Source organism: Urocampus carinirostris, chromosome 6 (genome assembly GCF_059441175.1).
Source record: "Urocampus carinirostris isolate Australia breed hairy pipefish chromosome 6, RoL_Ucar_1.0, whole genome shotgun sequence".
Taxonomy (NCBI): domain Eukaryota; kingdom Metazoa; phylum Chordata; class Actinopteri; order Syngnathiformes; family Syngnathidae; genus Urocampus; species Urocampus carinirostris.
This window is the reverse complement of record NC_142354.1, coordinates 31843958-31988136: the sequence shown is the minus strand read 5'-3', so window position 1 is coordinate 31988136 and position 144179 is coordinate 31843958. Positions and strand designations below refer to the sequence as shown.

The following is a 144179-nucleotide window of genomic DNA, read 5'->3' as shown; positions in this document are numbered from 1 at the left end:
GGGGTTGTCCTGAAAATAAAATGCATCATCATCATCATCATTTAACCATATACACATAATGGTACTTACTATATACGAGTTTGTTATTTTGACATTTTTATCTCCGGTACAAGTGGGTCTGGAACGCATTCTATTTGGCAATTTCACCATGCCTCAGAACGGATTAATGTCGTATCCCGGGGTCTATTTTATCATGAAATGACTTTGACGAGAGTGGGCTTGGAGCAATGCGGAGTGTTTATTTGGAAATTTCTTCAATGCTGTCAGTGATTTGAGTGAAAAAAACATACACATTGTCAAATAAAAGTTAACATACTAGAATTAATTTTCCAACATTTGAGAATGAATGGACATCGTACACATTTTGACGACAAGCATAAGTTGTGCAATGTTGCAAAAGTACAAGGAAAATCAGATCAGTCAATAGGGAAAATAAAAAAAACGTCTTTTATGTTGTATTTTACTTCAGTAGATTCACATTAGAAGGCCTTATTCACAAGAATCTTTTCATCCGTCTCCAAAAATGGGAGAATGTGCATCACACGGCGTCCGTGTCATATCATTAGAAAATAACCAAGAATGGACTGGATTCCAGTCAGCCAATCAGCGTCATTAGTCACATGTAAAAGACACACAAGGACGGGAATCGCAGCAGATAGGATGAGAGGAAGAGCGAAGCGCTTGTGCAGGTGCAGTGAGCGCCAGAAGGGTTACAGCGAAGTGTGCAATGAGGGCTAAAGGAGGCCAGGGGGAGAAGGGGTGTGTGAGAGGGGGGGGGGGGGGGGGGCAGTGCCTCATTGGTGAGCTGGCACTGTAAGCAGCGCCTCCTCTGACATCCGTGACACCTCTACGTTCTGTTCCATGGGTGGGGGAAAAGAGCACACACAAATGGGGAGGGATCAAAACAACGTGGGCAAAAATGTGATTTTTGCCTTTACATTTACACAGTGAGGTTAAAAAGCCAGGACTTTATTGGACGAGATTTTAACCACTAGGGGATTTTTAAAATAAAATAAAAAACACCATATTTTGATAAATTTGAATTAAAAAATCAGATCTCAGATAATATCAATTTAGACAAATTTGCTTTTTGAGTCAGATTTATAAAACCATATCCTAAACAAGCACACAAAATTGTAAATAATAAATATTCAGTAATCCCTTGCTGTAACTCACTTTCACCTTTATCATTGCTTCACAGATTTTCACCATGCATTGTAATCTGCCTCCTGAATAGCTAAACCAAGGGTGTCAAACCCATTGTAGGAAAAGCATTCAAGGGGGCCTGACTAGTAAATGAATGGCATAAAATGTGTTCCTTAGATGTAGGGCTGGGGGTCTTTTCGGACGCTTACAATTAGATTATGGCATTTAGGGATGTAAGATTTCATTACAAAATGTTTAATGAGGGTTTTTTTTTTTCCTAATTTTTTTTTCCTTTACAAGGATTCAATCTTTAGCAGTGTTTATCAACAAAAAATAACAACAGGATGAGCTTCCCCAAGGTTCTCTGGTTGATTGATGGTAGTCTACAGATACAACCTTGGGAGTGGCGCTTAATTTTGGCGACATTTAGTGGACATACTTAAAACTGCTGGTCATTGACGCAAAATTTTTCTCAGCATTTTCTTGCTGACCACTTTAAATGATGTGGTGGGCACATTTGGTTCGCGGGCAATGAGTTTGACACATGTGAGCTTAACAGTCCTTAAGCGAGTAGGTAAAAATCGAATACAGGTACAGTATGCAGTAGTATTTTGTCGAACGAATGCTTGGAACTGTAAAAATGGTTTGTTCTTTGATTACAATGTATTATAGAGTATCGAATTAGATAATAATTGTTAAAACGTAAAAGTTTCTACATCACAGATTTTGCCTATTGCGAATTCTTTTTAGAATGCAATCCAGAAATAAAAGAGGGTTCAAAGTATGTCTTGAGTATGTATAGAACATTTTGTGTTCAAAATTATTGATTTACTGATTCTTATTTTTGCACAATGTTACTCTTTATGTCGTTGCACTGTTTTTCTGATGCACTTGCAATTTAGTCTCGTCTACAAAGATTACTTTGAAAATATTGCATTTCTATAGTAATATTTTTCTTTATTTTGTTACATGTTTATCAAGGAGTGGCACCTCTTAACTATCTTGTTATCAATGACAAGGACTATATAATTCTACTCTTGTAGAGCATTCAGTGGATAAACACACCAAAGGTTTTTGCTTTGCTCCAGTTTTATAGCATTTAATGTGGTCTGTGTGTGTGCATTTAATAGATTTTGGGTACCTCTGGTTTCTCCCTGTGCGTGTTGACAGCATCAATGTTGAGGCAGATGGACTCCACCTTACAACCTAGTGGATGGAAGTTAAATATGTCATCTTGCTGACCAGGCTAATAAAAAAAAAAGCGTCCTACCGTATGCCACTGGAGTGAGCTTCAACACTGTATGCAAAGGGCACTTCAGGTAAGGCAGTTCCTCTGTAAGTGAGAAAATGCAAACACAATTATGGCATGTGATACTACTCCGTTTACATGCAGGCAATAGTCCAGTTTATTACTAAACATTGCCACTATTTCTACGATATAAAGCCATGTGAACAAGCATAATATTCCTATTAATGGCTTTTTCTGACTGAGTTTTCTTATTACAATAATTAAGTTAGTCCTTTCATTTTTAAATTGTTCGTGCATGTATATGCAATTGCGCAATCCTGTTGCCTCTGCTCAAGTTTACACTCATCTAGGATGCCCCATGGATTTTATGCCCAAAAGCACTGTGGTACTTGTAGTACATTGACGAACAATACAATACACAAAAACTCTAGATTACTTGCTAAAAACACCCACATGTATAGTGGTTAAATTCGATTTTAATGCTACTGGTGAATCCGATATCCATCCATATATAGTGGACTTTACAGTTGTATACATCCATACACAGTGTAAATTAAGGCGATTGGGTAGCAAGGTACAAGCACATCATGTAGACACACGAGATGCAGCAAGAGATGCCATTAATACTTTGGATACACAAATTTCTATTAATAAAATGTATTGATGTTTACATGCAATTTAAACATGTCACGTGAAGTTATTGTTCGCAAACACAAAACTGATCTAAGAAAGTTATAGTTACTGTGAATGGGTGAATTATTAATTTTTAAATAACTAAATGTAAAAGTGTTCATATATTCACACGAATTTTATTCACTCTATTCATGTTTTAAATTAAAAATCGTAATTGAAATTCGTATAATTTCTAAAAGGTAAGGGGAATTCGAAGGAGGGGTATTTCTATACCTTAAAAAATATGATAAGAATATCCTATCCAAGTCAAATGAACATTTTTTTTTAAAAAGGGAGGCTAAATCTGTCTCTGTTTTAATGTAGTACAACACCCAGTGACATTGACATGTATTAAACGTCAAAAAAGCGTCTGATTGTATATGCGTCAAGAAAGGCAATTATTAAAATTTAAAAAAAAAAAAAAAAAAAACGGGAGGGAGGCAATTTCTTGCTGGTTTCACAGAATCTATGAGAAGTTTCTGCGCCCAACTCTAAAGCAGTTGTGGAGGCTTGCTTCCGGGTCAATCATCAATAATGACACGAGTCTTTATTCCCAGGCTCACCTGCCGTCTTGTCCAGGAAGTAGGCCAGTAGACAACGCATGACAGCCTGGTGACAAATAACCAAAACGTTCTCCTGCCTCTCGAGCTCCATTATGACTGGCTCCAAGCGCTGGACCAGGTCCTCGTAGGACTGAGTCAAAAACAATTAATTACACACGTTAGGACAGTATCAAAGTGCGAACGTCTGTCAACGGCAATAAAAATGGAGTTCAGATTTCCTGAAAGACATGCTTTCATGCGTTTTTACTCCAAATGACTGACCTCTCCTTTAGGGTATCGGTAACGATACTTGTCCTGGTCTCGCAGTGCAAACTCCAAAGGGTAATTATGTTGAATCTCTTCATACATCATCTCCTCGCATACACCCTGAAGTAGCATCAAAACACACAAATCATAACCGGGTTAACGATGAAAGATGGCGGCTTTCTTTCAAAAGGAGCTCAGCACTCACAGCGTCAATCTCATTGAGGACTTTCCACTGTTCGTAGGGGACGCTGAGCGCTTCCGCAGTTTGGATGGTTCTCTTCATTTGACTGGTCCACACCTTCAGGTCACTGATGCCTTGGGCCTGGATGAACTGGCTTAGTTTCTTGGCAAACTGCAGACAAAGGGAGGTAAGAAGAATGATGCTGGTAAGTTTTCCATTCACCAAAAATGTACAAGAGACCACCATTATAAACCATTGGCATTATGTTTTATTCGGCACCTCGTTACAATATTTTTCCCATCGTATGACATCAACGACAAATAATTGTTTTTTTGTGTAGTAAAAAATATCTTTGACCACAAAAAACTTTCCAAAATACACAATTTTTGCTCATTATAAGCAGTAAAATAGTTCAAGTCCTTAATACGGTATACCTCCGGGGTACAGCGTCCCTTAAGATGTTTTCACTTTACAGTACGGAATGAGATGTTTTTTCGGACCTTCTTTAGGGTGTTTTCCCCGCTATACGACATCAACAACAAATTTAATTGCGAGCCCAAAAACATAAAATTTGCAGTTTGCTTTCGTGACGAGTTACATCTCTGAGATGCCCGTCAGCTATTGGTTAACTTTATACAAGATGCTGGTCTGCTATTGGTTTGCGTCACAGCATCAAGCAGATGCAACTAGGCTATTGGATTAACTCCTTCCTGTGTTGGCGATACAATAAAGTATTTTTTGCCCTGTATTTATTCTTAATGTATCCTGAGCATTGAGGTGATGCTAAAATGAGACCTAAAACCATGATAACCATGGAAACAAAGTTTGTGAATATCAAGAAATATGAATGTCTGTAACCAACATATGATCGTGACAATTACTAAGGATAAGAAAATTATTACGTCAACCAAATATTCTATGGGCATGAAATTACTCATAGTTAACGTTTAAAAATCTTTTCAATTCGATAAATTCTTCGCATCCACCCACTTACGCCATTGTACTAGCTAAATCACATCCCACCAAAGGTAAAGAACATTTAATTGTTCCTTCATATTTATTTATATTTTTATCTAAAATGTTAATGTTATCACCTAGAATACTGAGGTTCTGAACTAATGGCCATAGGTTTTTACCCCCACTCAAACAGCAATTTCACTTTGCGACCCTCAACTGAGATGGAATTAACGTCGTATCTTGAGCATCCGCGTTTTCCGTACCTCTTTCCCTCTCGGTGTGAGCCCCGAGTCTCCTCCGATGCAACCTTTGACATTGAGCTCGCTCTCCCCGTGCCGACAAAGGTAGATGGATCGAGGCGTGATGTGGATGTTCATGAGATAGTACACGATCCGACTCTGGATGTGATCCAGAACCCGGTTGACCAAAAAGCGCTGACCTACGTCCATGATTTTGATGTAGGAGAGGTCCCTAAATGGAGAGTATTGATTTGGTATTTTAAAGCAGTACGAACCACGGGTGATGGGATTTTTCCCACGTTTTTTCCTTGTTTAAGGATGTAATTCCACTTTAGGACACTGGGCAGAAGCACACAATTGTATAAAATTGTCAATTAAAAAAAAAAAAAAAAACAAGATGTGCTGCACCTTTGCAATCCTCATTCATTTTTGTTTTGCCAATAGAAATAATGCTCAAATATAATTTCATAAAAGTATATTGTTTTGTATTACCATTAGCCATTTAATCTCTACTACTGCCAGAATCTTATTTATATATCATTTTCAATAAAACAGAGTGATAAGTTTATTCTGTTTTAATTATTGGCCACCTGCAAACGAGATTGCATAGGATGCCAGTTCCTTATTTTGACTATTATACCTCTATGTTGTTTTATGCACTGTTAACATCATTGTCACCATCAGCCAATCATGTGGCTGTTTCCCTTAATTACTACACCCTTTGGGGCGGATTTGCTTTTGTAACCTCAGATATTTATTAAAAAGAAAGGTTTCAGAGGAAGTTATTTACTACAAGTTGGAATTTCTTATCGAGGGATTGGGTGCTCTCCTGTTCCCCTTGCAAGTTAAATCTCCATTGATGTCTCCTCTCCTTATTTTGAGGATCTAATTAAACTTTAAACTTATCACAAAGGCAAGTAAGTCATGTATATTTATTGATTTGAAATTGATATTCAAATTAGTCTCACCTGTCCAAGACCTCATCCAGGGTCTCATAAGAATTTTCATAGCACTTGATCCTCTTCATAAAGTCTTCCACTGCCTCCTCTGTGTTGCAATTTGTGTAATCAGGGCTACCTAGCTTCACTTGCTAATAAACACACGTACAAAAACACAAAGAATTATTGAAGATCACCGTGTTGGACTGAGATAAAAAATCCAGATCGAAACTCACCACAATGTTCTCCTGGATCACATCTGGGTCTTCACACACAGATTCCACAAAGAACACCTGGAGAAGATATGCAAGCACACTTTAGGCTTAAAACAAAACATACTCATAATGCAATTGATTTGGTCATATGGCGTTCCCTTTTGTTTCACTTGTTTACCTTGAAATCGTTCTGCTCTGCAAACTCAATGATGGTTTCCCTTCTTTCCCTAGTGGTGTTTGTCGCGTCAAAAACCTGCGCCCCCCCCAAAAAATAGTGTCAATGGTTAGGGGTATTATACACTGTAAATGCAAGAGCATGAAATCACTAACACCATCAAGGAACGTACCGCCACTTGGCCTCCTTCCTCAGTGAGGTACTGCCGCACATCGTTTAAAGCCGCCGAAGCACATTTCCTGCAAAAAGAACACACAATTCGACTGATGGATGATAAATATAGTAGACCGCCGGGATAAGACGAGTCCGCCTTAAGATGATTTCACTTTAAGGTGTGGAATTAGATGGTTTCAACCCAATTTTTAGCATTTTACACTATATCACATCCACAATAATTTATATTGCTTGCTCAAAAATGCATAACATTCAGCCTTTGCATTGTACATGCGTATACGGAGTTACGTCTCTATTATCTTGTTTGCAATTGCTCGAAATCCGATAAAATGCTGGTGTGCTATTGATTTGTATCATGGCATCACAAAAATAACGGTATGCTATTAGCTGAACTACGTTCCAAAATGACATTCATTCCCTTTCTCCAGGTCAGAATCTCATGTCCTATTACTGTATTTTTTTTTGTACTGTACTTTTTCCCTATGGGTCCCAAAGATTTCAGTGATGCTAAAGAGAGAAGCAAAAACACCATGGAAACAAAGCTTGCGATTATCAAAAAAATATGGAGAATCCACACGGGTCACTACTCTCGCAAAATTGAATGGCCATGACCAATAGACATTTGGGACTTTTTTTTTTCAAATTAAGAAAGTGAATAATTTTTCCATTACAAGTACCGTATTTTCCGCACTATAGGGCGCACCGGGTTATAGGGCGCACCCCCAAAAAATAGTTTTTGGTCCTATATCTTCCATAGATAAGGCGCACCGGATTATAAGGCGCTACAATGGGAACGTCAAAAAACAGTCAGATTTATCAGTCAAACTGATTACCCCCTTAACATTCCCAAAGCTTGCAAAGAAGCAAATACGTGTCGTAGACACGTGCGGATGCGGTGTCCGTACGATGTCACTTAAATGCGTCATTTCAAATATCATTCGGAAGGTTGAAGTCTTGGGATTCAAGAAATGCCAAACATTTCTATGTTTCTATTTTCTTTTTCGCTCACAACTTTACTGTGCATATGACAATAAACACTTGGAATTGAGTTTAATTCACTCAACTCATCACAGCAACATCAAGATTGTTCTAAAACAAGATACCAGGAAAATATAAAGCCGCATAACTCACCTAAGTTCTCACGTTCAATAATGATACGCAACCATGGTCTTCTTACAACCGTGAGTGAAGTAAATCCAGGAGAGTAGAATATTTACAAATACAGACTAATGAAACATGTTTCTTTATGGCGTACTTAAGCAAGCTTGCTACGCCATTGCTAAACTCGGCCGATTGCAGGGTTTGTTTTGGCAATCTAGCCAAATCCGAGACTCCGAATAACTTCAGCCAATAGCGATCGATTTAACGGATGATTGACACATTGATTAGCCAATGAAACGCCGGTATATAAATCCCAGCATACACCGCGGACTTGCTACGCCATTGCTAAACTCGGCCGATTGCAGGGTTTGTTTTGGCCATCTAGCCAATCCGAGGCTCCGAATAACTTCAGCCAATAGTGATCGATTCAAATGATGATTGACACATTGGTTAGCCAATGAAACGCCGGTATATAAATCCCAGCATACACCGCGGACTACTCCACGTTCGGGGTAAAATCGAGTCGGCGGCTGTTGAGTAAGTTGCGAGACCTTGCGAATTTAATATTGAGCCATATATAAGGCGCACTGTGTTATAAGGCGCATGGTCAGCTTTTGAAAAAAATTAAGACTTTTAGGTGCGCCTTATAGTGCGGAAAATACGGTATTAAATCGAACGTTTTTACTGTATTGATGACAAAGTAGCGAACATTGTGAGCAATGAGATTAGACATGGCAGGGTAAACACATAATAAAGACTTAAAAGAGAATATTTGTAATGTTAATCATCATACATATGCGTTGTAGCGACCCCAGCGAAAGATGGTCAAGTCTTAACTAATGGTTTTCAGTTTGTTTGATTACAATTTGTTCCTTCATGAAAAACATCCAATCCCAGTGAGAAATTGTACTGCTTCAGCGAGTGCTAAGATAATAATAAACTGAATGAAAGTGGCTCCGCGATTCGCATGCCGGATGTAAAGACAGGTTTTTGAACCTTCACAATAAGAGTGACGTACAGAATGTGAAAATGTACTCATATAAACACACGGTAATCTTACTAATATGATCAAAACTGTTTAAGCAAAAAATAATAATTATGATAAATTCCGAATAAGGTCTTTTACAGGTGTATTAATCAGTAGTAGTACAAACGCTGCCCAACTTACGAACAAGATAGGTTGCGGACGATCGTAAGTGTGTCAGTGCTATATTTTGTATGTTTAAGGTGTATATAAGTATGTTTAAAGGATTTTATAAGTAACCTGTATTGTTTTGTGCTAAAAAAATAAACATTTCATAAAATAAGAAGCGCTATAAATATAAATAAAGTTGAGTTTAACTTACTTTTGGAAGATGCGCTTCAAGAGTTAGGCTAAGTTCTCCTTCATGGTAAAAAGTGGCCGAAAAAAAGCGTTTTAACCATTTTCTCAACCGCATCAAGCTTTCTCATTCCACTTTCATTTTAAAAGAAATGGCTCGCCTCTTCTTTACACTTCACACCAACCATATTGAATGGATGCACGAGATGCTAAACAATGAAAGCGTTTAAGTTCTTAGCGCGTTGGGGATTCAGTACACGTAGCACTTTATGTTTACACGCGAAATAGGAAATAGAACCCGGATTTCTTCTTCGAGGTAGATGCTGGGTGATCTCTCACAGCGCCACCACACACCGGTAGCACTACACTCATGTCCTGTACTGGGAAAAAAGTTGCACACAATTCAAAATCTAACTTACAGCAATGTCCGGATATTTTTCGACATCCCGAAAAAAATTTTGCATCTACTGTTTTACGCAAGTCGAATGGTTGTAAGTGGGGGAGCGTCTGTACTTACTATTTTTTATTTGAATGTTTTCATCTGTGGTACTGGGGATTCGAAGCCCACTTTCTAGTTTTCTATATCCCCTATATGGCAATTGCAGTTTGCGATCTCCATCACAAAACTGAGTCATGTCTTACTCTGTGGGTCTACTGTACGAGTGAGAAACCACTCTTACCTTCTGATCTTCAACCCCTCTTCGTTGTCTGGACGGAAAAATTCAAAGGACTTATAGATCTTCACACACTCCCTCCTATATTGTCCAACGTTGAACTCTGGAGAAGACATAACAGTCGTCATCAAATGCTGTCGCTCATGGAAGATTAAGATTGCCTTAAATTCTTTTGGGTTACTGTAGCACAAATAAATGGGTACCTCTGGTGGGAACCCCGATCCAATTGAGATAACGGGTGAGCTTCTTGGAAATGTAGGTCTTGCCCCTCGCAGGGAGTCCCACCGTCACAATAAGGGTAGGACAGTTGGTCATACATACTGCAAAAGAAAGAAAAACATTGATTAGCTTGCAATTTCAGTCATAATAAAGCCGAACAAGTCTTTTTATTGGTATCTGTAAAGAATGTGTTGCGGAATTCACAAGGTTGCTACAATCAACATAAGCCGTCTCACCAGGCCAGTGTTTGCACAGATGACTGGGTCAGAAGTCATAATGACAACGAGGCATCTCTTTGCCATCAGCCATCATTTGATTGCTTAAACTCTAGCCATGATCATGCAACATTTAAACATTTCTTAAGAATAAAACTGGAGACATTTTACATGTCGCTGAAAGATAAAGCTATTTTTGAAGCTTTTATACATTCAGCTCCATGACGCCTTGCTTTTTCCAAATGGCAAATGGAAAAATACGTAATTATTATTCATTCTTTTTCAGTATCGCTAATCCTCGCTACGATCGCGGGGTAGCTGCAGCCAATCCCAGCTGACATCGGGCAAAGAACACCCTGGACCAGTTGCCAACAAGTTTTAAATTTTAATACATTCTATATTTTAAAATGAGTTTGACCCGTTTGAGCCCAGAAGATACACAAAAACTGTAAAACAAAATGAAGAATCACAGTAAAAGAAAAAAAACTTGGAGCGAGACGCCCAAAATAAGAGGTAAGGCATAAGAAATCCAGCTCGACCCGACACAAGCCCGACCAGCCAAAGCCCAACCAATGACCTTGATTTGAAGGACTGTTTCTAAAACAAAATCAAATTTCACATTTTATTTGAGAGGACTCTGGAGAAAAAGTTATTAATGACCCAAAAAAAATGTTTTTCGTAACAAAGCTGCGTTAAACAAAGTTTACATATTTCATAATTCTGTATCTGCTGAGGTTACATTAATCAGCATTTTTCCGTTATTGACGGATTTTTTAAATAATGGACGTTAACATTTCATGGGCGTCCGTCAGTTTGACAGGTTGAAAATTGTGCCATAAACCACAGCAGCAGTACGTTATAAATAATCTAGAGCGACACATTGAGAGAGAGAGAGGGAGAAGCAGCGAAATGAAGAACAATGTATAGTTAGCAACAGCCAAATAAGTTGGGGGGGTTTCTTTCGGATTTGTTTTTCCTTTCATTTAAGTGTACATTTTTATAGGCCTATATTAGTTAAAAAATACAGCAAGAGGAGCCTGGACCAAACGTATTGATTGACATTTTAGGCCTGGGTGACCTCAGGCAAGTGCCCTGCGATTGGCCGGCAACCAGTTCAGGGTGTCCCCTGCCCACTGATTGCTAGGATGGGCTCCAGCACAGCCGCGACCCTACTGAGGATAAGCGGTGTAGCTAATGAGATGAGACCTCAGGCAATAAATTAACATTATTTTTTGAAATGAAAAAAACGTTTTGCCAATAAAATAAGCAATTGGATAACAGGGTTATTTATTTTGAAAATATGGTGTCCATATTATGATCGTCGTTTTAATTCTTGTAATTATATTATCATGATTAAATATTTCATCTTTTTATGATAACGTCTTATTTTAATAATGCTAATTATGGCTAAATGCTTACTACTAGATGTCGTGATATTCTAGTAGTTTTAGATGAGATATTGGGACATTATGTCTTTATTAGTAAAATTTAAACTACAAAATAAAAGATATTGCAGTGGATTTGTAATAAATCCCGAATGTATGATATTTTTAATTGCATTAAAAAAAACTTGATCACAAGAGTATTCCATTTTTTGAGACACTGTGAAGACGCTAGTAAATTGTATCAGGAGCGTTTGTTGCGTCACTTGGATACCGTAGGGATAAAAGGTATTCGCAAATGTCACTCGTTGCTAGGCAAAGTGTTGCATATTCCGATTAATGTACAGTATGTTTTTTTAATAAAAAAAAGGGGGGGGCATTGCAAGGTTGAGCAGGTCGTAAAGTGAGGTTGCAGACCGATCGCATTAGCATCCAGCAACCGAGCACTTGTGCTAACGGTTTAAGCTAGCAGTACATCACGAGACTCCAAAGCAGGCTCGACCGGTCGAAAGCAAACCACTTTCGCTCGTGACTTAACTTCCAATGTCAAGATTACGCACCCTTTCTTTGCGAAATGTGCCTCTCGGGGAGGCCGTTTTTGCACGGCATCCAAATCTTCTTGAGCGGATTTTGAGTGAGCTCTCGCGGGTTCGGCGGCGCGACGTCCTCCTCCTCCATCGCGTCTTGGGCCGGCGAGGTTGAGGTTTCCGCGGGGGGGACGCGAGCTCTTTTGCCGTGATGCTGCTGCTGTTCGGAGGGGGATTTGGGTTTCATGGTGGAAGCTTTGAGTGAGGATGCTGCAGCGGCGGGGCGAGCGACCGCTGTCTCCGGCGTCAGCCTCCCTGGATTCCTCCCACTCGGATCGCGCTATGTCGCGTCACGTGCAGCGTCGCCTCCAGGGCCAGCCGCGATTGGTCGTAATGACCAGTATGCGCGCGCAGCTACTTTTTATTATGTATCGTTTAACCGTAATCACTCAACGGAGACACACAACGACAACGTCAATTCAAGATGGGGTCTCCAACTTTGAGCCAGATGACACCCAGGTGCCCCCCGAAGGACAGCTGAGGTGTCCTCGGACCGGCTCTGAAAATACCTCAGCAGTGCTGGGTTATGGTGACTTTCTAATAAAAACAAATGTTTTATGTGGTTAATTAAGTCAGCTTAACCTTATTTCCTACTCCATTGTGAATATGCTTAATTGCTTTTGAGATTGTCGAGAAAAATTGTTCAAACCTCACATTGTTTATTTGCTAAAAAACAAAAAACCAAGAAGTATTTAATTGCTGTTTCCTCAGTGGAAATGTTTAAATCTAAGCTTAAAACTCACTTCTACTCTATAGCATATGAATAACCTAAACTTATCATGTGCAATACCCTGTGAAGCCCTTTGAGACTCTTTGTGATTAAGGGCTATACAAATAAAAATGACTTGACTTTTTAAAAGTGTCGATAAAAACTCATATTGTTGGGATATGATGTAATGAAATTGTATGTTTAATTGCTGTTAAAAAAATGTTAAATGTTAAGATTGTCGAGAAAATTTGTTCAAACTTCACATTGTTTATTTGATGTTACCAGTGTCGATAAAATTGTTCAAACCAAAAAAAACTACTCCATCTTCTTCTCTTTCTTTCCTTTCCTCTGTCTTTTTCCTTTATCTCTCTCTCTCTTTCTCTTTCTCTTTCTCTTTCTCTTTCTCTTTCTCTTTCTCACTCTCAAAACGGCCTCATAACCGTGAAAAAATGATTAACATACCTGTCAACCTCCAGGGCTCCATGCCCTTACATACTGTCGTATTTTCCCTTACAAATACAAAATAATCTTACACCATATTTTTTTCAAACGTGTTTATTTATGTAGTTCAACATGTTATATTGAACATGTGTTTCGTTATAATATATATTTATTGTATATATACGTAACGGGTGTAATAATAACTTTTGTTTTATTGAAATTCCTGCTGAAATATGTGTATAGTTTTTGATAAATGTCCTGCAATGCTGAGTCCAACAGTGCCATCTGCTGGTATGGGGTGGGGTCTGGTTTTGGCTTCTAACATGTGACCAGGAGGCGGGGTTTGTTGTTAGTCTTACCAGAGAGAACTACAAAGGTAAGACATATCTTTTGGTGCTCCACAAAAGAAGTTAATTTTAAACATTATAACCCCAGCTGACAAATCTCTCACCATGCAAAGTAATGTGATTGATATTGTCAAGCTGTTTAGGTTTATTTTCGTTTTGTTTCTGTTTTACTAAATATTAATTCCCCTTGTAGAGATCAAAGAGATCAGACCCAGCAGAAAAAGCTAATGTTGTGACTCATCCATTTGCAGGTAAATTGTACCCATTTTTATACTCATTATTGTTTTTATTCCTATTTTCTCATATACATTAAAAAAGGATGATGTTGGTTAAAATTCAGACTAAAGAAAAACATGTTGAATTCATTGTAAACGTTAAAAATCCACTATACGATCTCTTGTTAAAAGTATCTTGTTAAAATGTAAAGATGTAAAAATGTATTGTGATATTCTAAAATGTATTTTCTGTAAAGTGAAAAGAAAGCTCTTTGATATGCTTTGTTGTTAGTCTTACCAGAGAGAACTACAAAGAGATCAAAGAGATCAGACCCAGCAGAAAAAGCTAATGTTGTGACTCATCCATTTGCAGAAACTGTAATAATAAAAACCTCATCATCCAGTCCAGCGTGAATGTGGATCTTTCGTGGGACACGTACACCGCGGTTACATTGGTGCCGTGACCCGTGACTTCTATCAAACTCGCCGAACCGAGGACTGTCCTACATATATTGTTAATTAACATTTTGTTGGGAGATACTGAGTTGCTCGACATGAATGAGCTTTATTATAAAAAAAGTTAAAAAATTAGGTAGCTTGGACGTTCACTGTAGAAGGAAAAAATACATGCAAATATAATTAAGTAGAATAATACATTTTCTTATTCAAATTATTAATTCATTTTCCGAATTCAATTATTGTCGGTAATAAACAACTTAAAGGGTAACCACAAACCTGTCCTTTTTCATTTTCTCCTTTTATACTTCCTTTTTTTCTTAACTTCTTTATACAACATAATATTTCGTAATATAATGCATCAAAGCAAGTGAGCCGTTTGAGAGCCAGCTCTCTTTAATGAGTTGAGCCGAAAAATCCGGTTCTCTAAAACGAGACGGACTTCCTTTCGCTACACAACTACCACAGAATGATGCATGATGGGAAATCCCCAGGCGGCAGATGCATGCGCACAGTAGCATCAAACCGCTCGCTTCGTTTGCAACGAAAAAAATGATAGAGAGAAAGATAGAGGCTACCGCAGCGAACTCGTTTGACTTGATTGATCTGCCGTTTTGTGATAGTCGTGTACACCGGATGGTACCCATAATTGACAAATTTGCATTTTTCCGTACAGATATTCTTGTACGTCGTACACGTCTTAAAATGCATAATAAACGTACTTTGTACGGCAAAAACATACAGGTTACCAGGTATGAATTAATTAAATTGCCTCGTTATTAACGGTGTTATTTTTCAACACTGCATTTAAGTAAGACCAGAGTAAAAATAACAAATATTTATGACAAAAAGCAGATGGCTTTGCCAGGCCAATAGAAGATTGGATTCGGCTGCTTGGAGCGGTCAGTGATCGGAAGCTGGAGTACCTGATTTGGCCGCCAAATGGGGTTAGAGACCCGACAAAAGCAGACCACACAAAATTAGATGTCTATTGATTTTGTTGATATTTATTGAAGTTGCCATGAGATGAAACCTAACTTAAGAGTCTCACAGAGGCCGAAACTACAACTGTGTGAAAATCTTCGTCTTAGCCCAGCCCCCTGATAATTTTTTTTTACCCAATGCGGCCCGGGACTCCTCTCTCCCCTCCCCTTATCCTCTCTACCCACCTGTGCCTTCTGTTTAGAGAAGCGACCAGGGACGGGCCATTAAAACAAAAGCATTCAGGGCTCCACTTGCTGCAGACTGGAATCAAGCCACTGATAATATTTTAAAAAGTCTGATAGAAAAGTGTTTGATCAAGAAATATCATAAAAAAATGTACGCTAGTTTACTTGTTTAAGGGAAGCAGGTTCAGGTGGAGACTGATATATTAGCTCTTGTCAAAACAGTAGTTCGTCAATCAATTGTGTGTATGTTTGTGATTGAAAGAGCTTACAAAGCATGCTAAAGTGGAAGGCTGTTAACATTAGTTACTCAATCCGGCTCTAAAACAGGAGTGCCCCCACGTTTCAATTTGAACATGACGTGGCTTGTATATTTTGAAATATGTGAATGTTGAATTAACTACAAACGTCAGCACGGACCAAAGGGTGCCCCCTGCTGGGTTAGGGTATAATTTTGCGTCAATATTGTGTTTTTTCGTCTTTCCGAATTAATAACATTTTACATTTAGTACAGTAGATGGCAGTACTGCACTTATTGTCAGGCTGCAACGTGTTTTTGCTTTTCTGCAGAAACTTAAACCCATTTGAGTATGTACAAAAATGTTGTGGGTATAAATATTGCATTTACAGTTACAGTATCTACCCAGCCACCTACCTACCTACCTACCTACCTACCTACCTACCTACCTACCTACCTACCTACCTAACTAACCTAGTCATATCCCTCAAGTGGGGTGACTGACAGCAAAACAAACACATACAAAAACAATTAAAATAAAAAAAGGGAAAAGGTAGTAAAAAACACACACAAAACATTTTGAACCATCGCCAACCCAAATGCCCAAACACTCGATCTAGTTAAGCACCTCGGCACCCAAGTTGGTCATGCTTTTGTCCCTCCAGATGAAACAGGACACAAGAAAGCGGAATTGTCACTCGGGTCAGGGTGACACAACACACTCTTCCTTTCAACAGCAGCTTTCACTGGTTTACCCCTGCCGCATCATACGGGTGCCCTGCCAATCCCTTAGGACGCGTCCAAACATCCCACTATCCTTTCACAACACCTCTCCACTCCTTCCCATCACCAACAAGAGCTCTAGCTTCCATTATATTTAGACCTCTTTCCTGCAGTGCACTCATAACACCATCCATCCACGTCAATGGCGGCCTTCCTCTTGGTCTCCTTCCATTGACTTCTGCTCTGTAGCTCCTCTTCAACATTCGCTCCTCATCCATCCTCTCCATGTGTCCAAACTAACCGAGTACTCTCTTATCCACACGTTTGCACAGTTTCACTACTACAGTTTCACTACAGTTCTGTCTCTCACAATTACATTTCTCAATCTATCCAATCTTGTCACTCCTAACATACCCCTCAAACACTTCATCTCAAAAACATTTAATTTCCTTCTCAAATCTGCATTCAGGCTCCAAGTCTCTGCACCATACAACACAGTCGGCACAATCACACTTTCATACAGTCCCCTCTTAACATCCATACCCATACTCTTGTTGCTCATCACTCTCCTCTAGGTAGTTAAGTGGGAGGAAAAGACTACTTTGCTCTTTCTTGGAGGGTTGCAAAAACCCATTAGATGTTCTATTTGTATAGCTGCAGCAGCAACAAAGCTCTTCAACACAACATGACATCAAACTGGACAAACGTATCGTAATGGCTTGTGAAGGGAGAATACTTTTCTTTATAAACAGTACAGTATTTTAATTTTATCCAGCATATGTTCTTTGTTATAGTTAACGCATGGTAAAAAGTATCCGCTAGATGGCAGCATTGAACTTTTTCTCACACAGTCCATGTTGTTGCCAACTTGTATATCATTAACATTGGCAACAAATCAAGCCAGGAATAACCCTGAATAAAGTCCTGTGACCATTTTTTTAATGATCTGTCTGTTGTAAAAAAATATAAAAAACTCCACAACTCAGTGTTTTACACTGTTTTGTCAACCAATAAAAGCTTTTCACTTTTTTTGCTGCAAAAAAGACTTTTTGATTGGAGCTGCAAATATCTGGAAATGTTTAAATGAAACTTGCCACAGGGTATGTGACCTACATATAACATGACAGTGAAGCTCTTCAATTAAATAGCTTCAGAATTCAGTGGAATGTGTGTCAGCGTGACAATTTTAGGCCCCTACTGTACATGTACAGTATGTCAACTCAGTCAACATTCTTGTGTATAAAGTGAGAGTCGTGGAAAAAAAACATTTAAGTGTGGAGTCCTAAGTCAAATAATAATATTTAAGTAATATAGACGTTACAATGATTTATAGAATAGTGGCACCCTGGGGTCACCAATGTGGTGCTCGCCAGCACCGAGTAGCTCCCAAAGAACACCTGATTAGCCTGCGCTCCATTTCTGAAAATAGCCTCAAACTGATGGGTCATTGTCATTTACTGGGAAACTTCATTTCGAACTGTCAAGAGAAATTATTGACATGATTAGTGACTTTAAATACATCATCCATTCTTCCAAAATGAACATATTAAATAAATATGGAAATTATTAAGCTCCCCTTTTACAAAGCAGATGTTTTAGTGGTTGACTAAGACTATTTCAACCCCCATTGCGATAATTACAACCCAGTAGTAACAGAAGATAGTAACAACATTGTAATAAAAGGATAAGTGATTATTTTAGAAATGCATATCAAACCAAGGTCACAGCAACCCTAAACAAGTACACAAGACTGTGAAAAAATATGTTCCCCATGTTTTGAATAGTGGATTTTGTTACTTTATTTTTTTACTCTTATATTTTAAAATATTCGGATGCACTAAAGTCCCTTAAAACAATCACCAACATGCTTAGAGGCAGAGGTTCTTCACCAGAGCTATCACTGCTCTAAACTATCACACAGATCTGTGCAAGATATATTGCCTATGCCCATCAATGCCACAGACCGGCTAGCACTGGCTTCCATGGATTCTCCTGATCTGATACAGGTACAGCACCTTCATCAACTGGTCTCCGTTTTTGTTGGTGTAAAGTGTCCTCCTGCTCTTCAGGGAGGAGCCGGACCTCGACACTGAACCCAACACCAAAAAACAGCCTGGAAAGGGATAGGCACCAAAAGGAAGCGGTGCCATGAAGACCAAGGCAGTTAAGAGAATTATGAACCATGACATAAAAGCGAATATTCATATTTTATTTCTTAATTCTTAGTTTTGCACAATGTTAGTGCTGTCATTGCACTATTTTCTGGTGCTTTTATATATATATATATATATATATATATATATATATATATATATATATATATATATATATATATATATATATATGGGCCAGTCTACAAGCACTACCTTGTAAATATTCCCTTTCCTCATTTTCTTTTCTATCTTAGTTATTTCTTTTAAGTTTTGTAAAATATGTTTATCCTAGACTGCCACGTGTAATACAATTCTTGACAATGTTCCCTACGCTTTTATTAATTACAGTAAAGACAATTCTAATTTGAAAGCAAACTCACAGACAGTTCATATATTCCATCCCTCCATCCATTATCTGCACCGCTTATCCTCAGTAGGGTCGCGGGGGTGCTGGAGCCCATGCCAGCCATCCTCAGGCAGTGGGCAGGGGGCACACGGGGACAGACAACTCACTTGCTCATTCATACTTAGGGACAATTTGGACCAGTCAATTAACCTGACTTGCATGTTTTTGGAATGTGGGAGGAAATTGGAGTGCCTGGAGGAAACCCACAGAAGCACGGGGAGAACATGCAAACTCCACACAGGAAGGTTCGATCTCACGACCTCAGAACTGTGCCACACACACGCTAACCACTGCTCCGCCGTGCTGCCCCAGTTCATATATCATAAAAGGCGCTAAATAACACAGAGTGACCCTTTAAACAACTTCATCAAACAAAATAAGACATTAAATATGTTTCCATGTACGACCTCAATAGCATTCAGTTTGCATATATGAGTAAAATGCAAGTGCAATCTGCTGCCACCTACTGATATGGATGAATCTTACAGTTACTCGGCTGATCACTGGGAGAAAGCAAAAATACTGTCTTCTAGTTTCAAACAAGTTCATGTTTTTTTAATAGTGTTGGGATGAATTGTGTTTCGCATGTGAAAACAGCTACCAGTGACCCAGACGATTCAGATGAGCCAAAATGGGCGAGACGAGACCGGTCTGACAAAAGAAAACGTTTTTTTTTTCCTCTCCGTCCTAAAATAATCTACGGCATACACAATTTGAAATGGTTAAAAACATACAAGACAGGGGGAAGATATATGTGGACAGGTATGCAATACAACGGCCATGTTCAAAAATTGTTGGCATATAAGGACACACTAGTTGGCCTCGGCACACTGATTGAAAAACATTACCATACCTGTCAACCTCCACAGCTCCATGCCCGTACAAACTGTCGTATTTTCCCGTACAAAATACAAAATAATCGTACACCATTTTTTTTTCGGAACAATGCATGATGGGAAATCCCCAGGCAGCAGACGCATGCACACAGGATCATCAAACCGCTCACTTCGTTTTCAACGAAAAAAAAAAACGATACTGAGATAGAGGTTTCCGCGGCGAACTCCTTTGACTTGATTGATTTGCCGTTTCGTGATAATCGGTGATGGTAGCCATCATTGACAAATTTGCGTTTTTCCGTACAGATTTCTTTGTACGTCGTAGTCGCCTTAAACTGCTTAAAAAACGTTCTTTGTACGGCAAAACCGTACAGGTTGACAGGTATGCATTACAGTCGTTATGAGGCTGACTTTGTTACTGCGTGAAAGGTGACGCTCAAATAGACGATCTTTCAGCAACTTTGCCGTAAACTGGGATCTCCCCGTGTGGCTCCATAAACACCTCTAATAACTCAATCCAAATCGACTATAAATGATCAAAACTAAACCAGTATCTCCATTCCTGGTGATAACAACAACAACAACAACCCCTCGTTACAAACACATAAACTCAAGCGGCATAAAGTGTCTTAGCTCTGCGACTTCGAAGGAGGCATCAAAACGAGCAATAAGCGATCATCCAAATGCGCAATGGAGTGTAAACACCGTATCAATTCGGATCGTGTGCGCCCCAATACAAAGCGTTTTGCAAATGCAGCGTCGGGAGCTTGTTGTTGTTATGTAGGGGAAAGGTCTCGCTCACTCTCCGGCGCGCAGACGAGCACGTCCGCTTGTGTTGACGTTGCTGCCGTGCGCCACCTTCTCACAACCACGAGCAAGAATCTTCTAGAGTCTAGAAGAGTGTCTAGAATCTAGACACTTACCCGCTCCGTCCTGGTTCGTAGCCGTCTTGGATCGGCCGCAGCATCCCCTCATCCTGGACCGGTTCTGTTGTGGAGCCAAGCGCCGCGCTGATGCTTCGTTTATTACTCTTGCGCGTGCACAAACACAAACGCGCGCGCACACGCATCGAGTGTGTGGAGCTTGCTGCCACACAGGACGTAAAATGAAGGTAGCGGCACCTGGCCCCCTTTTTGCAACCTCCCACAAGACTGAAAACATGAAACCCTCCCACTTGCTTCAAGTAGGTGTCCCCACTAGAGGAATGACAGTTCCCATGGCACTGATTGTAAATTTGCACGCTGCAGGAAACTGTGATGACATCTACAGTATACCCCGGGATACGACTTTATTTCGCCCTAAGGTGGGGATCGCAAAGTGAAATTGCCGCATGGCAGGGGATAAACATGTGGCAAACAGCTAACCTTTATCAAACGCCGATACCACTTATAAATCCTTTGAAATGATTAAATAGTCTAAGTTAGTAACACTTTTGTGTAATAGACAAGTCATTTGTATAGCCCTTAATCACAAGGAGTCTCAAAGGACTACACAGACCACAGATTATTGCAAACTACACACTATTATGACACCATCCCCTGATCTAAGACCTACATGAGGGCAAGGAAAAACTCAAAAAGCTCAACTTGGGGAAAATGAATAAAGCCTGAGAAGGGACCTCACAGGAGGTAATCCCCCTTCCAGGATGACAAGGCTGCACTGGATGTTGCAATAACAAATAATACTCAGATATTGTCAACTTGAAATATAAGTCATTCATAAGCTAGAGAAAATAAGCGTGTTTTAGCCTAGATTTAAACAGTTTGTGCATATAATTAAATGACATGATACATTTACTGAACATGTAAGGGAAAAATGATATTTGATTGACCTTAAAGGTGGTGTCCGTAACTTCAGAAATATTCTACTTGCTGATGCCATCTTCTGAATGAAATCTTAATTGCAGCCTCTGTCAAGCTGCCTGTGTGCCGCGTGCACATACGTGTCTCTTTTAGATGTTCCCAAATTAACTCTTCTTTTTTTTATATTTTTGGGGCATCTGAAACATTTCTTTTTGTACTTTCTACATTTTCATTCTAGAATCAATGAAGACGAGCAAGCGCATGACATCACTACCCCCCCACCCCCCGCCTCCTTTTGTACAACCTAATCGCTGAGTTGTCGGAGTTCGGATGATAAAAGTATGATATAAGCAGATAGGCGCGGTGGAAAAAACGTACACTAAAAGGCTCTTTGAACTCAGTTTGTCATTGTTAACACATACTTAATAGTGAAACTATTCCATTTTAAACGTTTTAAAGACAGTTTAAACTATGCACCCCACCTTTACATGTGACGTAACTTAAGCTGGTACAGTGGAGTTAGAAGGTGGATGCAGATGGGGAAAGGAGATGGCGGATTAAAATGAAAGCTGACGGTAAAACTTTCACTTGCATGGATTGTCATGTCCTTGGAAGAATTCAATGCTTTAATCACCGCTATAATCTTAATCAGTGTCGTAATGGTCGGTTAGTTACGGCGATATTCTTTAACAAAGGAAACAATGCGTGAGCTTTTTTCAGATTTCTTTATTACCTCGTGCTTTGTTTTCATTGTCACCATTTTCTTGCTTCTCCCTTTAGCATCGCTGCAACTAAGTTCATGCAAAACTATATATTTTCATACAATTTCTAACTTCCTTTAAAAAAAAACTTTTTGGGCAAGTGGCTCAAAGCCAGAGTAATGCAAAGAAACACACGTGGGGAAAAAAACCTCCAACTGGAGTCTAACACAGCTATTAATCAAAGGCAGGTTTAATTGCATGTAATATCTATATTATGTAGGGGCAGCACGGCAGCGCAGTGGTTAGCGCTTGTGCGGCACAGTTCATGTCATGGGAACCTGTCGTGGGTTTGAATCCAGCTCCAGACTTCCTGTGCGGAGTTTGTATGTTCTCCCCGTGCTTGCGTGGGTTTCCTCCAGGCACTCCGGTTTCCACCCACGTTCCAAAAACATGCATTTCAGGTGAATTGGCCGGTCCAAATTGTCCCTAGGTGTGAATGAGCGAATGCGTTGTCTATCCCTGTGTGCCCTGCGATTGGCTGGCAACCAGTTCAGGGTGTCCCCTGCCCACTGCCCGGAGATGGCTGGGATGGGCTCCAGCCCCCCCGCGACCCTAATGAGGATAAGCGGTACGGCTGATGAGATGAGATCTATATTATGTGTATAATGATACATAGTATATTATATATATATATATATATATATATATATATATATATATATATATATATATATGTATACAAATGAAATAGTACAAAAACAACACAGTTCAAAGATGATTGGGCAAGATACAAAAGTCAAAGCGTGATTATTTTGGAAAGAAAAAGATTGTTTTCCAGGAAGACATTTTTCAAGAAGAAACCGACCAAACTTGTTTCACTGCATTGTTGTTTTGGTTTTAGTTTTATTTTCCTTAACCTGAGGCCTCATTTAAAAAAATATAGATATATATGCAAAAAAACAAGGCGTACGCCCATTTGTAAGCAACACTTGTCTTTATAAAACCAAACTTGACCGGAGAATGGCTGCGAATACGGGAAGACAAATATGGCTTATATTGCGCTGCTAGAGAATGTGGCATATGGGAGTGAGTGGGTTTTTCTTTTCTTTTATTTTATTTACGTTTTTTTCATTGTTAACAGCATCTGCCACATGCTGCCATTCCTCTGTCTTTATGGCATTTGTCATGCCATCGCCCATCCCCACAAATAAAAACTGTTTCCGACAATCCACTTCACCCACAAGAACCTCCACTTAGTGTGAGTTTGCGCTTTTTGGTTCTACTCTTCGCTTGGCGTTTGGTATGTTTGAATATTCATCAAGGGCGTTCCTGGCCTTTTACAGGCATAAGGGAGGGAAACCTCCAAATGCATCTTGGTACCTCAAAAGTGTCTGTTTTGCATGAAATTTGATAAACATTTCGATGAATAAAATATATACACTATACAGGGTAGAGCAATAGAACCAGCTAATTGAATGTTGGCATTGAGGGCAGTCCCATTGATTTTTTATGAAAAACATTTCTTATTGGGGGTAAGACACACAAAGGGACACTGGGGACAAGACAATTATTTGTTATTCGTACTTCTTTTTTAACCATTTATATATATGAAATGGAGTGGAGAGGTGTTGTGAAAGGATAGTGGGATTGTGGACGCGTTCTGAAGGATGGGCTGGGCACCCGTATGATGCAGCAGGGGTAAACCAGTGAAAGCTGTTGGGCCCTGCTGTTGAGCAAAAGAGTGTGTTGTGTCACCCTGACCCGAGTGACATGGACGCTTTCTGGTGTCCCGTTTTATCTGGAGGGACGAAAGCATGACCAACTTTGGTGCCGAGGTGCCTAACTTTTTTAAGTGTTTGGGCAATTGGGTTGGCCATGGTCCAAAAATTTTTGTGTGTTTTTTTTGTGTTATTTATTTCCCTTTTATTTTCTCTGTTATTGTATGTGTGTGTCTTGCTGTCGGTCACCCCTCTTGAGGGATATGACCAAGGTACATAGATAGATAGATGTATAAAATAGTGATATTTTTAAAGTATTCGCCAGGTGGATTAAATAGTATGTGGCCCGCTGGCTATAGTTTGCCCATCCCTGCTTGAATGAGACAAAAACTACATTGGGAGACGAATTGTTTGTTTCAGGCTCATTAATCTCGACACGAGTGACTGATAACGTCTCTGTGTCATGTGATCCCTGCTTAATAGTAAACTATTACTTAGGACAAAGAACAAATCAGAATACTGGAAAAACAAATGCATCCGGTTGGTTCTGACCTATGGCCGAAATTGATGACAAGTCACATGATTAAAGGCATTACCTCAGAAAGGCCATCTATCCCACTACCCCATGTTTCTCCCCCATATAGGACCTTCTTGAAACCCATTGGTGTCACACCCGTGCCTCGGGCAGCAAACCCTGCACACGCCTAAACACACAACCGCACTTCACAACATACCAGTCAGACCAGTCTCAGTGTATCATATAGCATACAAATATGAGGGACTTTTTTCCACCTCTTATTAACCTTCCCTGGACACTGTAAGTCTTAAGACAGGAGGAAGTCGGTTCCAGGCCGGTCTTCCTTTTAGGCATTGTGGGGATGCGACCTGTTCTTTGGACCTGTGACGCAAAGAGTCCAATTTACCAGAGATTTGTAGATCTTTTTTTATCTTTTAAATGAAATTCCTAAACAAATTATAGTCAGAGGACTTAATTTGAGAGGGTGCTTGACCTCATTCGACTACCTAGGCAAGGATCAGTCTTTCTGTCTTTCATGTGTCATCCATTATTTGTTTAAACCTTTTGCCCATAATTGCATCAATGCAATCAATCCTTATCTCATTAATCCACCCATCAGTCCTACCTTAACTCATTCATCTATCCGCCCATAACTCATCCATCCATAAATCTGTCTTTCCTTGATAAATTCATCAATCCGCCCATAACTCATCCATCCATCAGTATCTCATTCATCCATCAAGAATTCCATCCTTAATCCATTCATCTCAGATTAACTCATCCATCAATCATTAACTCACTCATCCATCATTCATCCATTATCTGCACCGCTTATCCAACAGTAGGGTCGCAGGGGTGCCTGAGCCCATCCCAGCTCTCTTCGGGCAGTGGGCAGGGGGACACCTTGAACTGGTTGCCAGCCAGTCGCAGGACGCAGAGACAGACAACTAACTTGCTCATTCATACCTAGGGACAATTTGGACAGGCCAATTAACCTGACATGCATGTTTTTGGAACGTGGGAGGAAAACGGAGTGCCCAGAGGAAACCCACGCAAGCAAGGAGAGAACATGCAAACTCCACACAGAAAGGTTCGATCTCATGACCTCAGAACTCTACTGCACACACGCTAACCACTGCTCTGCCGTGCTGCCCCATCCATTATTCATCCATCAATTAAACTGTCCAAACATCTGTCCATCCTTCGTCCTTCATCCATCCTTAAGCCTTTCATGCCTCCGTCTATCCATGCATTCATCATTCATTCAAGCATAACTCATCCATCCATCCATGTTTACATCTTTAAAAGGACATTGTGTGACAAGTTGTTTGGTCTGGTTTGATTTTGTTCTCAGTTGATACTCTAACTATATGTAAGTGTTTTGGTCACGCAAGGAACAACCCGGTCTTTTTTACCGTCTTTGTTTTTATTAAAATTCAAGGTGGTGATGAAGGGTTCTGGGTTTACAGTAATTGACAAGGAATTATCAGTAGGTTAACAAGGAGTTAGCAGTAATCACCTATCAGGTTGAAAAGTACCGTAAATTCCGGACTATAGAGCGCACCTGATTATAAGCCGCACCCACCACATTTTGAGAAGATAACTGCTTTTGTACTTACACAAGCCGCACCTGTATATAAGCCACATGCGCCCACGTAAAAACATGTAACACAATTACAAAATTAACCCAAACTCAACTATGTGCCCCACGATTGTAACTGAATATAAAGTACACAGTTCAAAAACCACAGCCGGAAAAATGAACGGAAAATGATACCGGTAATTAAGGTTTGATGCAGACCTGCAGAGTCCGGGTCCCGTTGAAAATAATCCAAGGAAAAAAAAGTGTATATTTCCAAAGGTAAGGTTGGGAAAATATATATGTCCATTATTGTTCGCCACGTCCACAAACACGTCTCACCTTTACTCCACTTCCTGTCAGCCCGCGTTTGCTCCGCCCCTTCTTTCTCATTCGTCCGTGGAAAACATATCAGAATAAGTCTCTAAAATAAATACATTACAAAAATATACAGTTGCAAATACATATTATAAATGGTTACACATATTTACAAAGAAAGACGGTACACCGAGAGAGTTTTCAAAGCTTTATTAATAATATTATAACTTTCATTCCAAACCGTGCCTGTGAAGGGAAGCAAAACGCTACTAGCAACACAGTAAACGAGTCTATTAAATAAACATACCGTACTTGTAGAATTCACGTTACACCGATTTCATCTTCCTTCCTATAACGACGTCTTCAAAGTCGTCTTACCTAGTAGGGGAAAGAGGCTTTGTCATATAGACGTCGTCCCACGCTCCCTCATACAAAATCACGTTAGCAACACGCTCGCAAAGTAGAATTTACGTGCAGTAGTTCTGTTACCTTCATTAACGGACTGCTCGATTGACTTTAGCTTGAAAGATGCGTCATGTGCCTTTATTTTTGCAATATGCATGATGAGGGTGTGTTGTTGCAGTCTTCCTCGGCGCATATATTCCACCGGTCTAAATCTTACCTTTCGTACTCGAGCGCCGCTGGCGGCTGTTAGAAAAATTACATAAATTGGCCGCATCACTGAATAAGCCGCAGCATAGTGCTACACAGAATACACACTGCAATAAAAATACGGTAATATGCAAAGTGCGGGGTGTGGTTTAATGTGGGCCTTTACTCTGCCGGGTGGAGTTAAAGAACCTCATGGCATGAGGAAGAAAACAGCAGTCTGTCGCTGAAGCTGCTCTTCTGTCTGGAGATAATGCTGTGTAGTGGATGTGATGAATTGTCCTTGATTGACCGCAGCTTTTCCAGTGCCCGTCTCTCAGCTACTGTTGTCAGGCTGTCCAGCTCTGTGCCCACAACAGAGTTCGCTTTCCTCACCAGTTAATTGAGACGAGAGGCATCCTTCTTCTTGACGCTGCCTCCCCAACACGCTGCCGCATAGAAGAGGGCGCTTGCCACAACAGTCTCATAGAATATTTTCAGGATCTTTTTGCAGATGTTGAAGGAGGCCAGCCTTCTGAGGAAGTAAAGTCGGCTTTGCCCTTTCCTACATAGAGCTTCTGTGTTGGCAGTCCAGTCCAGTTTGTTGTCCAGCTGCACACCCAGGTATTTGTAGGTCTGGACAAATTCTACACATTCTCCCTTGATGGTTACAGGAACCGGGTGAGTTCTGGTTCTCCTGAAGTCCACCACCATCTCTCTGGTCTTGGTGGTGTTTAGGTGCAGGTGGTTTGCGTCGCTCCATCGGACAAAGTCCTGAATCAATTTCCTGTACTCCTCCTCCTGCCCGTTTCTGATACATCCCACGATCGCAGTGTCGTCGGCAAACTTTTGCACATGGCAGGACTCAGAGTTGTACTTAAAGTCCGATGTATATAGAGTGAATAGGAACGGAGAGAGAACGGTCCCCTGCGGAGATCCTGTGCTGCTAACCACAGTGTCCGATGTACAGCCCCCCTGTTTCACATACTGGGGTCTGCCTGTCAGGTAGTCCGTAATCCATTCTACAAGGTGTGAGCTAACTCCCATCTCTATAATATTAAACAAATATACATGAACTATTATACCAATGGTAATTTTTATTAGAAAAATCACATGTCGGTAAGTTTTATTTCTTTTACACAGTGGAATCCCGACTTAAGTCGCTGCGAAGTTTGTCTGCCATCCAGCCGCCATGCTGTGCTCTGTGGCACTGCCCTCACTCACACCAGACAACACAGTACCATCCAGTAGTCAAATTTTACACACAGGGACTTTAACTCATCCTTCCCAAACTCCTCCATCCATCTATACATCTGTCCATACATAACTTATCTGGGGTTCCTACAGCTTGCGGCAAGTGAAAGACTTCTTACGGCTTTTTAATGCCAGTAAAATCAAATGTAAGACGAAGTCCGGCGAAAAAACCCAGAATTGAAAGAAAACAAAACAAAGAAATTCTTGCAAACAATACATTGTGCCTTGTACACATTGCCTGGCACAGCATTTAGCCATGGCCAAAAACATTCGTCGGACAGCCTCTTCTCATGAAATTTACACTTTCCCATGGTCCAAAGCAAACCTTTTGTCCGAGGTTGCTATGTGTAATCTTAAAGGCCTGACAGAAACCACATAACCATTTCAATAGTTCCGTTATTGTGGTCCCACGATATTGCCACCAAAGTCAATCAGTGAATTATTAATACCGGTAAATGTTATTAAATGTTCTTAGTTGAAAGAAATATAAATCTTTTTAATGAGTTCACATTTTTAAGACTTTCAAAAATTGGATTAAAGGCATCTGTCATGATTACTGATGTGAAGCACCTGTGCCCGCTCATTTGGCGCCAACCGCCGTGGGTTCTGATTGGCTCCCTGTCACTATTTGAACCCTGTCCGGTCAATCCCCTGTTATCAGTCCGTCTGTGAACCTCAGTGTACGCAAGCCTTTTTCGACCCGGACTCCCACCTGTCCCGTTTTTGCTCCCGTCTGTCTCAGGCTACGACCCGTTTTGATCCTGACCACGTCTGCTCTCCCGTCCCGGCTTTTGACCTCTTTTTGTCCCCGACTACGTCTACTCTCCCATTCTGGATTACGACTCGTTTCGGACCCCGACCACACCTTGCTCTCCCAGTAACGGCTACTGACCCATTTTTCCATCCCCGACACCGCCATTGCACGCTACGGAAGATCCGTTTCCATGTTCGGATCACAATCAGAGTACGAGACCGACTTGCTTCCCGCCTCCAGCGAACACCGGATTGTGGGCACAGCCCTTCTTCTTTCCTTCAATAAAACTTGTGAGAAACGTAACGCAACTGGGTCCCGTTTCCGTTCTGGTCCCGACAACATGTTAATGCCAATTAAGGCCTTATTTTTAGAATGATGAACTTAATGCCTTTTAAGACTTTTCAAGGAACCGCAGGAACCCTCTCCATCAATGCATCCATCTATTCTTCATGCATGCATGCATCCATCATTCATCCATCCAGCCGTAATTAACATATCCATCCATCTAGCCCTGCATCCATCCATCCAAGCTTACCTCAACTATCATCCTTCCATGCATTCCTCCTAAAACTCATCTATTTGTCCGCCCATAACCCATTCGTTCATCTGTCCTTAAATCATCCATTCAATTAACATTTAACTCATCCATCCACGACCATCCATCCACCATATGCCCGCACTATGCTGTTTGCTGACCGATTACCCATGCACTTGTTTGTTACATTTCTAGGGGCGAGGGGAGCTTGATGAGAAAGTGAACAATTAACTAAATCATAACAGACGAATATTGATGAAAACACAAAAAGGGCACAGAACGCATCAACAGCAAAATTAGAGTCAAACGTGGTTTCATCTTGTCAATCCCCCGTGCCAACCGCTTAAGGTCCAAGCTGACACAGGCAAATAGAATATTACAAGTGATACATGTCAAGGTGTTGCTATTGTTTTTAAACTTCGTCAAAACTGGCCGGACATGTGCTCACGATACGTAGGCGCATCAGTGTTGATGCACTTGCCTGATAAAACATGTCATCGGCAGCACATTGTCAAATTCCGCACGCTTCCAAAGCGGGCCTGCGCTTAAGTGTACGTCATCCCCCCACTTGTCTCCGTGACAAAGAATCCCGACAGCTGAGAGGTCACGTTCTTTTAGGGCCACATCTAAGTATGGCCTACATCCTTTACTTACACCGGTGACGCTAAGGTAGTTTTAATGATCAGCTTACTCACACAACCCTTAACCCAAATACTGCAGGGGGCATGTGATGAAAACGGGGAAAAGATTCCTTGAACACAACATAAACATGACTGTGTTGATATTTTCTTGAACAGATTCATATCACAAGGTAACTTTTTAAATAATCCTTCATTAATCACATGGAAGAATAGTCAAGTCATGTGTAATAACCTTGGAACAACACCAATTGCCATCCAAAAAGCAAACTAGCATATAAAGTGGCTTGCGAAACTATTTGGCCGCCTTGAACTTTGTGACACATTTCAGACTTCAAACATCAGTGTATGACTGCTTATTGTTCTATGGACAGATTTTCCCACCTCAGCTTTAGACCTCTGCAGTTCATCCAGAGTGATCATGGGCCTCTTGGCTGCATCTCTGATCAGTTTTCTCCTTGTATGAGCTGAAAGTTTAGGGGGACAGCCCGATCTTGGTAGATTTGCTGCGATCTGATACTACTTCCATTTCAATATTATTGCTTACAAAGTGCTCCTTGGGATGTTTAAAGCTTGGAGAATCTTTTTTTATCCAAATCCAGCTTTAAACTTCTCTACAACAGTATCTCTGACCTGCCTGGTGTGTTCCTCGTTCTTAAACAGACCTCTGAGACTATCACAGTGAAGGTGCATTTATACAGAGACTTGATTACAAACAGGTGGATTCCATTTGTCATCGTTACTCATTTAGATCAACGTTGAATCATTCAGATATCCTCACTGAACCTCTGGACAGAGTTTGCTGCACTGAAAGTAAAGGGGCTGAATAATTTTGAACACCCACTTTTTTTGTTTATGTTAAAAAAGTTTGAAATATCCAATAAAGTGTGTTCCACTTCATGATTGTGTCCCACTTATTGTTTGTTGATTCTTCACAAGAAATTACAGTTTTATATCTTTATGTTTGAAGTCTGAAATGTGGCAACAGGTCTCAAAGTTTAAGGGGGGCAAATAGTTTGGCAAGCCACTGTATGTATGTGTATATATATATATATATATATATATATATATATATATACATATTTATTGTAATACCTCGTCTATCGCAGCTCTAATCAACTAGAGACAATACGACCGCATGGGAGCAGTCCATTTTAGGCTTGAAAACAAAACGTAACAAAAAAACAGCCATCAATTATGACACAACTTAATTCTGTTGGCCCCTGCTTTCAGCAATAGTTGAACAGAAATAATGGAGGATGGCCACAACCATGCATTTAATTTAAGCGAGGACAAGCATCCCAATAAAAGTGTCTTCTGCGGATCCCCACTCACAGCATCGTGGGTTTGGGAATAACGGATTGGCGTCACACAGGTGCAGATTATTTTGGGCGAAAATATTGGCAAAAAAAAGCCTCCATGCCCGACAAAAGTGCGCTCTGCCTGTCCCTGCTCGCAGCAATTAATTGAATAGATTAGGGGATAATGGACTGGAGCCACTCGAATGCAGTTCACTTTTGGTGGATTGAACAGCAAAAAAGAGCAGCTACAGGTCAGCTATAAATGTGATCTGCTTTTCCCCGCTTGCAGCAATCCGGGATAGGGGGAATGGACTGCGGCCGTAACAGTGCAGTTCACTTTTCGGTGGGCAGAACGACAAAAAATAGCAATATGTGATTGGGAATAATGGATCGCGTAATATTTTTCAACCTGGACTGTACCGAGGCCGCGAAGTAGCAAGGCATTACAGTATGTCACAAAAGTAAGTAGACCTCTCACATTTCTGGAGAGATTTCAATAATAAAAAATAAAAAAAATCACTGAACAAACATCGATTTGACACAATAAAAAGCAGTGCGTAAACAAAGGCCATGTCTTACTGGAAAACTATCCTGTGGTCTGATGAGACAAAAATTAATTAATTTGGCTCAGATAGTGTGAAGCATCTGTGGCGGCAACCAGATGAGGAGTACAAATATGTTTGTGGTGTGCCCAAAGTCAAGCACGGTGTTGGGAATGTCATGGTTTGGGGCTGCATGATTGCAACTGGAATCGCGGAGTTGCATTTCATTAAGGAAAACTTGAACAAGCATGTACTGTGAAATTCTGGAGCAGAGAATGATCCCTTCCCTCCAGAAACTGGGTTGCAGAGCAATGTTCCAGCCTGACAATGACCCCAAATACACTTCTAAGAGAACCAAGGTTTTCTAAAGGCACTTAGGATAACTGGAATGGACGTGCCCAGCATGTCTTTAGGTTTAAACCCAATAGAAATCTTTGGGGCATCCTTAAGTAGAAGGAAAATGATAAGATCTTGAATATCCCCCAGCTCAGTCATGTTGACATGGAAGAGTGGAAGAGCATTCAAGTGGCAATTGGAGAGGCTCTGGGGAAATCCATGGCTAGGGGGATTAAAGTGGTTCTGCAAAATCATGGTGGCCACACAAAATATTGAACTTCAGGAACTTTTACTTTAGGGTGTACTCCCTTTTGTTACCAGAGCGTTAGCTATGATTGGCTATATTTTGAGTTTTTGAGGGGAAATATAAATTTACACCGCTATATAAGCTTCGCACAGACTACTTTTCATTGTGTCAAAGCGATGTTTCTTTGTGTTTGTATAGGACGAACCGTTCTGAGAATTGCACCATACACCGGTTAAAAAGGAGTTGACCCTGGACTAGTAGTCAATCAATTCTAGACAGTTACACATAGATAACGATTCACATGATCACTTGTGAAAATTGAACCCGTCCCAGCTGGAAATGAGATATAGGAAGCAAGACACTTTTAAACTCGACACGGAAAATGCATGCGCTTTTGTACACCAGGGGTCACCAACAAGGTTCCAGCAAGCACCAGGTAGCTCACTAAAGAACACCTAAGTAGCCCACATACTTTTTCTATAAAATAGTTCATCAGTGATCATCGTCTTTGTAATTTTCTAGGATATTTCATTTCCTACTGTCATGTTTAAGTGGTTGACTGAGCCACTTTAAAAATCTGCACACTCTTGCCTTCATCCTGATACATCACCTGAGCCTCTATTTACCTGCCTGGAACACTGGAACAATCGCACACACAAAGAACCTTTCTCAACAAAGTGTCACAACTCAGCCATGTCACAATCACAACACACTTTCTGCAATGTGTGCTAGTGTCATAATGACAGGAAATACAAAAGGCAGCCGAAACTCACATTTGGACATTTTATTGTGTGTGTATTTTAAATAGTCACGGTTCAAAAAAGGGGCATCTTTGTGGAGCAGGGGGCCTGGTGGCTCACCTATCGAATGCTTTGGATGAAAATGAGAGGTTGGAATAAAACTAACACTCGCCTTAAAATTCAAAAGCATAAATAGGAAAAACAGAAATCACAACAAGCTTCAAGGCGTTAACATGTGCAAAAGCTATTGAGCACTGAGACATTCTAGAGATTAAAATGTTACATTTAAAATATTAAAATAATCCCAAAAGGAGTAGAAAACCTACACAATGCACTTTTAAATATTTTTCACAAGTGAACTGCTCCTCAAACACAAAAAAACATAATGCCCTGGTAGAACATTTTGACAGTTTTAAGAATTATTTCACAATATATACCGGTACACATTTTGGGGGGTCTAAAAGTAGAAATAAAATACTTAAAATAAGCCAAAGTGTCTGATGGAAGGTAATTTTCTTAAAAATGTTATTTTTCTCATCTTAAAAAAGACATGCTTGGATTTATTTTTGGGGAAAATAAAATCTGAAAATGAGTATACCTGTCCGTCGTATCATACAATTGAGAGTTAGAAATAAAGAAAATCATGAAAAATAATCTGCCATTTGCCATATTAGAGAGTTTTGCCCATTTTAAGGACTGTTTGACTTCCATCCATCAGTTATCAGCACCGGTAATCACAGTAGGGTCACGGGGGTGCTGGAGCCCACCCTAGCCATCCTCGAACAGTGGGCAGGGGACACCCTGAACTGGTGCCGCACACGTGCTAACCACTGTGCCGCCGTGCTGCCCAGATTATTTGACTTGTTTAGAAAAAAATAACCCTGAATACTTTTCTCTCCATAAAAAACAAAGGCTTCCATATCACACACTTTTGCAAATGTTAAGCAATATTTTTGCTCTTATTCCCTAGTTAAACAATTTAAAAACAGTAAAAAAAAAAGATTTCCTCAATTTAAGGATTATATGTCTCATTTTAAAAAAAGATTTCCTAATATCAATCTCTTGTTAAAAATACATCTTTAAAAACGTTTTTTTTAAAAAACTAACGTGTCACTTTCTTTCTCAAGAAAACAACTTAAAATACAGTAATACGAAAAGAAGAATATTTATTCATACAGTTGACCCCCAGCATATGGCGTCTCCCCCCCTTACAACATTTTCAGTTTACGCTTTAAATTAAATGTTTTTTCTGTCCCTCTTTACAGCATTTTCCCCACTATACGATATTAACAAATATATTACTTTGCAGGCCCAAAGAGGATAAAACTTTCTAAACTAAAATGCCTATCTGCTGTGGATTGACTTCATATATATATATATATATATATATATATATATATATATATATATATATATGCTATTGGACAAACTATCTCCCATGATGCCTTTCTATTCATTCCGTTCAGAATCTCATGTGCTTGGGGTTAGGGTTCATAGCTTGTGGTGATGCCAGAGTTAGAATAAAAATCATGATAGCCATTCACATGAAGCTTCCGATTATCAAGAAATACAAAAAAAGGCATCCACCACTTACTCCACTTGACGACCTCAAGTTACATCATAGCAAAGGTAAATAAAATGTACAAAAATTCTACATGTACATTTATAGTGTTATTTAATCATACACATAAATAATACTATGTGTTTTTGTGTACTATTAACATTTGATCTGAAGTAACAGGGGTTTAAAATGTATCAGCTAATTACCACAGATTTCTATCAACGACTATTTGGCGATTTCACCTCGGGATCCCCAACTCAGAACAGATTATTATATCCCGCGGGTCTACTGTACAAGTAAAATAATCCAAACCAGCGAGCTATGTTTAGTGATTAGTTAAAAATGAGACACATATATAGAACATTCAGTTTTCTTTCTTTTACTTCTATACTAAAACCGACCGACAAAGAAAGATCTACAAATATAAAAATCTTCTTAAAAATACATTACACTGAAAAAGCTACAGTCAAGCTTACCCTCCCGGCGCTTTTTATCAAAATTTCTTCACACGTCGAATAATAACAGTACCAAGGGAGTTTTTGCCTTTGGTTGTGAGCTTCTAGGGCCCCCCAGCAAACGACCCTCACTGACTTTGGCAAACTGTGGCCCCCCCTTTGGCCCCTGCAGCCGCTTTCTTGCGTCTCTTGAGGAGAGGGTTGTTGGACGTGTCCAGGTCCTTGATTTTTACCTGGTCGTAGTCCACGCGCATAGTTGCTAAGGCGCTGTTCATTTCTTCCTGTAACCATATACAGAAAAATGAAAGCTATATGAATACCTTGGATGCTTTTCTTCACATTGTTTCGCTGAGCCTTCCCATGTCTTTTTACATAATTTCGGGCATGCGTGTCTGAGCATGGATATTTTTTCCTTTTATTGCATTTTTTGATTTTTCAAAGCCCCCTTTTTTGGGGAAATCTCAGATAGTATTTACATTGTCTTTTCCCCACATGATTTCTCTGTGCCATATCATGGCACAGGCATGTGTGTCCGTTTTAAAGTGGGTTTTTTTCTTTATTGCAGGTATAGATTATTCAGAGCACTCAATTTTATTTAGGAAGACCACATATATCTTAAATAGAATAGTTCCATCTCAAGTTTTTTTTTCCTCATGTTGAGGTATTTGAGCTTTCCTTGCCCTCATGTAGGTTTTAGATCAGGGGATTATGTCATAATAGTCTGTAGTTTGCAATAATCTGTGGTCTGTGCAGCCCTTTGAGACTCCTTGTGATTGAGGGCTATATAAAATATAAATAAATATGACTTGACATGACTTGGTTCATTTTTTCAAATAGTTTCTCTGTGCCTTGCCATGATTTTTTGCACATAATTATTGGATATGTATTTTTGTTTGAGTGTGTTTTTTCTTTTCTTTTATTGCACATTTTGGGGTTTTCATGAAGCAATAATTTATTTTTATCATAGAATCTATATCCCTAAGGGGGCTTTTCCTTGAAATGTTTCTCTGTGCCTTCACATGTCTTTTTCTGGAATTCTTGGATGCATGCGTCTTTCTTTTAGTGTACGACTGATGTTTTATTTTCCACACAACTGTTTTTATGTATATAAAGTAGTATGGCTTTAGGTTCTTGGCCTTCATGGAATTCATCAAGGTAAAGTGTATCAACTTGTTCAATACAACCTCCCAAAACGGGTTATTTTAACTTGAGAGAAACAAAAAAAGTTATTCTGTTGAAACACTGCAAAATTACATTCTGTGGAGGCAAAGAAATAGTAAAGAAAGTGACATGAATGGACATACATTATTTTCATATGACACGGTTGCCAATTGCCCTCACTTCACCCAGCCCGTTTGGCACCAGCTGCGGCTCGTTGTCCAATTGGCTTCCCTCCTATTTAAACTCAGTGTTCTCACTCCCCCTTGTCAGTCTGTCAATGAACCTTTGCACCTGCAAGACGTGTGTTTTGACTTTGTCCGGTAGCCTGCTTGTGAATCCTGTCCGGTATCGATCCCGTCTATCTCGTCCTGTTTGATATCTGACTCCAGTCTCCAGTATCCGGTATCGCTCCCGTCTGTCTCGTCTTGTCTGATATCTGACTCGTTTCCAGTATCAATCCTAGCTGTACCGTCCTGTCTGGTATCAACCCCGTCTGTCTGGTATCTGCTCGTGTATCTGGTATCGATCCTGGCTGTCCCGTCCTGTCCGGTATCGACCCCCGTCTGTCTGGTATCAATCTTGTCGGCCTATGGCTTCCTGTTTTCCCACACCGGACTTCTGTCTTACTTCTTCTGCCCAGCGATCGCCGAATCACTGAAGTTTGTGTTAACGCGCATGACTGCCCCATCCCGTAAAATAAAGCTAGTGTGAAAACGTTACGCGTCTGTTCTGGTTCTGAAATGATAGCCAAATAACCAAACCAAGGCAACATAACCTAATATATGGTAAGATTTAAGCGAACTGCAAAAAAACAAAGTAACTTACCCCATTCTAAGAAATCTGTATTCAGATTCAAGTGTTACTTTTCATGTTTTGCATAGTTTCAATGTGTTTTTCAAGCAAAAAAGAAATATAGCACTGAAAATAAGTTGTCTCATTAATCATGGTAGATGGTACATCACTGCACTCATTATTTGAGAAAATGATAAAAAGTCTTTGCCATTCACCATTAGATGATATTGGTCATTTTCCAAATTTTGTACCTTTTTTCTAATAAAAAAATAAACAAAGAAGGAATGAATATATACCTCAAATGATTTAAATTTATTGACAGGGAGGATCTATAAGTTTTAAAACAGTACAGAAACTTGCAGTGGTACATAGCTGAAATACCTTCCTCGTCTCTGGCAAATTTCCATGTCAAGGCACTTATTGTATTTGCGTTTCTTTTTGTGTGTAAAGCATGCGCAGCAATAACACAACTACATTTCAAAGTCATTTTAAACTTTGACAAATCAGTACAACTTTAAATTAAACAAACTCTTATCATGCGTAATCAAAACTGAAACAAATGTGTTTACAGTTTTGTCCGTTAATGCTTCAATGTACAAGGAAGTTAGACTTTGAACTAACCTTCTTTTCGAGAAGTGGTTAAAAAGGGCAACATTGACGCAACGTATGAATCAACTTTGCAGAATGGTACGCTTTTGTGTGCCAACCTTGCAAAACAATTGTGGTCCATGAGCTGTTTGCATAAAACTGAAGCCGTTTGCTGCCATGTATTGCATTTTGTATCACGATTTCCTTGAGCACAATTGCACGCATAGAAAATACCCGATAGGCAATTTCCTAACATGGTGGGACTGAGAAATTAAACAACTGTGACAAGTGTTCGGAATAACCCTGTTACAAATAACGCCATTGAGTAACAGCGTTTTTTTCAAGTAACGGGGTAATCTAACCTTTTTTTGCCGTTATTGTGCATTACTTTGGCTGCAGAACATAACTGGCCAGCTCCCCCTGGCACACCTGACGCCCTTTTCAGCAGCGTGGTTTTCTGTTCTCATCGCCACGTGTATCGTATCATGTCTCCATTCAGAACAGTACCATGAAATAGTGAGATACTAATCACGAATACGCCTAAAAAGAAAAGGCGAATTGGTCAATGCAGCAGCAACCGAGTCGTGTCGTTTGGGAATGAAAAGTCTCTATGAGTTGGCTCTTGGATGTAAACAAAGGGAGTCGGGCTCCACACGAATCAGCAGCTGAATCCCTTCGGTCGATTGATCAATATGTTGTTATTGACTTTAAATTTGTTGAGGGTAATAAAGGGTCATTTTGGGGGTATTTTATCCGTTTTTAATAGACTTATGAATAGTTGAATTGTATTTCCTGTGTTTTTCAGAGTTAAGTTTCTTCTTTTAGCTCTCTTTTCCTTTTGTCGTATCCATTTTATTCCATTTAACTTATTAAACTCACTTTATATTATTTACTTCCGATTGTTATTTTATTATACAATTTACTGCTTATATTTGTTGCACTTTAAGTGTAGGATAAGTATGTTGCAGGTGAGGTGTAATAAATATGACACGGTTCTATAAAACAACTACCTGTGTTTTTCTCTATTCAACTGACTCAAATACTGCTCAGAAATTTTCAAATTCTTCGACACAAAACTTTTTCTAAAGTAGCGAAAATAGTTATTCCCTTAAAACTAGTTACTTTTACTGTAGATTAATTCAGTTAATTTTTAGAAGCAGTGAGTAACTATAACTAATTACTTTTTGAAGTAACGTGCCCAACACTAACAATGACACTTGTGAGTTTACAATCAAATCTTGCTATACGTTACTGATTTGCTTCTTCTCTACCTGCTTATTACAATATTTTTTGACTGTTCAGTAATTATTTTTCAAAACACATTCACACAGACCTTTTATTTGTTAAATAAATACTTGGGCCATATAATATTAATTAATAAATAAATAAATGTTTCACTGTACACACTTGCATTCAACTCAACAAATCCACTACTGGAGACAGGGTCTTCAGTAGTTGCTCCCCCTGGTGACCAATAGTGGGAACACATAGAGTTGAATAGAAAAACACAAATGTCAATAGAACCGAGGCTTTCTGAACTAGTTGATGCTTTAAAAAGAACTTTGGATGATTGGCATTTTTAACATTTGTATTAAAAATATGACCAGATGATTTTTGGTAAGAAAAAACGGCCTGTGTATAAATGGTGCCTACGGGGAACAAGGGAAAGCTGAATAAACCCGCTCGGATTCACATTTGATTTTTTCTAAAGTCCTCGGTGCAAATGTAAACATCAAATAGACGATAAGTCCTTATGTGTACTGGAGTCCTTCCCAACCACATTCTTTTGTTTGTATATGAAATCACATAAATAAAGGAACTGTCAAGAATTTGGAACTTTTCTACTGGCTTGTGTCATCATTGCAGCTTCTGTGAAGCTCTTTAAGTTGCGCATGCAAGTATGTGCATTTCTTTGAAAAGTAAGATAGAAGCAGATAGATGCGTTGGAAAAAATGTATATAAATGCTTTTTGAACATACCTAATAGAGAAAATATTCTAATTTCAACTTTTTGGGGACACCTCGAACAACACAACCCACCTTTAAAGTTTTTAGTTGTTTAATCTCCATGGGGGCGCATATATTTGATCTTGATATTGGTGGGGAAATAGCAGACTTTTTTTAGGTGATCACATATGATTGGTGGTGACCAAATAATGATTGCTCTATATTGGTAGAGAAATTCTTTAAAATGATTACATAATATTGACCCTTAGCACGTGACGTCACATTGCCTTCCCAAGTAGAATGAGAGCCATGACAGATGGCAAGAGGCACCCTAGCAGACAGCACTTGAATGAGCATTTGAGTTGAAACAAACACAAATAACCACGACAGAAGAATATAACCCCGACTTTTTACAATGGTGATTTATAGCTGTGCCAACTGGCAAGGTTCTAAGCCCGATTTGGAATTGTATTCCTTTCTAAGAGAGAAGACGACGATGTTTATCTGCAAATCCCACAGAGGGACTCAAAGCCCTCAAATTATTACAACATTTGCAGCAAACATTTTTACAAGGTAGGTTTGATGTATTTCCGATCAATTTTATATTAAAAAATTATGAGTGTTGTGGCTATCTTCAACTCGCCTGCAGAAGAATCTCATTCCCCTTAACGCGCACTCATTTTTTCCTATTCTTCTCAGTGCTGCGTTTCCGACAGAACAAGTGTCATGATCGTAGTCTGTATAATGTGTTTATTAAGGAATATTAATTGGCGTGATTAAAACCAAAAAATGATTGTGCATTCGTGTGAAGGGGGTTGAGATTCTGCAGGGATGTGGAAATTAGCCACAATGAGTCACACCAAATACACTCAATGTAGATACTGTAGCTGAAATAAAAATGATAAACAATTTGAGCAGCTTTCCGTCACAGTCGATTTGCGATATGATGGCACCCTGGATAAAACACAGCTAACATTAGTGTCTTACAATTGCAATATTGAGGTGCCTCCCCGTGTCAGTGAGCAACGCATACCGGTAACACAACTAGCTACGACAAACTGGTAAACATCCAGACTTTTATAAGCTTTTACATCAGCACTGATATACAGGGATACACCATTTACTATATAATAGTACAGATGGTGTGGACTGAAGTAAGGCACACTGGAGGATTTGGTTAAGTCTGTGAATGTGTCAGGAGGAACACTGTATGGGTCGATAGTTAGCCCTGCTAATGCTATCCTCAGTTTCTCTAAATACCGCTGCATGTGGTTTTCGACAATGTGAGCCAATTCGTCCGGCAGCTGCACAATATTTGTTGGAATAGTTATTGCCAATGGTGTTGAATAGTATAGCTTTTGTTGTTGTCTTTTTTGTGGCATCACCTACTGTTTACTATGGTTTACTGCCATCCGTCATGGTGTTGTCACGTGTGTGCAAAGGGCCAATAGATCAGTCCCTCTCCTTCCATGCAAAAACTTTGCCCCTGAATGCAATTGTCAAATGGAAAGTTGAAGGTTGTTAACTGCTCTTTCTACCCCCTTTAGAACTCAAATCTCTTAATTTCAGTGTTTTTGGTATGACGTCACAGAAATCGGATTTCCTTTTTTCCCTCAATTCAGAAATAGTTCCGACTTACCTACATTTGCATTTGTTATTCTGACTTGTGTTTTCGTAGTTGTTTTATATTTCAGATTTGTTTTGAGCATTTAGTTTGTACTGTATTTGATTTTGAACACCCACACTAAATGATGTTGCAAGTTTCAAAATTGCTTATTTGCATCTCAAGATTTAGCATGGAATGCCACAAAACAACCAAAAGAGATCAGTGTTTCTGTGCTTCTGACCTTCACGTCTTCCCACATTTCCCTGTCTTCAGTCAGCACTCGGCTGGTGTGCAGGGGAGTAGAAGGTACCACCATGGCTTGCTGGCAAAACAAATGCACGCAAATATGTAAACTAAACACAACATAAACAGGAAGTAGTAGCTGCTGCATCACAGGGATGTGAAAATCTTACGCTGATCCAGGGGTGGTTCATGAACTGACTGATGGTCATCCTTTCATTGGGGTCTGTTTTCAGCAGTTGGTGAATCAAACTTTTGCCTGTTAGAACAAACAGAAAAGGACAACAAAATACTATACAGATCTTAAAATTACAGTATATACTTATTGTGAAGTGTGAATTCCCCTACGGGATGAATAAAGTATCTATCTATCTATTGTTTTTGTTTGGTAGAGATTACAATAAAACATGTTCAGAAATAATGTACGGTATAAGGACTTGGGGTGATCTTTGGCTCCTGTATCCCACCAGAGAAATAAACCCCTAATTTAAGCAGATCATAAGCCCGAAAAAAGACCATTACATGCAATGTAATCAGTAGTTTGCATTTCTTTAAAGTGACAGTGTGTAATGATTTACAGCCAGAAGTCATAGTTGTTATAAATGGCTGGAGACGGTCAGAGCTAGTGTAAGAGGCTATCTTTAGCAGCTAGCTAAATGAATTGAATTTTGAGTGAGATTTTAGACTTTGTGTCTTTCTGTATTTTAAAACCTTGTGGGTAATGTAAAAGGTTATTTTACGTTACATTAAATATTATTTTAAAAATAGGTGTGGTCGGCCAAAAGTCGGTAATGACCTGTAGTTTGGACCGTCATGTTTCATCACTGAAAAAGAAACAACAATAAAACTAGTAGAAAAAAACGAGAAACAATATATAAAAAAACTATTAGAAAAAGTTTTTTTTATGATTATACAGATTTTCACCTGCTTTTTTTCTAGAAAATAAGAAAAATGATTATTGAAAGAAGCAGATGAAAAGACAGATGATAAAGAATATACACAAAAGAAGATATAAAAATAAATACGAAGAAAAATAATGTGAAAAAATTGTGTTGGTAACATTTGGTGTTAATTATTTTCTGAACTAGTTTTTTTCTGGTCAAATAAGTAAAATGAAAGAAGCAGATGATTTGGCAAATACAAAGAAAAATAATATGAAAAATTTGTGTTGGTAACATTTGGTGTTAATTATTTTCTGAACTTATTTTTTTTCTGGTCAAATAAGTAAAATGAAAGAAGCAGATGATATGGCAAATATAAATAAAACATTACACAAAGAATAAATACTAAAAATAGATATACTAGAAGGAGTGTTGGTGACATTAGGTAAATGTTTCATTATTTTACTTGTTTTTCTCGATTTGGGTGGTTGGTTGGATCGTCCAAGCGTAATAACAAAAAAGAGAACAAATGAAGCCGCAGATAATTTTATTTAATAACTTTACCCAGTCCAATAATAGAAATTGAACATACAATTTGTAAAAAAAAAAAAAAAAGAAAAGGATATACAAATCCTCTATTTTTTAGCAGTTTAGACGAGGAAATAGAATGCATGCGTATAAACGTTCACTGGAAAACTAGTTGCTAAAACAGGCACTTGACTGACCTCTGCTGGTCAAAACTGGAACAAAACCACTGTCGTATATGAGAACCTCATGTTCAATTTTGACCTTTTTATTTTTTGGGACATTATTCTTGCAGAGACCCATATCTACATGTAAGACCCTTACTACAGTAATAAACGTTTAGACAACCCCAAAAAATGTCATTTTCATTCTGCCGTGGTTTTAGATCAGCGAATGGTGTAATAAGAGTCTGTGGTTTGCAATAATCTGTGGTCTATGCAGCCCTTTGAGACTCCTTGTGATTAAGGGCTTCATGAATAATATGAATTAAAAATGAATTGAAAAAAAACAAAAACTTTACCTTCTTGTGAAACCTCAGCCCACTCCGGGTTGGGAAATTCATATTGACCCATGCGGATCCGTCGCTTCATCCCTGGCGAAATGGCTTGACCCGTGTTGGAATAAAATGGAGGAAAGCCGCACAACCTGGGAATAGGATAGAAAAGAGTGGAATACTGTTTTCCTCAAAAAACAACACAAACAAAATACTTACAAGATATACATGATGACGCCCAGTGACCACATGTCGCACGACTTGTCATATTTTTCAGGACCTAAAACTTCTGGCGCTGATCCACAGCCAAACAAACAAAAACTTAAATGTTAAGTCGACTTCAAATCGAATACAGTAGACCCCTGGGATATGAGGACCCCGCTTTGCGACGTTTTCATTTCAAGGTTTGGAATATGATGTTTTTCTGCCCCGCTTCACAGCATTTCCCTCACTTGACGACATCAACAACCACTTTTTTTGCGTTTCCCAAAACGTACAAACTTTGTATTGTTCGTGCTATGACTGCGTGACTTATATTTCTGAGATGCCTGTCTGTTATCGGTCAACATCATACAAAATGCTGGTATTTTATTGGCTTGCCACATGGCATTATGAAGATGCCCATATGCTACTGGCTGAACAACTTCCCACAATGCCTTTCTTTCTCTTCATTCAGTTCAGAACTGTCTGTGCTTTGTATATGTTGCCAGTGTGTCTTTTCTGTACTAATCAATGACTTTTATGGCAATATGACATTCTCATGGTGTGGAATTGTGTTAAGGTTAGAGTTAGGGTTGCATTGTGCACCTTTTTCCGAGTACAGGACATTACTGCAAGGCTTCTTTCCGCCGCTACCAGCGTGTGGCGCTGTGAGAACTAAGTCAGCATCCACACCGAAGAAGAAATCCGGCTTCCTCTTCCTAGATCGTGTGTAAACATACTATACTGTATCTCCAGCCTGCTAAGAACTTTGATATTTTTGTTGTTTAATATCTTGTGCATCCATTCAATATGGTTGGTGTAAAGTGTAAAAAATAGGCGAGCCGTTTCTTTTGAAATGAAAGTGGAATAAGAAAGCTTGATGCGGTTGAGAAAATGGTTGGATCGCTTTTTTTCTGCCACTTTTTACAACGGAGGAGGACCTATAGAAGCCCATCTTCCAAAAGAAAGTTAAACTAAACTTGATTTATCTTTATAGAACATATCATTTTGTTAAATGCTTATTTTTTTAGACCAAAACAGTACAGGTTACTTATACAAGCCTTAAACATACTTATATAAACCTTAAACATACAAAATATAGCACTCAAGCAACTTACGAACAAATTCAAATTACGATCTCTTTCCTACGTAGGGCAGCGTCTGTATTATATCTTAATGTTTTTTTATTTTGGGTACCAAGGTTCAGAGCTACTTACCATAGGTTTCTATTCCCCACAATGAGGCAATTTCACTTTGCAATCGCAACTTCAGAGCAAATTAGTGTCATATCCTGGGGGTCTACTGTACTAGAAAGGGAAGTCAAATAAACAGCAACTGACCAACGTAGTATGGTGTGTAGCAGGGGGTCTGCAAAGGATTTAGATGCGTGGTCTCCTTGGCAAAACCAAAATCAGTAAGTTTGAGGACTCCATTCCTGTGTTTTGTGGTGTACAGTAGATTCTCCGGCTTTGGCGGGAGACATGAAAAAAAAGGTTTTTATAAATTAGTGTTTCTACGGAGCTGAAATCGCCAATCCGTCTCACCTTGATATCTCTGTGAGCGATGTTGATACCATGCAGGAAGTGGATGGCCGTACCGATGTCTCTCATTATCTCGGATGCCTCTGGGATGAGAAACGAGTTATCTCAAACCATAAGTCACAATGGATTTTAAACATAAACAAAAATAAAGCGTTTTTTATTTTAAAGGTGGGGTGCGTCTTTTGAGATTTCCTTAAAAATATCTTTTGAAATTAAGTATGTGTGAACAATATCCAACAGAGTTCAAGTAGCCATTATGCTTTATTTTCCATTACACATATCTGCTTTTATCTTACTTTTCGGGGCGGGACACTTAAAGTTCAAGGAAAAGGGCTAAGGGAGTGGTGGAGAAAGATGTCATGCTCGTCCCTACAGTTTTGTTTTTTTTAAATTTGAAGCATAAAAATGGTGAAAGTAAGAAAAGGCCTGCTTCAACACAAGTCCAAACGCCAACCCAAACCCCAGAAAAGATGAAAAAAAAAGAGTTTATTCAAGCGCGTCAAAGAAATGCATTTACTGAGCCGAAGGTCAATTGCACTTTTATTCCATATTTTTTTAAAGTTAAGATTCTTTCGTGCGCATGGGAGTTTGTGAAACGAAATTTCAATTACTTGTTTGTCAAGTACATCTGAGGAAATTGACAAACAAAATTGACTTGCACTTTGACTACTAGCACGCAAATCATGTGTTACTTTCTGCCGCCATCTGCTGGCTTAATGTCATGGTTGCAGCTTTAAATTTTGAGATCCCGAAGCCTACTTTTAAAGATTTCTAGCGTTTTCAGATAGGCCTTTTTTTTCTTCCAAATGATATACTTAGTTTTGTAATATTTATGTTAGTCTGTGGTCTGTATAGCCCGAGACTTGTTGTGATTTAGGGCTATAAAAGTAATCATGACTTGACCTGACTATTATTAATATCATCTTTGTCATTTGTTTTGTTTATAGGTGTGTATTTTCTTTAGACTTTAATGTCTTTGTATACATTTTTTTATATATAAATAATCTAGTTTAATAAGGAAAGCATGATAAAATGTACAACAATAAGTAAATAATTATTTTTTATTCAAGTACTCTATTATCTTTCTTTTGGAACCTATTTTTATATATTAGTAAAACATAAATGATAAAATAAATGCTAACCATCTCTTCACATTTTACATTAAACCTAAATTCTAAAAATAGATGAAATAATCCCCCCCCAAATAGGGATTAATTTTGTCGATAAATAAACAGGTAAAATATATTCAATTGAGAAAAAGTATACTCTGAAGATTCCAATGGGATTGTAATGCTTTAACCTTAGGAACCTTAGTGATAACTGATAAGAAAACTAAATTTTAAAAGAGAACCAATTTAGGAAGGATTTCCAGTATTTTTGTTGAAAGGGATGATGCAGCTTTATGGCATGACAACTTTTCCTAAAAAAAAAAAGAAGCATTTGCACTCACCTTTCTCTGTGAAAGCCTGGTCTCCTCTGGCTTGGATGCGGCTGAATAGTTCTCCACCCTCCATGCTGCACATAAATCAGAACCAGTTGTACTGTGTTCCTTTGATTTTCACGGTTAATTGGTTCAATAACCACCTGTATTAAGTGAATTTCCGCAAATTAGGAATAGGATAATACATTGATTGAATATGGTTACATAGGGAGTTTTCCTCATCCGGGATATTTTATGCCACAAAGCGCTTTTAGTTACAGAGACCCAGGACATGTACAACTTCTGACTTACTTACCAAGTGCCTCATGTGTATTGGTTATTTCCTTGGGAAATTTCCATTTTATTTTCTGCCCCGGTGTCAAAAATGCCACAGTTGTATCCATCCTTATATATTGGACGCCACAGTTGTATCCATCCGCATACAATGTAATCCCATGATTCTGGCGAGCCATGTATGAGCACACCTTGTAGACACACGTGACGCAGCAATGGAGCAAATGTTCCAAGCGAGAGCAAACAAGGACTTTGGGCATCATCCTTAATTTACTGTCAACAATTATATGAAGAATAAACATCCATGGATATAAATTGACGCCGTTATTCCGTGAAGTTGTTTTTACCCAGTCAAATGATTGATAGAAAAAAATAATCTGCAAGCACAGAGGACATAAATGTTGAACTGAAAAATGCCAAATCATGTTTTTATAAAAGAGTACACCCAGTATCTAAAAGAGGGAATCTGAAGAGAAAGCCTGGCTGATTGCTAAAATGGGGTATAAAATCTAGTACCAATACCTGTTACTACTGTAGTATTGGACCAGGCCATATTGTCATAATCTGTATTCACAAGAATCGAATTGCTGACCCTAACCGAGGTAGTAAAATCTCTTTTTTTAATTTGAAAAAGTTGGCTGAGGAGGTTCCTACGATGCCGTTTGCTCGACATGGCTAAGAGGAAGTGAGAGTAATAATCGCGCTTTTGTGCTCAGTGTCAGTACTAAATGTCATTCTCCACTGACCTCCGGTTATATAGTAAGCAACCCACAATACTTTCGCACGCACAGATGGTTTCTACAAATTCTGTTTCTGTGCTTGTACATGGTAGGTTGTTTTGATCCCTTATTCCCCAGAGTTGAGGGGCACCATTTCCTGTGGTGTGTCTTAGGCAAGAACAAATTGGTGGCGCCCATCCTTCTCCAGGCCAAAATGTTTCTACCCGGTCTCGGACCGGGGAGTTTTCGCGTTTCAGGCAACGGTGCTAATCACTGCACTACGGAAACATTACTGGAAAAAAAATAGAGTGAAAGACTGTTCCTGTATGGAATAATGTGAAACCGGTCCGTTTTGGGTTGCTTTTATAGGGAGATATACAACACAGCTGGTACAGGACCCGCTTTATGATAGTGGTTGGGATACAGAAACTGCTGACCGCAGCAGTTTTTGTGGAAACCCCAAACAAGCTTTACATGAAAACAAATGCATATAAAAACAAACTTCCAACTTGAAGCACTTTGCAAAATAAAAGCAGATAGTAAACAGATATTTTACCTGAAAAATTACATTGCAGGTGCCATCTATTTGAAAGGAAATTAAGTTTGATTAAAAAAAATTACAAAAATATAGTTAAATAGGAAGAATATTAATCATTACAAGTAAAATGATCTTGCTGTGTAGCGGATAATTTTGCCCAATTTAAGCATTTACTGTACTGTTATATTTTCTCTTGATTATTGTAGCCCCACAATGCAGTAAGCACAGTTAAAAAGGACATTTTCTAGATTAGAAGATAAATATATACATTGAAAAATAATAAAACATACATTTTTAAATTGAATAAAATACAAAAAATCATTTGGCATAAATAGTAAACAGAAATAAAATAAAATAAATATTTTTCTATTCAAATTATATTTTACTATATTACATCAATGCTTGTAGATTCATACAGAAAAAAATACAGTAATCTCTTGTTTATCGCGGATTACGTAAAAAAAAAAAAGATAAACAAAATCAGTAAAGGAGAAACTTTTTAAAAAAAATTATGATACAATTAAATACTGTATTATGAACTGAAACCAGAGAACAAACGCTTTTTACAATCTAAGGTTTTTGTGGACAAACGAAAGTACCATCTAAAAATCCAGGAAGAAGCAAAACCATGAAAACTAAACCGCGTCACAGTGAGACAGACGAATTACTGTGCAGTCGAAATCTGACAAATAAATAAATAAAAATTAATAAATAAAAATAGCAAAAAAAAGGAAAAATATAATGCTTAAAATGGGTATGATTAATATTTTCTTTGTCACTCAGTATAAAATAGCATATTTCACCAATTTTGGTCATTGTTTTCGAACTACAGGGTTCATACATCCTTTACATGGCCAAGTTCAAGGCCTTTTAAGCACTCTGAAAGTCAATTTTTCAAGTATTCGGCATATTGCTCTCCTGTTCCCTTTGGCGTGATGACGCGTCACATGACAAAGCCAAACAAACTAATGCCAGCTACGGTTAATCACGAGGGAAGAATAAATGCAATGGTAAAGCCAAGCCACCAGAGAGCAGTGTTGGCATCACTTTTAAGCAGACTTAATTTATTTTTCGTCATTTAATGCAAGGTCTATCGAGTCAGACTGCTGGGAAACCTCACAATAATTTCAAGCATTTACAAGCATTTTACCCAAAATTAAAGCACTTTCTAATCTTTAAAATTCAAACATTTTTTGAGGATTACAAGCACCCATACAAACCCTTAAACTACTCCGACATAATCAATATTGCAATGAGGTTGAAATCATTATGAAAAATAACCGTACCACTCCATGACGATGAGCAGGCACTTCTTCCCGTGATGCATGTTCTCGTACAGGTTCTGGATTCGAACAATATGCGGGCCTCCGGAAACCCTCCAGTGAAGCTCCACCTCCCGTCTTGCTTTGGGGCTATCATAAAGGATCTGTAAGACGCCACACGGAAAGATGTTAGATGCTAACAATACACTCCATCAAAAGTATAAATAAACTACACAATAGTCCATTTCATTAATTTGTGTATTTCGTTGATGGCAACATTTTAAAATTTTGCATCCACCCCTAACTCTGCTGTTCCAGCTCAAGTGACGTCACACACAAGAACAAAATTGTATTTTCCTTTCCATGTTCCATTTATTCATAAAGCAATTTAATCGTAAGCTAATGCGTTAAACATAATTAGTACTTTCTAAATACAATTTTCTTATTCTTATTTTATTTTTTGTACTAAATTTATTAGCTATGGGTCTAAAACATTTAGTGATGCTAGATGGAAAAGTAATAGATGATAACCATGGAAACAAAGCTTAATCATCAAGAAATACTAAGAGGGTACATTCATCGTTATCGTTGCATAGAAATATTATTAAAAAATAAGGAGGCAATTAAAGGAAGGCAATCTTCTAAAGGTAAGAGAATACTCACAAGTAAAAGATTGGAATCAGTTTTAGTTTGAATGCACCCTTCATCGCCCCTCTGCATCCACCCACTAACTCTACTGTACCAGATCTAGTTACGTCGACCCCAAGGTAGAGAAAATGTTCTTTCCTTTTTTACTTCCTTTTATTTCCATGTATACTTATTTCCATCCATCCATCTTCTTTACCGCTTATTTTCACATGTGTCACCGTCTACTCTTTCTATCATCAGTATGAAATCCAAGGCTTGAAAAATCAAGTCGCTTACTTGCAATCTCACCTTGCATCATTAAAAACATGAGGTGACAAAAAGGATAAACCCCAACAAAAATTAGAGAAACTTTATTCAGCTGAGCCCAAAGCAGCTTCTGAGAATTTTAAGTCAGGGGTATCGGGTGTTTGGAATAGGGATAGACCAATATGGGTTCTACAGGCCCAACACCAATATCGATTCTTAGTATTAAGAGGAAGCCAATAAACAATATTTGGAGCCGATATTCATTTCCTGTAAAAATTGGCGTTGGAATTTTTTAATAATGCTGAAAGAAACAAAGAATATTTGTTTTAAATCTGGATTTTAAAAAAATAGAATTTTAACATAACTAACATGATTTATCGTTCACTCAATCCAAAAACAAACAATGCACGAAATTAGGCTTAGCAGCAACTCATATAAAAGATGCACAAAAACTTGAAGTTTTTTACAATAGCCTAAATAAATAAAATAGAATATAACCAACACAATTTAAATAATTTAAACAAAAAGTGCAACGGAACTTGTAAATTGAAAAGTGAGGGGACTCCTGTTTTAGAGCCAGATTGACGAGCAAATGTTACGGTAAAAGCTCATCTCACACTGAAGCGTCTCAATCACAAACAGACACGCTTGACTGATGAGCTAATGTTATGATAAGAGCTTATTTATCAGTCTCCACCGAAACGTACCACACTAAAACAAGTTAATTGCACTTTTTAAGCTATCTCTTGATCATAAACACATCTTTCTATCACAGACACGGGCATGTCGAGACAAGTTAGCTGAGCTGAGGCTCTCTCCTGCTTTACTGGCTTTGCCCCTGGTCACTTATCTAATCAGAAGGCACGAGGTGGGTAGCAGGAGGGAGGAGGAGGAGAGAAGATGAGTAGGATATGAAAGAAAAGCTGATACCCATATCCGTCAAATTCCCAAATATCGTTGCCGATTATGAGCCCGCCTGATAATCGGTCAATCTCTCATTTGCTACACATTAGGTTATTACCATATGTTTCTGTCCAACACCATTTGGCAATTTCACCTTGAGACCCTCGCCTCAAAATGTATTAAAGTCATATCCCGGGGGTGTACTATATATTATGTAGTAATACTGGCTTGTCACTGACAGCTGGTGGCGGCTTACATAGAGGCCACGTGAAGTCACGGCGTATTTTTGGATGTGACAGTCGAGAAGCGATCTTCATAAGAAGGCCGCTAAACTCACAAGCCGGGAATGAATGACTCATGCACATGTGACAAAAACTCGCACACGCCGATTATAAAGACGAGCGTTTTCATTTTGTGGATTTAAGAAAGGTAAACGTTATTTTGAGGGGATGAGGAAGTGATTACTGGAAGTCCCGGTTCACCAGGGTCGGATGAAAGTAGAAGTTGGGGTTTTTTTGTGGCTTCCCTTGGTAAAAACTCGCCTGGCAAATGTGATTAAAAGGAACAGTTTTGCAGCCGCTGTTTTGTGATCTTAATTTCCTGTCGTCATAAAAAAGAACGAAAAAAAAAATGACGAGGAGGGACTAGAAAGATATTGTGCTGTAAATCAATTAACAGCCTCCTCACACTTCCGCTGAAGCAGTCTTGCTTTGTAGAACACATTTTCTCACAGAGGCTCCATATATAGTTTCTAACTTATGGAAGCCCAGAAGGGCCAATATACAAAAAAAAAAAAAAAACACAAATTTTAGAATAAACAGGCAATACTTGAATTTAACATTGCTGTTAATTTTAAAAATGGGATGCCTTGATAATTAAATATAGATATTACATTTTATTATGTTATACATTTTTCAAAATTATAGAGTAAATAAATGTTGAATTTATTTTTAATTAAGAAAATGATTTATTTATTCATTTTCTTGTGTATTTTTTACAGGCTACAGTAATCAAAATTTCATGAAAAATAAATTTATCAAACATTTAAAAAAAATAAAATAATAAATTTCATCATATTGGCTTATGATTTGTTTTTTTGGTTTGGTTCATTTTCCTTTTCTTCTGTGTATACATTTTTACATGGTGCATTGATTAAATATTGAATATATTTTAGTAATTTTAGGAACTCAACCATTTTATCATTAAGCCTTTATATTTAATTTTCAACGTTTGACCTATTTATTAATTTTCTTCTGCAAATATATTTGATTAAATAAACATGAATTAAAAGCTTATCATAAATATGTTATATTTTCTATTTCAAAAATAGATAATACATGAAATAAAATAGTACCATACGAAAATATATTACATAAATATTAAATATTTTTTTTTACTTTATGATAATTAAGTTTTTCATTATAAATGCTTTTATTTTAATTTATAATGTTTGCTTTACGTTTTCGTTTTCTTCTGTAAATATATTTGAACAGATAATGCATTAAATAACCTTTGATCATATTATATATATATATATATATATATATATATATATATATATATATATATATATCGCTCAATAAATACATTTTAAAATAAATATATAATAATTTTATCAAAAAGTCATCATAAATGCTAGCCAAGCACACAGAACAATTTGATTGGGTGAGCACTAGCAGTGGGCGGAGCTATGCATAATTAGCCATAAAGGTCTTTCGTAGCTGTGGGAGGGAGACAAGTTTAAAGCGGTTTATTTGATGATACAGGAGACAGGCTCTGGCATTATTGTTATATCAATAAATTTGACCAAATTATCGCTTTTCAGCCTGGTATTCTTTCAACAGTCTTTGATAAATTCACCCTCCGCAAAAAGTTTGCAGTGCTTGCCTATCAGTGTCGTGACCTTGTAGCTCGCCTTTGCCATTAAAACAGGTTTCAGTTGCTTCACCTTTTCACAGAGTTCGTTTCCAGTTAGCTTCTTTGTACTCAGCATGTTTCGTCTGGCAGTAGTTCTTGAGATTATTGTATATACTTTGAAAATGAGCTGACACAGTTGTTTCAGATTTCGTTGAAAAAGTACTCAAGAGTGTGCTGGTTCAGAAAAATAAATACAATTCAGATCTAGCTCAACAGTCTGTTATGGTTTTGCAACCAGAGGACAACGAAATGAAAATGCATTTAAGATTCTTTCTAAACGTGTCCTCTGGCTTTTTTATTTACAGTACTTGAATTGTTTACATAATTATGTAAGGTAATAAAAAAAGTACTATATAAAGTCTTGCGTGTGCTAGGCAACCGCACGTTTTTAATTAGTGGTTTTACAGCGCGCACCACCATACAAGAGCACAATTAGACAGCTGTTTGCTTTTTTTCCAGTTAACCAAAACAAAATTGTCTTTGTTTTCACACATGTTAACCAGTGTAACCAAACATCTTAGTTATTGTGTTTGTAGAATAGAAATTAAGCAGTGAAATTGACCTTTTTTATAAAATGGTGTTAGATCATTATGCATTTCATTTTGGGAAAATCTTAGGTAAAAAAACAATCGTGGCTTCTGTTTCGGTCATTTGGAATCTGACATGTTCTGTAACTTTTGTACTGTCATGTTCTGTGTTAAAGCACTTTCAGTGGAGTTTTACTCTTTCCGGTTTTGTTCAGTTAGATTGAAGTTACACTTGTATATAAGTGTAACTTCAATCTGTATCTTGGTCTCGTCATCATGGCACTCTCCTTGTTGACAAAGCTTCTGTCCAATTGTTGGAATGTTTCTTGAGTCATCTTTCTTTCACGTTTTGTTCTGTAAGGGCTGGTTGGTGTTGGAATATTATGTCGTTGCGTTATCCACACGTAAATATGTTTCCTGTGTCCTCTTTATTTAGTTTTGTTCCTCATATAGAACTAGTTAGTATTCCAATAAAGTCTGCGTTGTCTCTTTTCACAAATTTTTGTTTGCCTTCTACATTATGTTTCAAATTATGTTTCACCTGTCTATCCATGTGCAAGTACAAATCCAGCGTCGTTTTCTTTCATGTTTTGTTTAATTGGAGCTAGTTAAAGTGCCTGTATGATATTTCTTGGTATTGTCATGGCAATTTTGTTGTGTCCACCTGTACAAATGTTTGCTGTGGGGTTTCATGTTTTGTTTGGTTAATGTTAGTTTTTTTACAACATATCCTGCGTCTTCCACCTTTCATATTTTGATCATTTAGATGTAGTTGGTGTCTGAACATTATGTAGCAGGGATTCATAGTCGAGCCAGTGTTAGAGTAGCTTTGATGTCTTTGAATTCTAAAGATCTGAGTCAACTTTCTTGTTCGGTTTCTGTAGATTATCCGATACAGATTCATTTTGTGAAAATAAATCCTTTTCTAAAATCTGGTTTGGTCTGTTGATTTATCGGATCTGCTTCCAGGCCACGGGGGAAACTGACTGTGTGACCTTGGTCATACACAAATTGTTTAAACTCACACAAAGTGAATGATACGTTGGTTTTTAGTGATTCCACTCTGTCATACGATAAGCGTGTTTTATCGGAAAACAAGAGGAAATTTGATAGCGACACGACCCATCACCCACACTGACATCTCCCAGAAAGTGAACTCAATTCCCTGTGAATGATCAATAAAGTATAAAAAGATAGGATTGTTTACACAAAGATACTTTTGTTTTTAGCTCATGCACACGGCGCTAAAAAAGGTCCGCTCATCTATGAGCAGGATGACACAACACCAGGGGTCGGGAACCTTTTTGACCCGAAGAGCCATAGAGCAAAAGTATTTATGTTTATTGGAGAAAGCCACACCACATATTTTAAGAAACCCATGCAAGCACGGGGAGAACATTCAAACTCCACACAGGAAGGTTTGATCTCATGACCTCAGAACTGTGCCGCACACGCGCTTGATAAAATCTATGAAATAATAATAAAGCCAGAGCCAATGTGTCATTTCAATACAAATAAACCACTTGAAATGAATCTCCCTCCCACAGTTACCTGCGAGTGTTGAGGCTCATTTTGACTATAATTGTCCTAAAAAACAAGGTGCAAGCCAAGTTCTTTTGTAAAAACGTCACAAAATATTGCAAACGAGGATACCAATGTATTTAACTTTAGCGCAGACTGCCCTGGCGAGATCGAGCGCATGCGTCCTGTGTACAGCTCTGCCCATTCCTACCGCTCACCTAATCAAATGGCTCTTTTGCTCTCGGTGCTTTGCTAGAACTTCTGGGGAAAGGGTTTGTTTTGGGTTCAAGTTGGATGTGTTGGTTTTCATCATAAAGTGGCTCAACAATGAACATAGTTTCTAATGAGCTTCCATATAAAGAATTATTTAGCGATTTACAGCAAAAGCGGGGTCTGTTGGTGTGACTCGTTGACTGTAAACTGAAGTCAAAATAGTGTCCTATAAATACTGGACAGAACTCACCAATCTCTAGCATTCTTTCTGCTTCCCATGTGCGATAAACAGCCCTGTGTATTAAACTCACAAATATTTGCACAAATCCTATTTTATCTCCGAGTCATATGTATTAATGAGAAGAGCCATAGGTTCCTGACCCTTGCTTTACACCAAAAAAAAAACAAAAAAAAACACTGACCAGATGATGAAGGTTCTGTATCTCAGTCAGATCAGGAAGCTTCTCTTCCTCCTTATAACCATGGAAAACCCTTATAACCTCAGCGGTTAAGAATTTCATGAACCGAGAACAAGTAAAGAAGACAAGAGAGCTTGATTTAAGTGCTGAGGAATACTGATGATTGGTTATCCCATCAAAAGCCATTTATAAGTTGTCCTTGGCATCAACTGCAAGGTCAACATACAAGTGCAATCTTCATCATCTCATTTGGTTTACTACTTTAAAACTAAAACACAATAGTTTGTTCACCTACCACTTTATTACTTATTACTAAAAAGTTGGTCGAAAAATACCTCCCTCCTTAAAAGGGCAAATGGTAAAATGGTCTGCATTTATATAGCGCTTTTCAAATCAATGAAGACTTCCCAAAGCGCTTTGCACTTACCCATTCACACACACTCACACACCAATAGCGGCCGTGCAGCCATGCAAGGCGCCAACCTGCTTATTGAGGGCATTAGGGATTCAGTGTCTTGCCCAAGGACACTTCGACATATAACACGGAGGAGTCGGGAATCGAACCTGCGATCTCTTGATCCCAATACGAGCTAATGCCGCCGGGTAGGGAAAAGACTCATAACTCAGCTTATTAACTCAATGACCAATCAGAGGTCAGTTTATTAATGTCACATGACAATACTGAGGAAAGAGGCGAACGACAGTCGGCTATTAGTTGAGCAACTGTGATTATGGGGGACAAAAATCAAGAGACAAAAAGGGCGTTCTGAAGACAGATGAAATAAGGTGGATTTTGCTGGAATCTTCAACTGAACTGCGATTGAACTCAATGACCTGTCACAGCTCAGCTTATTAATGTCCCAACCTAATGGAACAAAGACGCCAAAGACAATTAGTTGCTACCAGAGGCGTGTTCAGGAGAGTAATCAGACATGTAGTCGCTTGTTAATCGCTTGCCGCGCACTGCTGAACGTTTTGTAATCGCTCACTGTGATTGCCTTACTGATCCAAAATGGCCGACGACAGTACAATGGATTTCGTTCTACAGCTTGCTTTGAGCGAGTTGGCTGATATGAGCGACAGTTCGCATATTGACACAGTTAAGGTTATCCTAAACGCAGTGGAAGGGTCATACCTGTCTTGCATTGTTCACAAACATTACCAGGCAATGTAAGACGATATATTACATCGCCAACAGCACTCGTCAGGGTGAGATCCTCCATCTTCTGCACTGTCGACGCCATGTTGGAAATCAAAGTAAGCGGTCTTTCTCCCGTGATTACTCGGGCACGCGAGCGCTCAATAATCACTGGCCGTTCAGAAGCTAGCGATAGCTAGCGATAGCAATCGCTCACTCTCCTGAACACGCCTCTGATCTACCGTGATGTCATTTTCAGGCGACAAAAAAGCAACAAAATGGCCGCTTCAGCAGAGGATTAAAAACAGGGTAGAATTTGATGTTTAACTATTATTTAACTGAGACCAAAGCAACTGACTGAACGACCAACCTCAGCTCAATTTATTAAAAACAAAACAGAAGAAAAAAAGAGCTACCTGAGCAACTGTGACGTCATTTTCAGGAGACGAAACGAGCCTCAGAAGATGGATAAAAACAACAGATTTTGATGTTTATTGGATATTTTACAAATGAATAACGACAGTGTCGTTTTATAAAATATTTAAATTACACTTGTCACTTTTTGAAAACGTCTCCATTTTGTACCGTGTTTAAGAGTCGAATTCCATTCTAACTTATTGAAAGTATTTCACTACCGAACTCCATTTTGTGACGTGTATTAAGAGTCGAATTTCATAGTAACTTTCTTTTCAATTATTTTTGAAAATATTTTTAGGAGAAAGACTTACCTTGAGAGCGCACTTCTGTCCCGTCTTCTTGTTAAAACACTCCCGAACTTTTCCATTGATACCTAAACCCAGAACCTGACTGGAGACTTTATAATCATCCGTCACTGCGTACTTTTTGATATCCAATTTTCTGTTTCCTGGCATTGGGAAAAGCGTGTCCTCGGGGGCCGAAGCAGCGGCTGCCGGAGGAGGCAGCGGCAGGGGCGGTAGATTTGCCATCTCGGACGGCGAGTCGAGCTCGGCGGCGGCGATGGGCGCTCGCGGCGGGTTCTTCCCGGTGCCATCCTTAAGCATGTTCGGTTGGGAGTGATTCACTAAATCCACGCGAGGACGCGACGCCAAATGCGCCTGTTTTTCTGGGACACGCCCCCTAAAAGTTTATCTTATTTCCCGTAATCTTAAAAACATTCTATTTGTTTATTTTCCTTCTCCTTAAAACATTCCATCAGGTGGGATGACATGACCGCAAGATCGGTTGAGCTCACGCGGGTCAATTGTCACGCAGTACGTGGAAGTGGAAAGAACCAACTCAACCCCCCCACGCCTTCCCTTCTTCTGATTTGTTTCGCAACCCGACTCCGGCGGGTTCTTTAAAGGTGCAGGGGGTTGACAAAAAATCAGGACCAAATTTCAGCAGACTTGCAATCGTAGCCCAAATTTACTCTTTTTTCAAATGGATATCCTCAATTTAAATGCATTAAAAATGACGCATTGATCTAGACCAGGGGTGACAAATTCATTTTAAGAAAAAAAAAGAGAAAAAGAAATAAGGGAAAGAGAGGGAGAGAAAAGTAGAGAGGGTGGGACAAAGAAAGAGAGAAAGGGAGAAAGAGAGAGAAGGAACAAAACATATAAAAACAGAAATAGTGAGAGAGGGGGGAAAAGAAGAAAGAATGAAATCCAAAGAGAAATAGAAAGAGAGAAAGAGAGGAGAGAAAAGACAAGGATAGAAAGAGAAGGATAGAGAGAGAGAGACGGGAAAATCAAGAGAGAGAAAGAAAAAGAAAGAGAAAATGAAAAAAGGAAGATAGCAAAATAAGGTAAAAAGACATGGAGAGAAAGCGACAGAGAGGAACAAAGAAAGAGATAAAGAGAGACAGAGAGAGTGAGATAGAGAGAGAGAGAGAGAGAGAGAGAGAACAAAATAGATGAAAACAGAAAGTGAGACATGGGGAAAGAAAGAGAAAGAACAAAATCCAAAAAGAAATAGAAAGAGAAAATTAGAGGAGAAGAGAGAAGGATAGAAAGAGAGAAGGGAAGAAACAGAGAAGGGGAAATCAAGAGAAAAAAGAGATAAGAAAAAAGGAAGGAAGAGCAAAAGAAGGTAAAAAGACACAGAGAGATAGATTTCAACCTGCAGCTCGTTCTCTGAGCGTTGTCTCGCGGGCCGGATTCAATCCCTTAGCGGGCCCGATCTGGCCCGTGCGCCGCCTGTTTGACACCCGTGATCTAGACCAATGGTTCTCAACTGATTTGTCTTCAGGACCCAGCATCCCATCCCAATGACAAGTTGCGACCAAAATAAAGAAACATGACCAGCAAAATCGAAACGACTTAAAGCACAGTATCGACTCGCCTATAAGGCTACATTAAGTATGAGGGACCACCTAAAACTGCTTTAAAATAGCCACATACTAAAAAAATCAAAATATTAAAAAAGCGTGTTCCTGAACATTGACAATAATTTAATTATGTTGTAATAAAGACTATTGTATTGGTAAAACACTAAAACATAGCATTTTTAAACTATTTTCTGTACCTTCTAGCAGTGCTTCAATGGCAGACACTTCACCTTTTTCTTAGTTCAGAATTGTTTTTCTTCAGGTCAATCGTTGTGGTCACTGGATTCCACTTTTCCTTACCCTCATCACTTACTTTTTGGGACACATTAATACATGCAGAAAATGGAAATAAAACCAACAAAATCACAATTAAATGAGATGTGGTCCCTCTTAAACACGGCAAATGAATGAACAGGGAGATCAAGCAGGGCATTATCTATCTACTGTTAATGAGTGTAATTGAGCCAGTTTTATTTATATAAAATATATATTTTTTTTATTACTATTGTGTACATTAAATATTGTAAATGGCATTAAAATATACTTTTTGAATAGTGCATATTTCTGTTTACCAAATTCCATGTAAAAGAAAGGTTTTTGAGTGATTTTTATCAATTTAAGTGCGCAAAAAGGGAAGTAAAAATGGCCTCACTTCCTGTGGTAAGCCTTGAGCAAGTAGTCTGGTGGGGCCCATTCATCCATAGACTGTTTTTGGGTTTGAGTTAGCTCCTCCACATGAAACAGATAACGGTTTACAGCGTTTTCTTACGCTTCAGAAATGAGCCAGACCTCAGAATAGACTGGCAGCTGGGGCCAGCGAGTACGTCCCCTGCAGCCCATCAGAGCGCACTTTGCCCACAAAGCCTTCTGAGACACGAGCGACAAAACTGATAGCAGATCCTAAACCACTGGGGAAAATTGTATTTTAGCTACGTGTCGTGATTACCTAACCGGAGTCACCTGAGGTAATCAGCTGGTGTGCTGGAACGCGATCTCTTGATTGGTGGAAGTCTACTACATAAGCTGTCAGCGTCCAGAGATGGACGTTCGAGTGTCTTCCTCATTTCCTGAGTGAACCTCCAACATTCAAGGTACCACTAGCCCATGTATATTCCAAGTCTGATTCTCGTTGCCTGACCCTTGTCTGTTAAAAGTTTTCGATCTACTCTTCCGTCCCGGCCACCGACTTACCTGCTACGTTTCGCCACGCGTTTTCACCACGGAGTTGCCATATCGTCCCAAGAGGCTTTCCACTGCCAAGGCTCGACGTCCCAAGCCTGCTCCACCGAATCTTGTCACAATAAATCCTTTAACTGACGCTATTGGATCCGAGTCCTTGTTCTGTTCCATGACAGAACACTCGAACCAAAGCATGGATCCAGCGACAGTTCGTCCCACCTCTGAGAGATGCGGAAATGCCGAACAGGAATCCGCGCTACAGCGCCTACAACACACCGAAGGCGCAATACAACAAATCGTCCACGACGTATCCACACTAGTCCGGCAAGTACAACGTCACCAAGATTTTTTTGAACAGTGCGAAGCTTCCCCGGCAACACGAGCACGAGATCCAGTTCCGCCCCTTTCTGATCAGGTCGGCAGTGTTGAACCACGAGTAGGTTCGCCAGAGAGATTCAGTGGAGAGCCCGCCCAGATCCGCCCCTTTCTTATAAATTGCCGACTAATTTTTGATCTACAACCGCGAGCCTTTGTGAACGAAAAGGCGAAGGTGGCTTTTGTGATAAATCATCTGACTGGCAGAGCCCGCCTTTGGGGAACGGCAGAATACGAACGAGGGGCGACAGCATGCACCTCTTTTAATTTGCTTAGCCAGGAAATGATTAAAGTTTTTGATTCTGGAGCCTCATCAGTCGATGCTGCTCGTTCAATCTTGAACATTCGCCAGGGGAGACGCTCCATTGCCGACTATGCCATTGACTTTCGCACACTAGCAGCCCAGAGTCACTGGAACGAAGAGGCGCTGGTCGACGCCTACCTCCATAGCTTGTCCGGTTATATCAAAGACGAATTGGTTTCCCACGCTCCTCCGGTAACTCTTGACAATGCTATCGAACTGACCGCCCGGATCGACCGTAGGGTTCAGGCAAGACGCAGAGAGAGAGAAGATCCCAGACAACCCATCACCCGGCAAAGTCAAGACATTAGTAAGATACCGAACCCCCCAACCAATTCTACCGCACCTCATGAGATGATGGAGGTGGACCGCACCTTTCTCTCCGTCGAAGAACGCCAGCGAAGGCGTACCGAACGGCTATGTTATTACTGCGGCGGCCAGGGACATAGGGTGGTCAATTGCCCGTTAAAAGCAAACGCTCGTCGGATATAGGGGACATCCGATTGAGCTCAGCTTTATTATCGTCCCCCAAGACTGATAGACCTGTTCTCCGGGCAAATCTCATTATTTCCGGTACATCTCAACCCTTCCATGCCCTCATCGATTCTGGCGCCGAAACAAATATCCTGGATTTGTCACTCGCACACAAGATGGGGATACCTGTTGAAACCCTTCCTAACCCGGTATCAGCTCGGGCTTTGGATGGCCACCTATTAGGCACCGTATCTCAAATAACGGAACCCATTGAACTACAGTTGTCTGGAAATCACAGAGAGAAGATCCGATTTCACTTACTTCACTCCCCTAACCAACCCCTTGTCCTGGGTCATCCTTGGTTGGTGCAACACAACCCCCATTTCGACTGGCGCACTGGGTCGATACTTGAATGGGGCATGGACTGTCACCAAACCTGTCTGCAAGCCGCTCCTTACCCAAATCATCCTGTTTCCACGAGGGCTCCACCCAATCTGTCCAAGGTCCCAGCCTGTTACCACCACCTACGGGAGGTCTTCAGTAAAGCTAAGGCCTCTTCCTTGCCCCCTCATAGACCTTATGACTGCGCAATTGATCTCCTGCCGGGGTCTGCTCCTCCTCGGGGCCGCCTCTACTCCTTGTCCATTCCCGAGAGGAAGGCCATGGAGGAGTACATTTCCGATGCCTTGGCGGCTGGTATCATTCGACCCTCCTCTTCTCCTGCTGGGGCGGGGTTCTTCTTTGTGGGAAAAAAGGACGGGTCACTCCGGCCCTGTATAGATTATCGGGGCCTTAATGAAATCACGGTTAAAAATCGCTATCCCTTGCCTCTGCTTGCCTCTGCATTTGAGCTTCTACAGGGGGCCACGGTCTTCACTAAACTTGATCTGCGCAACGCCTACCACTTAGTCCGAATCCGGGAGGGTGATGAATGGAAGACGGCATTCAACACACCCAACGGTCACTACGAGTATCTGGTAATGCCGTTCGGATTAACCAATGCTCCAGCTGTTTTCCAATCTTTGGTAAATGACATTTTACGAGATGTGCTTAATCGTTTTGTTTTTGTGTATCTGGACGATATCTTGATTTTCTCAAAGTCCCTCGATGAACACCGAAAACATGTCCAGCTGGTTCTCCGTCGTCTCCTAGAGAACTCTTTATTTGTTAAGGCAGAGAAGTGCGAGTTTCACGCCAAGACAGTCTCGTTCCTGGGCTACATCGTGGCGGAGGGGACCCTTCAGATGGATCCTGCCAAGGTATCAGCAGTCACCTCTTGGCCTGTCCCTGAGTCTCGGAAAAAACTCCAACAATTCCTTGGTTTTGCCAATTTCTACCGGAGGTTCATCAGGAACTACAGTTCGGTGGCAGCTCCCCTCACGCTTCTTACCAGTCCTAGAGAGCCATTTCGGTGGTCTTCCGAGGCTAATGCAGCTTTCAACCGTCTAAAAACCCATTTCTCTACGGCCCCCATACTCCAGGTACCGGACCCTGCACGCCAACTGGTAGTGGAGGTGGACGCCTCAGATGTGGGAGTGGGTGCTGTCCTGTCCCAGCGGTCGGACAAGGACCAGAAAATGCACCCGTGCGCCTTCTTTTCCCGGCGGTTGTCCCCGGCCGAACGCAACTACGACGTGGGGGATCGTGAGTTGTTGGCCGTCAAGCTAGCCCTGGAGGAATGGCGGCATTGGTTGGAGGGGGTAACGGTGCCGTTCATAGTTTGGACTGACCACAAGAACTTAGAATATATTAGATCGGCCAAGCGGCTCAATCCTCGCCAGTCACGTTGGGCCCTGTTTTTCACCCGCTTTAACTTCACTCTGTCCTACAGACCCGGATCTCGGAATGTGAAACCCGACGCGCTGTCCCGACAATTCCAGAGTTCCAATGACACACCTCAGGGTCCCGCAACGGTCCTTCCAGCTTCCTGTATGGTGGCAGCAGTCTCCTGGGATATCGAGTCCCGAGTCAGAGAGGCGATACCCGATCAGGCGGGTCCCAGCTCCTGTCCCGAGGGTCGACTATTCGTCTCCGAACCCTTACGGTCCGAGGTCCTCCAATGGGGGCACAATTCTCACTTTTCTTGCCATCCGGGGTCGGCTCGGACTCACAGTTTCTTGTCCCGACGCTTCTGGTGGCCTACCATGGCCAAGGACGTTAGGGAATACGTCTCCGCCTGTCAAGTGTGCGCCCAGAACAAAACATCCCACCAACGTCCGGCCGGTCTGTTACATCCACTTCCGGTTCCCCGCCGCCCATGGTCCCACATCTCCTTGGACTTTGTGACGGGGTTGCCAGTATCCGAGGGGATGACGACTGTACTAACTATCGTGGACCGGTTCAGTAAGATGGTCCATTTCGTGGCACTACCGAAGCTCCCCTCCGCCAAGGAAACTGCATTGATAGTCCAGCAGCATGTGTTCCGCCTCCATGGCATCCCTCTGGACATTGTTTCTGACCGTGGTCCCCAGTTCTCATCCGCGTTTTGGAAGGAGTTCTGTCGTCTGTTGGGTGCCTCTGTCAGCCTCTCATCAGGGTTCCACCCTCAATCCAATGGTCAGTCTGAACGAGTGAACCAAGATTTGGAAACGGCACTTCGCTGCATGGTCTCTAGTGAACCGTTGTCCTGGGCTCGGCAATTGGCATGGGTGGAATATGCTCACAATTCCTTGGTTAGCTCATCCACTGGAATGTCCCCCTTCCAGTGTGTGTATGGGTACCAACCCCCTATGTTCCCTAGTCAAGAAGAGGAAGTAAACTGCCCGTCAGCTACGGCGAATGCACGTCGCTGTCGGCGAACTTGGGCTCGTGCTCGGGCCACACTCCTTCGGGCAAGCAAGACTCATGCCGTTGGGGCTAACCGACGGAGGAGTCCTGCTCCGAAGTACTAGGTGGGCCAGAAGGTGTGGCTCGCATCAGCTGATCTTCCACTGAAGGTTGAGTCGAGGAAACTGGCTCCTCGGTATCTTGGCCCGTTTCCTATAGTAAAAATTATCAACTCCTCAGCAGTCCGTCTCCGTCTACCAAGATCTATGAGAGTGCACCCCACGTTTCATGTTTCCCGAATCAAGCCCGTCAGCCAGAGTCCGTTGGCACCCATTCCACCTCCTCCCCCAGCTCCACGCTCCTTGGACGGGGAGCCTATCTATACAGTGCGCCGCCTGCTCCGCTCCCGACGCAGGGGTCGGGGCTTCCAGTACTTGGTCGATTGGGAGGGATATGGTCCGGAGGAGAGATCATGGATTCCCAGCAGGCAGATCCTGGACCGATCTCTTGTGGCAGAATTCCATCAACTGCATCCTGACCAACCAGCACCACGCCGTGGTCGTCGTCGGAGGTCCGACGCTGCTGCTCTTCCACCGGCAGACCCACCCGCTACCACCCCTTCAGATGCGGACGAAGGGGCCTCTATCCACTCGGAAGAATTCTGAGGGTTCATCGGACGACCTCTGGGCCCTCGATTTTTGGATTATTGGTGATGTATTTTGGGTTTTGGGGAATTATTTGTAACTGGCCTGTGATTTTTTTTCCCTTGGATTACCGGTGTTGCCATGTGACGTGTTTGGATTTATTTTTATTTTTCCCTGGGGGACTTCTGGAGCCGTCCCTTGAGGGGGGGGTTCTGTCGTGATTACCTAACCGGAGTCACCTGAGGTAATCAGCTGGTGTGCTGGAACGCGATCTCTTGATTGGTGGAAGTCTACTACATAAGCTGTCAGCGTCCAGAGATGGACGTTCGAGTGTCTTCCTCATTTCCTGAGTGAACCTCCAACATTCAAGGTACCACTAGCCCATGTATATTCCAAGTCTGATTCTCGTTGCCTGACCCTTGTCTGTTAAAAGTTTTCGATCTACTCTTCCGTCCCGGCCACCGACTTACCTGCTACGTTTCGCCACGCGTTTTCACCACGGAGTTGCCATATCGTCCCAAGAGGCTTTCCACTGCCAAGGCTCGACGTCCCAAGCCTGCTCCACCGAATCTTGTCACAATAAATCCTTTAACTGACGCTATTGGATCCGAGTCCTTGTTCTGTTCCATGACACTACGATTACGAAGGGATAAAAAGTTCAATTCTGTTAGAAAATTGTGAGTAGGCCTGTTAAGTTCATATTCACATAGTTTAGTGCATTAAAAAGGTAAGTAGTTTTTTTTAACTTTCATCTCATCTCATTAGCTACACCGCTTATCCTCAGTAGGGTCGCGGAGGTGCTGGAGCCAGTCCCAGCAATCATCGGGCAGTAGGCACCCTGAACTGGTTGCCAGCCAATCGCAGGGCTTTTTTAACTTTAATTCCTAGTATTTAAAAACCAATTGGATGCATGGCATATTCATAAACAGATAACAAATGAAAATAACATACGGCAAGACACGATTTCTTGGTGCTCCGAAAAAGTTAATTTAAAACCACAGCTGACAAATCTCTCAACATGCACAGTAATGTGATTGATGTTGTCAAGCTGTTTGGATTTATTTTCGTTTTGTTTCTGTCACCTTTTATGTTAGTTTTGCCGGACGTTGCATGTTGTGCTAAAAGGCTAATTCCCCTTATAGAGATCAAAAAGATCAAAGCCAGCAGAGAAGCTTACCATGTGTTGTGACTCATTCATTTGCAGGTAAATTGCACCCGTTTTTATACTCATTATTGTTATTATTTCTATTTTCTCATATATATAAAAAGGATGATGTTGGTTGAAATTCAGACTAAAGAAAAATATGTTGAATTAATTGTAAACGTTAAAAAAAAAAAAAAAACACTATACGAGCTCTTGTTAAAAGTATCTTGTTAAAATGGATGTAAATAAAAGGTATTGTGATGGTTGATATTTCTAAAATATATTTTCTGTAAACTGAAAAGAAAGCTCTTTAAAATGTATTGGGCAGTCTAACAGTGAGCTGTCAACGAGATCAAAGCCAGCAGAGAAGCTTACCATGTGTTGTGACTCATTCATTTGCAGCAACTGTAATAAAAACCTCATCATCCAGTCCAGCGTTAATGTGGATCTTTGGTGGGACAGGTACAACGCGATTACACACACACACACACATTATATATATATATATATATATATATATATATATATATATATATATATATATATATATATATATATATATATATATATATATATATATATATACGACTGCATGTACTCAAAAATGCATATCAGATTTTTTCTGTATCGATAGGTACAATATATCAAATCAATCATATTTTCGTCCTTGCCCTGCCCTTCTAGTCAAGTTTATTTGTATAGTCCTTAATCGCAAGAAGTCTCAAAGGGCTGTACAGACGACCAATTACACCATCCCCTGTTCTAAAACCTACATGAAGGCAAGGAAAAACATCAGCATAAGGAAAATAAAGAAACCTTGAGAAGGTAATCTCCCTTCTAGCCTGACCAGGCTGCAATAAATATTGAAAGGACATCAAAATACAATACACATACATCAACATGAAAGGTAATAACAGAATGTCCGGTTGACAGTTTCCTGTTCCAAAATCTTGACTGATACAGAAGGTTCTAGATGATGGCGTCCGTCAGTTCCGGTTCAATGGTTCAATATACATGCACCGTGCAAGAACCAAGCTCATCCTTCTCCCTCAAGGACATGAAGACAACAGTATGCCAATTTTATTTTTTAGAACATGTGGTTATGGAACTGATATACCATGAAAGTTGAGGGAAGACTATATCTAACAACTGTATTAAAACAATTTGTAATTATTTTACTGTAGCTAGAAATAGAGGGAATGTGTATACTGTCCTTGGTTTATTTGGCTTGCCTAATTGTATTTGTTCTTGAGGACAGCACAGATGGACAGTATCTTTATCTCCTTCATATCAGATTACAACAAAAATATAATACTTTTATTAAAGTTTTGATTGCTGGACTGGAACAGTAACATACGGCTCGTCTCAGAATCTCTCTTTAATAATCCAAGGCGCAAATGAGGGCCACCCCTCTTTTGATCCAGTGTCCTGGCGTGAGATGTGTCGGGAGCTCTACCGCAATCACGTAGTTGGTGGAATGCCCGGTGGTGGACAGCGTCCCTGCCAAAACATATCAACGCTTCACTCAACAGCGTGACAGCAATTGGAAAATACACGGCTGCACTCTTAAGGCCATGAAATATGACACTGTTTGACGTCAGTATATTTTTGGGGGGTTAGAGACACAACGCTACCAAAAGGAGATAGGACATGAGCAATACCTTAATTATGATACTGACCAGCACGTGTGAGCGTCTTATAGATAGGGCAGATGTAGATCCCTGAGGTGGGAGCTTTGCGGTTGGGCTTCGGGATAAGCCAGATGGCGGCCATTTCTGTGTAGAGCTCTTTGGCTCTGGATTCTGTAAGCTGAGCGGCGTTATTGTCCCAGCGAGCGCCTTCGATGAATAAGCCATTGATGTAGCAGCCAGTGTCCGGTTTCTCGTGGATGTCACAGACGGCGGTCAGCACCACCTTAGGAAGACAACCGGGGCTGCGGTCAGATGCCGCCACGCATCTTGATGCCATGAATGGAAAAGAGGAGTACAGCTATGCCCCTTTTTTAAATACAAGTAACTTGGGGCACTAACTAGTGAACTATCAGGATTTTCCATTCTGTCTCCAACTTTTGGTCATTCAATGAGTGTTTATCATCTGAGTTCTGACTATGAAGACCTTGTTTATTGAAAAAGACTACACTTTCGCCACAAAAAAATGACACTAGGATGACGCCATTTTACGGAAAAGAAGAAGAAGCAAGTCCCATGTGTAGAAGAATACAACTTTAGACGTCATTAGTTTTCCATGAAAAAAAAAAAAAAATTCAAAACTTTTCGCAAAAACTGTAAAGATAGTGTTTTGTGTACAATATGGTAGATTTTGCACAAACAAGATAGAACTTGTTGTCCTGATAGGAAAAAAAGCTAGTATTCAGCGAAGAAGAAGAGGCTAATCGTATTTTCTGTTTAGAAGAAGAATTTTGTTTTCAGAGTTGTAAAAGGAAAAGCTAGCTTACAGCGTAGAAAAAGACAATGCCAGTTTCCTTATAGAGGAAGCTATTTTTTGGCATAGAAGATGGCAGAGCTAGCTTTTTATGTAGAAAATGAAGCTAGCCTTCAGCGTAGAAAATGTCAATAGTTGCTATTTTTAGAAGACAATGCGAGCTTTCAGAGTATAAGAAGAAGATGCTAGTTTTACCAGTAGCAGTAGAAGCTACTTTTGGGCGTTGAAGAAGACATTTCCTTTTCAGGTGGGAGAATATGGACTAAGAAATTACAGTATATTTCAGCAAAAAAGAGGAAGGCACTGGCTTGTAAGCAAAAAATGACATTTTTCCACTTAGATAAAAGATAGTTCTCAGCGTACAAGAAGGCCACACTAGTTTTCTATGTAAAAAATGAAAGGCTGTTTTCAGCAGAGAAGAAGAAACACGAGCTTTCTGTGTAGCCAAAGCTAGAATTGAATACAACAACGATAGTCTCCATCAAAGTAAATCAGGATACCAGGTTTTGATGTAAAAGAGGAGCTAGGTTTGATCTTATAAATAGACACATTTTTCTGTGTAAAAAAAAATCCTACATTTTTCCATGTGGTTTTCCTATAAATGGGATAACGACTTATAGTCCACAACAGACAGTCTCATCTCATCAGCCGTACCGCTTATCCTCATTAGGGTCGCGGGGGGGCTGGAGCCCATCCCAGCCATCTCCGGGCAGTGGGCAGGGGACACCCTGAACTGGTTGCCAGCCAATCGCAGGGCACACAGGGACAGACAACTCATTCGCTCATTCACACCTAGGGACAATTTGGACCGGCCAATTCACCTGAAATGCATGTTTTTGGAACGTGGGAGGAAACCGGAGTGTCCGAAGGAAATCCACGCAAGCACGGGGAGAACATACAAACTCCGCACAGGATGTCTGGAGCTGGATTTGAACCCACGACAGGTTCCCATGACATGACCTGTGCCACACAAGCGCTAACCACTGCGCCGCCGTGCTGCTACAACAGACAGTGAATATGTGAAAATAAAATCATATCGCTACCGTCTGACCTGAAAGTCAAATCCGATCGTGTCGATGGAGATGCCGAAGCGACGGGCATAGTTCTGCAAGGTTCCTGTGAGAAATGCCTGAGGAAAGTAGAATCCACTGATCCAAAAAACGGGCGGAATACCATTGGCAATCCATGCTTGAAGAAATTGGATCCTTTGCAGCAGGTCTGACACCCAGGATGCCAGAGGCTTAAGGGAAGGGTAGGCCTGCCAAAAGGAAAATTATAGCATAAGTCCCTGGTGGTCTAGTGGTTAGGATTCGGCGCTCTCACCGCCGCGGCCCGGGTTCGATTCCCGGTCAGGGAACAGCTTTTGATGATTTTTATCAAACTAATATACAAGGAACTGTAACAACTTTTATTTCTTCTTCCAAATTGAAATATTAATATTTATTATGTTATTCAATGATATTTAAATGTACCGTAGTCATATTTAAAATGCTCTTAAAGGACCATCGTTTTTAGCAAATAATATATTACAGTACCAGATTTTAAGGCGGACTGGACCATAAGGCACAGGGAATGCTACCGTATTTCAGTATGTATTCAGTATGTTGTGTAAAAAAAAGGGAAAAAATAATTACGAGATTATTGTGTTCTATCACTCATGTTTAAGAGTTTACAAATTGTTTTCAGTTTCTGAAAGGTCAATGACTGCAAAATACTATGCCAAAATGGTGTCAACCTGCAGAGATGACTTTTCTGTCTTTAGATATCTCGACCAAAACATAACATGATCCCCTTTGCCTTAACATGAAGCAGAGAGGAACTTGGACAAATGAAGAAATTAAAAGGCGGAAATGAAATCCACCCACTGAATCACTTCTTGAGCACTGCCCTTCAGATGACATCGAGCAACGAATGAATGAAGCAGTTATAAACGAAGGACAGTAAAAGAGGGAGTGAATGTTGAAAACGTTGAGGTTTTCTGTGAAATGTGGTCATAATGAGAGCAAGCTAACCAAGTATTGCATTTTCACCATTGTTTTTCCCAAAAAACAGTAACTTCTGGCATGCCATATTTTTACATTACGATGTGGAATACAAAGTTTTTTCGGCCAATCCCTACGACATTTTCCCTACCACCAAGCTTTAAAAAACATTATTTTTGCCTCAAATGCCTGTCTGCTATTGGTAAAGTCATTTAAGTTGCTGGTCAGCTATTGGTTTTCTTCACAGAATCATGAAGATGTTGTCATACTATTGGTTGAAGCCAATTCTCCCTGCGTTTGGTTAAGAATCTCATGCCATTCATTGCGAGACATTGCGAGTTAGTCGATACAGTGGAACCTCGGTTTTCGAACGCCTCTCAGTTTGAACAAATCGGAGTTTGACCAAAGATTTCGAGAAATTCTTGCTTCGCTGTTCGGTCAAAAATTCGGAGTTCAAACGCCGGTAATGTCTGAGTGCGTATGCTAGAGTGCGATGCTGAGCGGCGTACGGGTGTAGATCGTGTAGCCCCCACCCCTCGTGACCAACTGTTTTCACGTGCGCACTTCCCTTTTTTTGCTTTCGCTTTTAATATCAGTGAACGGAGTGTTTTAGCCCCTAACTATGCCTCAGAAGAAGGTCGGTGCAACCAGGACAGGTGAAAAAGGAAAAGTTGTTCGTACAACTATTGCCTTTAAGAAAGACATAATAGCTAAATATGAAAGAGTTTCCGATCTTGCTAGGGAATACAGCATGCGCCTTCTGCTGACCACCACAAAGGTAAGAAATCCTATTCATAATTATTTTCTTTTTTTTTTTTTTACACGTTCGTGTTAGCGTAATCTTTCGGACGAAAGATTACGATAACAAGCCTGGGTTAGCTTTATGATTCGAGGTAAACATTCAGGGTGTTGGAACTGAGCCCAAAATTCAGGGTGTTGGAACGGAGCCCCCTTTCCAATGAAGCGCTAGCCACTTGTGGTGCTAAATGACTTGTAAACGACCTGATTTTTTTATTTTCACACGTTCAGGTTAGCGTAATCTTTCGTACGGAAGATTACGCTTACGCGAACGTACGATTAGCCTGGGTTAGCTTCATGTTTACGTTAAACATTCATGGTAAACATTCAGGGTGTTGGAACGGATTAAAACGATTTACATTATTTTTAATGGGAAAATCGATTTTCGGTGATTGACCAAATCAAAATTCTTTTTGTTCTCTATTTACTTTTTTTCTATTTACTTTTTTCCTATATTTCTTTCTTTTCTTTTTTGCTGGCTTTTTTCTAAATTTTTCCTTCTTTTTTTCTCTTCCTTTTTCCTCAGCTTTTCACTACTTTTTCATTTGGGTATTTTTTTCTTTTTTGTTCTATTCCCCCCTTCCTTTAAGTCATTTTGTGCATAATTTTACATAATATTTGGTCATGTTGGGATTAAAGAAGCAAAAATAACCTGAAGAGCCGTTTAGGAACACTGCTCATAAGGGTTGGAGAACTATCAAGAACACATTGGTACCCTCAACATGGAATGTGGCCGTAACCAATCACCTTTTAGGAAGAATTTTAATAATAAGGAGGAGATTGTAGCAACAAAGTCTTGTAAAAGCAGTCCTCTGAAGTGAAAGTTTTAAAACCAGGTTTCGTATTAATCCACCCACTAACTCCACTATACCAGCTCAAGTCACATCACACCAAAGTAAAAAAAAGTTATTCTTTTATTTAGGTATATTTATTCATAATTTTATTTAATCATATAAACATTTATCATATCCAATTAGTACTTACTATATATTATTTGATTGTTTAATGTTTTTACCTAGGGTACCAGGGTTTTGTACCACATGGGCTAAATAACATAGGATACTTTCCTCGCCATATGACAATTTCACCTTTCAATCCCCACCTCAGAACGGATTAATGTTGTATCCCAACCATGAAATATTCCCAAGACAAAACAAAAAATACTCCAATCAAGAGACGTAGCATCACCCGTTTATCAAAAAAAGTATGCAACAAACATGTGCGACATGACCTTTGGAGTGTCATATCTTTCTGAGGATCACAAGGCTTATAAATGAGGTTTGTGTGTGTGTGTGTGTGTGTGTGTGTGTGTGTGTGTGTGTGTCTTGCCTTGGCCTTCCACATGTCAGGCACGCCATTGTTAAACAAGCTGTTGGCCATGCGCTCCAGTTCTGAAGACATCACCACTAAACCTTTTAGAGCCTTCACAATGTCGCTGAGACTCTGAGCGATGACCTCCAGCAAATTGTTGTATCTGAAGGGAGGATAAGATAAAAGGTGTTTTTTTTTTCTGTCCCCAAATGGCTTCGATGACTGCTTAACATTATTTGTTTGACACAAACTATTTTCCGTGCAAAACAAGGAAGTTATCTTCAAACAAAACAAACAAAAACACACACACACACACACACATACACGCACAAACACACACATGCACACAAAAAAGCAATATTAACGTCATATAAAAATTGACATTAGTGTTGGTAATTCCCCCCCTTAACTACTCTGATACATGTTATTGTTTTATGTGAGCATATGTTGTTGTTGTTTTTATAGTGAACTATATTACTTATGATTTTATTTATTTATGATTTATTTTCTGTTTCGTTTGCTTTAACACACACACAAAATCCTGAAACTACTTTAAAGAGAAAAAGCTTACAGGTGGGGTGAGAGATTTGAAGCTTTAAGGCTGCAATCATCACTTCACGCCAAGAGATGCGTCAGCGAATAACACATTGATAATGCAAGTACATGCATTTGTTAGACATGCTCGAATTAACTCTTTTTTTCATCTTTTTGGGGATATGCGTTGGCGTTCGAGCTTTACTACAAGCAGGCCTTTTTTTACTTTCACCATTGTATACACGTGTACTAGAATGACAATAAAGTAGATCTGAATCTGAATCTGAATCTTTGTGTTCCACTGACAAATGGAAGTTAAAAAAAAACCTGCATGGACTAGCATGACCTCTCTGTCTAGCACTCCCTCAGCCCCCTTTCCTCAAACCTATTGTGTTAAAAAAGTTAGATAAAAGTTAGATAAAAGCAGATAAGCTCAATGAAAAATAAAGCACAAGGACTCTTTGAATTCAGTTGGGCATTTTTAACACATACCCAATGGAGAAAATATTTAACTTTCGAATTTTTAAGGACACCACAAACGATGCATCCCACCCTTAAACGAAAAGTGTGTTGTAATCATTTATAAAAATAAAAGTCATAATAAGTCAATTCTTATATTAATAATGGGATTGATTTCACTCTAAACCGTTATCTTTTTTCTTTTTGAAATCTTTATTGCATGTTTACCCTGGTCATGTGCAATCTCATTAAAATTGATGTTTTACAATGCTGATATAAATGACGACAAAAAACATTAAATTCAATAAATGCATACAAAAATTGTCTCATTGACAGATAATTTAGCCTATTGAACATATAATTTTTATTAATTAGCTTTATTTTTCAACTTTTCTTTTCATAAAATTTCAAAATATATTGTTTATTTTTTTATTTGTAAATAAAAATTGTATTTTTTTTTAATTCTACGATTTATTATAATTATTAGGTTTTATTCTGTAATATTTAACATATTTTACGCAAAATTAATGAAATATTTTTTAATTAAAAAAGATAATATATAATATATCTTTAAAGACAAGAAAATGTTCTGATTTAAAGAGGTCACTTTTTTTCGTCAATTTTTCAACAAAACATTTAGTGGCGTATGAAATTGTTGGACGATTTCGGCGCTGAAAAGTCCGATACTACCCGTGATGCATGAAAAGGATCTACTTTCTGTCACCTGATGACTTCCTGCATGAGCACAGTGTTCATTGACTCTTCGTAGAGGACAGGGTACTTTTCTGCCGCCTCTTGAAGATCAAAAGGCTTGGGGACTTTTACTACGATGCCAGCCACTATCTCCTCCACAATCTGTGGTGTAAAATTATATAAGTCATCCTGTCACACCTTCGTTTGTATGAAAACACAGCCACAGAAACTAGGGATGCACAATAACTGTTTTTCCCTGTTTTAATAACTGATTAAAAACTGCTTCTGGTGATTAATACCAATAACTAACTTAACTGACAATAACTGACCAATAACTTATAGATATTGCGGAGAGTGTATTTGAAGTCATATTTGGCCGTAATAGGTTCAACAACTGTTGACCCAGTAATTATCGTGTATCCCTAGCAGCAAGGCATACCTCCTCCAGGGTCTTGCCCCCACCGGAGGCAGTCCGAGGCTGGAGGCGCAGCACCGCCCCCAGCAGAGCGAAAGTCTCATTTTGAGCGAAGCTGATATTGGCGTTGTCATGGAGACCAAAAATCTCAGGTGTGTCATTGATGGGAAGACTGTGGACGTACGTCAGGTAACCCTGAAGTGAGAAAAAGCACTATTGAATCAGTCTCAGGGTTAGGGTAAGCTTTGATTTTGGATCAAATCCAACCTTAATGTCAGCATTTGTTTCAATCTGCCGGTAGACTCCCGATTCAGAGTAAATATGTTCTTCGTTGAGAACGGCAGGGCAGTAGAAATCTTCCAGGACACTTAGGAGACAGCGTCTGTCCCACTCATCTGTCACACGGCCCCCGTAATTGATCTCCCCAGCAGTGTACTTCAGCACCTAGACAGAAGAGAGACTTTTTTCTTTCAACCACACTTCCACTGTTACTTGCCAGCACTGACTTTGGGCCATACAAAAGAACATTTTTCAGTAAAAATCAGGCATCGGACAGTTGACAAATGTGAAGACGATCAGCAAAGTTTTTTGTAGAATCAAGGGAAGAATGTTTAGATGTAACATACACAAAGTAAGAAAAAAATCTTGCCCCATAAGCATAAAATACCGTTAAATAATTATTAAGTATATTTCATTTTACTATTTTGTTAATAAAATAAGATTTTTTTTAGTAAAATAGTTTATTGGTCTTGGTTGGTCTTATTAATAAAATCTCATTTTACTGTACTATCTTCATTTTTTTCATCAAAATAAGAAAACTCCTTAAAATTGGGAATAATAACTAGTATAACTAAAATAAGAAGTAAAAAATATAGTAAGATTGGAAAATTAATCTGTAAAAATGATCAAAATTAACTCAAAGGGATGATAATAATAATAATAATAATAATTCTTAAAATTTGCTAAATTATTTACTAAAAAACAAAGTCAAAAATATAATCAAACAAGAAAATTATTATCTAAATGTGGTCTTCCAATGAGGCAATAATTGGAAAAAAAAGTAAATGATTTAACTTTTAATTAATTTGACTTTTCCATGATCCATCATCTTAAAGACGTTCCCCAAAAAATATCTAGTTTAGTGGTGGGAAAAGTACACCATACGAGCCAGTCAAAGGCGTCAAGTTTTTTTTACTCCGCCCTCTGAAAAAAAAGTGCTACAAGTAAACAAAATGTTGTGTTGGTGCCACGCTTTACCCCAGTGTCCTTTTGTGGCCACTTCCTTCATAAAACCTGATGTACTACATTGTGAATATTCAAATATTGTTAACTTCATGTTTAATACAATTGTTTACATTGTGCATTTCTTTTAATCATGTATTAATTTTTTAACCCTTTGCAACTGGAGAGAGTCACCTTGTATGGAATGTTGTCATACTCATCCAGGAACATTTTGAGTTGACTGATGCAGATGTTCAAATCGCCATCCGTAAATTCGTAGGGAATATTGAAGCCTAATGGGCCGAACTTTCGTCGCTCAAGAGCAATCCCGTGAAACAAACATAGAGACAAAAGCAATGATTTCAAGTGGGACACCTACAGAGAAAAAAAAGAGACTAAATGAATGTCAAAGAGATTCATTATCATACGCAGCACCTTGTTGGAGGAGTTGATAAAATCATTGGTGAGCTTCAGGTAAGTTTTCTGCAGATTGGCCTTGATTCCTTTGGGCAGCTCGATGGTCATCTTTGTCCCGTTTTGCAAAATGGACACAGGGAACCTGTTGCTGGGAAGACTAGTGAGCCATAAACGGAAATCTTTGTGGACCTGTGACAGAAAAGGACAATCAGAGAAAATACAGCAAAGAAAATAATTCCACTGTGCAGATACCACATACCTTCAGGTCGATGTTCTCAATCAGGCTTTCCAATGATGGCATCCAACTGGGTGCCAGGTGACAGTTTTGAAAAAAGACCCACTGACCTCTTTCCATTGCCGTGCGCATCAAGGCCTCAGCCAAAGGGCCCTAAGTTCCACGGAGAAAAGAATGGGATATTTTAAATAAAAACAGTTATTCAATTCACACAATACAGTATTCCCTTGATTTTCGCTGCACATAACGTCCTTAACCACCCATACTAAAGGAATTTTTGTTAAGTAAAAACCATATACTGTACATACTATAGCTTAACACAATCCACACATTTTTTTCCGGATGGGATATTTTTATGCCATAGAGAACTCTTTACCTGTAGTTCAGAGCCGAATAAAAACCGCAAACCTGAGGTTACTCACTACTCGCTTAGTGTGTTTGGATTTATTTCTCTGGGACATTTCCATTTTATTTTCTTCTGAAATGGAGAAAATGCCAATTGTATCCATCCCTTTATAATGTGAGTCTATGCTTCTAGCAAGCCATACATGCACAACTTGTAAACAGACGGGACAAAAAATAGAGCAAACTTTTGGAGTGAGGAACAAACAAGCATGGGAGTTTATTGATTTTGGTGAGTGGCATGAATGCAATTATCCTTTATCAAATAGTAAGGTTTAAGGTGTCCTTAAAACGTTTAAATTAAATATTTTCTCTTTTGAGGATGTGTTAACAACGCCCAACTGAGCTCAAATAGCCTTTTTTCCCCTTACCGTGTCGATCTGCTTTTATCTGACTTCTACCCTCAGTTTTCCGGCCACGGAGCTCATTATGCTGGAGGAAAGGGGATGGGGGGGATGAGGAAGGAGAGTGATTTCCCGCAAGTGGTCGCGTTTTTCTTTTATTCCAGGATAAAAATGGTGAAAGTAAGAAGATTACTGTTTCAAATAGAGTCCAAATGCCAACCTAAACCCCCAAAAAGATAAAAAAATATTTTATCAGGTCTAAGTTGGACTACTTAACATTGTTGATGAAAGCAGGGGCTATGTACATCTGACCGTTCTCCAACTTTTTTAAGGGTACTAGCGCTTGTAAAATGATTCCATTATTCCACAAAGAACGAATTAATCCACAGAACCTATTCATAGAAAGAAATCCTCAATGCACCAAAGACACGAAAGTCAAACCACAAGGCAATACTGTAATACATCTACGAGGGAAGTGCTCAACCTGGCCTTGGCCCAGAGAGATGGCGGTCATTTTCTTAGAGAAGTGCATAGCATCAGCAAACTTGTAGAGATCAGAAGCTGGATCAGTTCCTGGCGACAAGACAAAGATAAGAGGAGAAGAAGGGGACGATTCCTTGAAGACCACCGCCAGGTCAGAGGTCTAAAATGAAAAATGGAAAATTTCGCAGAGCAGCTCAACTGAAAATTTAGTTTTCAAGACGAGATTAATACCTGAGGTTCTATGAAGCGTTGTCCAAGCTTAAGAGCGACAAAGTCCTGAATGCCTTGAACAAGACAGTCAGCCCTAAGGCAGCGCAGAACTAACAACTTTTGAAAGTGGTCCAATTTTGTGTTCCACTCTCCAGGCAGTGGCTCTCTAATCAACACAAAAACACATTTGTAAATACAATTTCAAGGACATTTTAACCTCACTGGTTACCTGTGAGGAATGTTGCTGTCAAAAATGTTCTTGAAGCCCGGCAGATGTTGGTCAAATGTCTTCGCCAGGTCTTGATAGGTCTTCAACACGCTGAGGCCCAGGACGTCCTTCCAGGCACGGTCCGAGAGCCAGCTCATAGCCGGGTTGGGGAGATCTTCGTTTGGCATCCCTCCTGATAGCAAATTACGCCACTCATCCTGACAAGACAAAATTGATTGATCGTGTCATTCATTCATAATCACTGTTTTAGGTTAGTTGCTTCCAGTATTATTACATGATGAATTGAATTTTGAAGATTAAAAATATCAATGGGACTGAATAACTTTTCTAGAGCTTAAGAAATAACTGGAAAACTCGCATACTAGGTTGAATGAAATGAATAATAAATTAGGAGAAAAATCAATATTTACGTGAAAATCAGTGAATTGTAAGCAAAATAAGTATTTTGTGGAGGAAAATGTTGAATTGGTATAATGAAAATAATAAACTTCAAAGTGTTGTTTGGTAACATGAATTTGAAAATGTAGAATAAGTTTAGAAGAAAAAAAATAGATGCCACAAATTTTCAGCACCAAATTTATTTTGCCCGAAAACAACCCAAAGTGCATTTTTGGGTTCGGCCAGAAAAAAGATATGACCAAAATTATGGTGCCCAACTTTTAAGATAAGAACATGTTCTAAAAACAAAGGTTTCATGTCTCTTCCCTCCCATGTTTTTGTTTGCCACTAGCTGGACTTGGCCTAATATTTGAAAAATAACACACTGCAACCCTGAGCCATTTTAATTCATAAATATTTACTTTGTGTGTGATATTCAATTTGCTCGTTCCTGATGTCAATAAGCTGGGGAGAGTTTAAGTTACTACTATTTTTAATTTTATTTCTGAATATCCAAGGGAGGCTCTTTTGTTGCATTTGACTGCGCTGACTATGCACCATCATCATCAATTCCCTCCTACACATGTTTTCTTGTCCCCATTCACTTTCCTTTCCAAAAAAGCTGCTATGTCCCCCCAAAAATGAATTGGATTTTTCATCATTACCAGTCACGTTACTTCAAGAAATAAGGTTAAAAAAAAAAATCACTTCATGTGTTGCACTTCTTTGGCAGACAGAATCTTTTTCAAAGCACTTAAATGGCTTTTTTGTATCATGAGAATTTAAAAAAACGTCTAAAATCAACAGCTAGTAATACACCTGTCAGTTATTTAGCATTTTATATTATACCTTTTGAGCGAGTCGTTGTATTTTTATGTATAATTTATTTCAGTTTTGCTTTAATTTTGGGCAATCGTTTTCGGTTTGAGCCCCGAATTCTAATTTCACAGCATTCCCACAAAAAATATGAAAACATCGAATGACGTGTGAATGCTGAAAGCTGAATAAACTTCTTTTACTGTTTGAAAAAAAAACAGGAAAAACTTACCATATTAATTTCCTTATCGTTCATGAGGATGCGTGCACAAAGAAGAAATGCAAACATGAGCTTGTGCTTCTCAAACAAGCTTCGACATACATTGCAGTATAGACTGAATGTAAAATATTCATTGATGTTCACGATTCGCTCCTCGACCGTGTCTGCGATTTCAAAGAAATAATATGAAAAATTGTACCAAAATACACTATTCCAAACGAAACTTGATTAGATTTATAGTAGCATGTCTCTTAACCTGCTCGTTTAGCATTGGTGATGCCAACCATGAAGATGCCAAGGAACCACTCCAGGGAGTATTGATACATGGGGTCAACGTTGGACAAGTCCGATACGCAGAAGAAAAGGATCTGTGTGCGCACAGCTACAGGGACGTATGTCCGACGGGTGGCGTCAATGTCCCTCTCTGTCTCTTCTGCCACGATCACTTTAGCCTAAAACAAAAACAATTGGGTACTGTTTTGTATGTCATAAAATGACTAAAGAAGAATCAGCCCTGACCTGGATCTCGCCCGCTTTAACTTTAGAGGCTTCCAAAACTTGGATAAGCTCTTCGTTGTCCACCGGGTTACCTTCTGAGGAGCTGAGGCGGTAAAGGATCTCATCCTCAATATCTTTTAGCTCCTGTTTCATTTTGGCATTACTGATGATCAACTGGTTCTTGGCCGTTTCCAGTTCTGGACGTTCTGCTGCTACCACCTGGGCCAGGAGCTGGTCTTCCAAACCACTGAAAACAGGCATTTAAATTTATAAATAATTAATATTGGAACAGTGAAATTTTGTTTCCTTTATTGTTTCATCACAAAAATAAATGTATGTACATTACCTTGGTGACAGAGTGAAGTTGATAAGGGTGACTTTAGTGGAAACCTCTGGAGAGTAGGATGGGTTTGGTAACTTGGTAGTGATGTAAAACTTGAAACTCTCGTGGTATGGGATTGTAGAATCGCCTAGCTTCAGTTTCAGGCTGCCTTGCTCCTTAAATGTCTAAAGACCAAGGAAGTATATTGAGCAGTGTAACGCCATATACATATATATACACACACACACACACTCACACACACACACAGTAGCAAAACACAATTAATTATTTCATGTTTACTTTTGCTCCGGGATATTTTTAAGCTACAAAGCACTGTGGGACTTGTAGTACAGGGACAAATAATACATGCAAAGTCCGTGTTACTCGCTGAAAAAAACTCATTTGTTCTGGTTAATTTCTCAGAGACATTTCCATTTAATTTTCTGTCCCCAGGTTAAACATACCACAGTTGCACCCATCCATATATATTGAAAATCTATGCTTCATGGAAGCTACCTACGAGCACAATTAACAAGATAAAGCAATGGAGCTTGTTATAAAAGCAAGGAACAAATGAGTATGATAATACAATAATTTGGGTGAGTGACATGAATTAAATCATACTTAATATTGTACCACCAATTGCATGTGGAGTATTTACCTGCTGCAGCAAGACAGGTTCAAGAGCAGGATCCAGGTCTTCTTCAATATTTTCAAGTAAGCAGGGTTTACCAAATCGAATTGCGTTTTCAAGATTGCGGAGGAAATCCCGGTCACTGAGCTTTATAATCTCCAATCCACTGTCACGCTCCTGGTTGACAAAGAGAGACTTAGAGCTGAGGAAAATGAAGGTAGATTGTCTTTAAATTTGTGTACCATTGTTTTGATCCATGAGTTGGCTTGACCTTGAGGATCAATAAAGAGAGCCCAGCGAAGTGAGTACTGGGCAATCACGGAATTCTCAACAGAGAGGCTGTCCTTAGGCAGACCTGAAAGCTGTTTCCATAAAAATAGATAGTGTCATGCCATACCATTAAAAAAAATAAGAATAAGGTCAGTTGTTACCTGCCACGAGCGGATCTTGACTGGATCTCCCAAAGTGACCATAAGATTTGGTGCTTGAGTATGAGGAACGTTTAACTCCTTGAAGCTTTGCAGCCACTCTTTTGCCATATCAGCCCTGTACGATCCCTATTTAACACACCCAAAAACAACTCGTAATTAAAAATAAATAACATTCAAGTAGGTTCTTCTTTCTTGTTTCCCGACTTACAGTGAAGGGCCCCAGGTATGACACATACCCGGCAGACAGCAAAACATCACCCGCCACATTACTGACCATGTACTCCAGATATTGAACTGTCTCTTTCCATCGTGTTTTCTCATCTGCCAGTCCAGCGATGAGCTGAGGGACAAAGAGTTCAGCCACATCTTGTAACGTGATAAAGACGAAAAAGAAAAATTTATTTGTAGTATAACAGACCACAGGGTTACAGTCTCCCCGCCTTACGTTTTCACTCTATGGTGTGGAAAAAGGTGTTTTGTCTGCCCCTCTTTCAGTATTTTCCCCACAATATGAAATCAGCAAAAAATATTCTGCATGCCTAAAAACATACTAAATCAAAACTTTGCGGTGGCCATCTCTATGAATGTGCAAGTTATGTCTGTAGGATCCCTGTCTGCTATTGGTCAACGTCATAGAAAATGCTAGTACGCTAATGGTTTGTGTCATGGTATCATGAACATACCCATATGGCATTGGGTGAACTACCTCCTACAATGCCTTTGTTTATTTTCATTCAGTTCAGAATCTCGCATGCTTCGTAAAAACTGCACGGTAGCGATACAATTCAGTATTTCTTTAACAGGATTTAATTGCGATGGGTCCCAAGGTTTGCAATGATGCTACAGGGGAAGGCAAAAACATGCTAACCCTGGGGGCAGAGCTTGCAATTATCAAGAAGTACAAAGCAGGCACACAAAGTATTACCATTGCTAAGTTGCAGGGCCATAACCAATAGACAATTGGGACTAGTATGGATGTGTTCAAAGCAACTAAGGGCATGTAGCAGTAGCAGTTTCAATTTTAATTGCTGTTATCCTCTTATACCGCCTTTGCATCAACGTGCTATTCCAACGTGCTATTCCACTCAATCAGTTCAAGTCACGTCACATCAAAGGTAAATACAATTACATTTTTCTTTGAATGTATATTTATTTCTAATGTTATTTAATCTTATGAACTAATATTACACATAGGTAAAATTCACTATTTTGTTATTTTTATATTGACCCTTATTTCTAAGGGATGGACAGGGCACCTGTATGATGCGGCAGGGGTAAACCAGTGAAAGCTGTCAGGCCCTGCTGTTGAATAAAAGAGTGTGTTGTGTCAACCTGACATGGTCGCTTTCTTGTGTCCCGTTACATCTAGAGGGATGAAAGCATGACCAACTTAGGTGCCGAGGTGCCTAACTTGTTTGGGGTGTTTGGGCATTTGGGTTGGCCATGGTCTCAAAATTTTTGTGTGTGTTTTTTTCCCCCTCCCTTTTATTTTCTTTATTGTATGTGTTTGTCTTGCTGTCGGTCACCTCTCTTGAGGGATATGACCAAGGTAGATAGATAGATGGATAGAGTTATTTTTATGTTGTATCCGGGGTTCAGAACCCATTTTCTAATTACTCATCCATACAGCCATTTTCTTCCGCTTATCCAGGGTCAAGTCACGTGGGCAGCAGCCTAAGCAGGGAAGCCCAGACCTCCCTATCACCAGCCACTCCGTCAAGCTTATCTGACGGGATCCTAGGCGTTTCCAGGGCCAGCCTAGAGACAGTCTCCCAGCGTTTCCTGGGTCGTGTCTGGGGCTTCCTGCCGGAGAGAAAAGCACGGAACACCTTCCATGGTCTTCCATGGTCTCATCAAACTTTTCCCATGTCCGAGTTTTTGCAGCAACTGCCGAAGCATTATTTCGCTTGGCCAGCCGATACCTGCCGGGCTACCCTCTCGTCTACCGGGGTGAACCCCAGGGTACAGGCGCTGAGCTGTGGGGCAACCAATATGTCCACACCAGCTCTGCGCTTCTCGCCATGGGCAACTCCAGAGTGTAAGACAGTCCTACCCCTTTTGAAAGAACTAATTACCATACATTTGTATCACCAGCTATATGGCAATTTCCCTCCACTATCTCCCTCTCAGGACAGATCAATGTCGTAACCCGGGGGTCTTGTGTTACAATAAAATACGAATCCAAAGACTCACCTTGTCTGCTCGAACCAGGCGCACCTCACACAACTGATACTTGCGGTCCAGTTCATTTTTCTTGGCCAGGCACTCTTGATACTTGGCTTGCAAGGCGGCAATTCCGCTCTCCACAGCCGCTTGCATTTCTTTAGCAGCCTTCAGACTTCTTTGAGACTCGTCATACTCAGCCTGGGCTGCCTTAAGAGCTTGCTGTTCAAAAATATGAAATTGGCTTGTTTTAATTACGTGTTGTCTAGTGTGACGCAGACTTCACTGCAGATTTAATATTTTACCCTTTTGGGTTCCACTCCCTTGGCGACAAAGTGATAAAGGTGCATGGCTCGAACCCACTGACAAATCGAAGTACAGGCTTTGGAAACTTTGGCGATGGCGGCAGGTTGGAATTCTTCGTTATCGATGTAGGGTTGGACCAAAGCAATCACTCTTTCTGGGATGTTGTCCTAGAGAAATGTGAAGTGCGAGAAAAAATGTTTTAGTACCAATCAAAATTACCCTGCAAAATAAAATGTTTGTAACGTATGTCAAGTACATGTAAATGAAAATCTAATCAGTCTGCATTTATATAGCACTTTTCAAGTCACTGAAGACCTCCCAAAGCGCTTAACAATGTGCTTCACACTTACCCATTCATACACATCCACACACTGATAGCAGCGTCAGCAATGCAAGGCAACTACCTGCTTATCGGGGGCATTAGATATTCAGTGTCTTGCCCAAGGACACTTTGCAATATAATACAGAGGAGCTGGGAATCAAACCTGCAACATCTTCATCCCAGGACAGTGTTTATTGTCTCATTTTAAGATTTTTTTGCTTCTTGAATAAAAAAGGGAAATAAATCCTTACAATTAGCAAAAAAAAGTAAATGGTAGAGAATTTTGCTTATTTTGAGAAAAGGTAACATTGTTTTGTTTAATTTAAATATATATTTCTCATTCTGTTTGAAATATTTATTTAAAAAATCTAAACGATACATAATTTGGAAAAAATACTAAAGAAGTTTATTATATGAAGATTTTCTTGGAATTTCATTCGTAATAGTCACTAGCGATATTATAAGTTAATAATGTTTTACAAACTTTTTGAAAGATTTTCTTTGGGTATCACATGCTATACCAGTCAGTAGTGATACTATTATAAATTTGAAATGTCATGGACTAATTCTCTGTTGTCTTGTGTTGGTTTTGAAATATGCATTCCCTGTAAGGAGAAAAAAAAAATAACAGCAGTGGGCACTTAAAACAACTTGCAAAAAATATTCTACTATTGGGGTACTATTCATTTTTCCTTCTTTTTTTCTGCAGTGTACAACAAGTAATCCCCGTTAAGGCTCGGAATGCATGCAAACTACACACAGGGAAGCTGGCAGCTGGAATTAAACTCAGGACCTTAGAAGTTTGAGGCAGGCGTGCTTACCATTGGGTTATACAATGCAAAATTGTTTCAACTTGGAACAATTTATAACTACTATAATCTATACAATAATCATAATACTTCTTGAAATTAGCAAGATGAAATATTTTGTAGCTTATTATAGGTATTTTTAATTTATTTTAGTAAAAATAAAAATAAGAAAAAAATATTGACAATGTGGTAAATATGTAATTCTTGAAGTGTACTCGATAAATTAAAAAACAATCACAGATAATTAGCCAAGAAGAATGTATTGATAAATGGTACCTTGTCATAGCTGAAAAGGCATTCCAAAAATTTGCCAGGGTCCTGTAGCAATACTTTCCCAGGTTCCCAGTAATCATCAACTTTGCTTCCTGGTTTCTCTCCGGGCACCTTCTTTGGTTTGACGTCCTTCATTATGCACACGGCTTCAATGACAAGCTTCACCCCTGCAGGAGGGCGCTGCATGGCTCGCACCTTTGGGAGCAGTTGTAGAATTTAAAAACAATGTGCTTTGAAACGGAAGTGACGTTTGGTGGATTTCTGACCTCCGTGACATCATTCTTGTTGAGGGATTTGAGGCTAGTGGTAGCAGCTTCGAGGGCTGGTAGGGCTTCATCTAGATCCCTTTGCGCGTCACTGGCAATTTCTCCTGCTACGCGGGCTTTCTCTGAAGCTTTGGCTTCTTCCTCTTGCACCGACTTGCGTGTTTCTTCTGCGATCACTGAGTCTTTCTGTCATCGCAAAGCGGGCAGTTCATTTTGTCTGGGTTCCAATTCATTACAAAGCTCAAAATAATACATTTCATAAAGTATTTTGCAGGAAAAATATGCATCTTAAGATAATGCATTTTTAGTTATAGTGCATAATTAATCACCAAAAGAGGTTGTAGAATGGAGCTGAAGTGTGGAAATTCAAAGAAGACACACTACGGTAAGTGAAATGAAATGATCTGCATTTATATAGCGCTTTTCAAGTCAAGACTTCCCAAAGCGGTTTACAATGTGCTTCACATTTCCCAATAGCGGCCGTGCAGACATGTAAGGCGCTAACCTGCTTATTGGGGGCATTAGGGGTTCAGTGTCTTACCCAAGGACACTTCGACATGTAACACGGAGGAGCTGGGATTCAAACTGCGATCTCTTGATCCCAAGACGAGCGCACTACCTCCTGAGCCACTGCCGCCCCCTAAGTTTACTTCTTGGTGAAATTCGAAATCCTAATTCCATATTTCTTATGTGAAAAAAAAATTCTCAGCCAGCGACAGATACGAAAGCTGGTATCAATATCTGCGAACAACAGCAAAAGACCGAGCGAGCTGGTTACTGTCGGAGATGCTGAAAACGGTGAGGAACTGGAGTTGGTCAGCGACGGGGTAAGTGCGTAACTCTAATGGCTAGCGGGAGACGTTACTAAAATAGACAGTGAAAAAGAATGGCAATCAAAGGATTGGCACGCTCTTACTTTGATGGTTTCCATTGTGACCTCGGTTTCCCTTGCAGCCTCTTCCAAAAGTGGCCGCATCACCGCCTGCTCCTCTTGCATTTTACCCACATCCTCTGCTGTGCTTAGGAGCTACAGAATCAAAAAAATATTCATCTCATCCAGCACATGGTAAACAATTTCCCAAATTTGAGAAGAAAATTCAACCAAGATTAGAAAAAAATATTTGAAAAGAGTGAATGATCCACCATCTGCTAGATTAGACAATTTTGGTTATTTGAAGAATACATTTCTTAATATAAAAGAAAAATAAGCAATATATCCATAATTTTTATAAATCACACAAATATAAGCTGCATTTCTTCAAAATTGGGTACTTTTTTTCTTTTTTGCAATGTGGAGCCTTGCCTTGTCCAGACCGGTCCTCATGCGCTCTTGAGCATGACTCAGCTCTTGCTTCTTACGTCCAATGAGATTCGAAAAGATATTAAGGAGCTCCAGGTAACTCTTAGGCGTCACGTAATTCTGTCGTGAAAGCTCCGCCATGAACTTTAAACACATCTCAGCCACATTTTGGTGGATCCTCATGCACATATCTGTCTGGGAAAATATTCACTTATTAGTAGGAAGCTGCATAGAAGAAAGAGTCACTATATTTTAAGGATGCACATTAACTGCTTTTTCCTACTGACACTGATAAGTTGCTTCTGGAGACCGATACCAATAACATTTCTTTAAACTGCATGCTGTTTTAGAAAAAAATAAAATAAATAAACACAAGTAAAATCCAATTTGTTTCATGTGAGTTTTTATTTTTGTTTAACATACAATTGTACATCGTTGGTAAACATGACCAGATCAGAGCTTGACTTCATTAATCAATTGACAGATACTTACCCTGTTCATCAGTAACAACTATAATCACAAGATATTGCTATGAGCACAAAAACACTCACAGAAACTGCAAAGGATAATGGGTATGTTCATAATGTGAAAATGCGCCACTACTAAACATTCTAAAAGTTCTCCAATACTTAATGTCACATATGCCTTGGCTAAGAAAAAAATAGTACTTATTTTTATCATGTGGCATTATCTTAGCTGTACAATACAAATGAAGGGAAACTACATCGGGCAATAGTAACAATTGGCTAATATTGGGTGCAGATGTCACTCATAACAAGTGAAGAAAGTGTATGGCATTTGATAAAGGAATACAAAACATTAGAAAATGACCAGTAATGTACACTATATGTATGTCTAGTAAACAAAAAAGTAACACTTTGCATCGTGACATGGTCCGACAACTGTCCATCTTAAGCAACAAACCGTCAACCCTAACCCTAACATCGGCGCAGGAAAACATTCTAAAAACGAAACAAAACTCAATATACAAAATTCCAAAAGCCTTTACAATACAGGGAGGTAGAGTGGAGACACGACCAAGTTGTGCTATTACTTCTATTAAAAGAGAACAATCAAATGAGGAACATAATTGTTTAGAATATATCTAATATGTAGAGTCGGCTGATTTAATTTTAAAGCATGGCGTCAATTGACAAATAATTAGGTCTTTTTTTGTGTGTGTGTGTGTGTGGGGGGGGTGGTGGTGGTGGTTGCGTTCTGGTGTTAACAGTTTGATGTCATATTTGACTGTTACTGGTTCAAAAACTATCAGCCCGATAATTATTGTCCATCCCTAATATATTTCCAAAACAAAAAATACATCCTTACCAGCCCATTCAGGACTTCAGGGCTCGCGTCTAGCTCGTGCAACTCATTGAGAAATGACGTAGCCACAGCTTGCAGAGCCTCATCTGGCCACGCACTAAACCAGTCAATGGTGCAACACGTCACCAGGGATGGAAACTGCCTCAGCCTAGCACGGAACACCTCCCCAATAGGACTTTAAAAATTGAAAGAGGTTTACTACAAGAAACAGAGATAGAAGAGCAGTTCTGTTCTATGAAACAACAAACTGCTTACCTCATGCAGAGTACAGTGTGGATATTAGTACGAACTCTTTTAAGATATGCCGCCATTAGATTTGATTTGGTTGGCTGTTGTGCTAACTCCTGGACTACAGGCTTCATGGAAGCAAGGATGCGTTCCTGCTCATCAGACGCGTACAAATTTGGAACGTCGCCAGAGTTTAAAATGCTGTTGATGTCTTCCAGGAAGGATTCGCTTTTAATCTAGTGGGTAATAAAGGAAATTGTTGAACATGCAGAATGAAGCAAGAAGGAGAGAGTAAAGACCTGCGTGTCTACGAAGAGGAAGGTGATGTTCTGGTTATGAATGCCCGCCTTCATCATGATGCTTTTAATGTCTTCCCGCCATTCGAGCTGACCGTAATTCTTTGACAGCTCAATCTGGAAACATTTGTACTCAGATCTAAAAGATGAGGTAAAGTATTATAAAGTATTACATTCTAGTAGGTGAAAATAACATGATACTAACATCGTAACAAATTCAGCTTTTGGCATATAGTAATCCAGTAATAAATACATAGCTAGAATCACATGATGTGGTAGTAAGTATTAGATATTGTAGGTTTTTCTGTATTATGTTAGCATTTTATTTTCTTTGTTATTGTATGTGTTTGTCTTGCTGTCGGTCACCCCTCTTGAGGGATATGACCAAGGCAGATAGATAGATGGATAAATGTTAGCATCTCACATATACGAGGCCAGCTTGGTGAGGGATTGTCGTCCACTTCCACCGACTCCAAGCAGCAGAGCGTTGCCCAGCGGCTGGCGCAGGACACGACTGATTCGGCAAACGTGCTCGATGGCATCCATAAAAAGTACCAATTTCATCTTGGGCGTGCAGTTCTGGTTGTAGTCTTCCATGTACTCTACCATAACCTCTTCCAACTGTAAAATTCAAAAGTCAAGCAGGAAACGCAAATAAACCAAGCTCATCTGAAGTGAGCACCTTTTCCTTATCGTCAACAAAGGTGTAGACTTTGCGGAGAGCACCGGGGACCATGAAATCCCCGTATAAAATGGGCTGGCATGGCACGACCACATCATAATTGCAACCAAACTCTTCGATGAATTCCTTCAGGAGGGAGTTGAACCAATTCCTGTCTTCAGCGCAAACCAAGCGGTCTTGGAAAACTCTGCAGTTTTCGTGGTACCAAAGCTGAAGCAGCATCTCTTTGGTCTGAAATCAATCAAAGAAAACATATATTCATACCAGATTTCATTTTAGTAATATCAAAATAATACAGTTTGAAATAATACATGTTTTTGCTATTAGCTGCTGCAAATAATATTGTACTTAAAGTAAGCAAAATTACTAATACTGTTGTTGTAGAGGTTGTTCTTTTACCAGAAAATATATTTTTTTTAAAAACAGATGAAATTATATTTAAATAAAAATAAGCAGTATTTAAATGAGCAATTTGTATTTCTTCTTTAACTCAGAAACACAAACAACAATAGAGTACAGTAAAACAAGAACAACAATACCTAAAATGATAGTTGAACAAGATTTTGGTTTAGAGAACTAAAAATACCAGTTCACATAATTTTGCTTGAGTTTATTTGAATCGTTTTGTCACTAGAGAAATAATAGAAAGACATTATCTGTAATCTGCCATATCAGATTTATTTATTTTGAGCGTTATTCTTCCTTTCTTTTTAAATACAAATGTTGTGAAATAAGACAACTAATAAATTGTATTTTTTGTTCATCGAATAGAAAAACAAGTTTCAAATATGATAAAAATACACGTCAATTGACACAATGGAAGAAGAAAGTAAAAACATTTGTATTCAGTGAATGAAATTAAAAATTACCATAAGTGCTTCATGAAGCTTCGTTTGTTAATCACTAACTGACTTCAATAATACTTTCTGTAAGAGTCCTTGCTTCAATCATAATACATGCCCGTTGAAAGAAAAAACATTGATCATTTTTTTGCCTTTGTATTTACTGCTAGAACAGATCTCTCTGTGTAATTTGTGGTACCTCTATCATGCAAGTCTCAGCCATCAGGATACCCTGGAAAACCTTAGACAGGTCTCTAAGGTTAAACGTGTAGTGAGATTTAGTAGGAGTTGGAAGAAGCTGAGAGCAAATTGTGGTGTAGACTCTGATAGTTGCGTTGACGAGCGCATTGTTCAGCGGGATAATTTCTGGCACTGTTCCTGATGAGGGGAAAAAAACAGTACCGTAATTATAAAGCGTAATCCTTTTTAAATGAGACAAAGTTATTTATATTTTAAGACGTTTTCTCAAAATGACATTTCCATTTTACAAGAAAACTTCAACAATATTATTTGAGCAGAGTAGACCCTGGGTTACTGCGTCTTTACTTTACCATGTTTTCATGTTACAATGTGGGAAAATATATTTTTCCTAAGAATACAACAGCAACAAAAACATATTTTGCTTACAAAATTAAATCGTATTTTGTGCATATGACTGTGCGAGTTATGTCACTAAGATACCTGTTAGCTATCTGTCATATAAGATGCTGGTCTGTTATTGGTTTGCATCAAGGCATCATTAAAATGCCAATATACTATTGGCTCAACTCCCTCCCACATCGATTTCTCACTAGTCGTTCAGTTCGGTGTCTTCTAACGGCATGACAATCCTCAATAAAGGAAGTTTAAATAACAACTTTAATTATAATCCAAAGTCTCCTCGCTCCACCATTCTGTTACTAATGTTTAGTATATACCGGTATATACAATTTTAGTGTTTGCTAATTATCATAGATTTCTATCCCTCGCTTTACAAGAATTTCACCTTGCAATCCCAACGTCAAAACAGATTAACCTAGGGGTCTACTGTATTAAAAACTGTGAAATTGACTTACTGCCTGGATTCTTTTGACTCATTTGCCCATCTGAAAAGATAACATTTATTAGAAAATGTCAGATTTTGCTCGAAATGAGAGGAAATCAAATAAGTACACAAATACAAAATTTTGAGCTATGGCGTGTCTGCTGCATTTTGCAGGAATTCTGTCGATAAAAATTACAAAAATACTTTTTTTAAATACAATTTGTAGCGGACCAATGGATAAAATTGTTCAAATGTACTTAAAAAATTCACTTGCTCACTTGAAGGCAAATTTACAAATGGAACCACAAACTCACTCATCCAGCTGCCTAAAATAGTGGAGAAAATCTTTCTCATGCTGGCATCCTCCAGTTCAGTGAAGGAGAGAAAACTGAAGTGGCGTGTGAAACGCGGCGTGATAGGGTTTCGGCCTCCACCAGGAGGTCCCATGGCACAGGCAAAATTTATATCCACTATCTGCTTGAAAGACCCTATTGTGCAAGAAGACAGGAAAAGGATGAAAATCCAACATTCAGGTAATAGGATCCCTCAATGAAACAAAGAGTTGTGTTTGTGGTAATCAGCTCACCAATCATCTTCCTGTCATACCAGCCAGAGTGGTCCATCCACTGTCGCAGCAGTTCAATAGGAGGCTGCGCACCGTATGTCTCCAACAGTGGCATGTTGAGATCATCAATAAAGAAGATGAAGAACTTGCCTTTAGGAGGTGCAAAAACACCTTTCCGTCTAACATACAAAACGAAATGGTGAATTTATGTGACTAAAATCACAATACGGTACATCCCGGGTTATTAGATACCTGGCTTACAATATTTTAATGATAACACATGGAATACAATTCTTTTTCAGACCTTTGTAATGATATTTTCTTCACCATATAACATCAATAACAAATTATATCCCATGCCCCAAAATTTACAACATTTAAACTTTGCTGGTTTGATATCGGTTTGCCTTCTCCCTTCCTCTCTGCATCCACCCATAAACTCCACTGTACCAGCTCAAGTCACATCTCACCAAAGGTTCCAGGTGTTTAGAACACTAATTACTATAGTTTTCTATTCCTTGCCAGATGACAAATTTACCATCCACCTTGTTTTAGCCAGGAATGTACTCTATATCTAACACTAAGTAATTGTGTAACCGTATGCTGAGGTATACCTTTTATCCAACTTGCTGTCTATGAAATCTTGAGTCTGGTTGGCTGAGGTGCGTGCGGAAAACATGAGGAAGTGTGTGACATATTGAGGATGCATGTTCTTCAACAGCTTGTCAGACAAGGCGAGGGTCTTTCCTGTCCCGGTGGGCCCGATGCAAAGCAACTGAAGTCAAATGATTAAAAATATTAACAGTTAAGTGAGAGAAAAACCTCCACAGAAAAAAAGTTGTATGTAGTGTATTATAGTTAACACAGTATAAAAACATGCGTGATTATTTAAATCTCAGTGAGCGACAATTTTGCTACATGTTGTCAACTTAAAACTACATCAAAATCTCTGAGGGATGACGAAATCATTAATGCAAACAATTCATGACTAAAGAGGACATGTCATTGGTTGCTACAAGAGCCTGAAAAGTCTGAAATAGTTTTCCTGTAAGGATTCTTGGATTTACTCACAGGCTTCATATTGGACAGCAGCATATCCATAAGAAATGTCATTCTCACTGTGTCGGCAGTGGGGACTATGATATCGGAATAACTCGTTTCTGGAGTAATTACAACATTCTTTGCATCATTTATCCAGTTGACCCACTGCACCTTTTGGAATTAGATAATGAATATTGTTAATTGCAAGAAATTACTTGTTTTTCAAACTCTAAAGTCAGTGTAAAGTGTTTACTTTTCTTTCCTTTTTATCTTCTTCCTCTGCATTCCAGCGACTTATTCCTGCATCATCTATCCTGTAGTCATAGACAAGGCCTTCTTCTGGGAAACATAAATTAATCTGAAGTAAAAAGATTTATATTCAGTCTGTTCATTTTGAGTCTATTGATGCGAAACAAGAAATGTGTCTGTGATGCGACCTTTTCCTCTGCCATCTTTTTCCTGAGCCAGGCACTAAAGCGATGGCCACTAGGTCCATCTCCTGTGGCGCCGACACTCCATATCAGAGAGAAAATAAACCACGGTTCAATCAACTCCTTCACACGGTCTAGTTTGTTTTTGGGTGGTGGTTTGTCGTCCTAAGAGGTGAGCCAGGATTTGTGATTGATGTGTTGTTTTAATATCAAGTATGATTTCTATATACAAACCTCATTAAATTTGAATGGTGCAAAGAAGCAGTCCATAAGTTTTAAAAGGCTACAGGTCAGATTGCTGTCGAGCGATGTGATGACCTCCTTTACTGATGCGCGGACAAAATTGACAGCGTCCTATGTGGATATTAAAAAGAAAAAAACCCATGCTGTACATAAAGTCCACACCCTTTTTGTTATTTTCTTTTTTTCTTACCTGTAGGAACTGCTCAAACAAGGAACTGAGTTGCTGAGTAAACGGTTTCATGATTTTGGGAACTTGCCTGAGCCAACACTCTGTAAAGGGAACAAGACCCAAAATACTTGGCTCCAGGTAGATCATACCACAGCGGGACACCGTAGCCGGAGAAGCCACTGCCAAATCTTGCACCTCAAACATCATTGTCATGCACTGAAAAGAAGAAAAATGAGAAGTGTTATTTATTATTATCACTATTTTTAAAATTGGGAATAATAAATTGTGGTTTTAAGGTAAAATGTTGCCGCAAGCAGCTGGCGTTGTGGGCACTATCATTAGCTGCAAGTAACACGGACACTAGCGTTAGCTAGGTTAGACAGAAAACCAACAGACAAGGAAAAGGATAACAAGCAGAATCAGTCATGTCACTGCTGTCAATATCAGAATTATGTATGGAGAAGTATTTTTCAAAATAGGATTGTTACTTAAGAAGGTCCTTGCATGCAGGAAGATATTTCATGGCATGCTATTTTAGGATTTTTAATGCACTTATGTAATTCCCATAGTGTTTTATAATTCTCATCTTGGTCATACAGTATTCTGCATGTGAGTGCATGGATGTAAGGGTGTTTAAGCTTCCTGGACCCCCAACGGCTTTGAAACTCGGCACAGGTTTGTCCAATGACTCCAAATTCCACACACTTGTCCATAGTCATCCTAGCCCTTTATATATGTCTATCTGGACAAACATACTTGGTCAGGTCATTGACAAATTCATTTCCACCATTTCGCCAGATTCGTTTGTGTTTGGTTCTTTATTACTTTGCTCCTCGCATTTTCTAGTCCCAGGTTTGGCCTTGTTTCTGATTTCTTGTTTGGGCGTTTCGTTAGTTGGTTTGTGCCCACTTGTTTGTTTGGTACTTTGGTCCTGTTTTTTTAATTTTTCATGGAATGCTTTTGTAAATCCAACCATAAGGCAGATATGACCTTGGGCTTAAGATTAATAGAATTGCTTTGATGGATCCATGTTTACGACATGTAAATAAAATAAGAATTATAACAACATAAAATATTAGCTAAAAAATACCTCTGTAAGTTTGATGATTTCTCCAGAACTAAGGCAAAGCTTTTTGTTGTCATCCAGTACGGTGTTCATGTTCTCAATCCAAACAGCATCTACCGGACCATCGAACATGTACCACTTTTTATCATTGTCCATAACAGTTGTGCCCATGCGGATTAAAGAAGAGAGGATGCCATCTGTCCTACATGTGAAAGAAAGTCACTTCTCACATGTGTGGTATATTGAAATTATTTCAAACACTCACTTACCACTCATGAGTGAGCAAGTCATATTCCCCATAAAGTTGACCCATAGTAATGGATTTGGGGTTGAGAACATATGTCTGAACGGACTCATACAGATCACCGCTGACAGACGGCTGACCCTTTAGGGCTGTTATTGCCGCACCAAGAACTTCGTAGCACTAAAATGAGACTTAATAATTACGCTTACCTCCAGGGTGTCAAAAACTGGACACAATGTAAAGACTTACCTTGGTCTTACCCGATCCAGATGGCCCCACTAACATCAGGCCATGTCTAACCACAGTGGTCTCATAAAGTTGAATACACTTACCAATGTATTCTGCAATCAAAGACGACAAAGTTCTCACACTGGAGGTTTGAACACGACACAGGAATAGACCAGATACAACTAACCATCAACATCTTTGAGGTTCATCTTAAAACATATATTACGCATAGATTCCTCAAGCGTGCCATAGTCGATGGGCTCCTGTTTTGTCTTAGGGAAAAGGTCGGACACAATGCCATTGAATAGCTTCAGGTCATCTCGTAAAAATTTCGGCACGTTGACATCTTTAATTGCTCTCAGGCAGATCAGCTCCTGTGAGTTTGCAGGATTGTTAGGGAGTAGTGGTATTTGACACACGTAAAGTAAAATAATGGAGGAAAAACCTCATTCATGTTGGGATTTTCTCGCTTTAGATTTCCAGCAGCTGAGATGACAGACTTCACAGACCTCATCCCAAAATCATAATGATCCTGTGCGTAGAAGGAAATTGTTCATTGGATTAAATTGCACATGTTTGACATGAATAATATATATAAGGTAAAACATTTATATATATGTTATATTATTTTGTTGAAAAAATATATAGACCAAGAGCATTTTTTTGTGCAAGCGTCCGGTGGTATGTACACTGCAGTAATGATCACGGCTGCCAACTCTCCCGGCAGGAAAAAAGGGTCACTCCTGATGAGGTGAGTGGATTGCTCAGGGCTGTTAACCCCAGGAAAGCCACTGGCCCTGAGTGATGAAAGACTGTGCTGACCAACTAGTCCAGGTCTTCACAGACATTTTCAAAACAAATCACTGGAACAATCAATTATCTTGGTTAGTTAAAATACGCCACCATTATCCCTGTCCCCAAAAAGTCACCCACAACCAGCCATAGCACTTACCCCTGTCATATTAAAGTGCTTTGAGAAACTGGTTGTTCGCCACATCAAAACCTGTCTGCCCCTCAACCTAAACCCATGCAATAACCACTACTCTCCACTGAGCGCTGAGTCACTTGAAGATATGAGAGAGCTATGTTAGAATGGACTTCATTGACTACAGCTCAGCGTTTAACTCCATCATACCAGACATTCTGATCCCAAAGCTTGCCACATAGGGGCTTCCATCATCAACCTGCTTCATAGATGGAGGAATTTTCAATCAACCGGCCGCATCAGGTGAAATTAGGCTGCCTACTTTAATCTGCCCACACCCTCGGCGCTGTCTCGACATAGGGCTTTGTGCTGAGCCCACTCTTGTACTCCCTCTACACATATGAGTGCAGCCCTAACTACCCAGAAAACATCATCGTCGAATTTGCTTACGACACAACGGTAACAGGGGAGAACGAGGAGGCCTACAGGGATGAGGTCATGAACATGGAGAGGTGGTATACAACTATCAAACTAGCACTTAACATCTCCATGGCGAAGGACTTCAAGAGAAACAGGCTACCCTTGCCCCCATGTATGTCAAAGGTGAATGTGTGGAACGACTGCAGTAATCTAAATTCCTAGGGGTCCATTTTTATGTGGACTTATCCTGGACAACCAACACGAAAGAATCTGAGACAAAAAGATTGTTGGAGTCTGACATGCCTCCCACCACCAGAGGGCCTTAACTGGAAATTTGAACTGGACACAGGGATGTCCAAATATGAGACACCTATGCACAATCATCCCGAACCCTGTAATCTCAGCTGGGTCATTGAGATTTTTTTAGTTCTCCTGTCATCCTCCTTGTGTCATTTTTAACACCACACTATGTTTGCTTATTTCTAGTTCCTTTGCTACTTGTATTTTCCGGTTCCAGGTTTTGGTATTTTGTTAGTTGTCTTGAGCCCACTCTGTTTATTTGATTTTGGTCATAAATACCATTCTTGTTTTGAGCACTTCTGCCTGCAGTTCCTGCTTCCCCTATATGTGTTCATCCACACGCCAAAACATATTATTCAAATTATTCTCAATGCCAGGGCTGGTTTGTCATTTGCTGTGGTAGTTGCTCGGGTAACAACATCTATCTTGATGCTCACTCTACAAATATGATTTCATTCTGCTGCTTAACTAAACGCATACTCCAGAAAAACAATATAAATCAGGCTTAGACTCGTGGATGCACATGAATATATATTCATTCACTCATTATCTGCACCGCTTATCCTGAGTAGGGTCACAGGGGAGCTGGAGCCCATCCCAGCTATCTTGAAAGGACAGTGTGTACTCTTTATTGTGGTACAAAAACAATTACATTCAGTAAAAAAGAAACCATTGTTTTCAAAACTAGGCAAAAAAACATGAACTATCATCCCAATGTTATTAAAAAAAAACATAGGTTAAGATAGTATCCATACCTAGTAGTATGTTTGTCTGGCATTTATGCTATGCAGGGATCATTTGGCGCTGTTTTTCCTTTGCATTAGAAAACAGTGCCCTTTAGTGGTCAAATACTACACACTGGGGCTTAAAAAATCCTGCTTACTGACATTACCTGACACAGGCTTCATCTATATTTTTTAGAAATATTTCTTTAGTCATAAGTCCTATGTCCTTACCTGAGAGCTAAGTTGTTCTGAGGAGAGTGTGAAAGTGCTGGTTATTTTCTGAGAGAGAACTTTGGCGTCACTGAACCCAAACGAGTACAGTGAAATCTCAGCAATCATGGCAAAGTTAGGCACCATCATGGCCACAGGACGGAAAAGGGCCTGTAAATACAGAACACGGGTACATTTAAGCTTTTTTACAGATTTCACACTTTCATTTCAAATTCAACATGGATATCAAACCTTAAGATTGTCGGGCAACTCTGTACGGCCGGCATAGCCAGGATTCATGGTGATGAAGACAGCACAAGAAGGAACGAGTGGAATTTCAGAACCTTCAAAAACAAACCTCTCTGCCTGGATACAAAAATAATTTGCTGCTGATTATTATCATTTGTGAACAATTCTGTCTAATCATGCTTCAAATCACCCTTTGCTGTTGAGCCTTTTGTATGGTGGTGATCTGTTGAGCCACCACAGACAACACCTCCACATCGATACGATTGAACTCATCAAAACAAGCCCAAGCACCGGAGCTGTGATTAAAACTTGTTTAATATTCAAAGCCAAGACCACTTGATATACATAAAGGTGTTTCAAGTTAGTTTGAGAATTAGATTTTTTTTTTAAAGCTTCACCAAAAGAGCAGCAATAGTGACTTTTGTTTTGGGCGACCCACCAACCTTTTTGGCACATTTCATAAATATTTTAATAACAGACAACATCTACCTGGCCAAACCTTTAAGGAACTTTCCCATTGCCATAAAATCCAACTGGTCAGAGCAGTTGAATACGACTGTCTGGATGGCAAGAGCCTTTCCCAGATCTTTAGTCGTTTCTGTTTTTCCTGTGCCTGCTGGACCTGCAGGAGCTCCCCCAAACTTGAGGTGAAGGGCACCTGTCAGGGTTAGGTAGCACCTGAAAGGAATAAAAATGAGTGAAATGATTAAAATCTCAAGAAAAGTTAAGAAAAAAAAATCTATAAAGAAAAGGCTGTTGGTAAAAAGTGTACTTGTCTGTGAGTGGCGTGATGACAAGCCGACCAGAGTTCCCAAGGTATTCATATCCATACAAAAATTCTGCATTCACAGCTCGGATATAGAGGTCTTCCCTAGTCCAGTAATATCTAAAAAATATGCACACATTAGAAACTGTGGCACTGTGTTGATCAGTGAATCGCTTGAACGCCAAACCTGAGTTGACTAATCCACTCAAAGTCATTGACGCTTAACACTCCCAGATCTACTAGTTTGCCTGCCACATCTTTAGCGTGCACCTCAATGACGATGAGGGCGGACAGCACGGCTCGTTGCATTTTGGAGACACCACTTCTCACCAGGTGAACCAAGTTACCCAGCTGCACAAAAAGAAAAAAATACTAAGCCCATCTGGTATACAGACTTATAAAATTCTTCACCTGTTTTTGCAGTTGAGGAAAGAGACGGTCGGCCAAGTCTTTCAGCTCCAAAGCCTCGGACACCTCTGCGGTCCAGTAGACCTGACAGCCGGCTATTACCACTTGCCCGGGCCATGATAAAACCCACTCTTCGCGAGGTTTCTGAAACACCAAGAAAGCCCAATAAACACACCGAACAAGATTTAAATCTTCAAAGAACAACTTACAAACTGACCTCAGGGTAGACTTTGAGCGAACGATCAATATAATCCCTGACTGTGGCCGTCATTGATCTTTCGACCAACCTCAGCCAGTCTTCCACATTTCCAGTGGGCATAACAGTCTTGGCCAACTCTACCTCCTCTCCTTCGCCAGAGTACATATGTGTGATCAGCAGATCCGGCTGGAATTTAAGCTGAGGAGACAACAGGTAAGCTGTAGACCATGTTCGAATAAATGAACCAGTTTTGATTGAAAGATCAAGGAACCAACCCTTGCAATATTCTCAAAACATTTGCGAAGGTGGGGCTGTACAGCAGTAGCATCTTTGGTCTGAGACAGAATCTCCAGAAGCTCATCATCGGACAGAAAGTAGAACCTGTGAAAAAAATTTTAAACTTTTATCAATCACAAATCCATTTGAAAAACACTTCAAGAATCCTTATGTGCTTAATACTCAAGCGAAGTTTCTTTTGTGCCTTTTGAGAAGTCAATATTTACCTGGGGAAGGCATTTCGTTTGATCTCCAGGTATTCGCTGAGGCCCTTTTGTACCTGTTCTAAAAGTACGTTGCACTTTTTCAATTTGTCCAGCAAGTGAGGACCAGGGCAGTAATCAATTATCTGGAGATGAATAAGAACAGACAATAATATATTTTTTTAAGTTTTATAAAAATCTTTTGTCATCAAAGAGGATCAATACAATTTTCTTCGTAATGATACCAGTACTTAACTCCTGAATAGCAACAAACCAAGTACTGATAGAAAGATGTACTCTTAATTTATTATTAATTTATTAATTTTAGAGAGCAGAAAAAACAAATAAAACCGATAACTTGAAGAAATCGGGCATCTTTCTATTGCTAGTGTTTAATGTAAGTGTTGTCTGAAAAAGTTGTTACGAGAACGCGCACTTGACGAAAATGGATCGTGATTGTTTATTTAGGAATCATAAATAAACCCTTCCATCACGTTTAACGTTTTAAACGTCTTAAAATCCTCTCCAAATTTGGACAAGGCAATTGTCCGAAACTTCAAGTTAGGCAAGCTTCCTCAGGACATTTACAAAACACAACATGTTTTCCTGATGTGTCCTGATTTGTCGAAGGTAAATTATGTTTTCTCCAAAATGGGAGCAACCGCGGATCACACGTCACCTTCCTTCTATTCAGACTGACCTTTGGGTTATCGTAAGCACCTTTCATGATTCTCTTCCATATTTCCTCCATTTGTTGATATCTCATTCCTTCAACAGGCAGTTGTTCATTAATATCATCAGAGCTGAAGATAGGCTCCAAGTAGAGCCAAGAACCCTGACATAAAAGCCATTCCTCCAGCACATCCTGAAAGCGTACAAGACGGCAGTAGAGTAACATGAGTAGGTCGTGATTGACCTAGCAATTTAACAGGATTTGCATGTTTACTTGAGTTGTTCTGAGTTTGCCTTCCCACTTGTTGATTTCGGCTTCAAACGCCTTTTTGTAGGGGGAGAAGGACATACTTTGTGTCATGACGATATGGTCATCCAGCAGCTGTAATGCTTCATCGGGACTCTTCAAGATGTAAGTGCCGGTCTCCTTGTAAGCCATAAGCTCAAAGAGAATTCCGCTCCATTCATTTTTCATCTTATACAGGGCCTAGGTTAAAAAAAACGTTAATTAGTCACATGCGTTTCAATGTTTTTCATCCATTACTAGCAGTATCAAACACAGGGGTCGGCAAACTACAAACCACAGGCCATATACAACCCACTCGGGTGTTTAATCCAGCATGGTGAACAAAGAGTTGAAACAAAGTACTCCAAAGAAAGAATTGTGTTGTTTTGGTATCACTTTTGTAACCAGTGTCCCTTAGCGTCCATCTCCTCCATATAACTGTATTTCCAATTAAAAACATTGTGTACATTGAAATAATGTAATGTAAATATTATTTTGAATATTTTTTTTTCAAGTGTGCATTTTTCTGTATTTGCAAATGTTGATATCTTGCATATATTTAACCAATATATTTATCAAATGCCATGTAAAAGAAAAAACTTTTAAATGTTTTGTTTTTTATTGCATATTAAATAACCCTGTGCTTGAAATGCAGGCATGATATACGTCTTTGTTTGACTGCCTGGTGTTTTAAAACCAATTTGATAAAATGGTCAATTTATAAACTCATATAAGATGAAATATAAATATAACGTGTAAATGACTGCATGTATATTCATTAATACATACATATTGGAAAAAAAATATCACTTGTTTCCTCATGCATTGCCAAGGTTTGGGATTGACAATGTATTGGCAGGTATAAACAAATCTAATTAATATTTTTTTTCTTCCTGGCCAAGCCACTCTGCAAACATTTTTAACTCAATGAGAAACTCCAAAGGTTTGCCCACCCCTGTTGTCAACTAAGATAACAAAATTACCTGTTCAATGGTATATTCTTTCCCAGCTGTCTCAGCCACCTGCGCTATGACATCCATGTGGTTCTGCAAACCAATTTCCAAGCAGCGGGACAACGTAAGTTTGGCTTTTGGGACAACTTTTATCCCAATGGTGTCTGAAAGTGACTCCCAGTGGTGCATTCTCATCCCTGGGTTCCTCAAACCCTGAACCAGGGGAACATAAGGACGGAACTCCTCAATCTTAGAGCGAATTAGAGATGCCACCATTTTGAGATCTAGTAAAAAAATGTTTACATCAGTTTCAACCACACGTCATCAACCTCAGAAACAACATTTAATCACCAAAACAAGCATGTCATCCATTTCTAAACAAGCATGGAGGTTACTCACCGGGGTTGTCCTTGAACTGTTTGCTACATTTATTCATAGTATCCAGAGCGCCTGTCACATTGCGCTCAAGCAGCTCAGGATCAATGGAAGTCAGTGGATCATTAAGCCAGCTCTCATGCCGATTGATCCAATCGTAGGTAGTGGTCCAGAGATCATAGTATGGCTGGAATGTCTTTGCCATTTTGTGCAGACGGTCATACTGAATCAAGCCAGATGATGTGGACTATTATATTGCAGATTCCACAATTCCATGGGCAATATACATGTTGCTTGACTCACATTTGTGACAGGATTACCAAATAAGCGTTCTCTGGTGTTGTAGGTTTGCGCCAAACCCTGGCATTCTTTTAGTTCTTTACTAGCGCGCCTCACGTCATTAGCCATCTCACTGGCATGATCGACGTCCGCTAAACCCTTGAACTTTCCAACCATAAGCTGGAAAGACAGAAGAGAATACTTGCAAAATAAATATTACTTGAAGATATGTCAGACAGCAATTTCAGGCAAGTCACTAGCCACTAGTGTTCAATTTTGCAATCAACCGCTACATTAACAGAATGCAAAATACTTAATCTAACAGTTCTCTCCACAATTTTAAAAGCAAATCGTTGACCAAACCTCAACCGCTTCAATGCGCTGCTCAAAGACGTCCTGATCTACAACCTGGATCTTCTTGAAGCGCTCCTCTTCTTCAACAAGATGGAGGGTCACTTCCTCAATCTGACGAAGTATTTTTTGGGGCCACTCGATAGCTCGCCACCTGAGATTTAATATATTCCCATATTAATCATTGAAATTTTTATTTGTAGAATGGACCATCCATCCATTGTCTTCCACTTATCCGGGGTGGGGTCGCGGGGGCAGCAGCCTTAAGAGGGAAGCCCAGACGTCCCTATCCCCAGCCACTTCCTCCAGCTCATCCGACGGGATCCCGAGGCGTTCCCAGGCCAGCCTGGAGACACAGTCTCTCCAGCATGTCATGGGTTTCCCCCGGGGCCTCCTGCCGGTGGGACATGCCCGGAACACCTCTTGAGGGAGGCGTCCGGGAGGCATCCTTATCAGATGCCCGAGCGACCTCAACTGGCTCCTCTCAATGCGGAGGAGCAGTGGCTCTACACAGAGTCTCTCCCGGATGACTGAGCTTCTCACCTTATCTCTAAGGGAGAGCCCAGACACCCTGTGGAGGAAACTCATTTCATTTACTTGTATCCGGGATCGTGTTCTTTCGGTCATAACCCGCAGTTCATGACCATAGGTGAGGTTAGGAACGTAGATCGACTGGTAGATCGAAAGCTTTGCCTTTCGGCTCAGCTCCCTCTTTACCACGACGGACCGACCCATCTGTCGATCTCTCTATCCATCCTACCCCTACTTGTGAACAAGACCCCAAAATACCTGAATTCCTCCACTTGGGGCAAGATCTCATCCCCAACCTGGAGGGAGCATGCCACCCTTTTCCGGCTGAGTACCAGGGTCTTGGACTTAGAGGTGCTGATCCTCATCCCGGCCGCTTCACACACAGCTGCGAATCGCTCCAGAGAGAGCTGAAGATCACAGCCCGAGGAGGCCAACAGCACCACATCAACTGGAAAAAGCAGTGATGCAATGCTAAGGCCGCTAAACTGGACTCCATCCCCACCAAGGCTGCGCCTAGAAATTCTGTCCATAAATGTTATGAACAGAATCGGTGACAAAGTGCAGCCAACCCTCACCGGGAACGAATCCCACTTACTGCCGGCAATGCAGACCAGACTCTGGCACCGGGAATACAGGGACTGCACAGCCCAGATAAGACTGTGCGGTGGGAACATCCAGAGCCTTAATGAACTCCAGGTGGATCTCATCGACCTCTTAATGTGTTGGTCAGGTCAGGGGTTCTGAATTTGTATACAATGTGACCATTGATTTTTGCAATCCGGAGATGGAATAAGAGCTTGCTCTGTCCACTCCACGCATCCGGGAACGGTGCATTCGCAATGATCGCAGCAAGGCTTTAAGGCTAGGACCTTAGCTTGGCCTTTTGGCTGAGAGTAAGAGTCCAGGCTCCTTGGCTTTGTAGCGTATTATGAACTGACCGATAACGGATAATGGATAATTAATAAAGAAAATAGAACAATAACCCTTAAAAAATCCTCCCCCCCCTCCTGGGGCCTTGCCGCAGAGGAGCATTTTGACCAGCTCAGTGACTTCAACCCCAGAGATATAAGAGCCGAACTCAGAGTCCTCCGGCTCCACTTATCCAGAGGAATACAAGTCGGTGGGATTGAGGAGGTCTTCGAAGTACTCTTCCCACCAATACACAACGTCCCGGGTCGAGGTCAGCAGCGCACCATCGCCACTACACACAGTGTCGATGGCACACCGCTTCCCCCCCTAAGACGCCGAAAGGTGGACCAGAATTTTCTCAAGCCGTTCGGTAGTTGCCTTTCATGGCCTAGCCAAACTCCTCCCATGCCCGAGTTTTTGCCTCGGCAACGGCCGAAGCCGCATTCCACTTGGCCAGCCAATACATGACAGCTGCTTTCAGAGTCCCACAGGCCAGGAAGGCCCGATAAGACTTTTTCTTCAGCTTGACGACATCCCTTGCCGCCGGTGACCACCAACGGGTCTGAGGGTTGTCGCCGCGGCAGGCACCGACTACCTTACCGATCAGCAGCCTCGACAATGGAACATTGGCGCAGAACATGGTCCACTCGGACTCAATGTCCCCCGCCTCCCTCGGGACATGGGCAAAGTTCTGCCGGAGGTGTTAATTGAAACTTCTTCTGACAGGAGATTCTGCTAGCCGTTCCCAACAGACCCTCACAAGACGTTTGGGTCTGCCGGGTAAGACCGGCATTTTCCCCCACCACCGGAGCCAACTCAACACCAGGTAGTGATCACTTGACAGCTCCGCCCCTCTCTTCACCCGAGTGTCCAGAACATGCAGCCGCAAGTCCGACGAAACGACAACAAAGTCAATCATCGAACTCCGGCTTAGGGTGTCCTGGTGCCAAGTGCACATATGGACACCCTTATGTCTGAACATGGTGTTCGTTATGGACAAACCATGACAGGCACAAAAGTCCAATAACGATACACCACTCGGGTTTAGGTCAGGGGGGTCGTTCTTCCCAATTACGCCCATCCAGGTCTCACTGTCATTGCCCACGTGAGCGTTGAAGTCTCCCAGCAATATGAGGGAGTCCCCCAGGGGGCGCGCTCTCAAGTACACCCTCCTAAGACTCCAAGAAGGGTGGGTACTCTGAACTGCTATTTGGTGCATAAGCACAAACAGTCACTTTTACGATGTTTAGGTTGTTTCTAAAATCAGACATATTTTTCTAGGGTTGTACATACCATGATTCTGAGTATGACTCTTAAAAACATGTTCTTTTTTTGGCTTGTTACAGTATTTCAATCAATAATAAAACATGAATAAATCAATCAATAAATAAATAAATAAAAGAGGGTTTTATCTGTCCAAATAACCCAAATAGTCCACTCTTGACCAAAAATGGGATATTTTTTACCCCAATCTATAAAGAGAGCGCCTCCTGAAACGGGGAAAAACGTGTGCAACATAAAATACATTGGAAAGACACTTTTTTTAGGACATTTTAAGGTAAGCATACTTACCTTTTGGCAAAATCTTCATTCGATAAACTGTAGAAAAATTCTTCAAATAGTTCATACTCTACTAAAATTTTTCCAACACGCTCCTGAGGAAAAAGAAAAAAAAGGTTCTAATGAAGTGGACTTGATGGGATAAATAAATGTGGGATGAAAGCGTGTGCGTGTCAGGGTTGCCGTGCCGCCCAGTTGGTCCCGGCCGGGTGACGCCGGATTCTGTTGCGGTTGCCACAGCGCCCAATTGGCCCTGCCCAGGGACACCGGCTGAGACGTATTGACTGATTGCTTCTTGGCAGTACTTAAACGCGCTCCTTTGAGCTGTTAGTTGTCTGAGCGTCTGTGATACTTCTGTGAAACTCCTGAAAGACTCCTGTTAAACTCTGTGAAATGCCTAGTCTGTGAATTTGCCTGCGTTTGATCCTGTTTTGTTTTTTGGCCTGGTTTGTTTGATTTTTACCATGCTTTTGTTTGGAATTCAATCCACTTCTGCGACCACCTATCCCCGGATCGAGTGTGCGCGCATTCGTCCTCTCCCCAATAAATTGTGAGTACGTTACGCCAGTGGGTTCTAAATTCTGTTTCTTGCCCTGGTCCGTGCGTATTTCGTACTTTGCAACTCTTGAGCTGGTCAGGGATTTGTTTCATCCATTCTCTCTTCTCTGTCAGATCCTCAATGGAATTGGAACGTTCGCCTAGCGTGTGAGCAATGGTGTTGAAGTCATCGCATTCCTGGAAAGCAATAGAAGGAATTAAATTCAGTCCAAAATGCCAAACATTTTAGAAAAATGACATACATCATCCATCTGCCTTCTTAGTTTGTCAGCATGGTGCTCCAAAGTCGCAATAGCTAAATCCTTCTTTTTGTTGACGAGGGACTGACGTACTCCCTCGACATGAACAATAAATGCACCGATGATTATGGAGGATGGCAGAGAGTTTTGGAGCATTTCTTTATCTTTAAAATGCTTTTCCACTTCTAACCTTACTGCCTTGCCTGTCTTCTCCTCATCGCCACTGACCCTGTAAAGACAGAGGATTTTTGGGGTGTGATGAATGTGTTTCATAGAAACGCACACTTACATGAAGTGGTCTTCGATTTTAAGGCTGTACAGCTCAACGAATTTGTTATACTCTGCTGAATAAGCCTTGAGAGGTAAGATAGCTTTCTTGAGAGCCAAGCAAATTTTTTCTCTCAGTTGTGATACTTTTGGCTCGCAAAGATGCACTGAGTCCAGCACAGGATCGTCACCAAATAACAGCCTCTTCATTATAAACTGGAACAGACAAAATACAGCCATTCTTTTTACACACGAAAAATGTAGATATTGTACTTATGGTAGACTTTCTGTGTAAAAAAATTTGGTTTCACCTTATCAAGCATTGGTATATTGTGTGTGACTAGTATGCCCTCGTCAAATAGGTTCAAAATAGATGCCTCAAAATTGTCCAAATTTGTACTGTAAAATACACCCGACTCATTCATATTCAAATCCACAAGGAATAAAGGCTTGTTCTTTGGCCTGCATGAAAACAAAGACACATGAAATAACAAAACAATCAATCAATCAATGAATCAATCTGTATCCAAGAAAGTTTTTTTATATAAATGAGAGCTAAATACATCATGCAATATTAACTTAATGGCAAATAAAAAAATTATTCTGAAAATTCATTCACTGCCATTGACGGCTTTAGATGTCAATGATCTGTACAGACTAAGCTGCGTTTGACAGTTACAGAATGCAAATATTAAGTATTGACATTTCAATATTACAGCTGGCTTAACATGCACAACACCTCAAAATTGCTCAAATAAAGGTGGAGTTTGTGATTTGAAAACTTAAAGCAGCAATCTTGACCTTAAGCCAAGAGATGGTCGCAGAGTAACACATAATTTGCGTGCAAGTACATGGCACTTCTTAGACACGCTCAGATACTCTTCTTTTTTCATCTTTTTGGGGGTTTGTTCCGTTCCAAACAGGTCTGATGAAATTCATATAAAAGCAGATAGGCGCAATAGAAAATAAAGCTCAGAACACATCTGAGAAAATATTTACCTTTCAACTTTTTAAGGACACCTCAAACTACGCAACCCACCTTTAAACTGTGATTTGGTAAGGAGAATTAAAATGCTGCCTCACTTTACGAACACCTCTGTCCTCGACCAAAATGACCACTGACCAAAATTTTCAAGATAAACTTGCCTTCGCTTTCGACCGAATTTTAGTGCCTTGTGGGTGTTGACTCTTCGGAACTGTGTTCTTACTCATCCAGGATCCAACATGAACAGACCTATGACCAGCCCTCTATTAAGTTTTTCTTACTTGGTGCTTTTTGGGGGTTTTCAAACGCATCATTATGTCTCCCAAAAACAGCTGAGAAATGGAAGGCAACAAGGAAGAAAGACTATACTACTAGTGAATTGGGGGAAAAAAAGAGATAATAAGAAAACAGGACATTTATGATCCGTGTCTAATCTCGCTAACCAGTTACTATTATGGCAAAGAATGATTAAAAAAATGTTTAAAATCAAAGTATGATTATTACTTATTTTTAATTTATATACTGTATATCATTATTATATACATATTTAGGGGTAAATTGCTGGTAAGATACACCTTTCATTGGAAAAAGTAGATTTTTCACACAGGCTAGAGTGGATTAATGAGTTTATCATTAAGTTTAAAAGCTGAGGCACCACTGAGAAGAATCCTTGCAATCCCTTACTTGTAGGGGCTATTGATGTAGTCATCACCCCACACTAAGTCATCGGGGCATGAAAGCACACTGCAGCATGCATCCAAAATCAGCTTGCTCAGGCAGAATAGTGAATCCTCCACAAGGTTGCGAAGTGTGTCCTGCAGGTTGTAGTGCACCACAGCCAACAGTTTGTTCAGCTTGGAAACTTTGTGCATACCCCAGTGAGTCTCGTTCATGTTGTAAGCGCCTTTGCCGATCGTTTCGAGGTTGTGTCGGAGGCTGTAAGTCACTGTGACCATCCAGGCCTCCCGGAGAAATAAACTAATCTGAATGAAAGTGAAAGAAAAAAATCCATATTCCACAGGTAAGAATGCTGTGATTAGAAAAGTCAAAGAACATTGAAAAATATTGTATTCAAGAACAACTGTTTTGTACCTGAGTTTGCATTTGAGTCTGGTTATGTTCAAACTCCTCCAGTCGGAGAGGCTTGGTCAAAGAGACATTGAATAGTTTCATGGTAGCCAGTTTGTTGCACTCCGATCTTATTTCCGATAATGTGCAGATAACTTTCGGTTCTGTCAACATGGACTTAGTAAAAAAAGCAGCTTGGTTTTTCTTGTAGTCAAAGGCAGGAACTTTTACACACCCTGAACAAGAAAGAAGACATTTGATAAGAAAAGCTAAATATCAGTCAAAATATGAATGAAACAAATTGCACTTGTACCGTTGCGTGGTACGCGCTCGTGTTCCTTTTGTGGGACCATGATGTGTGAAAACTCCTGCGGGTGACTTATCACACTTTTATCCAAGATGAAACGATTCATTGTGCGGTCATAATCCAACTTGACCTCTTTGGACAGGCCGTCCACACAATCTCTGACACTGCGTAAAAAGTCAACCCAATCATTTTATTTAACCCTCATGTTGTGTTAGGAAATGGCCCCGCTAACCGTTGTTAGCTGGTCAATTTTGACCCTGGCTCTGACTCAGTCCTGACCAATGTTCCCTCCAATCTTCCACGGGTCTGAGCGTTCACACAAAGTCGGTGAGCAACGCTTGAAACAACAGTGAGCAACAGCAATCCAAAGTGTGGCAAATAAATCATTATCAAACATGTCCAAAACTTGACATTTTGCTGAGTTTTCGGCAATGCAAAATTATTTTTCACTTTTGAATGAATTGCCTAATGTACTATTGCAAAGGTTGTTCGGCCTACAAATGTCATTTGTTTTTACAATTCTTTCACAAGATTTCCTTTTTTTTTCCCTGGCATCTTTTGTCGCATGATACTAACATTTTTGGGGGCTAATTTAGTCGGTTGCACGATACACAACTGTATTTAATTAAAACAATTTTAGGGGAAGTACAATGTTGGCAAGAAGATTGACTTGATATAATTGGAAATTATTTGAATGCAACACAAACTTTTTCTTCTTTTTCCCTGTTTTTTTGTACTTTTTAAAAAATTCCTTAAAAAACTTTATTTTTTCCAAGCTGTTACTTTTTTCTTTTTGTTCTATATTTACTTTTTTTCCTTTGTTTCTTTCTTTTCTTTTTTTCAGTTTTTTTTCCGAAATTTTCCTTCTTTTTTTTTCTCTTCCTTTTTGTCAGCGTTTCACTCCTTTTTCATTTTGCTATTTTTCTCTTTTTTGTTCTATTCCTCCCCCATTCCTTTAAGTCATTTTGTGCATAATTTTACATATTATTTGGTCATGTTGGGATTAAAGAAGCAAAAACAACTTGAAGAGCCGTCTAGGACCCGAAAGAGCCGGTTCCTTTTAGTGAGGCGAGCCGAAGAAGCCGGTTCTTGAAAAACTCTACTAACTTTACTCAACTTGGTTGTACTTCGACATTAACTTAAAAATACGGCATTTATAACACAACATCAGGGGAACCCGTGTATTTTTACCTTCATGCACTGTAACTTTGACTTAATCCGCTTCTTAATTAGCAATTTCAAGCCCTGATTTTTGTGAGCTGGCTAGATTTCCTTGTGCGCGGAAAAGCTCTGGGCAGTGCGCAATTGCGCACACACGCAGCTTAGAGGGAACATTGGTCCTGACCACCAAAAAGAAAGGAGTATTGCTTAATATATTTAATACAACATCCTAACAAACATTGTATTCATCCATAACCATCTATTACCATTGCATTTTGATTTTATGGCCCCGGAGACACATTCGTTATTACATTTGACAACCTTGCAGCGGGTCACTGGAAACTATGACAACAGAAGGGTTCAAAAATGAAACAACGTTCCTTCACCATATCACCATATATTTTGTGTACATTGCGGAATTTCGGCATCACTTTAAGAGCACTAGTACACTCAAACCAATTTGAGAACTGCCTGATTAAAGTAATCTGAATTAACCTTTTACTTGACTAGTGACAACAGAATGAGTCATAAACATGCCATTTGCGAGCAATCCGATCAGAAGGAAAAGCACAGGTGATATAATTTTAAAACTATATTCCGTTTATGCATTTAACTCTTCACGTTAAATAAAAATAAAAAGTCTTCATTAATGTCACAAACAAAAATCAACAAAGTCCTCTGCTTGTTTGCTCTCTCTCTAAAAGTGGGCAGCAATGCTGCGCCCCATCTGTCACGTCTGGCGCGGTTGCCATGGTGCCCAGTTAGTCCCAGCCGGGTGGCGCTGGATTCTGGCGCGGTTGCCACGGCGCCCAATTGGCCCCACCCATGGACACAGGCTGAGACGCATTGACTGATTGCTTCTTGGAGAACTTAAACGCATTCCTTTGAGCTGTGCTTTGCCTGAGCGTTTGTTAAACCCTGTGAGATTTTTGTGAACCTTCTGTGAGATTTCTGCAAGTTCTGTTTAACTCCAAGAAATGCCTAATTTGCCTGCGTTTGATCCTGTTATGTTTTTGCTCTGATCCGTTTGTTTTTTGGACAACTTTTCTTTCCCCAATAAATTGTGAGTACGTCTACGCGAATGGGTCCTTTTTTCCTGTTTCCTGCTCCGCTTCTGTTTACAAGGTGCGTTGGACCTGGCTTTCCAAAAACATAGACTTACACTATATCTGAATGAATACAACTATTACATCCACTGTATAAAGAGTGTAGCATTTTTCGTCATGGGAAATCAACCAATAACACGATGCTTTTTTCACGAGTGAGCCATTGAGTGCTTGTATCATTGTACTAGATGCTTACTGTGCTTTGCGGCATAAAAATATCTCAGGTGAAGAAAACAACAGATTCCTTGTGTTTTGCGAAATCATCCACACTGTGTGGAAATTCACTTATTACAGGTGGTTATAAAACGGATTAACCAGAAAAATCGAGAGAATACTGTAAGTAATGAAAGCGTAATCTTACATATCCAGCTTGAGACCAGACCCTGACATAGCTCGCATGGTGATCCTGTGAAGACAGTGCGGATCGATGGACGGTGTTTCATCCCAGATGGGCATGCAGTCCACGGTCAAGTTGTAGAGGATGAGGGACTCCGAGTTGGCTCTGAGGTGCATGGCAAATTGGATCCGCTGGACAAAGACACGGGGGTCTTCGGCACTAAAAAGCACCCGGATTCTGGGTATCCAGTGCCTGTTGCCTGTTTGTAAGCAGTTTACACCTCAGGAGGAAAAAAATAGTCGTGGTAAATCCAAGGCTGGGTGTGTCATAAACAAGTTACAGAATAGAAATGTACCAGGGCAATTTTTTTCCCCTTCTTTGAGGTTGCTGTTCGGGAAAACCTTTTCTACCAAGTACTGACATTTCTCCCTATTGTAGTCAAGAACACCAACTAGATGCCAGCTGTACTCTACTGATGGAGGGGGTTGGCCGTTTTCTGATAATAGAGTTACTATTAGATGTAAAAATATATGTCTTATTTCTCATAAGAATTTTTTTTTTCTTACCAAACGATACAGTGTCATCTAAAGGCAGTAGCGCTTTTGCCGGGATAGGTTTTCTGAAATGTGATCCTTCAATTTTACCCAGGACCAACCAGTCTTCTGCAGTACGGCAGTCATACTCCACATTGTCAAATATCTATGAAAGACAAAATAAATATGCCAATAACTTGAAAAAGATCCTATAAAGTCGCCGAGCTCACCTCAAGTGGAAGATAGGGAGATACAGTTAAATGTGCTTCATTGTAGTCCCAACAACGCGGCATCAACAGATTGGAATCAATTGATTTTTCTGACAGGAGCTTTTCAAAATCAATCTTCAAATATTCTCTTCGGCACCTTTGGAGAAGATGTGTTGGAATCTTTGGATAACACTGATAAGTATTGATAGAATTTGAAAAAAAAAAAACCCGAAGAAATAGCCCAAGGTGCAACTATGTATCGACTATATTCTTGAATTGTACTATCACCCTTCAACACAATGTGCTTACATGCCTCATATAGCCCAACACGGGTAGATGGGGCCAAGTATTTTTAATTTTATTTTTAATATTACAATTTTTCATGAGTTCCTGCTGTACCTCTCTTTGGTTAAATCACGTGGGCTTCTGCCAGGAACAGTTTTGTATGGCATCTGGACTTTGGGCGTATCTCCACCGCGGTTGAAGTAAGTTGTGAGTAGTTGCTTGGAGAAAGGGCCATAATAGTCCTTGTCATCAAACTTGTACTTAGCAAATGGAGACTTTGAGTCCGATTCTTTGGAAAAAAAAACAAAGGTCAACAAAAGCATTGATTAAGTATATACAAAACCAGGGTTTGGCAGGGTTACTTTAACTTGATTACTTTCAATTTCTTTTGGATTACTCCAATACCAAATATGCTAATAAAAGACAAAAGAAACTAAATATGAATACAATTACTAAATTTTGTGAACGGTTTGGGGAGTAACGGAACACATGGAACGGCAAAAATGATGTTGGCAAGCTGATTGGATTTATTTTCATTTTGTTTCTGTCGCATTTTATGTTAGTTTTGCCGGAGATCAAAGAGATCAAAGCCAGGAGAGAAAGCTTACCACGTGTTGTGAGTCATAATCTTATTCATATTTAGTTTCTTTTGTCTTTTATTAGCATATTTGGTATTGGAGTAATCCAAAAGTAATTGAAAGTTATCAAGTTAAAGTAACCCTACCCAACCCTGTACAAAACACTGGAACTGTATCCACAATAAACACATATCGTAAATGGTAAATGGAAAGCATTTATATAGTTCTTTAACCGGTCACTGATTACCTCCAAAGCGCTTTAAAATGCACATATCACTTTACGCATTCACACATACACACTCACACGTAAACATGGTTCCTACAGCTTAAGTTAAGTTAAATTTAAGACTTTTAACGACTTTTTAATGCATCAGATTTAAGACTGTCTAAAAATAAACAGAAATGAAACAAACAAAACAAAACAACAACCCTCATGAATTAGACGCAATTTTAAGCAAACATTTTTTTACCATTTAAATTTTAAATCACATTTTGATCCAGTTGAAAAACTTTTCATCCAAAAAAACAAGCACTCTCCAAAGATTTAGTCATGGAATTCAAGAAAAATAAAAAGGATGTTTACAGTACATTATGGATCCTTGATCAAAACTAGCAAATAACTACTAATCCCGAAAAACTCTTCTGCTACATTCATGAAGCATTTTTATTTTTATATTCTTTATATATTTTATATTTCTTATCATGATGCATAATAAATTACTTTTTTTTTACTCTTTTTTTTCGCTTGAACAAATATAAATCCTATTTATGTGTTTACATTTTAAAGACTTTAAAATTGGATTGAATCATTGCTGAAGTCAAAAGCGGATAGCTTGACACTACATAACCACATTAACTCAAATGTTTACTTTTTCAGCACTAAAGATTAAATTGTTGTTACATATGGAAAATTTCAAAATCTCAAGCCTAAAAGGTTTCTTACCATCTGAATTGTTGTCACTCTGAATTAAGAGTTGATCACTTTAAACTGCTTTTAAAGCTTAACTCTAACAGCACTAAATATTTAATTAAAGTTACATGTGGACATTTTCTAAGTTTGAGGCCTAAAAGGTTTCTCATCGTCAGAATCATTATCGTCGCGGAAGTCAACTGTGCTTTGATCGGCTTTGGAGCTTTAACTCAAGAGTTAACTTCACCAGCACTCAATATTAAATCGTAGCTACATGTGCAACATTTTGAAATTCAAGGCCTGAAAGGTTTCTCACCGGAGGATTCATCATCATCGCTGCAGTCAAAAGCGGATAGCTTGACACTATGAAATGATCTGCATTTATATAGCGCGTTTCAAGTCAATGAAGACTTCCCAAAGCGATTTACAATGTGCTTCACATTTCCCAATAGCGGCCGTGCAGCCATGTAAGGTGCGAACCTGCTTATTGGGGGTATTGGGGGTTCAGTGTCTTACCCAAGGACACTTCGACATGTAACACGGAGGAGCCGGGATTCGACCTGCGATCTCTTGATCCCAAGACGTGCGCTCTACCTCCTTAGCCACTGCCGCCACTACTTAAAACCTTATTAACTCAAAAGTTAACTCTTACAGCACTAAAGATTAAATTGTTGTTACATATAGAAAATTTCAAAATCTCAAGCCTAAAAGGTTTCTTACCATCTGAATTGTTGTCACTCTGAATTAAGAGTTGATCACTTTAAACTGCTTTTAAAGCTTAACTCTAACAGCGGTAAATATTTAATTGAAGTTGGATGTGGAAAATTTCCAAGTTTGAGGCCTACAAGGTTTCTCACCGTCGGAATCATCATCATCGTCGCTCAAAGCAAGAGTAGATAGCTGCTCCTGGGATTCTTCTTCTTCTGCACAAGACTGAAGCCATAATCAAAGTTAGATAGCATATTTCTCTATTGTGTATTACTACAAGTAATACCTCTTTGCGGGTAGTTTTACCTTGAACCTTAAAGTAGTAAACACATCGGAGTAGAGTCCCTTCTGTTTATTCTTGCGGCCTTTTCTGATAGGGGGTAGTTTCTGCCTGTTATCACTCTCAGAAGGTTGCTTTTCTTTTGGGACCATTTGGGACGAATTGTAACCAAACGTCCCAAAACCAGGCAGACGTTTGCCCTCCATTTCAAGCTTCACAAAAAAATAGTGGAAAAAGAATGAGAAGGCAACAGAGACTAAAAAGTTTTTCAGGAATATCTGGGTAGCATTTCAGATTACTGACGTCATTAATCGTTATGCGTATTTGGCTAGCTATGCCGCATCGCCTATACAAGTCAGACTAACCGGGAAAAATACTTTTCATTTTCAAGTCTTTCATATTTATTTCCTGATTTTTTTTTGTGCGTGAGGTCAGCCTTGTTTGTTTGTTTGCCCCCGTACAAACTCCAATGTTTTTTACCAAAAGCAGTAACGCCTAATGGCGTCATTGATTGACTGTGCTTAGCTTGCCAGCTCGTCTGCTGAGAAAACACGACTCAAATTGGCAATCACCAATAAATTTATGTCTAAGTCTAATCTTTTTTTTCTTTTTTCCCCTTTTGTGGGGTTCAGCCTTGTTTGGGTGCCGCCAAAAGCTCAGTGTTGAAAATAAATAAATACTTCTTTGCAATGACGTCATCGACGCCGTCGTTATGTGTAAACGCAGCATGTCATAGGCAACGTGAGTCTTAATGTAATAAACGTTCATGAAAAGACTACACAATTATCTGAATAGTCGACTCGAGGTTTGTATTTTTACAAGTGATCGAGAGTAGTGTGAGTGGTTGATTGAAATAAATGTATTTATTCACTCCGTAGAAAATTTGTTAATACTATTATTATTACAGTGTTATAATTAGAAGGGTAAAACAGCGGGTGTGCTTTACATGTGCAGAATAAAAAAAAAACAATTCAGTCAGTAATTAAAGTACTTCAAAAGTAATTATAGTAAAATAAAATGTCTTAACATACCTACAGTGAAAGTTTCGTGCAGATCTCCTTCGTAAGCGAGACAAAATGGCAAAAGACGTTTCTATTTGAAAACCAACATACACCTAACTTGACAATAGCACGAGCTGGTGTCCGTATAGAAGCCCTAATGATACATTTGTGTGCATAAAAAATATCATTTTCATTTCACAAATCTCAGTTTGCCAGTACTGTACGAGGTAAACTCACACTCGTCAACGGTTGTCGTAGAAACAGTGGGTCACGTGACTAAGTACAGCCAGCAGCTAGGAAGCGCAATGCTTCTTTTTCGACAATTGATAAATCGACATGAGTTGGAAAATGTTAGCTTTTGAATAGAATGTTAAGTAATTCATAATGTATGCTTTATCTTGTCTATTGTGCACGAATTTTTAAGTGAATGAATTAAAAGCCTTTATATTTATTGATTTGAATATTTTCAATTCTGTAAGAAAAATATCACCAGAGCTCGATTTATAGGACAGGTACTGAATGCGGTAATTTTAAATTATACATTTGTAATGGAGGGAGAAAATAAGCGATCGGTGCTGTCTAGTGGTTAAATGAAATAGTGACACCAACAGTATGTCTTTCAGTTCCCACGTATCCATTCTGATCGCCAGAAAATAATTAACATTTTTGGAACTTGGTAGGATTTTTTAATTCATTCAAGTGTGTGTGTGGGGCATTCTTTCAATATCCAAGAGATACTCCAAAAATAAGTCATTAAAAGTTGCACCACAAGAATTTTATTCTGAACGGCAGATGTAAATTTTAGACAGTTGTTCAAAGCACAGTAGATAAATGACAACCCTGAATGTTTTGATGCGTACATTTTAATAAAATATACTTGACACCATAAAAATACAAATACATTTGCTTGCATGTAATGGGTTCTATAGATGCAATTTATATTCCATAAGTATTAATATAATTTAAGGGACAAAATGTTTTGATTAATTTTATCATTTTTTTTATGAATACGAAATATGACGTCAAAAAATTGTCTGTTTTGTCGATGACGCGCATTTTATTTTGTAGTTATGTGTGCAAGTTTTTTATTGGTCATCTAGCAGTTGGGAAAATATACAGCTTAACAGTATAAACCGGGGGAAAAAAACATTTAAATAGAAAAATTCACAAAATTTAACTTTGAAACATTGAAAATATCAGAATACTCAACACTTGCATGTCTGACAATAAAAGCATACATAATTGTATGAGCTATAACGGCATGTAAGGCAGAACAGTAGTTTTGCAGTTTGAAGATCTGTCAGTCGTAATGCACAGACTGGCAGAAAAAGAGGATCATTCAAACAGACATGGTTAAAAAAAAAAAAGTCTGGAAATGGAGGTAATCATGACAACTTTTCTAACTTGTGTTGGAGAGAGTATGCAACACTTTCCAGAAATGGTTCTGTATAATGACCATCACAACACAGCATGTTCCTCTTCTCCGGCTGCCAAAACTGTATACGTTTTCTCAGGTGTTTAAGTGGCTTGAAGGCCTCGATCTAAGCAGTGGTTGTAGACAGAGATTTAAAAACCTGTCGGATTTTTAAATCTTAGCTGGCAGTCTGTCCCTCGGTCTGTGAGCTTGCTGAAAAAGAGTCAGTCTGGGACGAGCTTGGGCCTTCACTTGGGCTCTCGGATGTAACGGAGGTGGTATTTGCATCTGACGGATTGGCGGTTTCTTTGTGTTCCTCCTCAGGGTACAGCTCAGGGTACCTCTGCATGCACTCCTGCATGTTGCGAAAATGGTCGATGCACTCCGAGCCTTTGACCTCCTCCTTGCTGTAGTGGAAGCATGAAAAGGCGTCCTTAAACTGAGTGCCGCAAGGTCCGCTGGCCATGCCCCCCAAGCACGGGCAGTTCCAATTGATGTCACCATTGGCTAAGATGAGCCCTGCAGACACACGGGAAGAAAATATAATACAGGCTATAGTAAGCCACTGAGAGGGTGTCCCCAGATGTTTTCACTTAATGGCCTGGAATAAGAGTTTTTTGGCCCCTTTTTAAATCATTTTCCCCACTATATAAAATCAACAACTTACTATTTTTGAGTGCTCGAAAACGTATAACTCGAACTTTTTGTTGTTTGTCCGCATGACAAGTTGTGTCTCTAAGATGCCTGTAAGCTATTGTGCGACGCCATATAAAATGCTGGTCTGTTATTTGTTTGAGTCAAGGCACGATGAAAATAAATGCTGTATGCTATTGCCTGAATAATGTCCTTCAATGACATTCTTAGGTTCAGAATCCCGTGTGCTTCCTCAAGGCTTTGTGAGTTGGCAGACCAATACTTCATTTTCTGAACTCTGTTTTCTCACCATGGATCGGAGGCTTGCAGTGATGCTAGCAAATACATGATAACCATGGAAACAAAGCTAACAATTATCAAGAAAGACGGAAAAGGCACACAAGTTGCTACCCTCGCAAAGTTGCATGGCCAAAACAATCAACGATCGACACCATGTTAAAAATAAGAAGGTAGTCAAAGTAAAGAAGTTTAAAAATTGGTTTCCTTTTTAATCCCCCTTCATTGTCTCCACCTCCCCTATGCACCTCTCTCTGTCTACAACCAGATCAAGTTACGTCACACTAAAGGAAATTAAAAATTAATTTCTCTTTTACAGTTCATGTTTATTTACATACATTTCTACTTCACGCTTTGGTTACCGCTGGTTCACTCCTTTGCAGATTTTGAATTGAATTGTCTTGATTGCCATCATTATCAACACATCGTTTATTGTGGTCAGAGAGAGCACAGAGTAAGTGCTGCACGAGGCAGATTACGTGTGTGCGTATTGGGTGGGCGTCACTGTTTGCGTGGACTACTGTGATAGGCCCATGTATGTTGTCAAACAGCTGGGGTGGGCATCCGCAGTCTCGGAATCAAAACAATCTGGGAAGGATTGTGGCCGCTAGCTTTTAGCGGCTCGTTTCATTGAAAATAAATTCATCAATTAAATCAAACTCTCGGGAATGTCAGAGTAGCACAAAAAAAATCAACACAGGGTGCTTCGTTGATTGCTATCAGGTCTAGGAATTAACTGAGGCAGCATGAGGATAGAAAGCAATTGTGAGGCTGCAAAACCTGCCTACTGCTATGAATAAGCTATTTCAACAAGAGCAGATTAATTAGCCATGAAATAAATTACCTGGAGCTAAAACCCGTGGGAATCCACTATAGTTGGAACCCTTACCGCGGAGACATCTCAAATCGAGGACACCCGATGATAGTGCGCAGCTAACCAGCTGCTCTCTAAATTGCTTTCTTACTCTGAAAAGACAAGCCCTCCAATTGTGCTTTACTTTAGTATAATGACTAAACAACCTCTATTCCGCTGCAATTATGGTTTGTGCGTCATTTGTAGAACTGTATTTGTCATTCTGTTACAGTGGTGAACATTAAGTCGATAAAGACGTTATTTCGATTTAAGTTTAACTCTTTTGGGGCTTTTTCAAAAGGTGTGACCCTAATCTGAGGATTTTCCCTTTGTGCGGCTGGTTCTGGTCCCCGTTAACCACGAAAACAGAGGGATCTCTGTACTTACTGTATACCATTTAGTCCTTTTAACACTTTACATGAGGCACAGGATGTTCGGGCGGCATTAGCGGATTAGCAAAGGTTCTATCCCCCGCTATACAGCAATTTTAATTTGCGATCTCCACCTCAGAACAGATTAACGTCATACCAAGGTGTTCTTCTGTGGGTTGGCGTGAAACAAACATTAACAGGAATTTACCACTAAGAGTTTGAACAGAATAGAATACCTTTATTGTCATTGCTACAACATGGGATACATTGTAACAACGAAATAAGACGACTCCAGCTCCACATTTTACAGTGAGGATAATGAAACAAAGAGATAAAGGAACAAAGAACATGTTTTAACTGTCTTTGTTGTAAATAGGCTCTACTTCCTCCGGAGGGGGGTGATGAGGGACAAAAAGAAATGGTGGATCCAACTGGATGTTTGATCTTACAGTACACACAGTCCAGACATTGCATTGAAATGTCAATAAACGAGTTTGCTTTTAGCGATGTTTCCACACAAAACTCTGCCCCACTAATTTCTCTGTGCGTACTAAATTACAAACCTTGCTCCTCATATGGATCAAGAGGATCGTCTGCTATCAACTCGGCATTGCTTGGGGCATCATGGTCCTCCTTGGTCACAAATATGATTCGATCTTTTCCTGGAAACACACTACAGTTAGAACTACACATTCGCTCACTGCCAGGTGATACAGATTTTTCTTTTAAGATATAAAAGTATGTCTGAAAATGCATGGAAATTTTTAAGAATAAAAAATAAAACGATACTATACTACGAATCCAGACACGAGTGAAAAACCTTTAACCAGTAGATCAGTTGAGTCAAGTGGCGGTAGAAAGTTAGCTTTAGCATGGCCGCACCGCGGTGACATTGGAGACACGCGCAGAAAATGAATGAACAGACAGCAGTTGTACCTTCTTGCTTGCAGTAAGACATGTCTGCCCCTTGTCCAGCCTCGTTTGTCGAGGAGAAAGATAGCCGACTCGAGAGGAAAGCCTCAACAAAGGAGAAGATTTCATCTGACTACCGGCTCGGTGATTCTGCGGCACTGCCACAGTGCTTAACTTCTTGACCTCCTGCAGCGTCGCATGGAAATTACGTCATCAGTACTCGGCTGCGGTTTCGTACTCGATCTCTAAACTTTCTGGTCTTAATGGTTTGGGATGGGCTGGATCTCTTAAACACTAGGATTATCGTATGGGGCATCATTTATTTTTGGTGTGTCTTGGGCGATTACAGCTTGGTGGTCCCTATCCCCTCCAAACCAATAAATGTCGACCTCGGTCTCGAACCGGTGACCCTTCGCGTGTTAGGCGAACGTGCCAACTAATTCCAAAGTATTATTGAACTCACTGATGAGTAAATGTTTTGGGGCGTGTTTATCAGTTTAAATGGTTTGATTTGTACCAAGACGTAAAGAAAAAGATGGGGAAGGTGCCCGTTTACTTTTGACATTGTGTATTTGGCGTCTTCTAGTGGTAAAAAAAATAATTACAAAACAATACGTATTGATTTGAATAAGCAAAAATACATAAACTAAAAAATAAGCGTGCGTTTTAACAGAAATTTTACTCGTTGGTCGAGAAAATTTTATTTATTTCACATCTTGCTGCTTAAAAAGCTGTTTTTATCATGTCGAATTAGACAAGTTATAGAAAAATATTCATCTATCTTATCTCAACTTTTCATGCGATTTGAACTAGAGATCATATTACATTCGGATTCTTACAAAACAAGAATGATAGAAAAATATTTTATGTATGCACCCAAAAAATATTAAAAACGTAAACCCACTTTTCAAAACAAAAATTGTTCCCTTAAAAATTGTTTACTTTGTATAGTAATTTTACTGTTTTATGCCAATTTTGTTTGTTTGTTTGCAATATTCAATAAAATGTTTAAAAAAAAAATTGTGAAAGGCTGGGCAAAAAAATGGGTTTAAATTTGTTTTACTTCGAGCTTCCACAGTATTTGTTCTAGTACTTTGTAGCACTCGTGTGCACTACTGTATACAATTCAGCTACATCTATTGGTCAAATAATAGACAGTCCTTTAAAAACAGTGTGAAGTAAAGTAGAGGTCAAACAGTTATGTTAAAATTGTTGATTGCCCCCAATTAGTCTAAATATGACATTTTTGATTAATGTATTTGTAGAATAACAGTTGTAAAACAAAATTCATCAGTTTTTAATCATATTTAGGGGCACCAATTTCAGAAATATTTCTAGTCAAGAGGACATCACCTATTCAGCAATCAACAGATAAATGGCTCTGCTTCAGAAGACAGGCCTGTCACTGCCCGTCAATGAGAAAGTCTGGCTCATTTCTGAAGAGTGGGATGCTTCACACTAAAAAACAACAGCGAACAGGTGATGAAGGTGCTGTGTCTGAGTCAGATCAGGAGGCCGCTCCTGCTTCGGGTAAACATGGAAATGAGTACCATCTGTTTCATGTGGGGAGGAAACCCAACCCATAAAACAGCCAGGAGAGGAATGGGCACGGCCAGGCTGTACTAGCCCATTACACACGCCCCTATGACTCTGGTGGTTAAGGGATCCATGAAACAACAGTTGAAATATGAGCTTTTTCTCTTCGAGAGTCAAGATATTGGGCTTTTCATTTTGAAATTCAGTTGTGTTTACCAAGAGAAAAAAATGATTTGTTGAAAAAAACATAGTTTATTAACACAATTATGTCTGTCACATAAGAGTAAAAACCAAAATGAAACCCCCTTTGCGTCCATATCAAACCCACCCTCTTACAGACCCCCCAGGCAGTTATGTGCAGTGATTCAGTCTGGGAGTTAAAGAACGAGACAGCGAATCTTTAACAGCCGTAAATATAGGACAAACATACTATGTCCTACATAAGACCAGATTGAATATGAGCAGTCCGTCAAGAATAGAAACACGAAGGAAAATGTGAGCTACTCGCCCAGACAACACAAAATTACATTTTGTTCATACACTTCGATTCCTGATATGGCGCGATTGCTGACAAGGTTTTGCTCTCTACACGTCCAATTTTTTATGTCGTCTTATTTTATTGTGTTCTTTGTGTAAAACAGCACCACACACACGTGTGTGTAGAGGGATTCTTCACGAACGAAACAACCTGGGCTTGGTTGAGAAATGACTGGAGACAATATTAAGCTCAAAGCAAGGGGGGAAAAAAAAGCTCTCTTGACAAGACGTGTGAAACAATCGAACCCAGATGAAAAATGAACCGATTGTGCAAATTGCCAAAAGGAAGGAAAAAAAAAAGCTGGGAACGCAAGAGAGTGACACGTTACTGAGGTGCTATATCGTTAACTTGGCAATTTCTAGAAGAGCAGCGCTCCCATGCTTCCCACTTCGCTTTGCTCTTTCACAAAGATCTCAAAGTATTGGTAGATGATGGTCACGGCCAAGAGGATCCCCGTGCCGGAACCGATAGCTCCCAGGAAGTCAGCCATGACGGACAGGCCTCCTATACAAAGGCCACCAAAGGCAGCAGCAGTGGGGATGTATCTGCAAACAGGGAAAAAATATATTATTTTTTAATACCTGGAGAAATAAGTAATTATAGCAGGCAAACATATCTTAAATATTTGACTAATCAGCAAGTAATCACGTAAAAACATGTTCAAATTACCTTCTTAAAGATTTGTCACAGTAACCTAAACATTATACACTTGTTTTTGCACTTCTTGCTCCAAAATGCCACAAAATGACGCCAATGTTCGAGCTAATAAAACAAAATAGTTTTTCATTTATTACAACGTAGCGTACATTCTTCACAATATTATTGAATTGAACTGTCCCTGTTGTTATTGATATTAACATTGTGAAACATTGTATGCAACAAGATTAAGCACGGAACTCCAGGGTAAAACCTGTAATAAAGACTTCAGCGTGCACAAGTGCAGCGGCTAAAGGCTCACCAGGTTTATATTTCTTAACCTTTTCTTATTCATCTTACTTTGCTTTTTGGATACATGCCTGGCTAATAATGCCTACAGTTGCCAGGAACTTGTTGATTGATTTGGGACTGAGGCCAGATTTTAACTATTTTGATGACTATTTGACAGAAAGTAATCAACATATACCATAACATCATCAGCTAGTTTCTACCCAGTCTAGAGGACATTGCCGGCTTACAATACTGTAGCAGAGCTTTTAACATTATAAAAGATAATTTCCACCCAATCAATACTACGACTTGCAGGTTCAGAGACAGCTTCTTCCCCAGGGCCATCACAACCCTAAACAAACGCACAAATCTGAAATTATAGACAATTTGGGGTTTTATTTATTTTTATTGTTGCCATATGAAACAGAGAAATATCTATATCTATATATACATATGCCTTGCTGCTGCTATGTTACAATTCAATATTCTTCATTGCATTAATATTATTATAACTTAGGCCATTTTTTTCTAAGATAAAGCAAATTACAACAGAGTTGTAATTAATATTTTTTGGCCTAATAGTCTCATCTCTTTTTCTTCAAAGTCACTATATTACGGTACATATTTTACCTGGGAGTGCAATCTCCGGGCATACAATCTTTCACAAGGTTGATGAACGACAATAAAGCCAATTCCAATTGAAGAGAAAAAAATAAGACGATTAGGATAAATGGGCAAAAATAATGACAACTTCGTGCAGTAAAAATAAGTGCAATAACATTTAGCAGAAAAAAATAGGTATATATATATACTAAATCCGAGCCTAAGTGTATTGAGTTACATCATTAGAAACAATTAAATTTATTATGTTTTAAAAAAATCTTTGAAATGCTAGTCTGGATTGAGAGCATATTTGCACTAATGAATTTGCAAGTGTGTACGTATTATCAGCTAACGTCCATTAGCACAACTCTAAAAAGTAGAAATGAGGTCAGAGTCTCAGCCCCCCCAAAAAATAATAATAATTTGAGGCAATAAAGTCTTAGTCCTAATAAAATCTTTGTATGGTCATCAAATCATCCTCTTTTATTTAATGCTTTTTGCGAAAAGACTCGGTCCTAACTCTTTGCCTGCTAAATAATAAAATTATTATACTGTAAAAAATTAAAAACCATAAACCAGGCAAAAAGAGCTACACCAGGGGTCACCAACATGGTGCCTATGGGCACCAGAGGCGTGTTCAGGAGAGTAATCAGACATGTAGTCGCTTGTTAATCGCTTGCCGCGCACTGCTGAACGTTATGTAATCGCTCACTGTGATTGCCTTACTGATCCAAAATGGCCGACGACAGTACAATGGATTTCGTTCTACAGCTTGCTTTGAGCGAGTTGGCTGATATGAGCGACAGTTCGCATATTGACACAGTTAAGGTTATCCTAAACGCAGTGGAAGGGTCATACCTGTCTTGCATTGTTCACAAACATTACCAGGCAATGTAAGACGATATATTACATCGCCAACAGCACTCGTCAGGGTGAGATCCTCCATGTTCAGCACTGTCGACGCCATGTTGGAAATCAAAGTAAGCGGTCTTTCTCCCGTGATTACTCGGGCACGCGAGCGCTCAATAATCATTGGCCGTTCAGAAGCTAGCGATAGCTAGCGATAGCAATCGCTCACTCTCCTGAACACGCCTCAGGTGGTCCCCTGAGAACACCCGAGTCGCCCAAAAACTAGTTCTGAAAATAGCTCATCATTAACTGGCAAGATGTTTTAGTGGTTAATTGAGCCTATATTAACCCTACTATTAAAGAATAACAAGATGGTAGCAACATAGTAATGACATGGTAAAAACACTAATAACATGACAGTTTTTTTTAAATGCATAGCGCTTCACAATAATGAATTACCAAGAAAGATCACTCAGCTTCAGAAAGTTTGGTGACCCTGGTACTACATGATTTAAGGCTTATTTGTACCTGTTTAGCTCATGCACCATGGAAGTCTCTCTATGTCCCCTCATCACCATCTGCTGCTCTTTAAGCTGCTTTGCCACCTGACGGAATGAAACATACAAGAAATTGAAAAGATTTCTTGGACTATAGAAAAAATAAATAACTAGCATGTTTGTAACATAAACATACATCTTTAGCAGAAGACCCTGAGACTTCAATCCAGGTCTTGGAGAAGAAGGCACAAGAGCCAAGCATGAAGACGATGTAGATGACAGCGTGGACCGGGTCATCCAAAACAGAACCAAACGATTCCGGCGGAGACAGGTAGTAGCACAGACCCCCTACTGGGTAGGCACGAGCTGGTCCACCAGTCGACGTGTCCTTTATTTAACAAACAAAAATAAAATTTAACATTTATGCGATCATTCTTATTATCATGGACGTTTAATGACATTTTCTCACTTACCGACCACGTTCCCAGAAGGTTAACCAAAAAGTTTCCACTGAACCGCGTCGACAACATTTGGGAGATGACGTAAAGATTGGAGACCAAGGCCGATTGCAGGATGATGGGGATGTTGGAGGTGTAGAAGAGTTTGATGGGGTAGGTGTTGTACTGCCCACGATAGCGTGCAGATTTGATGGGAAGGTCCACTCTGAAGCCCTGATGAGTTCAACCACATTTCAGAACAAGCACATAAAACATTCTGCTACATTTCTAGAAGATTGCTTTTAATACAGCAATTCTCCTGTGCAACTCTTAAATATTAAGTTCTTGTAAAGCTGTAAGGATTACAGTTTCATGAAATGCTGATGGGGACATTCGAAACAGTATTTTATTTTAAATTGACACCACATTTGAAAAGTAAAAAGTATTTGCATAACATGAGGGTCGGCTATATTTTGTATATTTGTTTGTCTATAAAATGTTTGCTACTGTCTATAGCAGCCACAAATTCAGATACCAGTTGTCAACCTACATACACATAAATGTATGTACACACATATAAAAACATAGTGGGTGGATCCCATAACCACTAGGGACGTAGAGCCACCATTTCCTGTGATGTGTCTTGGGCAAGTAAGACATCAAGGCCAACAAATGTTTCCACCTGGTCTCGAACCGGGAAGCTTTTGCATATTAGACGAATGTGACAACCACTGCTCCACGGAAACACTATGTATACAGTATGCTGCTAAATGCTTTTGCACCATTGTTACAATGTACTATTCTTTTTCATTGCATTATTATTATAACTTGGGCCAGTCTTTCTAAGCAATACGTGAGAATTTTTTTGAGACTATCCTTTTGTCTCTTCAAAGTCTCTATTACATGTTTTACCCTCAGTGCCATGTCTAATCTTATTACATACAATATTTCACAAAGTTGATATCAATTACAATGAAAACGATTCTATCTGAAAATGTGAAGTTGGAGTTGTTAGAGACTGCAAGCCTAAAAAAAAAATCACAATAGAAAATTACATTTTATGGCATTTATTTTATGATTTATCTTTCTACATCAGTTTATCAAAACACGTTGGAATATAATGTAACATTTGAGAAATGCAAATCTAGCTAAAGACTTGGAAATATACACAATTCTGTATGAACAATATTTTGAGTGGTGAAAATAATAAATTGCAATCTCTGCACTTACCTGGAAGTATATGACCACTGCGAACACAAAAACTGTGGCAATAAGGTTCATGAGGTTGGGAAGGTTCTGCCTGTAGAAGGCTTCTCTCAGGGCTCGCACCTTGTCCGTGCGAGTGGCCAACAAGTGAAAGAGAGCAATGATGGCGCCTTCAAATTCAGTACCTGTACAAACAAGAGGCTCAGTTATTGTTTGCATTTGCTCAAATCTGGTTGAGGTTGGGTTTATTTTAGCGTGGTCGAACCTCTGCCAGTATTGACGGTAGTGGGGCTGAAAGCTTTCCAGACAATGGTCTCACAAATGTTGGTGGCAATGAAAAGGGAGATACCAGAGCCCAGACCGTAGCCTTTCTGGAGCAGCTCATCGAGCAGCAGGACTATCAAACCTGCAACGAAGAGCTGGGGTGGGGGACAGAAAAGGTTACAGCAAATCTTATAAAATATTGAAAGTAGCAGGCTAAACAAAATACCTGGATGATGATGAGTAAGCATATTCCAGCACCCATCTCTGAAGGGTCTCCATACATGCCAGTCATGACATAAACAATCGCTTGTCCGATGGTGATGATCATTCCGAACACTGCAATAGCACATATGACAATCAATAACCATGTGGTCACTACAAAATGAACGGGCATCAAAACTTAAGTGATGATAAGGGATGCATCAAAACATTAATGCCGAAAATGAGCAAAAGTGCATTGTTTGGTTTCAGCCGTAAGAAAGAACAATGCTCTGAAGACACATCTAAGGCGAAACCGGCTTTCACTCGGGGCCTAGTCTGAGTTGTATTTTTTTCCATTTTGCAGATGAGAAAGAAATGGATGTAGGACAAAACAGGAGTTGTGTCCAGTTTTAACAAACAATACATTTTTTAAAATGTATATCCCTTTGGTTCTATGTTTTTCTTAGTCGCTAGCTAGACTTTGAATAAGGTTTACACGCTAAAACCTCAAAACTAACTTGAGCAATTTTAATTTGTGAACACGTTCTTTGTGTGTGGCATTTAGCCCATTCGTCCTAGACAGTGATTGACTGATTTTAAGCTAGGTGAAGTGAGTTTAATTCACCATTATGACTTTACCGGGGCGAATATGTGAGTGTACTCGTTAATGGGAACAGACTGTGCGGACTACCACACCATCCTCGATTCGCTCCTACTCCTGTTTTCTTGTCATTGTTCACTCTTCTGTCCATTGAAAGGCAAGAAAACAGAAATGTACTTAAAGAGGAACGTTAGATCGTGCAGTGTAACAGTTACAAGCTATTTGTTTCTTTTTACTAGGCTCTTTAAGTTCAAAGAACTTGCTTGAGTTATTTGCATTCAATATCTCTCAAGAGTTTTACTTCCACTTTTTGTCCTACAGGATTTCTGTTAGAAATTAAATGTCTTTTCTTGTTATTTTAGAAAATGTAATAAATTAAACACTTTAGCATCGAGTAATATGTCTGTTAGTTATGTATCATTTTATATTGACCCATTTTAGCGAGTCAGCTAAAAAATGAAATATTTTAAACTTATTTTCGGTGTTTCACTTTGGCCAACTGTTTCACGTTTTTAGTGTCAGGCCCAGATTTTCATTTCAATGCATTCCCAGGGGTAATGACTTACATTTCTGGGCGCCATTAAAGAGAGCACGGTCCTTTGGTGTGTCTCCCACCTCAATAATCTTAGCACCAGCAAGTAGCTGCATGATGAGGCCGGACGTGACAATAGGCGAGATACCCAGCTCCATCAGAGTACCTGAAAGCATAAGTACAGTCAGCACAAGTAGAGCGGGCAGCACGTTCAGCCTTTGACCCTCCACTCCAGATAGCGAGGCAGCCTCACAGCTGATAAAAACCACAAGTTCTGTTTTTCAAATGAAAACATGACAGTATTATTTTCTATATTGCTTGTTTGCAATGATGGCGTGGGGAATATATCCTTTCTTTGGGTTAAAGAAAGGGTACTGCTCCTCCGTAAACTCGAAAGACTCATTTTAAAGAAAGCACCTCTGTTGGAAGCCAGAATGACTCTCATCCAGTAGAAGGGATCTGCAGAATCTGATGACATGATTCCAAAAAGAGGAATCTATTTCAAAGAAAGAAAAGCAATGTGTCACTGTCATCGTAAAGACAAAAATATCATAATTGAAAATTTATGAAACGTGGAAAGAAACTCACCTGACAGCACACCAGGAAGATGAAAAGTGTGATTGCTGTCCATAGTACCTTTTCCCTAAATTGGATCTATGAAACGAAAATAAATAAGTTACAAACGTACACTGAAAATTTGCAGGTGACCTACTGCCAACTTACTTTTCTTTCTGGTTTCTGAATTTCTGGCAAGACTGCACAGAATGGCTTGATGACCTCTAAAAATTTAACTGCAAAACAAACACAAACAATGTAAGGAGACTCCCTTGTTCTAAATAAAAATAAAGACAATCCTATTCTAAAACAATGAAAGTGGATTATGTGAACAACATGTCTTCAGAAAACCTTCCATGCACGCTACGTCATCACTAAATCAGCGATTGGCACATTATCATAATGTGAAACTATGTTCGGGAGCAACTAAACATAACGTGGGTCATTCTCTATTGTAAAAAAAATACTGCAAAATGGTAAATAAATTATGATCCCCGATATGACAACTTGACTTTGAATCGTTTGCTGGGGAAAACCGCTTACGTGGGACGGCTTACGTGGCCAATTCAAATCAGTTTTAACAAGAATAAATTAAGAAGACAAATTCCACTCAGTTTACCTCAAACAAATTTGATTTTCATGCTGCTTTGATTAAAAGTTAGTCCATTGAATACATTTTTCGTTGAAAGACCTTAGCCTGCAGCTAGCTAGCACCCAATCACAAACATTGCTTATGTCTCAAAAGCAACAGACCGAGACGTCACATGAAAATAAAATGTTAAAAATAGTTTTAAATGGCAACTTGTGATTATTTAAAATACATTCCTGCATATTTCATTTCGACAAACGTTTAATAATAGATCTGCTTTACGCTAGCTCAACTTGCCCAATTCTGAGCCTTAGTTAGCCAAGTAGCATACCGACGATCCTTTTTACATTTTAGCACCGATCAACGGATCTACAGCAGCAATTGCCCCAGAAAACTTCCATTGACGTTTGAAATAAATTTGCAAGAATTTACACGTACTTCCCATCGTGTCCTCGGGCCGACTCCCGCTGAGTTGAAGCTACCAGTTGTCGTGTTGATGAGAGTCAGTGTGGCTCCATCCAGCAGCTCGTTGAGAAAAGAACGAGCATTAGAGACACGTCACCAAACCAGCAGCTAAACACACGTCACTTCTCCGACTGGGATGCTCAATCGCCCGTATAGAAACACGGCCTCACTAATAAAGACAAAAACAAGATATTACACTAAATGACTTATATACAGATTAGATATACTGCCTGGTTTGCTCTAAATCGTATACTGTATTTGAAAATGGGTTTGTGGAGGGTGGTTCGCCAATCCGCCAGAGGGACGCCATAACTTTACTCCTTTGTGAAAAGCGCTTCAATATATGATACACGAAGAAGACAAAAGAGGAAGCGTAAAGCCTTTTTCTTTTTTATAAAATCTGAAACAAATGCCATTTTCCTAATTTTCTATTTCATTGACAACAATACAAAGTTGTTAAGGGAAAACAAAGTACTACAGGAATGAAAAAAAGTTAGCAAAAATATGTCAGTATAATAAAGTAAAATAAGAAAAAAAATAATAATTATGTCATGTTTAACTCAACACAAGGGGATTCTGATGTATATTATACATCACTTGCACATTGTAAATGTCAATCATTTTTTTCATATTTAACCTTTTTTTGCGGATAAACAATTTTTGAAAGAAAAAGGCTTCAGTTGGAAATTTGGTCAAACGTTTTTTAATGTCTTTTTAAAACACATATTAATCAATGTCAGTTTACGTAATCAAAACATGTTTTTTTTTTTTAATTTAAAATAGAAAATACACATTATATATAGTGTATATATTTTAAATATTTTTTTATCTTCAAAAATAAGAAGGCTGCGTTGTGGTTTATTACTCGAATTACTATTATTATTATTATTATTATTATCATTAGTTTTACTAGCAAAAAAATGTAGGCTATTTGGATTTCAGCTAAAACGTGTTTTAATATATCTTGTTGAATTTTAAATTTATAGATGTAAGTTTACAGTTTTCGAAACTATTTTTCTGATTTTGGAAGGGCAAAATTGTATTGTCTGTTACATTTGTTACTGTATAACACCGATTTTGGCTAACCTGCATTGGCTCCCAGTTAGCCATAGATGTGATTTCAAGATTCTCTTAGTATTATACAAAATCATACATGGACTTGCTCCCTCTTATCTTTCAGATCTTATTTGCCCCTACGTCCCGGTCCGAAGCCTACGATCTGAGAGTGCCGGTCTTCTGGTGATCCCAAGAGCAAAGAAGTGTTCTGCTGGTTCGAGAGCGTTCTCCATCCGGGCACCGGTGCTGTGGAATGCTCTTCCCCCTGAGATCCGATCTGCAACCTCAGTGGAAATGTTTAAATCTAAACTTAAAACTCACTTCTACTCCATAGCATATGAATAACCTACTCTTCTCGTCGGCTGAAAAACAGTCTGTGTAATATAGTGTAATAATCTGTGAAATCTGTGAAGCCCTTTGAGACTCTTCGTGATTTAGGGCTATACAAATAAAAATGACTTGACTTGACACATGGACCCTTTAAGATAGGGAGGGGTAGGCGACAGATTTGGAAGTTTTGTGCTTTGAAGTCAGCCTGTGCATGCAAGCGAACGGTGCGAGTTACGACCAACAGCAGCTCTTGTGCGAATGTTTATACCGCTTGCTATTTTGTTATCAAATTGGCGACCAGACTTAATCAGCTACTCAGTGCATCATTGTTCACATCGAGGAGCATTACAATATGTATCTTCTATATATTCGACGTGTATTTTATATTCTGCGTATATTTTATCTTCACAAATTAAAAGGACGTGCCCTTTTTTTTGTTGTTGTTATTATGGTTGATTTTGTAATTATTGACCTATTTTTAGTTGTTGTGAATGTTACTATTATTACAATTCAATTGAATTTAACTTTACCAAGCAGAACGAAAGTCCAATTTACAAGAAAAAAAAAGAATAAGCTGTTGGAAATTAAATATCAAAAATGTACCGTTTTACCAAATTGTTCGAATTACTGTAGTTATCTGACTCCATTAACCAAACACAACCTACATTCACCCAACAATTTATGCACGCTCGTTTCTTGATGGAAAAGATGAACAAGAGAGCCGACATTTCCACACACGGGCAGATTTAATTTCATTGATAACTTAACTAACTGTTCTCCATCGAAATCGGACGAATTAGCGTCGTCGGAATCTCTGAAAAGCCTTTTCTGAAGTCCTCCAGCCTTCTCCTCTCGACCCACGTCTCCCTGCAAGATGGTCTGCCGACTCCTCCCATTGGCGCGCCAACGAAGCCCAACGCAAGCTTCACAATCTCAGAGACGAGCGTCCGATGTCTGTGGTTCCTCAAAACAACGGAGACCGTTTCTCAAAACAATTCCTGCCGTCCTCCGTCATCAGGGCCTTTCTGCATCTGCATGTTCTGATTATCTTATAAGCCTTACATCTCGTTCCCGCCATTCCTGTAAACAATATTTCCTACCAGGGTGCCCTGAACTTTCACTGCTCATTGACTAAAGGCACAGTCAGTAAATAACTACAGCATTAAACTCAATAAATGTAACTTGTATTCAATCGTATAAATTCCTTTATAGTCAAATGTATAAAATCCTTCAAAGCCAAGAACACAAACTAAATAAAATGTTATAAAGCTTTCACAGCGATGATTCCACGATTGTCTGATATTTATTCAAACGTAAAATGATACACACGATTCCTCCTTATTATTAAAATTATTATCATTAACATCATCATTTTTATTTTCGTCTAGTTACTCAAACTCTGATGGGATTTCTTTTCTAATGTTATTATTTGGATTTCTGCCACGTCCGAGTTCATCAATGACATGTTTTAAACATTTGTAACGTTTTGACGTCTACCATTAGAAAACGAGTAAAAATGCGAGCCGAAATAGCTCAGTTGGGAGAGCGTTAGACTGAAGATCTAAAGGTCCCTGGTTCGATCCCGGGTTTCGGCAGTCTCGCGGGATTTTTTAGTTCCATCAAAACGAAATGAATTCTTCCTTGCTTCCAGTTGAAATCTGCCGTATTCTGGTAAATCCATGCAAGTCGATTGCTTTGGGAAACAGTGTACATATATCCACTAGATGGCGTCCTGGTACCCGTTTATTATAAATTTTGTATGTTTGAATGAGTAGGGCTAAAAACACACACTTATGTATTGAACTAGGCGTTTCTTGAAGTGGGAACGATATTTATATTCAAACGTCATCAAAGCAAAACCAATTCAATCCCGCAATTAATTAAAAAAGATAATAGTAGTAAACCTCTTCATTCCTTTGCATCACTTTTGTTAACAATAAAATGCTTATTGTTTATATACATATATGACCAGAGGTGGGTAGAGTAGCCAAACATTTTACTCAAGTAAATATATTGTTGCGTTAGATCAATATGACTGAAGTCGAAGTTAGAAGTAGTCATCCAAATAAGTACTTTTTTAAAAAAAAGTACTTGGTGAAAAAAAAATACTCAAGTACTGAGTCACTGTAGCAACGTCTTATTTTGTGATTGATTGGAATTTTTTAACATTCAATCAGGTCATCAAATCACCAAAGTCCATCAAATCAACAATAAATTACATTTTATTTAAATAGATTAAAACAATCAAGGTAAATTAGAATAATTTAATAAACAATGCCCTGCGATTGGCTGGCAACCAGTTCAGGGTGTCCCCAGCCCACTGCCTGGAGATGGCTGGGATGGGCTCCAGCCCCCCGCGACCCTGATGAGGATAAGCAGTACGGCTAATGAGATGAGATAATAATAGTATGAATCAGATAAATAAATTAGGCATGAGTCAAACATTTAAAGCCCCAGTACCTTTTAACAGGACCTGCAGACAGAACAACGAGCGGCAACCCAGCAACCCAAAGTGTTGAAAGAGCCATATTGGCCCAAAAAACTAAAACCAAAAATTGGTCAGAGCCACAAACATTTAAAAGCCTTCTATAAGCATTATAAGTAACCCAACACATGCTGTATGTATCTATATAAGCTTACTATCAAAATGACTGAGTTGGGTGCAGCTTATCCTGTGTATATAATTTATAATCTATGTTTGCAAACAATCCACTGACGACGCCATAAACACAGCACTTCACACCGTGCTGAAACACCTGGATCACCGGGGGAGCTACGTCAGAATGCTCTTCCTGGACTTCAGCTCAGCCTTCAACACCATTATCCCGGAGATCCTGGTGGAGAAACTTGCACACCTAGGACTCTCTCCCTCCATCTGCCACTGGATAATGGACTTCCTCTCCAACCGCCCACAGTCGGTGAAACTCGGTACCCACGTCTCTCCCACCCTAACACTGAACACTGGCTCCCCCCAAGGTTGTGCACTGAGCCCCCTGCTTTTCACCCTCTACAGCTCCGACTGCTCACCGACCCACCCAACAAACACTATCATTAAGTTCGCTGACGATACCACCTTGATCGGCCTCATCTCTGAAGGGGACGAGGCGGCATACAGGGATGAGGTTGAGTCACTTTCAACGTGGTGTTCGGAAAACCACCTCATATTGAACACCACAAAAACAAAAGAACTGATTCTGGATTTCAGAAGGAATGGCAGGAATCCAGCACCACTCATCATAAAGGGAGACTGTGTAGAGAGAGTCCACTCGTTCAAATTCCTGGGCGTGCACATCTCCGACGACCTCTCCTGGTCTGCAAACACCAGAGCGGTGGTAGGGAAGGCCCAGCAGCGACTGCACTTCCTGAGATTGCTCAGGAAAAATAACCTAAAACAGCAGCTGCAGGTGTCCTTCTACAAAGCCACAGTGGAGAGCATCCTAACATACTGCATCACGGTGTGGTATGCTGGGTGCACAGCAGCAGACAGGAAAAAGCTCCAGAGGATCATCAAAACAGCCCAGAGAATCGTCGGCTGCTCTCTGCCCAGTCTGGAGGACATTGCCTGCTCTCGCTACCTCAGCAGAGCAGAAAACATCATCAAGGACTTTTCTCACCCCGGCCACCATCTCTTCGACCTGCTGCCTTCCGGCAAGCGCTACAGGTCACACAAAGCAAAAACGAACAGACTCAGAGACAGTTTCTTCCCCACAGCCATTACCACCCTAAACAGACACCGCACAAAAAACTGAAAACTGTTGCAAAAAAACTACCTCACACGTATGTAAAATGGTACTCACGTACATGCTGTCTGCACTATGTTTGTTCACTGCTCAAACAGACACCGCACAAAAAAAAAACAAAACCTGAAAACTCGTGCCAACACTACCTCATACGAATATAATGTTACTCATGTCTTGTTCTTGCACATGTCGACTGCACTACGTTTAATGCTCAAATTGCACAATGTCTGACCATTTCCTGTTTCATGCTGACTATTTTTGCACTATGATGACTTTGCACCAAATGCAATATTGCACAACCGTTACGATACCAACGTTATCACGACAACCCTGTATGTAACATCCCACATGCCGACATTTCTTGTGTAAATACCATGTAAATTATAACTATAGCCTTATCCCCCTTGTCTTATAACATTATCTTCTCTGTTCCTTTATCTTCTTGCTCATACCTCACTATGAATGTGTAAAACTGGAGTGTCATGCCCAATTTCGTTGTCACAATATGTTAGCCCATTTGTAACAACGACAATAAAGGTATATTCTATTCTATTCTATTCTAATCCACTCTTCAAAACGGTCAAACTAATCGATGTATATTATAAATAAGTCACCGACTATTCAAATTGAACCCTGGCAGTATAACCAGAGCAAGTGTAGCACCCAGACGGTGATTTTACACACCAGGGTCTTTCGTCATCTGACCTTCAGTCTAAGCCAGAGCAAAGGGGGTGCTAGCGGGCTAATCCGTGACTCAGATCGTTCATTAGAGTAATTAGGAGGCCAGTGTAAACGAGTTAGGCAAGCGCGAGGATACGACACGAGCCCGAAGCGACACAGACACTGTCTTATATAACGCTTTAATGATGTCACGGCTATCTTGATCTTTCTTAGCTCGGTGCTTTGAAGCTATCATGTTTCGCTTACACATATTTTAGAGATTGAAAAATAACAAGGAAAAGGAGTGGAGACTAGAGGCGGGCGATACTGTTAATTTTGGTATCAATCCAAATAAATACAGGGTGGTATCTGTCGATACCAATCCGATATTGATACTTTTTGCTTGGAAACGTCATGAGCATTGAATAATTGCACCTCTCCTCTCTTGAGTTAGCTTATAATTACGATAAACCGAGCACAAAGATTTTTTGGGAAAAAAATGTTTTCTCAACTGCATTGAAAACCCTAACGATATAGTAAACATATAGAAATATTTCTATTACAATTGTAGGCGGCAGTAGCTCAGGAGGTAAAGTGCTCGTCTTGGGATCAAGAGGTGGCAGGGTCGATTCCCGGCTCCTCCGAGTTATATGTCGAAATGTCCTTGGGCAAGACACTGAATAGCTAACGTCCCCGATAAGCAGGTTACCGCTATCGGTGTGTGAGTGTGAAGCACATTGCTTTGTGAGGTCTTCATTAACCTGAAAAGTGCTATATAAAAGCAGTCCATTTACAGTTCCCAAAGTCAAACCAAAACAATCAGCAGGAGCGGTACGAGGAATCAAATTGACTGAACCTGTCACGACCGGTTCAAGCGGTGGACCCAAATGCATAACGTTTCACACAATGTTTTGAATGAAGGAATTAAACTTTATTAAGGGATCGGCAAAGTCAAGGCGAGAAGAAAAAGACAGGGATCTGGTGCTTGGTAGGCAGGAGGAGCGGGAAACCCTCGCGAACGAAGCGTGGTCGGAGATCGGAACAAGTCGGGCAGCCAGGACAGGAGAACTGAGCTTGAATCGGGGATCGATACAGGAAACGGAATCATGCAGGATACGAGTAGCCAGGAAAGGAGAACGGAGTTTGGATCGGGGGTCGATACAGGAAACTGGAAAGGCAGGATACGGGTAGCCGGGACAGAAGATATTGATACAGGAAACAGGTCAGGGTCAAAACGTGAGCCATAGTCCAAAGTGCTTGCCTTGCATGCGCTGAGGTTCGCTGACGGATTGACCAGGAGTGAAGGAGAATGGCGTGCTTAAATAGGAGGATGACTGACTAGGGAACGAGTGGCAGCTGGGGCTGAAAGAGTGAGCGCAGGTGAGGGCAATTGACAAATCATGACAGAACCATTTCAAGACATTTTCATATTGTTTTCCTTTTTTTACATTTTCTATTTAGTGTTTTACATCATATGTTGGAGTATCCTGACCTTTATAAAGGAAAAGAGAGTTTTAAAAATTGTATTTTTTTTAGAGTGCTTGAGTTGAAATTGGGGGCAGCACGCCGGTGCAGTGGTTAGCGCATGTGCGGCACACTTCTGAGGTCATGAGATCGAACCTTACTCTGTGGAGTTTGCCATGTTCTCGCTGTGCTTGCGTGGGTTTCCTCCGGGCACTTCGGTTTCCTCCCACATTCCAAAAAAACATGCATGTCAGGTTAAATGGCTGGTCTAAATTGTCCCGAGGTGTGAATGAACGAGGGAGTTGTCTGTCTCTGTGTGCCCTGCAAGTGGCTGGCAACCAGTTCCGGGTGTCCCCTGCCCATTGTCTGGAGATAGCTGGGATGGGCTCCAGCACTCCCGCGACCCTACTGAGGATAAGCAGTGCAGATAATGGATGGGAGTTGAATTTGGTGGTGCTTGAGTACCCCACGAAAACGGGCTGGGTATGCCCATGCTCATGATGGTCATTGTGCAAAAAAAAACAAAGACAAGACAAGATTTAATCTTTGGATAAAAACTCATCACGATGATTTCTAATCTCGTCACAATGATTTATATTTTCATCACGATGGCTTCAAATCTCATCATCAACTCTCATTATTTCCCCTTGTCATCGCAGCTCAAGCGATTAGACTTTACACTGAATCCAAACGCTTTTACAAAACCCAACATTATCTATATATAGGCTGTGTACTAAGATATTTTTAAACTAAGCGTACGCACCATGGTAAAGAGATTTGCCATCGGTCTACTGCGTTTCCTTTTGTGCCGTGCAAGCTTTTTAGTCACGCAGCATGGAGTCTGATTTCCGTCTTGTTTTCCGAGCTCGAGGCTTCGGCATCCCCTGCGTGCGAGCACACTTTGCAGAGCGCCAGACAATGAAACGATTCTCCGCTGGCCGCGAAGGAAACGTCACATGTCGGGCCAAGCTTGTGACCTCGCGTTTTCAGCATTTGTTTGCTTATGAAATATGACCATGTTAACGGGTTTATGCAAGTGTCATATAATATTAAATATGTAGCGTGCAAATGGATTAGACCAGGGGTGTCAAACTCATTTTAACTCGGGGGCTACACGATAGAACAAACATTATCTCGTGGGCCTGACTAGTAAATTGGAGAGAAAGGGGAAAAAAAGAGGAATAAATAAGAGAAAGAGAGGGAGAGAAAAAGACAGAGGCTGGCACAAAGAAAAATGAAAGGAAGAAAGAGAGAAAAGGGAGAAAAGACAGAGAGAAAGACAGAAAAGAGAACGAGAACGAGAGAGAGAACATGAGATAAAAAGAGAAATAGTGAGAGGGGGGGAAAGAAAGACAGGTAGAAAGAAACAAGTCCAAAGACAAATAGATAAGGACAGAAAAAAAGAGAAGGGGAGAAAGAGAGAAGGGGAAAGCAAGAGAGAGGGGGAGAAAGAGAAAATGAAGAGAGCAAAAGAATGTAAAAAGACACAGAAAGAAAAAGAGTAACAAAGAAAGAGAAAAGGAGAGACAGAGCATGAAAGAGTGAGACAGAGAGCGATATGAAAAGGAAAAGGAAGAGAGAGAGAGAGTGAGGGAGAGAGAGGGAGAAATAAATACAAGTACAGTGTCTTTTTGAGAGGCACCTGGCTTTAACATCAAGTGGACATATCTCAACCTGCAGCTTGTTTTTCTCTTGCGCTTCTCTGAGTGTTGGCTCGCGGGCCGGATTCAATCCCTTAGCGGGCCTGATCCGGCCCGCGGGCCGCCTGTTTGACACCACTGGATTAGACAAACATTTTACAAAGTGGGTGAAATAAAATGGCATCTCATTCCTCCGTTTTCCCTCAAAAATAAAACCAAAACACCACAATGGAAACAGAATCGAAGCCGCCTGTTTTTTAAATGCCCGTTAAGATATTGTAGTAGTGGAGACCGGGTACAGTTATAACACATTTTGCTTCCACTCGAAATTGCTAATTAAGAAGCGAATTAAGTCAAAGTTACAGTGGATGAAGGTAAAAATACACGGATTCCCCTGACGCTGTTTTCTAAATGCGGTATTTTGAAGTCAATCTCGAAGTCGAACTGGTTGAGTAAAGTCGGTAGAGTTTTTCGAGAACAGGCTTCTTCGGCTCAGCTCACTAAAGAGAACCGGCTCTTTTGGGTCCCAAACGGCTCTTCAGGTTGTTTTTGCTTCTTTAATCCCTACACGACCAAATATTATGTAAAATTGTGCAAAAAATGATGAAACAGAACAAAAAAGAACAAAATACCAAAATGAAAAAGTAGTGAAAACCTGAGAATAAATATACAAAAGGAAGAAAAAAAAAGGAAAAATTCAGAAAAAGCCTGAAAGAAACAAAGTAGAAAAAGTAAATAGAGAACAAAAAGACAAAAGTAACAGCTATAAAAAAATAAACACAGTGAGAGTTTTTTAAAGGAATTAAAAAAACAGGGAAAAAGAAGAAAAAGTTTGTGTTGCATTCAAATAATTTCCAACTATACCAAGTCAATCTTGTTGCCAAAATTGTACTTCCACTCAAAAATGTGATTAAATACAATTCTGTATCGTGCAACCGACTAAAAAAGCCCCCCAAAATGTTAGTATTATGCGACAAAAGATACCAGTAAAAAAAAGAAATGAAAATCTTGTGAAAGAATTGTTGTGAAAACAAATGACGTTTGTAGGCCGTACAACCTTTGCAATAGTACATTAGTCAATTCATTCAAAAGTGAAAAATAATTTTGCACTGTCGGAAAATCCGCAAAATGTAACGTAATGTCAAATTTTGGACATGTTTGATGACTCGGTTGCCACACTTGGGATTGCCGTTGCTCACTGTTGTTTCAAGCGTTGCTCTCAAACTTTGCGTGAACGCTCAGACCCGTGGAAAATTAGAGGGAACATTGGTTATGAGGCCCCTTCTCAAGATTTCTTATTCTCCTCAAGCTGACGTTTTGAGTTTTCCCTTGCCCGCATGTTGATTTAAGATCAGGGGATGGTGTCATTATAATCCTTTGCAGCCCTCCGAGACATCTTGTGATTATGAGCTATACAAATAAATGTGACGTGACTTGAATTGATTAGTCGATCTTTAAGGTTAACAACCCATATCTAGGTCGGATATTCAATTTCCCCATTAAAGAATATTGGTCATTGCATGTACAGTATCTCTACTGCTAGCATACAGACCATAACGTGACTATAGAGTACACATGTTTAAAGTAATGAAATTACATTTTATCCGTCAAAACACCTTGTAGAGTTTTGCCTTTCCTCGCCTGTCGTCATGGGGATACATATATTTTTTTTATCTGTTACGCAACTGCTCCACTTGCGCCAGAGGTAACCCTGAATAAGCAACCGACCCAAGGATGAAAGACACACATGTTAGATGGCAGTATGGAGGTTTTCCATGTGTGAGGCAACATAAATGATATCCACTCTGAAACAAGGCGCGTATGATGACAGGACAGGATCATTTTGATGGGTGAGACCAGCACACAGACCCCGCTGAGGCAGTTACATAACATATAACCAACAGAGTCCCCACAAACACCATGCTGGCTCCTCAGTTTTCCCTGTAAGGAGTCCAATAGATATTATCTCATCTCCAGCATCTTCCGTCCTGTTTTTCGGGAGCATTGCCAAATCTCAATGTCACCGGTTATGGTGGCATTGACTTTTTTCTTGAAAGTGGGTCTTGAAAGTATCATTCAAAGTCTTCAATCACTTGTCCCGACCTAGATTTCAGCAGATTAAAGTTGCTGTCATCTTGGTTAAGCCTTCTGAGGGTTGCCAAGTGTATTATTATTTTTTAAATCCTTACAGTCCTATGAGAACACAAAGCCCCTAACATGCAAGAAAAAAAATCATTGCAAATTTTTCACAGCTAACCCCCGGGATGCTGAATATAGATGTTTTATACTGTCAAGACCAGAACGGAAGTAGGACCCAGATGCGTAACGAGATATAGAGGAAAGGCAGCGCCCGCGATCCGGTGCTCGCTGGACGCGGGAAGCAAGCCGCTCACGGGATCGGATCGTCTTCTGAATGCGGAAGTGGATCTTCCGGAGCGGGAGGTCGTAGCATAGTTGGACGGAAAAAACAGTCGTTAATCGGGACGGAAGATCGAAACGTGGTTGGGTCAAAAAACGGGTCGTTAGCCGGGACGGGAGATCAAAACGTGGTCGGGGTCAAAAACGGGTTGTAGCAGGAGACAAACGGGGCAATCACGAACGGAGGAGTGGAAAACGAATGACAAAACGGGGCTGACGGGAGTCAGAGTCAAAAAATGCTTGCCTTGTGAAAACAGTTCGCTGACGGATTGACAACAGATGAGTGAAAAGACTGAGCTTAAGTAGGACGGGGAACCAATCAGGTAACCAGAAGAAGCTGGCGCCAAACGAGCGGGCGCAGGTGAGTGTGGTGAGTAATCATGACACTTTTAGGTTTTTTTTACGGCTATTCATGAACAAAAATGGTACAGGCAAGAAATAATAAGTATTTTTCTTTCGGCCCGGTAAATGTCTGCGGGCCGGTGGTTCAAACCACTGTGTTATAGGATTAAAGCTAGTCTACGTTGTGCAGGATTGTTCTGTATATCAAATAGTTTACAATGTTCAGCTCTTAAATTGCAGGAAAAATGCTGGAATCTGTTGAGAACTTGTTGATTTCCACCAAACTTCGCTCTATTTTGCTGTTCACACTCAACTTTTCCTTGTATCTAGTCTTCAAAAGGCGGCACGGCATCTGGGTGGTTAGCGCACAGCCCCAAGGTGCAAAGATCCAGGGTTCAATTCCAGCTACTGCAGCCTTCCCGGTTTAAATTGTCTCTTAATGTGAACGAGTGAGGTGTCTGTCTCTGTGGCTGGCAACCAGTTAGGGGTGTATCCTGACCACTGCCCGAAGAAAGCCTTGGATGGGCTCCAGCAGCCCCGTGGCCCTACTGTGGTTAAGGAGGTGCAGAAAATGGATGGATGGATAGTCTTCAAAACCACCTAAACTTGTAGAGTACGCAGATCGATATGTATTTACATCTTCTTCCATTGATGCTGGTAATCCAATATGGCCGTCTTAAAAAGACACATGACCCTCGGATGTCTGTGTATCAAGTTGCAGACTTGTCGCAGTTTCCATTTTTAGCGATGATATTTTTGAATCCTCTGTTTTGCGCGCATATTTCTTTTACCACTTCAAGCAGTTATCAATGCTTTATACTGGACCCAGTGATGATATATGAGTTCAAATAAGGATGAAAACAAAAGTTTTAGAGCAAACAACAGATTTCATTTATTCCCCAGCGGACAAAAAAACCCCAACATGAAACAGAAGAATACAAACATGAATATCATTATTGTAACAATACGGAATGTAGTGCTCTCTCCCTTTATGCATTTGGAGAATTTGCTTGGACTTAATGGACCTGGTCCAAGAAATAAGTCTTTCGCTTCTTTCTCTGATTGTACAAATTGAATCCACACTTCTATACGCATACAAAAACGTCCCTGCTAAATGTCTTTAAGTGCATGTACAGTTTGTGCAAAGTCTTTCTTTGGAAATGGAAACGATTCTTCAGCTTTCTACTTGAAGCTCGCTAATAGATGAAAATTCCACAAAACAGACAACAGGACGAAACACCGGAAAATGAGAAAAGTACCTTAGTGTAGTCCAGTTGGCGTCTTGACACGATCAGATGGAGGCTGTGTTTGGAATCATTTTCTTATTTCCTACTTTCTTGATTATTTTATTGAATATATGTTCAAGTGCAGTTTGTTGAC

The 144179-nt window shown here is 39.7% G+C and overlaps 6 protein-coding genes and 2 non-coding genes across 10 annotated transcripts in view; 2 read left to right on the top strand and 6 right to left on the bottom strand.

Moving 5' to 3' along the window:
- pfkfb4a (6-phosphofructo-2-kinase/fructose-2,6-biphosphatase 4a) overlaps positions 1-21076 on the bottom strand; it is a 24351-nt gene extending 3275 nt beyond the window's left edge. Inside the window, exons 1-14 of one of the 3 annotated variants that reach the window (XM_088338735.1) lie at positions 20868-21076; positions 10055-10171; positions 9858-9954; positions 6754-6820; positions 6585-6659; positions 6428-6484; positions 6222-6343; positions 5278-5485; positions 4082-4228; positions 3892-3996; positions 3631-3760; positions 2417-2479; positions 2288-2352; positions 220-854 (exon numbers count right to left, since the gene is read on the bottom strand). In XM_088338735.1, the coding sequence (XP_088194861.1) occupies positions 795-854; positions 2288-2352; positions 2417-2479; positions 3631-3760; positions 3892-3996; positions 4082-4228; positions 5278-5485; positions 6222-6343; positions 6428-6484; positions 6585-6659; positions 6754-6820; positions 9858-9954; positions 10055-10171; positions 20868-20919 (1365 nt within the window). In that variant the 5' untranslated portion in view covers positions 20920-21076 and the 3' untranslated portion in view covers positions 220-794. Of the gene's footprint in view, positions 1-219; positions 855-2287; positions 2353-2416; positions 2480-3630; positions 3761-3891; positions 3997-4081; positions 4229-5277; positions 5486-6221; positions 6344-6427; positions 6485-6584; positions 6660-6753; positions 6821-9857; positions 9955-10054; positions 10172-12227; positions 12570-20867 lie in introns of those variants that run through there. The other 2 variants (XM_088338733.1, XM_088338734.1) reach the window with 2 other exon arrangements.
- Positions 21077-33543: 12467 nt separating this feature from the next.
- On the bottom strand, positions 33544-58525 carry mapkapk3 (MAPK activated protein kinase 3). The gene is made up of 10 exons (XM_088338732.1): positions 57998-58525; positions 49762-49901; positions 46955-47019; positions 45508-45587; positions 45304-45430; positions 43982-44057; positions 43790-43914; positions 42037-42122; positions 41865-41945; positions 33544-35811 (listed from the first exon to the last, which is right to left on the bottom strand). Exons 1-10 carry the CDS (start codon positions 58289-58291, stop codon positions 35659-35661), a joined length of 1227 nt encoding a protein of 408 aa, XP_088194858.1. The 5' UTR covers positions 58292-58525; the 3' UTR covers positions 33544-35658.
- An 8959-nt stretch (positions 58526-67484) lies between these two features.
- dnah1 (dynein, axonemal, heavy chain 1) lies at positions 67485-117000 on the bottom strand. Its single transcript, XM_088338731.1, has 79 exons — positions 116904-117000; positions 115895-116080; positions 115738-115813; positions 113507-113681; positions 113129-113264; positions 112932-113064; positions 112721-112861; positions 112390-112645; positions 109768-109925; positions 109479-109690; positions 109071-109369; positions 107713-107863; positions 107424-107617; positions 107138-107363; positions 106953-107072; positions 106350-106432; positions 103350-103491; positions 103011-103166; positions 102732-102930; positions 102363-102616; positions 101368-101580; positions 101122-101286; positions 100446-100567; positions 100218-100323; positions 99961-100140; positions 99747-99887; positions 99523-99686; positions 99342-99455; positions 99059-99247; positions 98760-98865; positions 98573-98686; positions 98342-98491; positions 96186-96272; positions 95928-96114; positions 95762-95853; positions 95538-95692; positions 95293-95470; positions 94224-94418; positions 94025-94144; positions 93797-93955; positions 93613-93717; positions 93390-93530; positions 92933-93093; positions 92340-92497; positions 92068-92241; positions 91785-91814; positions 90929-91107; positions 89888-90118; positions 89630-89826; positions 89209-89344; positions 88937-89145; positions 88685-88856; positions 87359-87550; positions 86972-87082; positions 86056-86241; positions 85793-85984; positions 84385-84552; positions 84110-84301; positions 82125-82256; positions 81917-82042; positions 81728-81847; positions 81513-81662; positions 80876-81036; positions 80551-80776; positions 80288-80483; positions 80044-80195; positions 78618-78814; positions 78410-78554; positions 78180-78338; positions 76974-77102; positions 76733-76903; positions 76493-76672; positions 75344-75520; positions 75101-75271; positions 74693-74823; positions 72994-73138; positions 69936-70142; positions 68122-68356; positions 67485-67942 (listed from the first exon to the last, which is right to left on the bottom strand). Exons 2-79 carry the CDS (start codon positions 116072-116074, stop codon positions 67821-67823), a joined length of 12594 nt encoding a protein of 4197 aa, XP_088194857.1. The 5' UTR covers positions 116075-116080; positions 116904-117000; the 3' UTR covers positions 67485-67820.
- Positions 70170-70241, top strand: trnae-cuc (transfer RNA glutamic acid (anticodon CUC)). The gene has a single exon. It is a non-coding gene; the product is annotated as a tRNA-Glu (tRNA).
- Positions 117001-117629: 629 nt separating the features above from the next.
- Positions 117630-121575, bottom strand: LOC148364587 (mitochondrial intermembrane space import and assembly protein 40-like). The gene is made up of 3 exons (XM_088338730.1): positions 121374-121575; positions 121001-121099; positions 117630-118802 (listed from the first exon to the last, which is right to left on the bottom strand). The coding sequence occupies exons 1-3, from the start codon at positions 121393-121395 to the stop codon at positions 118462-118464; spliced, it is 462 nt and encodes a 153-aa protein (XP_088194856.1). The 5' UTR covers positions 121396-121575; the 3' UTR covers positions 117630-118461.
- Positions 121576-123117: 1542 nt separating this feature from the next.
- LOC148364586 (protein transport protein Sec61 subunit alpha-like 1) lies at positions 123118-131433 on the bottom strand. Its single transcript, XM_088338729.1, has 12 exons — positions 131123-131433; positions 130264-130331; positions 130129-130194; positions 129958-130036; positions 129575-129706; positions 128433-128542; positions 128208-128361; positions 127967-128127; positions 126773-126970; positions 126496-126687; positions 126331-126407; positions 123118-123968 (listed from the first exon to the last, which is right to left on the bottom strand). The coding sequence occupies exons 1-12, from the start codon at positions 131127-131129 to the stop codon at positions 123782-123784; spliced, it is 1431 nt and encodes a 476-aa protein (XP_088194855.1). The 5' UTR covers positions 131130-131433; the 3' UTR covers positions 123118-123781.
- A 2624-nt stretch (positions 131434-134057) lies between these two features.
- On the top strand, positions 134058-134130 carry trnaf-gaa (transfer RNA phenylalanine (anticodon GAA)). The gene has a single exon. It is a non-coding gene; the product is annotated as a tRNA-Phe (tRNA).
- Positions 134131-143666: 9536 nt separating this feature from the next.
- LOC148364584 (inositol hexakisphosphate kinase 2-like) overlaps positions 143667-144179 on the bottom strand; it is a 13669-nt gene continuing 13156 nt past the window's right edge. Inside the window, exon 5 of the mRNA XM_088338728.1 lies at positions 143667-144179. This exon is cut by the window's right edge and continues 2283 nt beyond it. The gene's annotated coding sequence lies outside the window, so the exon portion shown is untranslated.

Bases quoted from the DNA above. Each gene is read 5' to 3' on its own strand.
- mapkapk3 (XM_088338732.1), bottom strand. From the start codon at position 58,291: ATGCTTAAGGATGGCACCGGGAAGAACCCGCCGCGAGCGCCCATCGCC. The intron at 45,588-46,954 runs GTGAGTGCAAAT...TTCTCATCCCAG, and splicing joins CCAGGCTTTCACAGAGAAAG to AGGCATCCGAGATAATGAGA. The intron at 41,946-42,036 runs GTAAGATTTTCA...TTGTTTTGCCAG, and splicing joins TGAACCACCCCTGGATCAGC to CAAGCCATGGTGGTACCTTC.
- dnah1 (XM_088338731.1), bottom strand. From the start codon at position 116,074: ATGGAGGGCAAACGTCTGCCTGGTTTTGGGACGTTTGGTTACAATTCG. The intron at 98,687-98,759 runs GTGATTTGAAGC...TTTTGTATCCAG, and splicing joins AAAAGGCTCAACAGCAAAGG to GCAGAGAGGTTTGTTTTTGA. The intron at 93,531-93,612 runs GTAAACACTTTA...TAATTCCAAAAG, and splicing joins AAGATAAAAAGGAAAGAAAA to GTGCAGTGGGTCAACTGGAT.
- LOC148364587 (XM_088338730.1), bottom strand. From the start codon at position 121,395: ATGTCTTACTGCAAGCAAGAAG. The intron at 121,100-121,373 runs GTACAACTGCTG...GTGTGTTTCCAG, and splicing joins GTCTTACTGCAAGCAAGAAG to GAAAAGATCGAATCATATTT. The intron at 118,803-121,000 runs GTTTGTAATTTA...GTGTGTCTGCAG, and splicing joins TGATCCATATGAGGAGCAAG to GGCTCATCTTAGCCAATGGT.
- LOC148364586 (XM_088338729.1), bottom strand. The intron at 128,128-128,207 runs GTTCGACCACGC...TTGTTTGTACAG, and splicing joins TACCGTCAATACTGGCAGAG to GTACTGAATTTGAAGGCGCC. The intron at 126,408-126,495 runs GTATGTTTATGT...TCATTCCGTCAG, and splicing joins CAGGGTCTTCTGCTAAAGAT to GTGGCAAAGCAGCTTAAAGA.